Source organism: Panthera pardus, unplaced genomic scaffold, assembly GCF_024362965.1.
Source record: "Panthera pardus isolate Hobbes unplaced genomic scaffold, ASM2436296v1 HiC_scaffold_6, whole genome shotgun sequence".
In the NCBI taxonomy this organism is placed as follows: Eukaryota; Metazoa; Chordata; class Mammalia; order Carnivora; family Felidae; genus Panthera; species Panthera pardus.
Genome location: NW_026526991.1, coordinates 87,641,441 through 87,785,619, shown reverse-complemented (window position 1 = coordinate 87,785,619; position 144,179 = coordinate 87,641,441). Strand labels below are relative to the sequence as shown.

The 144,179-nt window shown below is 36.6% G+C and overlaps 2 protein-coding genes across 7 annotated transcripts in view; both read left to right on the top strand.

The window, feature by feature from the left end:
* The window catches only part of PDE3A (phosphodiesterase 3A), a 327,497-nt gene extending 262,401 nt beyond the window's left edge, over positions 1-65,096 (top strand). For both annotated transcript variants that reach the window (XM_019452142.2, XM_019452141.2), the window contains 12 exons: positions 4,962-5,086; positions 20,652-20,871; positions 24,251-24,336; positions 27,377-27,531; positions 28,904-29,041; positions 35,167-35,278; positions 41,762-41,875; positions 42,008-42,207; positions 43,841-44,044; positions 45,259-45,414; positions 47,590-47,848; positions 57,720-65,096. In XM_019452142.2, the coding sequence (XP_019307687.2) occupies positions 4,962-5,086; positions 20,652-20,871; positions 24,251-24,336; positions 27,377-27,531; positions 28,904-29,041; positions 35,167-35,278; positions 41,762-41,875; positions 42,008-42,207; positions 43,841-44,044; positions 45,259-45,414; positions 47,590-47,848; positions 57,720-57,961 (2,011 nt within the window). In that variant the 3' untranslated portion in view covers positions 57,962-65,096. The remainder of the gene's footprint in view (positions 1-4,961; positions 5,087-20,651; positions 20,872-24,250; positions 24,337-27,376; positions 27,532-28,903; positions 29,042-35,166; positions 35,279-41,761; positions 41,876-42,007; positions 42,208-43,840; positions 44,045-45,258; positions 45,415-47,589; positions 47,849-57,719) is intronic.
* Positions 65,097-68,686: 3,590 nt separating this feature from the next.
* Positions 68,687-143,392, top strand: SLCO1C1 (solute carrier organic anion transporter family member 1C1). Of its 5 annotated transcripts, none has more exons than XM_019452143.2 (16): positions 68,687-72,985; positions 73,519-73,654; positions 78,092-78,261; positions 79,687-79,828; positions 90,958-91,090; positions 108,573-108,694; positions 114,804-114,950; positions 116,654-116,752; positions 118,743-118,988; positions 120,025-120,189; positions 128,151-128,346; positions 132,357-132,522; positions 135,379-135,563; positions 137,340-137,404; positions 140,869-140,986; positions 142,515-143,392. In XM_019452143.2, the coding sequence occupies exons 3-16, from the start codon at positions 78,133-78,135 to the stop codon at positions 142,735-142,737; spliced, it is 2,136 nt and encodes a 711-aa protein (XP_019307688.1). In that variant the 5' UTR covers positions 68,687-72,985; positions 73,519-73,654; positions 78,092-78,132; the 3' UTR covers positions 142,738-143,392. The 5 variants fall into 5 exon arrangements, with proteins under 5 accessions (XP_019307688.1, XP_019307690.1, XP_019307689.1 ...); XM_019452144.2 differs by lacking the exon at positions 68,687-72,985 and adding an exon at positions 73,076-73,459 and having other exon boundaries at positions 73,583-73,654; XM_019452145.2 differs by lacking the exon at positions 68,687-72,985 and having other exon boundaries at positions 73,075-73,654; positions 140,872-140,986.
* The last annotated feature ends 787 nt before the right edge of the window (positions 143,393-144,179 follow it).

Genomic DNA, 144,179 nt, shown 5'->3' with positions numbered 1-144,179 from the left:
GCAGATCAACGAAACCAAGAGTTGGTTGTTTGAAAAAATAAACAAAATTGACAAACCTCTAGCCAGGCTTCTCAAAAAGAAAAGGGAGATGACCCAAACAGATAAAATCATGAATGAAAATGGAATGATTACAACCAATCCCTCAGAGATACAAACAATTATCAGGGAATACTATGAAAAATTATATGCCAACAAATTGGACAACCTGGAAGAAATGGACAAATTTCTAAACACCCACACTCTTCCAAAACTCAATCAGGAGGAAATAGAAAGCTTGAACAGACCCATAACCAGCGAAGAAATTGAATCGGTTATCAAAAATCTCCCAACAAATAAGAGTCCAGGACCAGATGGCTTCCCAGGGGAGTTCTACCAGACATTTAAAGCAGAGATAATACCTATCCTTCTCAAGCTATTCCAAGAAATAGAAAGGGAAGGAAAACTTCCAGACTCATTCTATGAAGCCAGTATTACTTTGATTCCTAAACCAGACAGAGACCCAGTAAAAAAAGAGAACTACAGGCCAATATCCCTGATGAATATGGATGCAAAAATTCTCAATAAGATACTAGCAAATCGAATTCAACAGCATATAAAAAGAATTATTCACCATGATCAAGTGGGATTCATTCCTGGGATGCAGGGCTGGTTCAACATTCGCAAATCGATCAACGTGATACATCACATTAACAAAAAAAAAGAGAAGAACCATATGATCCTGTCAATCGATGCAGAAAAGGCCTTTGACAAAATCCAGCACACTTTCTTAATAAAAACCCTTGAGAAAGTCGGGATAGAAGGAACATACTTAAAGATCATAAAGGCCATTTATGAAAAGCCCACAGCCAACATCATCCTCAACGGGGAAAAACTGAGAGCTTTTTCCCTGAGATCAGGAACACGACAGGGATGCCCACTGTCACCGCTGCTGTTTGATATAGTGCTGGAAGTTCTAGCATCAGCAATCAGACAACAAAAGGAAATCAAAGGCATCAAAATTGGCAAAGATGAAGTCAAGCTTTCGCTTTTTGCAGATGACATGATATTATACATGGAAAATCCGATAGACTCCACCAAAAGTCTGCTAGAACTGATACATGAATTCAGCAAAGTTGCAGGATACAAAATCAATGTGCAGAAATCAGTTGCATTCTTATGCACTAACAATGAAGCAACAGAAAGACAAATGAAGAAACTGATCCCATTCACAATTGCACCAAGAAGCATAAAATACCTAGGAATAAATCTAACCAAAGATGTAAAAGATCTGTATGCTGAAAACTATAGAAAGCTTATGCAGGTAATTGAAGAAGATATAAAGAAATGGAAAGACATTCCCTGCTCATGGATTGGAAGAATAAATATTGTCAAAATGTCAATACTACCCAAAGCTATCTACACATTCAATGCAATCCCAATCAAAATTGCACCAGCATTCTTCTCGAAACTAGAACAAGCAATCCTAAAATTCATATGGAACCACAAAAGGCCCCGAATAGCCAAAGTAATTTTGAAGAAGAAGACCAAAGCAGGAGGCATCACAATCCCAGACTTTAGCCTCTACTACAAAGCTGTCATCATCAAGACAGCATGGTATTGGCATAAAGACAGAGACATAGACCAATGGAATAGAATAGAAACCCCAGAACTAGACCCACAAACGTATGGCCAACTCATCTTTGACAAAGCAGGAAAGAACATCCAATGGAAAAAAGACAGTCTCTTTAACAAATGGTGCTGGGAGAACTGGACAGCAACATGCAGAAGGTTGAAACTAGACCACTTTCTCACACCATTCACAAAAATAAACTCAAAATGGATAAAGGACCTGAATGTGAGACAGGAAACCATCAAAACCTTAGAGGAGAAAGCAGGAAAAGACCTCTCTGACCTCAGCCGTAGCAATCTCTTACTCGGCACATCCCCAAAGGCAAGGGAATTAAAAGCAAAAGTGAATTACTGGGACCTTATGAAGATAAAAAGCTTCTGCACAGCAAAGGAAACAACCAACAAAACTAAAAGGCACCCAACGGAATGGGAAAAGATATTTGCAAATGACACATCGGACAAAGGGCTAGTATCCAAAATCTATAAAGAGCTCATCAAACTCCACACCCGAAAAACAAATAACCCAGTGAAGAAATGGGCAGAAAACATGAATAGACACTTCTCTAAAGAAGACATCCGGATGGCCAACAGGCACATGAAAAGATGTTCAACGTCGCTCCTTATCAGGGAAATACAAATCAAAACCACACTCAGATTTTACCTCACGCCAGTCAGAGTGGCCAAAATGAAGAAATCAGGAGACTATAGATGCTGGAGAGGATGTGGAGAAACAGGAACCCTCTTGCACTGTTGGTGGGAATGCAAATTGGTGCAGCCGCTCTGGAAAGCAGTGTGGAGGTTCCTCAGAAAATTAAAAATAGACCTACCCTATGACCCAGCAATAGCACTGCTAGGAATTTATCCAAGGGATACAGGAGTACTGATGCATAGGGGCACCTGTACCCCAATGTTTATAGCGGCACTCTCAACAATAGCCAAATTATGGAAAGAGCCTAAATGTCCATCAACTGATGAATGGATAAAGAAATTGTGGTTTATATACACAATGGAATACTACGTGGCAATGAGAAAAAATGAAATATGGCCTTTTGTAGCAACATGGATGGAACTGGAGAGTGTGATGCTAAGTGAAATAAGCCATACAGAGAAAGACAGATACCATATGGTTTCACTCTTATGTGGATCCTGAGAAACATAACAGAAACCCATGGGGGAGGGGAAGGAAAAAAAAAAAAAAAAAAAAAAGAGGTTAGAGTGGGAGAGAGCCAAAGCATTAGAGACTGTTAAAAACTGAGAACAAACTGAGGGTTGATGGGGGGTGGGAGGGAGGGCAGGGTGGGAGGGAGGGCAGGGTGGGTGATGGGTATTGAGGAGGGCACCTTTTGGGATGAGCACTGGGTGTTGTATGGAAACCAATTTGACAGTAAATTTCATATATTAAAAAATTAAAAAAAAAAAAAAAGAAAAATGTGAAAAGGAAAACAAGAAATGAAGTAACATAAGTGTCAGAGTGTTAAATGGAATTCAATATATAGATTTTTTTAAATTGTTTTTAATGTTTATTTATATCTGAAGAAGAGAGAGAGCATGAGTGGGGAGGGGCAGAGAGAGGGAGACACAGAATCCAAAGCAGGCTCCAGGCTACGAGCTGTTAGCACAGAGCCCGAGATGGAGCTCGAACTCACAAACCATGAGATCATGACCTGAGCCAAAGTCGGATGCCCAGCCGACTGAGCCACCCAGGCGCCCTGTAAGTTATGGATTTTCATTGCTAATGTTACTAATAATCAGAGAATATAGGCAGTAGTAAAGCACATGCTTAGCATTCTTCCCTTCAAGAAGTATGAAACTATTAGTGCAGCCCCCTAAAAAAGTCCTTTTGTTCCACATTAGCACATGGGTCTATTTTGTATTTAACATGCAGAATTCTAAGTAATTCATGCATAATGTTGCTTGCATAGAGGAAGCCATTTTGGTTATGGGACACCTCTAAATTATGCGTTATTAATTATACATCTTACACGACCAATCTCCACCATTCATGACTCCATACCTCCATAAATTTCAGGTTTATTTACAATATGCCACACAGACCAGGTACATCTTGCTTACACTGCCAGAAAGGAAGCTGCCAGTCCAAGATTGGCAGAACGTCAAATTGTCCAGTTATACTCATGCAAATTATAGATCTGACCTAGTACCAAATTTACAAATGTTTAAAAGCACAAAGGTATTAGCAAAACATGACCAGGTGTTTTTCCCATGGAGCATTCCAAGGTTGCCAACATAGCTCCCTAAATTTTTTTTCTCTCTCAAATTACAATATATTCTGTTTCAGATTTAACTTAAGGTTTTGAGCACTGCATTCAAATAAATTTTGCTTTAGAATACCTCCAAAATTCATATCCCATTAATTACATGGGTGTGTAATATTCTCCTCCCCAACCTTCCATAGATCCATTAATTCCAGATTTGTTTATAGTTATAATCTAGGCAAACCAAGGATAGCTTGATAAAAGCATCCCTAGATGAAGACTCACTGTCCATTACCTTTCTCCTAGTAAACAGCATCACTGTGTTTATCAAAATATCCATCATTAACATGTTTACAAGGGGATTTGGCTCAGCATCCCTTTCTTTCCAGGGCGTCACCAATAAAAGAAATTGTAGGCTAAATGCTTGTTGCTAACCTTTTCTTCACAAAAAAATGCTTGTGCAAAGAATACTATCTTTGAATAATTTTATAATCACTTAATTTTCGAATTCAGATATACCAAGAATAGATGAGGCACCTGCCATTCATAACTAATGTAAGTTATGAACTTTGTTAAAAGCTTTGTCAAATTTGGGCACCTGAGTGGCTCAGTGTGTTAAGCATCCAACTTTGGCTCAGGTCATGATCTTGTGGTTTCTGAGTTCGAGTTCTGCATTGGTCTCTCTGCTCTCATTGGAGAGCCCACTTCAGATCCTCTATCTCCCTCTCTCTCTGCCCATCCCCAGCTCACACATGCTCTCTTGCTCTTTCTCTCTCTCAAAAATAAACATTAAAAAAAACAACTTTGTCAAGTTTTTAGAAAATCTGTGAGGAACATGATTATAGTAGTACACTAAGAAGGTGTCTGGTTCCTACTAACTGGATAAATAGGAAAATTATCTTTCCTCTTTTATTAACCCAGTATGTTTGATGAGTAACTGCTGTATCCCTGAAGCAGAAATTGAGCTCAGATAACTTATTTTTTTTTTATTTGGAAGTAATGTAGTCATGTTGCTGAAGCTGGATCATGACTCAGATTGGCAAGCTGAATATGGAAATGGTGATTGCGTTCTGGCAAGATCTATCCCAATAACTGATTAATAATTTCTTCATTTTTATTTATGCTCTGTCTTTATAGTGCTGTTTGTCCTGATTCTTGGAATAACCCAGTGATGATGACCCTCACCAAAAGCAGATCCTTCACTTCATCCTATGCTGTTTCTGCAGCTAACCATGTAAACTCAAAAAAGCCAAATCGACCAGGTTAGTAGCTTTTTAGGAGAAAAGTTCCTCCTTAGTGAGTGTGTAGTCATGGGGTAAACTAAGCCTTAAGTGTTGAAATAAGATTCTGAGAATTCATACTAGGATATGTTTGGTTTGACTATTCTGAAAAGAAAAAGCCTCAATAACCAATTAATTTCTTAAATTTCCACAGATGCTTTCTATTTCTGCTAGGTATCCTATCTTGAACTTATTGGATGAATAGGAAATAAGTATCATCATTGAGGATAATCTGTGGAAGCATCATCTTGTAATATAAAAGCTAATGATGTACATGCCAATTTCAATTTTATTTTTAGTGTTAAAATTAGGTTTCAGGAGTATGGTAGTTATAGGAGTTAAGAAATGCTTCATTTGCTATACATATTATAATTCTTTCAAAGAAATTCTTTTTTTTAATTTTTTTTAATGTTTGTTTTAGAGAAAGAGAGAATGAGCAGGGGAGGGCAGAGAGGGAGACACAGAATCCAAAGTAAGCTCCAGGCCCTGAGCTGTCAGCACAGAGCCCAACACGGGGCTCAAACCCACAAATTGTGAGATCATGACCTGAGCCAAAACCAGATGCTTAACTGAGCCACCCAGGCGCCCCTCAAAGAAATTCTTTATGTCACTCATCCCCTCATATATAAAGGGGTATATGAAAGGAAGAGGTAATTAAATTTGGAGAAAATACAGTTCAGAACCTTTGAGAGCCCTTTGGAAAAGCCCACAAGTTAGCAATGAAAAAACCCAATAGCACAATGGGCAGGAAGTTTTCCTTACCTTTCAAGACTGGTACAAAATGAAATTTGATGTGATTTCTCCCATCTGGTATCTCGAATATAACTCTTGCATGGGGTTTTCCACGTTGGACTCAATGTACCCTCTATACTTCTAAGCATCAGCTTCTCCCTTCCCTTGAGCTTCCTTTATTCAACAAGTATTTGTGAAGCAATCACAGTCTCAGACCCTGAACTAGTTTGGGGAATATGGCAGTGATTAAGCCAGACCCACTTCCTCCTGTCACTAGAATTACATTCTGGTGGGGAATACAAACAGATCGATAGCCTCTACTATTTAGTGTGTTAAAGGCTATGATGAGGAAGAGAGGGAAGACTTTCAAATAATGAAAGATGAAAAGAGATAAGATCCAACACATTGAGAGAAAGCTTAAGGAACTTGAGTTTAGATGAGTAGCAAGATTGGCAAGCACAAGGGGGATGGAAACACATGCAGATAGGACCTGGAGATCTATGGAAAAGAGTACAGATATCAAAATTAAGGACAGTTAAGTATGTTTCAGGTAGGAAAGTGAATGTTTTGGGTAAAATTACTTCATTTAATTAGAATTTGTGCTGATTCAAGACTGGAATATGGTTTTTGTCAGATTCTTTTGCTAGATTGCCCCCCTCCTAGAATGTCACTTGAGAGTCTGGGGTATATACGATGACCTCTTCTTCTTAGAATGTTCTGACTAGAAGTTTTTACCTCTCAGCACTGCGGAAAACTCTAATGAAATTTTCAGTAGCTTCCGGCGTATGTTCTTAATCTTCTGCCTTTATAGCAGCTTAAGAATTCTCCAAAAGGCTCCAGGGAAAAACTGCCCCCTTCTCACTTGGCCGTTAGACATTCACATTCTAGCTGCCATGGCGGCAGTCCCAGACTCCAATTTTCCTGTCATTAGCGTCGTGACGTTGCTAAAAGTTCTGCTGACTTGCTTCCTTAATAGCTGCACTCTTCTGCTTAGATTCTTAGACTTTTGCTCCATGCAAATGGTCAGTAAATAATGTTCTGAAAGGAAGAACAGTTCATAAGACTTTTGCTTACCATTCTATGGTATCTTCTCTTTGCTCTCTCTGAGAACCTAGTCCCTCTGAATTGATCATCTTGTCTTAAAAGCTTTTTATTTTTAAACTCTTCTATTTGTTCTCAAAGAAGCATGGGTTTATTACAAACTATGGCATCAAAGCCGTAACCAGAAGTCCTCAAAATGGCAAAGTGTCTATGTGGGTCAGAGAAACAGTGCTCACGTTCATTCCACTAATATTTCAAGACACCACCTTGAAGTAGAAACTTTTGATTTTAAAAGAAGTGCATCTCCTCTATTGTTTCTTATGTCTGGAAATTTTAGTACTCTCTTCCCCCTTTGATCATCCACTCTCTATTGGTGACTATTTCTTGGAATCACGTAAGCAACAACTTTGCTTAAGTCTCTGTTTGGTGTAGGAAGACACTTCCTCCAGAAAAGGCTCCAGGGAAAAACTGGAAAGTATGATTTTGTTAGAATTGCATCATTGACAGAAACCACTAAAAGCAATGCAGGTTTCCAAAAATTAATCTCGTCCTCTCTGCTCTTTGGTAATGTTCATTAAGTCATGTAATTTAGAAGTTATTAATTACCTGAGAAATATGGACCTGAGTAATATGGATCCTCATCTTGGGCTCCATCAAGACAGAGGAACTGAATTTGAGTATTCCACATTAAGCCAGAGAGAGATTTTAAGGGGGCACTAAAGTCATCCTAGGTCAGTGGGACCCTTGGTTCTCTACAAAAATATGTGCAAATAATTTTGGAGGAAAGCATCACCAGTTAAGGGCTAACCTATCAAGTTCAAATTGGAGCTTATAAGCAAGAGCACTAAACACACATAAAAGACACACACAGGGTTTCTAGCCATGAGTTAGAAACAAACAACAAACAAAAACAACTTTACAGATTTCTAAAAGGGTTGAAATATTTAAATGCTAAAATATTTACATATTTGTGTTATAACTTTAAAGTATGTAAATATTTTAAGTAAAATATGAGGTCATAAAAAGTAACAGCAATGAGAGAAGATATAATTGCAGAGCAGCTAAATATAACTTTCAGAAATGTAATCAAGGAAAAAGGATAGATTAAATGGAATAATACACTATTAAAGGGAGAAACAGTAAACTGGTGAGTGGAGAATATGAAGAAATTACCTAGAATGTGGTAGAGATGAAAAATGGGAAGTATGAGATTTTAAGAAATGTACGAATATAAGAAAAGGCTAGTATAACATCAAAGTTTTAGTACAGGATAGGGGACATAAATGCTGAGGAAGAGCAGAGTAAAGGCAAAAAAAAAAAAATTACACAAAGACAAAATAGTGAAATTACACAACACTGAAAACAAACAAAAAAAAATCTTAAAGTCAGCCAGAGAAAAAAGGAAATTTCAGGGAAAGCAAGTCAGTCTGAGAGCGAGCGGAACGATCTAAAATAAAGAGCATCAGAACACAGAACATTTTTCTTCCAAGTTGTGAGAGAATATAACGAATTCTAGCAATGATCCCTGAAAGTATAGCCTTTCTGAGAGAATATAATAGCCTGAAATTGTGTAGCTGGCACATCTATCTCACAACAGTAGAGGAATTTTCAGATTCCTAAGATATTTTCAGAAAGTCAAAACCTTGCCACCTGCCAAATCTTAACTAAAGGAATTTAGGATGGATGTATTCTAGAAAGCAAAGTAATAGAAGAAGTCTAAGATCTAATAAAAATGGTTACTAAATTTAAAAACCATCAATTTATCAAATATTATGTGCATAAATAATAGTATTTTTAGATTTGTAAGTTTTTTTTTTAATTTTTAAGGACAGTATTAAAATATCAGACAATAATAATATGTACCATAAGGGATGAAATATAAATGTAAATGTTCTACTTTCTTGCGTAGCTCAGGAAAAGGACTCAGATGAGGAGCCTGAGGCACAAAGATGTTAAGTAACTTGCCCAAGTTCACACAGTTATTCCTGAATCTTTTATTTTGTCCCAATGACTTTATACTAGAAGAAAATTGATGACAACAAATGGAGGTAATTTAAAATTAGGATTTTCTTTTTTTTTTTTTTTTTTTGTTCCTGTCTGGCCAAGTACATGACAATGGAAGGATTTGATTTTGTATCTCTCAGTTTCTTCATTTAGGTTAGAAAATTAAAATTATCAAAATAACCAATGTGCTCATTTTGACAGCACATATACCAAAATTGGTGTACAAATGCTGAATCATTGTACACCTGAAAGTGATGTTCCATGTCAATTATATGTCAATTAAAAAAAAAAAAAAGCTGAAAACTATAGTTAGTGCATTCACTGGAGATAACAGAGCAAATGATGGCACAGACATGAGGAACAGCCTCATCTTCCTGTGTCCTACTCCTCAGTTTATACAACTGTAGTCAAGAAGAAAGAACAGAGTACAAAAAGAAAAAAATTTCCATGTTACATACCCCAAAGGCAGATGGTAGAAATTAGAACCCAGGCATGGTGAGAGCCTCTCTCCATTCTTGCCATAAAGTACATAAGGGATCTCCATCATGATTACTTTGGAGGGGATTTCGCATTGTGACATACTTAGATTGCTGTCACAGCAGAACTAAATGTTTATAAAATAGCCTACATCCTATGCATGCTGAATTCAACTAAACAAATCTCTGAAAGTCTGCCAAGAGGGAAGAAAGTCCATCAAGAATCAGAGAGCTGAAATTCAATTTCAGTTCTTCCTGATCAGATGGGCTTTTCTGTTTTGAAACCTTTGTTTTTCTGCATTGATGACGTATTGGTGTTGATTGAGCTAAGTGGGTGTGATCTGTTTGATGTTATTGACTGAGATGCCTATGTGGAAAGGGGCTAGGAAAAGCCCCTTTATGTGGCAAAGAGTATAAGGAAATGGAACCAAATGAAGTGTGAAGAGAATAGGAGGAGGAAAGTAAGAAATAATAGGCAAGAGAGGATAGTGGGATGCAAGCATAGAGAATAAACACTGAAAGGTAAATGTTTCCAGAGGGAACTAATGAAATCTATTCTTTCCACGAATCAAGTAAAACAGTGTATTCTCTAGCTCAATCAGTGTTAATATAAATAGTTGAAACAAACCAATTATTATACAATTGCTAATATAAATGGATAAAATCACATAGAAGTCCTTTGATTAAAGCGCAGGAACAGGATATTTAAATATAATTTACATTTTCAATCTTGCTTTTTTATTATGAGTCACTGGCAATATAGAGCTGCCATTGTCATTCTGCTTTTAAAATTCCTCCAAGTCATACTTACTGCATTTGCAGTAGAACCTTTCAAGATTATTTTCATTTTTATAAGATTCTTATAATCCTTTTACAGTGATTACAAATCTCTCTACACCTACAAGGTAGACGGAGTTTTCCCTACAGAAAATTTGAGGTGAGAGAGAACTTTAATTATGGTGCTTGGTGGTTGCGGGGGAGGGGGTTGTTTCTTTTTGCATTCTCTATACGGTAGATACATTATCTGTTTTGGAAAAATATTAGGGCTGTCCATTTTACTGAGGGCATAGAAAAGAGACATGTATTTATTAGACATGCTCACTCCTTTCTTGTTCAATTAAAATTAAAATGAGAGTTTTACAGCATAAAACAGATGGATTCACTTAAGTAATTTTCCTCCAGTATTGTTTATCATCTCCCTTTAATTGTCCAGAATTCCTAGTGTCTTGACACATTTTCTCATGCTCTTAGAAGCAAGGAATTAAAAACTGAATCACTCAAAGGAGTTGGGATTTTAAAATTTTAAAGTTACATTTTTAATTTTTTTTAAATGTGTCAGTTTTAAGTATTTCACATCAGGATGGTTTGAATCATTCAAAGATTTATATTTCATAAGCTGTATCGTTTTCCTGGAGTCTCAAATACAAAATGATAAATAAAATTAAGAATGCATGTTTAGGGGTGCCAGGGTGGGTCAGTTGGTTACGCATCCAACTTAGGCTCAGGTTATGATCTCACAGTTCATGGGTTCAAGCCCTGTGTCAGGCTCTGTCCTGACAGCTCAGATCAGAGCTTGGATTCCGTGTCTCCCTCCCTCTCTGCCCCTCGCCTGCTTATGCTCTGTCTCTCAGCAATAAATAAATGTTAAAAAAATAAATAAATAAAAATAAAGAATATGTTTAACTGAATCCCTTCCCCACCCCATGCATGTGCATGTGTAAATGTGCAACATGAAATTGGATGATACTCCAAAGCTCATAAAGTTGTCTTCTTAGTACATGATCAAATTAAAAAACAAACAAACCTAGAATATAATTTGTTCTTGAAGATTTGTAAGAAGGGCATTTCTCTTGTTTCCTTGGAATCCTCTTCCTTGTATCTGATAATTTTACTTGTAATCTACCCTTTCTAGAAATAAAGGGTATTTGGTTATTCTTAGCACTGATATATCTCTTTCTACCCAAAGACTAAAAATGTAAATATGTACCCATTTTCTATAGCATTCCTAATTCTTTTTGTTATTAAAACTTTACTGTGCACTGTATGAAATACTTTGATTTGGGAAAAAGGGAATTTATATGTTTATACCTTTATCTTCTCACCTACAATATAATAATATTCCTGCTTTCCCACCAGTTTTATTGAAAAATAATTGACACACATCACTGTGTAAGTTTAAGGCACGCAGCATGATGGTTTGATTTACATATATTGTGAAGTTATTACCATGATAGGCTCAGACAACATCCATCTTTCTCATTATAGATATAATGAAAAGAAAGACAAACAAGAAAAAGGAGAAAAAATGTTCTCCTTGTGCTTGGAACACATATAATTTACACTCTTAACAACTTTTCTGTATATCATACAGCTGTGTTAGCTATAGTCCTTATGTTGTATGTTACATCCCTATATTATTTACCTCCTAACTGAAAGCTTGTACCTTTTGACCACTTTCCTCTAATTTCTCCTCCACCCACCTCCTGCTTCTGGTAACCACAGTCTGACCTCTTTTTCTCAGTTTGGTGCTTTTAGTTTTGTTTATTTAAAGCTTCCACATATAAGTAAGATCATACAATGTTTGTCTTTCTCTGTCTTATTTCACTTAGCATATGTCTTCAAGGTCTATCCATGTTGTTGCCTTTGGTAGGATTTCCTTGTTTCTTTTTTAAATGGCTAAACAATATTTCATTATACACACACACACCACACACGTGTGTGTGTGATGTGTGTGTGTGTGTGTATATATAATTTATCCATTCATCCATTAATAGTTACTTAGGTTGTTTTCATCTCTTGTCTATTATAAATAATGCTGCTATGAACATGGGACACAGATTTTTTTTTTTGAGTGAATGTTTTCATTTTCATGAAGTGAATTTGAGAGTTTTTACTTGTTTTCAATATTTTTTGGAAGAGTTTGAAAAGAATTGGTGCTAATCTTTAAATATTTGGTAAAATTTACGAGAGAGACCATCTGGCCTTTCTTCATTGGGAGGTTTTTGATTACTGATTCAGCCTTCTTACTAGTAATTAATGTGTTCAGATTTTGTTTCTTCCTGCTTTGGTCTTGGTAAATTATAGGTTTCCAAGAATTTTTCCATTTCTTCTAGGTTGTCCAGCTTGTTGGTATATAGTTATTTGTAGTAGCCTCTTTTGATCCTTTGAATTTCTGCGGTATTCATTGTATTGTCTCCTTTTTCATTTATATTTTGTTGATTTGGGTCCTTTCTCTTTTTCCCTTGTTTCTTTTAGCTAAGGGTTTGTCAGTGTTGTTTATCTTTGCAGAGAACCAATTCTTAGTTTGGTTAATCTACTCTGTGGTTTTTCTTTTTCTATTTCATTTATTTCTGCTCTATTCTTTATTATTCCTTTTACTCTGCCAACTCTGAGTTCAATTTGTTCTTCTTTATCTAGTTCTTAAGATGTAGATTTTAACTTGTTTATTTGGGATCTTTCTTCTTAATGTAGGCATTTGTGCTATGAACTTTCCTACCAGAACTGCTTTTGCTGCATCCCACAGTTTCTGATGTGTTGTCTTTCCATTTGTCTTAAGACACTTTTTAAATTCCTTTTAATTTCTTTGATCCATTGGTTGTTCAGGAAGGTATTGTTTGATTTCCATGGGTTTGTGAATTTTTACAGTTTTCGTCTTGTTACTGATTTCTAGATTTGTGCCATTGTAGTTAGTGAAGGTACTTGGTATGATTTCAATCTTCTTTCTTTTTTTAAATTTTTTTATGTTTATTTGTTTTTGAGAGAGAGAGAAAGTGAGCAGGGGAGGAGCAGAGAGAGAGGGAGACACAGAATCTGAAGCAGGCTCTAGGCTCAAAACTGTGAGCACAGAGCCTAATCTAGGCTGGAACTCAAACCGCGAGATCATGAACTAAGTTGAAGTCAGATGCTTAACTGATTGAGCCACCCAAGTGCCCCTGATTTCAGTCTTCTTGAATTCGCTAAGACTTGTTCTGTGGCCTAACATATGGCCTATCCTAGAAAATGTTCTATGTGTGCTTGAGATAAATGTGTATTCTGCTGTTGGGTAGATTATTCTATTATTAGTCTTTTGGGTCCATTTGGTCTACAGTGTTGTGCAAATTTGCTGTTTCCTAATTGATTCTCTCTCTGGCTGATCCATGTATTGTGGACAGTCAGGTATTAAAGTTCCCAGCTATTACTATATTTCTTCTTGTAGCTCTGTTAGTTTTTGCTTTACGTATTTAGGTGCTCCAATGTTGGTTGCATAAATATTTTATAATTGTTATGTCTTCTTGCTGTAAAGACATATGCTGTAACATTATAAATAATGCTGTAACATTATAAATAATGTTCTTTGTTTTTACCATTTTTAGTTCAAAGTCTATTTTGTCTGAAAAAAGTATTGCTACTCTGTTTTTTCTGGGTTACCCATTTTCTTGAAATGTCTTTTTCCTTCCCTCTCAGTCTACTGTGCCTTTAAGGTTAAAGTGAGTATCTTTAAAGCAATGTGTTGCTGAATCATGTTTTTTTCACCAGTTGGCCATTCTGTATCTTTTAATTGGAAAACTTAATCTGTTTCCATTTAAAGTATTTACTGATAGGTAGGGACTTACTATTGTCATTTTGTTAATTGTTTTCTGGCTATTCTGTAGGTCTGTTTATTTTTTCCTTGCCTGCTCTTTATACTTTAATGTCTTTTGATATCTGTATGCTTTCATTTCTTCAGCATATTTTTTTGTGTAATTATTAAAGGCTTTTCCCTTGTGGTTACCATGACACATACAGTATCTTAAACTTAAAATGCCATGTTTTATTTTTATTTTATTATTTTTTAAGTTTATTTATTTATTTTGAGGCAGGGGACAGAGAGAGAAGGAGAGAGAGAATCCCAAGCAGGCTCTGTGCCATCAGCACAGAGCCCCACGCAGGGTGAGATCATGACCTGAGCTGAAGCCTAGAGTCGGACACTTAACTGACTGAGGCACCCAAGGTTCCCCCTAAAATGTGGTATTTTAAACTGATAACAATTTAGCTTCAATATAATCCATAAACTTTACACTTCGAGTTCTTCTCCCCCTCATATCTAAGATTATTATATTGCTATTATAATTTACACGTAATTTATGTTGCATAACTAATAACAGATTATTGTAGTTATGATTATTTTTACATTTTTTTAACTTTTAAAGAAGAGCTGTAAGTGAATTATGCTCTACTGTCACCATATTGCAGAATCTATGAGTTTATATTTGTCATTATCAGTGAGATTTACACTACCTTTTTATGAAGTTAATTACCATTCTTTTACTTCCAGTCAAGATGTACTTAGCATTTCTTACAAAGCAGGTCTGATGGTAATGAAGTCCCCCAGCTTTTGTCTGTTTGGGAGTCTTTAATCCCTCCTTTGTTTCTGAAGGAGAACTTCATCAGGTATAGAATTCTTGGTTGACAGTTATTTTCTTTCAGTATTCCAAATATATCATCCCATTTTATCCTGTCCTGAAAAGTGCTGTTGAAAAATCTGCCCATCATCTTATGGGAGTTCTCATATATATACAAACTCTCTTTTCTCTTGCTGTTCTTAAAATTCTTTGTCTTTGACTTTTGATACTTTGATTGTAATTTGTCTTGGTGTAGCCCTATTTTGGTTGAACTTTTTAGGGGTCTTCGGGACGTCATGGATCTGGATGGCCATCTCTTTCCCCAGATTTGGGAAGTTTCCAGCCATTGGTGCTTTAAATATACTTTCTGTCCCTTCTGTTTCCTTTCTTATTCTAGAATTCCCGTAACACAAATATCATTTCCTTTCATTGTATCCCCATAATCCCCATAGGCATTTTTCACTCTTTTTCATTCTCTTTTCCTTTTGGTCCTCTGACTGTGTAATTTGCAATGTTCTACTCTCCTGATCATTGATTCTTTCTTCTTCATGGTCAAATGTACTTTTGAAACTCTCTATTAAGTTCTTCAGTTCAGTTATTCTATCTTTCAAATTTGGATTTCTGTTTGGTTTTTGTCATTTGGTTTTGGGTTTGTTTTGATGGTTGCTATTTCCTTGTCAGACTTCTCTTTTTGTTTGCATTGCTTTCCTAATTTTGTCTAGTTGTCTGTTTTCTTGTAATTTACTATACTTCTTTAAGAGGGGTAGTCTGAATTCTTTGTCAAATAGTTCATAGATCTTCATTTCTTTAGGATTAGTTATTGGAGCTTTATTAGTTTATGTTAGTGGTGTCATATTTATCTGACATTTTTGTGATCCTTTATTTCTTAGGTTGGTATCTATGCATTTGGGTAACTGAGCTTCTTTTCCAGACTTTGCAGGTTTGCTCTACAGAGACACTTTTCACCAGTCAGCTCAGTTTGTTTCTGGGTTGTCTCCTGGTAATGTCTTTGGGCAGGTAGAACCTGCTATTGTGGTCTATTTTGGAGTGAAACAACTGTTCAAGCTCTGAGGTTGGGAATGAGGGAGTGTGCCACTGGCTGATAATAATTGGATAGGACTGTTGGCTTGGTCCCCTACCTAAATAAGGCTGTAGTATGGGCTCCACAATGCATTGATTCTCTGGTCAGGCTTAGTAGATGGTCAGGACTGCTATCATATACAGTAATAGTGAGATTATGACAGGGACCCTAGCAGGGACCCAGGACCTATGCAGCTTGTTGTTTGGGGACATGAATCAGGCCAGAGTACACATTGAATGCTCTGGTTAGGTAAGGTCATCAGTTTTGCTCTGCAGATGGGGGAACCCACAGGCTGTGCTCTCTGTTCAAGTGCCACTGTATGTAAGGCTACTGATGGGTTATGCAGCTTCCTGTGTGCTCTATTTAGACCCCTGGTCAGACAGGCTATAGGTTGTATTTAGCAACGAGTAGGAGTAAAAACTTAGACTCTCTGCTTGGGCACAGCAGGAGAAGCAGCTCTAAAGCCTACAAAGCTCTTTGTTGTCTTAACTCAAGCTGTACCACATCTCATGTTCCCTGACCAAGCAGGGCCACTGGCTTTGTTCTGAAAGCTGTCTGTTCTCCCTGCCCATGTGTCAGCTCCAGTGATGCTGGACCACACAACTTCCAAGAGTTGGTCAGCTGGGGATAAGACACTCTCTACAGTGAGTAGGGCTGTCTCAGGGCAGGAGGGGGAGGTGTCATTCCAGCTATTTTCAGTTTCCCAAACAGGCTCTCAGGTTGAGAGTGGCTAGGAGTCACCCTCAGGCTTAGCTATGAATGAATCTCCCTGCCTGTGCATAGCATGGGAACACTCCACACCCAGCACTGGCTTTGCTCTCGGGGTATTCCACACTGCCCTTGCACCTCTTGGCTCAAGTGCCACCGGACCTCACTGCCTCTGGGAATTGTCACCAATCCTTTTGATCAGATGGGGCTGGAAGACACTCCCCACAGTGGGGGAGACTATGGACATACTGGGCTTTAGAGCTGACAAAACTCCTTGCTTAAGAATCTGAATCAGGCACATCTGCACCCACCAAGTTCACTGATCTGTGTGTGCCCCCAGCTTGGTTCTGCAGCTGAGCAAAGCTGCTGGTCAAGATTACTATTTGGGCATTGCTTGTATAAACTTGATCTGCCAAGATCCACGTCCTAGTTGTTGCAAACCCCTACCCCCCTTATATATCACAGTCCGATTCCCAGTGGTTGAGCCTCACAGATTCCCCTGCAGTCACCATGGTACAGATCAGAATAGGGACTCCCACAGAGCAACCTACAATTCTGGAAGGGGTGCTCGTTATCCACTTGGGTTGTCTTTTCCTGCAGGAGGAACCAGAATCTCAGGGGAGACTTTGTGCATTATTGTGCTTGCTGGGGTTAGAGCAGCATGGTGGTCATCCTGTAGCTTCTTTTCTTACCCTTCTAATGCAGTCTGTCTTGATCTCTGTGGTGCAGAGGGAGTGCTTCAGCCTCACCCCCACGTTCTAGGACTCTCTCAGTGGTGTTTTTTGTTGAGTAGTTGTTGGTTGTTCTTGCGAGGGAGAGCTAAGTTGGGAACATCCTATGTTGCCATCTTTGTGACTGAAGGCAAATATCCCTCTTTTCATGGTTGTTGCCAGGGCTTGTACTGTCAGAAGTGTTCAAAATATGTAGACTAACAGTACTACAGAAGCAACGTGCTTTTCCTCTCTTACAAGGTTTATTTTAAATTTCATCCCAGGCAGTAAGTTTGGAGTCTTAAGGTCTGCTGTTTGTTTAAATTTAGTCAATCCTTGCGTTCCAAGAACTCTAATCATTGAGTGGATTGTTAAATTTGTATTTAAGAGGGAATTGCATTTCTCTGAGAATCTCAGCTGGCAGCTATAAAGAATTTGCAATGAAAAAGATCACTCTTCTCATAAATTTCCCTTAGAAAATATGTTGTATTAAGACACATATGGCACTACTCCCATTGACTTGATTAAAAAAAAAAGTGGTGGAAAACTCAAAAACTCGCAATTAACTATCAAAATAATTAAAGAATTGCCTAAAGCAGTGCCTGTCAGAAGTCTTTTTTTTTTTTTTTTTTTTTCCAAAATATAGCAGTTAAAATCTTGCCTTGGCCTATCGGCCCTCTACAGCCTTGCCTGGCAGATTCTCTGAACATATTCCCTGTCCCCTGCTCCTCCTTCCCCTTTGCTAAGGTGCTTTCCTTCCACACTGACCTCCCAACTGACCTTCTGACTTCTCCCAGGTAGGGTCCTCTTTCTGAAACATGCTTCCCCCAGTACTGTCTAAATGTCTTCCTTACTGCACCAGGCCTCTGTTCAAATTTTATCCCTAGAACATTTCTGAATTTCTGTTCTTTGTTCTATGTTCTCTGCATAATTTTTCTCTATATCACTTAAAACTACTGGAGTTTCTTTTCTTTTAATCCCTCCTCCTCCTCTCCTTCTTCTTTTTCTTTTCTCTTCCTTTCCCCACCTCTTCCACCTCTTTTTTTTTTTTTTTTTTTTTAAGGTTCTGTCTCTTCCAAGAGAGTGGAAGCTCCATGAGAGCTGGGATTTTGTTGTTGTTGTTGTTGGCTACTGCATCCTTAGTCTCTGGAACAGGACACACAATTTCTCTGTGTAGACACTTTCTTTATACAACATCATACCTCCATCCTGCTCCTTATGTTTACCCTGCTTTTCTAAGATTATCTGAAGGTGGCCATATTCTAACAAATAGTCTAAATTAAACTAGCCGTTTCCAACCTTTTTACATCAGAGCATATGATGTATGATCTGTATATATGATGTGTTATATGTGATACAACATGTGAATACAGTAGTGTTCCACAGACAGCAGTGGAGAAAGGGGAAAGGATTTAGAGCTTGGTGAAAATTTTATTTCCTTTGTTTTATAAAAATATAATACAATATCATTAGAAAATATTAAAAATAATATTAAAAATTAAATTTATTCTGAAAGCTACAAAAAAAATCTTATTTAAAAAAATTTACAGCCCTAGTACTTCACAGGACACCTATAACCCACTTGTTGCACACAATGATAGATTTGTTGGGAAACTCTAAGACTTAAGTGAAGTTTTTGTTTTGTTTGTTTAGGAGATTATATGTTGTGTAGGTTTGTCAGTGTCTTTGGTAAAATAGCTAAATCTTTTCCAAAGACATAGAAGTCAGTATAAAAAACCCTTAGGCGTGTTGTTGTTAAGTGCAGTACAGATGCTGTCTAGCAGATCATGGATTCTTCTTCCTCCTCGGACAGCCTCTGATAGAAGTATGGGCTAAAACCACATTTTACTAAGAACAGCTGCACTCACTCCATATTCTCCTGTTCATTAGTACTGTGACCATGGGAAGGTTATTTAACCTGAGTCTGAATGATTTCTTTACCTATGAAGGCAAGTGATTAAGCTACTGATCAAGTATCAACAATAGAGAGGTGCCTGGGTCGCTCAGTCGGTTAAGGGGTTAAGCATGTCACTCTTGATTTTGGCTCAGGTCATGATCTCACGGTTTGTGGGATCTTGCCCGGAGTCCAGCTCTGCACTGACAGCATGGTACCTGCGTGGGATTCTCACCGTCTCCCTCTCTCTCGACTTCTCCCCCATTTGTGCTCTCTCTTTCTCTCGAAAATAAATAAATGAACTTAAAAAAAAGCAACAACAGAAATATTTGAAAGGAGTAGGAGGATAGGAGGGGCTCCCAGCTTCCACATTTATCAAAGGAAGAGCACAATTTCTCCTCTGGTATAACAAAACAAAAGAAATAATGATGCCAACAAGAGATGTGAAAATTACAAAAGCCTTTCAGCAAGCTTAATATTACTTTCAATGGACCCAAAAATCTTCGGGTGTAATATATCAAACTTTTGAGAGAACTGGACGTTGGAAGCAAACTAAGCCAGCCGCGAGTTCCCCACACATATTAGTCAATGATGTGAGAGCTGCCTGTTGTGTGTTTCCCTTGAGTGGTGAGAAATAGAAAACAACTCAAGATTTCATTTCATTTGCCTTACAGTAGGTTGTTCAGCCATAAAATGCTGGAAAACAGTAAGCAGATGGCTGTTCAGAAGATAGTTCTCTCTTCAGTTTTCAGTGCAGGCTGCCTTCTCTGTGTTTGGAAGAATGGAACTTCAAAAGATCTCGTCCTGTATTCAAGTATCAGCACTTTGAAATCTAAGCCAGTTTTCTGTACAGTTTTCACAATCAAGAGTAAACGCACTTTGGCACAGATATCAACACTTACAATTTAGGCTTTAGTCCTTTTGTTTCATCTGAAATGGATCATATTACATTTTTAAATGTTTTCTTCAGATACTATTCTGATCAGAGTTCTGTCTCACACCAATAACGTAGGTTCACTAAAAATGTTGATGGTTAATAAAGTTAATTGCCTCTCAAAAATATATCTTCTTTATTTACGAATTTTAAGCATCGGATACCTGCCAAACTCTGCTCCAGATAAGTTAATGTTTAAAACAATAGCAGATCCTGTTACTGCTAAAAATTTCTCAACCTTAGAGAAGGCAAACACACGAGGAAATTTTAATTATTATGTCAGAATGACAAGAAGAAACAAAGATGGGAGGAGAAAATAATATCCTTCTGTCCTGAAGTTACTCCAGGACACCAAGGCTTTAGCTCAACTTGCCAACAGTGCCACTGATCTTTTCATGATGATCCATTCTTCCCATTTCGTGCCACGGAGACACCCCACTGTACACCTTGTCTCCAGATGGTGGTGTGCAGAGAGGGCAAGCCCCATGGCCTGAGTGCTCACGTGGTCCTGATGGAGTGAGAGGGGGTCTAAGGTGAAGCGGAAGAGCTGTGGTTTCTAATTTCCAAAAAATTTATTTAGTGGTTTAATAAATCTTTGTCTTTCTAGGTGCCCTAGCTAAAATTTCACCTCTTTCGTCGCCCTGTTCCTCACCTCCCCAAGGGACCCCCGCCAGCAGCCCAGTCAGCAAAATTTCTGCAGTGCAGTTTCCAGAATCTGCCAACACAGCTGCCAAACAGGGCCTAAGTTCTCGCAGGGCATTAACTTATACTCAGAGTGCCCCTGACCTATCTCCTCAGATCCTCCCTCCACCTGTTATATGTAGCAGGTAAGGATTTTATCGTGTTAACTAGACTTTAACTCATCAGAAAACGAATACTAGTTTTCTTCTTAGGAACACTTACCTCCAGTCCACATAGCTATGTGGAGGTTTGACAAAGCAATGGACAGGAAAAGTAGAAAATATTTTATGTCGAATAGAAACTTAATTTTTTTTTGTGGTTGTCTGTTAATACAAAGCTTAGAGTCCATACAGTCCATACAGCTAAACTTTGGAGATGATATAAAATAATTAGTTGTATATTTCCTCTGCTTACTGATGGAGAATGCATAAAACCTGTAAGTAAAAAATTGTATCAAGTCATTTAGTATAATAGGATGTTGTGTTGGAATTTTTTTAAATTTTTTTAATGTTTACTGATTTTTGAGAGATAGAGTGTGTGTGTGGGGGGGGGCGGAAGGGGTAGAGAGAGGGAGACACAGAATCTGAAGCAGGCTCCAGGCTCCCAGCTGCCAGCACAGAACCCAACACAGGGCTCGAACCCATGAACCGTGAGATCACGACCTGAGCTGAAGTCGGACGCCCAACCGAGGCATCCAGACGCCCCATGTGTTGGAATATTTTTATGTCCAGGGAGGATTTTATATTGATTTTAAGGGTATTTTATCTTAAGCATGCAATTCCCACTTTGAAAATATGCAAATAACACGACATGTTACAGTTGGACCAAATGGGTCTCTGAATGCAATTAAGCAATCGGTTTGTATTGTTCTATCATTTTTAAATAGAATTAGAAATAAGAAGTCATGTCTTGTCACAGAGGATAAAAAAAAAGGCCTAGCATGGTGAGAGTAGTTATTTTGCCAACATTGTCCTGAGAAGGAAATACCTCCTCTTACTGATATGGTAATATTATTGTTCTCTAGAATAGCTTCAACTTGAAGAACTGGTTTTAAAGTATTACAGTATTCTTTTAACTACAAGAGTTGAGTGTTTTTAAACTAAGTATAATCATGAGAGTGTTATTTCTTTTCTAAGGTTACTGAGGATAACCATTTGCATAAATGACTTACATATTGATAGTTTACTATCACCTGGTGGTTCACAGACCCAGATTTAAGCTTCACACGTTTCATTTTCTGATCATTTATTCAAAAACTATATTCTTTTCTCTTTACAAATATTTTTAAAGGGAAATCATTTTTGTTAGTTTCCTGGTCCAGGGTCAGAGTAAAAAGTTATTTTACCATCCAAATTTATTCTGTTACCCTCTCTATGACAGCTTTTTTAATGAAATAATTTATGTGGAATATTAATCCCATCTTTCCCCCCACCTCCCCACACACAAAGCATGATCTGTGGTAAAACAGACCTATCATGTATATTTCCCTCAGCGATTCACAACACACATCACTTTATTAAAAGCTCTGAGAAGTCCTGCAAAAAGAAACCTCTTGATTTTTGTCTCATCTAGCATTTCCTGAATATATCTGACCACATAACCAGTTTCTTTAGGTGAACACACAGTAATTTCCCATGGAGCTAGTGTTTGATGGAACATCCTTAAGAAACATGTTTTTGTGGTATGCATCCTAAGCCAAGACAAAGCTCAGTGGAGTAATCACCATCAAGGACATCTGCTTCCAGCATTTCTAGGGAGACTCTCCCACTGCGGGCTTCAGACTTGTGGGAAATAAGTTGCCTAAAGAAAGCAGAGATGTTCTGATCTACCACTCACACAGCTCTTCTCATCACAGTCTATTTTTTTGTGAATTTAGCAGGAAGAATGTTAATGGGATTTTTATAAAAGAGGTTTTGGAGAAAAACAAGACAATTTCACTGCCTGCTTTTTCAGTAATGTTTATAAATCCAGTAGTGTGTCTTTTATTTGTTTGGGCTTTATAAATCTGTAATTCAAACCATGTTCTATTATTGCCTTCAAGGCAACCACCCATGTAGGCACAGAGAGCTCCAGAAACACACGACTAATTATTGTGGTTTCCCCTGCTGAACTCGAAGGGTTTGGCATTGAATCCGTCTTTTGGCTGCTGTAATGTCTACGCAACAAGCCATTTTTTTGGCATAAGAGGTAGTATATTTGGACTAATTTAAGTGTTCCTTTTAAGTATTATCTTGCAATGAAAATTCTTAAAACTAATAAACCCGGCATCTACCAAGTGTCACCCAAGAATGTAAGCCCATCATTTGTGTCTGTTTTTTCCCCCACTTTGGTCCAGTCATTTTCTTTTGATTCCCTAAATCAAAGTGATGGGATTTCATAATTAGAAATATTTCACATGTGATGCTTTTCCACTTACATTTAAGGCTTGAAAATAAATTTACTTAGGATGAAAATATTCTCTACCTAGAAAAATGCTTATCTCTACAACATATATCTAAGCACAATTCAGGGAAAAGAAAAGTGATGAGACGTTTAATATATTAAATTATGAACCATTTCATTTCTTTTCCTTTTAGAGTGAATAATCTGTGGTTAAATAACAAAACCGTCCGAGACCATTTGTAGTATTAGGCAGAAGAAAAGAACCCATAAGCAAAAGGCAGAATTAAAATCTAACCATGGAGTTTCTAAACAAGATAAGTGAGAGAAGAAACTTGCCCAACCATTTGTGGGGTTGCTTTTTAATTTATGAAACAGTCAAAAGTGTTGAGAAAATAAGTGTCCTACATTCTCCAAAGTCCTCTGTTAAAGAGCCCAGTCTCTCAAGTATTTTCATTTTTCTAGGTTACTCACAACATACCCCTTTGGCCTGTTTTTCTCAACTAGTGTTCTGTGCTAGTCAGTTTTACATTCACTCTTCATCAAAATGTATCTCTACTTTCTTCATTTCCTTAGGGCCTTAACAGTGACCGGTCAATATTAAAAAAAATTAATTTTTATTTTGTGACAAAAAGTTAACATACTAGCATTCTATTTTCACATATGCAATCTTTTCTTAAAGGGCTCCTTGGGCATAAAATGTCTCTTAATCCACAGAAATAAATCTAATAATGAGGCTTTTAAGCAGATACAAAGGGATTCCACTGGAAAACATATTTTTTAACTAAATGTGCATCAGCACCTCCAAAATCATTATTATAAATAGGTAGCAGACAATCCCAGGATTCTCTAAATAACGTAACAATTTTGCCAGTAGTTTCACCTCAACTATGGTCTAGACTATAGAGGAAGATGAGCGTTGAGTGGAGTTTCTGATCATTTGTATCGATGACATTCTCACAAAAAAGAAAACAGTATATCAGCATATCAGCATCTCTATATATAAAGCAAAATGAGGTTTTCTATCAAATAAGTGGAAGATAGAAAGATTTGATTATTATTGCCCTTCATGTGTACATAGATGGTGTATGTCTGTGACTTTTTGAAAAGAAAGAATATACTTACAGCTGTTCCAATATTTCTCAGCTGTGGCAGGCCATATCCCCAAGGGACCCCGGCTGCTGTGCCCCTGGAGAGAAGCAGTGCTACCATTCGGACACCAAGCAGAACGGGTAATTCTTTGTTTGGATTCTTTTGCTTAAAATGGAAATCACTTTACTTTTTTTTTTTTTCCTCTGATCAAAAAGGTAACATATATTTCTGACTTTTTAGATAACAAATTTAAAAAGATAGTGAAGGAAGACAAAATCATCCATAGTCCTACTACCTAAGAGCTAATCGTGGGTAAAATTTTGATGCAAAGCTATCCAAAATGGTTTTCAATATCTATACACAAATGTATGTATTTTTAAAACTAGAAGTCATTTTATATAATGTGTAGAACTATATAGAAATGTCATATTATCTTGGACACTGAAGGGTCATCCCTTTTAGGGAACTCTCTGGAGATCTCCATTACAGGCTGAGAATCACTATAAGCTTGTAAAAATGGCTTTTTCTTGAGGCAATGTCATGGAGAGGTTAAAAGAACACAGGTATTCAAGGCTGGTTTTACCTTTATTTGACTGTCTACTCGTTTGTATTGTAATCTCTGTGACTCAATTCCTTCATCTGTGGATGTGGATGATAACAGTACATACCAGACAGGATTGTTGTGAGAATTAAATTACTTAAAACATGTAATGGAAACACTAATTTGAAAAGATATATGCACTCCTATGTTTACTGCAGCATTATTTACAACAGCCAAGGTATGGAAGCAACCTAACACATGACAGAATATTACTCAGCCATAAAAACATAATGAAATCTTGCCATTTGTGACAACATGGGTAGACCTAGAGGCTATTATGCTAAGTGAAATAAGTCAGAGAAAGACAAATAACACATGATTTCATTTATATGTGGAAACTGAAAACCAAACAAACAGAAACAAACTCATAACTACAGGGAAAAAATGTTATTGCCAGAATGGAATAGAGTAAGGGGATGGACAAAATAGGTGAAGGGAATTACGAGGTGCAGACTTCCAGTTATAAAATAAATAATTCATGAGCATGAAAGGTAGAGCAAAGGGAATATTGTCACTAATATCATAACTGTACAGTAAGTATACTTATGGTAAGCACTGCATAATGTATATAATTATTGAATCACTATTTTGTATACCTGACACTAATACATTATTTTATGTCAACTATACTTCAATTTAAAAAATCAAGTAAAATACTTAATAGTATCTAGGTCACTGTAAGTAATGTAAACAGTGACCCACTGTTTGCTGCCATCACTACAGTAATTATTATTTTATTTTTATTGATGCAGATCTAGGGACTTGCTTTTGTTAGCGCTGAAGATCTACATGGTAGGAAAAAAATGGCTTCTCTGAACTACAGAGTTTAGGGTGATAAAGGTATGCAAGAATGGTTTGTGATTATCTGCTTCAGCAGATAGGTCAAGGGACACAGGCAAGAAAAATTCAAAAGGAGAATTCTCTGTGATATTGTAGCATTCTGAAGACTCAGAATATCCCCTCCTTATGTCCCTGATATTCTTTGACTCTACTGAGTCTGATAGAATATGGGTAGTAGTTTCTTATCTCCTTTGTGGCCTCATGTAGAGCTATGGCCTTTGAGTGTTCTTCATTTTTTCTACAAATTCTGAGATTGAAACTTGTCGATTGTATTTTCATGCTGTGTCTCATTCTAACATAGAACAAACTTCATGAGAAAGATGGAAGAAAGACAGGTCCTTGGAAAAGTCTTATAAGATACCCCTGATTGCAATAGTCTACCTAACAAAAGCCATTATTCGCTAACAACTTCAGAAAAATTAGATAGTAAAGGTATGACGGCATACAACAATACTAGAATATCCACATCTGAGAAGGGAGAACAAAGAGGAAATACTTTACCTGACTTCAAGACTTAAACTATAGTAATCAAGATAGTGTGGTGCAGGAATAAGGATCAGCAAATAGGTCAAATGGAATAGATCAGAAAGCCCCAAATTAGACCCGTGTCTACACCATCACTGAATTTTCAACAAAGATGCCAGAGCATTCCAAGAGGGTTGGAAAAAAATGAATTTCACCCCCTACTGCACACCATATGAAACATGGTCCTGAGGTGGAGCATAGACCTAAATGTAAAAGCTAAAACAATAAAGGTTCTGAAAGAAAACAGAGGAAGATATATTTGTGACTTAGGAGAAAGCAAAGATTCCATAGGGATCTTAGCAATAACCATAAAAGAAAAAAAAAAGCTAGGCTTTATCAAAAGTAAAGAATATAGGACGTTGGGTCAGATTTCATGGGTTCAAAGTCATGCGGCAAAATTTACCAGCTGTGTGCCTTAAGCCATTTACTTATCCCTTCTGTGCCTCCATTTCCTTTCTGCAAAGTAAGGATATGAGTAATGCAGTGATGTGCTGTAAAACCCGCCTCAGGATTGTGTAGGTTTAAAGGCGTTAGTACAAATAAGGTGCTTTCAGTGCTGTCCAGCACATGGCCACTCACACAGTAAACTTCATTCAGGCACTTGTTCAGCCATGAGAAGGTTCTTTCGAGGTCTTTGCCCCAGAAGCATGTTCTACAGACTCTACACCTTACCTGATTGGGCCTCTGGTTAGCATAGTTTAGTGCTGATTGAAATGGGAGACAGTGGAAGGAGGCATCTAAGGAGGAAAGCCACAGCTTCCTATGGAGATTGGACACACAAGATGTCCCCAGTCCTTCAGCACATGCTACTGTGCCATGTCCCACAGACACCACCTTGTTCTCAGCTATCAGCTAACTTCTACCATGTGCCCATTCTGGAGTTAGTGTTTTGTCAGCTACTTGCTGGTTTAATGTGTTGGCGGATGCATAAAGGAAAAAGGAACATAATGTTATAAGATTTGTAAAAAGTATAAACTGCTGATCTACATATTATTACTGAGGAATAACTGAGCGTAATATAAACCACAGGTCATAATTCTGTCTATTTTCTTGGGTTAAAAAATGTGTACTTTTCTCCACTTCATGATCTCACCTTCTTGGCGTGTCAGCTCATGAAAGCAGTTATTTCCCTACTCGCTTAGGAATATGCGCTCACATAGGACCCCTTTTTCCATTTGCAGGTTTCATCCTAATCTGTTCTCTTGTAATTGCAGATGACACTACTCAAGTTACCTCTGATTATGAAACCAATAACAACAGCGATAGCAGTGATATTGTACAGAATGAAGATGAGACCGAGTGCCCGAGAGAGCCTCTAAGGAAAGCTTCGGCTTGTGGCACCTACACGTCTGAGACCATGATATTCCTGGTAGCCCCACATCACTGCGCTCATTCATTTACTTGAGAGATTGTCAATTTCTGTTACAGAAATTGACTTAGAAACAGACCCCTGAGTCGTTAGATTTACAGATGTATCTCTTTTGGAGCACACATGTGTTATAGCCATACCTATGTGTGTCAGTATATGTTTTCCTTATGCAAGTATATCAGTCTCTTAATGATTCTATTATTTAGTGATTAAAACCATAAATATTCATGTCCACAAGTGACTACAGGTGTTTAATCCTAGAATCTAAAAATGTAAATGTAAAAGTGCATAGAAAAAAAATTATTTCATCCAATAAAAAATATTTTATAAACATCAGTAAAAGTGAAATATGTTAGTTGTCTTAGGGCTTCTGCTACTTTTTCCTAGCACTTCCTTTATTTAGAAAGCATGCCAATATTTATTTTCCTTATTGTATTAAGCTAGATTTATACTGACACTTGCTACCCGTTAAAATATCCTTTAATGATGACTGATTTGGGGTGTTTATAGAGATCCTTTTAAAGAAGATAAAAGCATACATTTGAGTCTGATTAATCTTGGGGAGGCAGCAAATAGTAGAAAATAGTTCACTGTCATGTAATTATCCATTGTTGCTATTATCATTTTTATTTTACCTGAGTTACCATTTATACTTTTAATTTAAAGAGATTGTCAGATAATGTAATTTGCATGTTTCCTAATCCTCACTATCATTTTTTATTTTTACCTTTTGGTAAATGTACTCTTAAGAATATCCTCATTTAGAACATATTGTAAAATGTCTTTACATTTCTTTAGTGCGGGTTTCTTTATAAACCATACATCACATGAATTAAATAAAAATAGTGAAAAATGTGGCAGTTATCATAGGATTAATGCTGATTTTGAAACAATAATATAAATTTGGCCGAGTAGGGGGTGATTGACTCCTCCCCCATCATGGGTTTCTCTTGAAAGTCCAATATAAACCAGGAACCCTCCCAGAAAAATTTACATATACTTCTAAAGAGATAAATTTATATACAATTTCAGAGCATCCTAAAGTCCTTTAGTCTTTATTGAAGAATCCCATAGTAGGTGAAAAGCAGTTCTATTAGGAAAGAAACATCCATTTTTTTCTGTGGCATATATGAACCAGCAATAGGCAGGCACCTAATACGCAAAATTCATGGTATGAAACAGCGTTAGGACCTTCTCTCCTTACTTTGGGACCAATGTCTTATTCACCTTGCTTTTTTTTTTTTTTTAAGATCATTCATTCACCCTGAAGTTTTAAGTCATTTATTTTTGTAAACTCAGTTGTTGAACAAAGTGCAAATTGCTTCGTAGAAAAAAATTACATGTTCTTAAAATATTTTCTTCTTCATTATAGGACAAACCAGTTCTTGCTCCTGAACCTCTTGTCATGGATAACTTGGACTCAATTATGGAGCAGCTAAATACTTGGAATTTTCCGATTTTTGATTTGGTGGAAAAAATAGGAAGAAAATGTGGCCGTATTCTCAGCCAGGTAAGGAATGCATTCATACGTGCGACTTTAAATGTAGGAAAAAAAAAAAACAAAACTCCATGGTTGGTTAAAGCTCTGTACATGCTTGACACTGGTGGTAGACTTCAGGTGGAGAAAGGAAGTTTTAGTACCTCACATTCTGTAGATTCCTTGGTAGTGGGTCAACAAAAGAAGTTGGAATTTCAAGTGAGTGAATACCATAATGTACAATTAAAATATGTAGTTTTTAAGACAGAGGGGAGAGGAACAGGGACAAAAGAAATAAAAGGCGATACAAGCCCTCAAGATAAGAAAGCTACCTAATAATAAATAGTAATTTATTGTCTATAATTTTTTTCCAATGACTATTTTTTAATTTTTTTTAATATTTCAGTGTTTAGGTCTTACCAAAAAGTAAGATATTGTGCAGAAACACGTTTCCTTCCATTGCTGTGAGAAACATATCAGAGTTCTCTGTTCTAATATAGAAGACACCATTAAGTATCACAAGAAATAGACTATGAACTATTGCTACTTGATACAAGCCCTCAAGATAAGAAAGCTACCTAATAATAAATAGTAATTTATTGTCTATAATTTTTTCCAATGACTAGTTTTTAATTTTTTTTTAATATTTCAGTGTTTAGGTCTTACCAAAAGACCTAAAATTGTGCAGAAACACATTTCCTTCCATTGCTGTGAGAAACATATCAGAGTTCTCTGTTCTAATATAGAAGACACCATTAAGTATCACAAGAAATAGACTATGAACTATTGCTAGTTAACAAGACTTTTTGTATATTTTCCTTAAGCTAGACGACTTTCAAGACTTTCCACATTAAAAAATATATAAATTTGTGTCCTTGAAGGAGAAAGAAAACACAGAAATTAAGAATTTGAGTATGATCTCAATAAATGAAAAAAACAAAACAAAACACTGGAATTGTTCTGTTATCAAACACCTCTCAGAACACACCCTCAATGAAAGGGGCTAATACAATAATATTTATCAGCTTATGTAAAATGCTTCAAGTGTGTTCTCATAGATTGACTAAATAGCACAGCAGAGATGCTAAGGACCACCAAATTAATATGAGACGTAGAATTCAAGACCCAGATTTTTGGAGCCACCAACATTTCCCTGGAAAACACTAGAAGAGAAATCACGTGTCATACTGATTTTCTACCCCATGCATCAGAGACAGGCTTTCTTCAGACTTCTCAACAAGTATCTTAAGTGTGGAGTTTCTGGGTGAGGATTCCTGATCCCTGAAGGTTTGAAGGAAGATGATAGAGGGGCCTTTCCTCTGTTTTTCAGATCCACAAATGCAAAGTACTAGGCTAGTCTTCAAGAAGGAAAAGTAGGTCTGTGCCTTAAAGGGACTAGTAGGGAAGTTAGATATGTGTCAAAATAATGGCAATTCAACTTCCTACGCAGAAAAGTGTGCTAAAATGATTGATGGCTTATGAAGGTCAAAATAATTATATGGTCTGTGTACCATGTAGTTGCCTCTGCTAAACTGTCTTCTAACCATGAACACTGTGAGGCCTAGGGTGACAACCCTTGCACCTTTCCTAGGAGTTAGTGGGCCCATTTTCTCCTCTCTTTCCTTCTCCTCAGTGCTAAGCAACCTCTTTTATGCTAGGTGATCGTGAAGACAGCTTTAAGGGCAGCTGTTTTTATCCAGTCCACCTTCACCTCACAGCTCGGGACTCCTCCTGGGAGATTTTGTATCCCACTTTCTGAACCCCCTTGCAGACTGCACCTCTGAGGGAAGGATCTTACCTGGAAATACCCCTGGAATGGTACAGCAAGAGGCGATGGCAGTGGGCCCCGAACTCTGCTTTCCCTTTCACTGCAGTGTGTTTCCTGTGAAGAGAACATTTTCACATTGTTTGGTATTTGATACGTATGTCACAGACTCCCCCAAGCTCTGCAATTTAATCCTCTCAGTAACATTGATGCAGGTATTCTGTTTAATTTGTTTCTCAGAAGAGGAAACCAAGGCTTAAAACAGCATATCCCATTCATCTAGTTATATAGTAAATATCGGACCTGTGATTTGAAATCCATATTTATTTTTTTAAGTTTATTTATTCATTTTCAGAGAGACAGTGAGAGCGCGAGCAGGGGAGGGGCAGAGAGGGGGGGGGGGGGGAGGATCCCAACCAGGTTCCGCACTGTTGGTACAGAGCCTGGGGCTCGAACTCAGGAACCATGAGATCAGATCATGACCTGACCTGCTCTGAAATCAAAAGTCAGATGCTCAAATGACTGAGCCACTCAGGTGCCACAGGAAATCCATACTATTGACTTGTTTACCTTCAGCTGTTTCTCAGCCCCTCATAAAACATTCACTTATTCTGTCTTCAAACTGGGAACAGAGAGCTTGAGCCAGTGGGAAAATGGTTATTGTAGCAGTTGGTTTCTTAGCTACAGTGACAGTATAGCAAATACTGTTCCAAGTACCTAGCTCCCCTTTAATTTCTGGGAACAAGGGGTGGGAATATGACCCTTGACCAGCTTTGCCACAAAATGTTTTGTAAGAGTCCTGGATAGGAGTACACAATGGAAAAATTAGATGTAATGAACAATTAGATTGCAGTAAAATTCACTAATGTTTTTTTTTTTTTTCCAGTCATCTTTCAAAAATAAATACATAACTACATGATCCTTAGTACGTCACTATTTTTTCTTTCCGGTTTACAAAACATTGAACTTTGAGAAAATGCAGTTTTATTTGTCTTGCTGAGTAGAACTTTATGGGATTTTTTTTCTTTGATTGGAGTTTATAAGCACAAAATCATGAAATTTTCACTGTGTGAAAGGCATATTTTTTTTTTTTACCCTAGTAAGACTTTTGGGACAGCTGAAATGAATTAACTTGAACATTTCGAGAAATCACCTTTTGGCTGAAACTACACAGAAAAAATCTCACTTCAAAGATTTTTAAAGAGACATATGTGCAATGGAAATGACTTTTCAGTCTCAATATACTGACTGCCTTTTTGATGACTATCATATTTACTTTAACAAATTTAAAAGGGCATGGTTCAGATTTCAGAAGAGTGCTTGCTTTTTCCAGTTACCAGTATTTACCTGGTTAATGGAATCTTTATTTGTAGTTTAAATTATTAGTGGTTGATTTGTAATGGCATCTTAGTGAAAATTCTCCTATTTTAAAACCATACTCTAAGATATCCTGTTGTCTTAATTTTTTCAATTCATCTTTCAAATGTTTAAGAGAGTAATGGGAAACTTTAGTTATTTGCAATCTTAAAAACATTGCTTTTCACATACCAGTGGTAGGATCTAACACAGTTTAGAGCACAAAATTTGGAGCCAAAAAAGGCTTGGCTTGAATTTTGGTTCTGAAAATGTCAGCTGTGTGATCTCGGACAGGTCCCTGAAGTAACATGCATAGTTAAGTCCTTTAGGTATTTATAAGCAAGAACTCATATACAGACTAAAGCAGTAGTAAAGAGGAGCTAACTTAAAAAAAAAAAAAACAGCTTGAAATATTACAGAAACCTTAACTTCACTTTCTGTTGCATTTTTAAAGAGAGGAGGTGTGGATGTTATGTTCCAAACAAAAAGGGTAAAACTTCAATGTACTTGCCATTCAGAGTGGAGAAAAGCATATAGAAGTTGATGTACCTAGGGTATAATCTGTTTCCAACAGCAGCTATGGTGATGCTTTTAAAACATAAGTCAAATAAAGTTACTTCCCTGCTCTAATCTCTTCCAGGGTTTCCCTACCTCACTTAGAGTAAAAATCTTATAATGGTCAGTCTAGCTGTCAAACCCCCAACATTGCATCCTGCCCAATCCCACTCTGCTGTTACTAACATAAATTCTACTCCTGTCCTCATTCATTCTGTTTTAGCCATGCTGGCCTTCTTGCTCTTTCTTGAGCACAGCAAGCATACCTCAGGGCCTTTGCACAGGCCTTTTTCTCTGTATGAAAAACTCTTTTCGCAGATATCCGTGTACTTCAGTCTACATATCCTTCAATTGTTTACTCAAATGTCACCTTGGATATGTCAGCTCTAACCACCATACTTAAAAAAGCAAATTCCATAGCTTCTCTGGTATTCTCAGTCCTCCACCCCTGCTCCCCCCCTTTTTTTTTTTTTTTACATATTACTTACTACTTTTTATCATAGTGTATACCTTATTATATCTGCTGTTTACTTCCCTTCCCTGCTAGACCGTAAGCTCCCTGAAGGAAGAGATCTTTGTTTTGTTTACCTGTATATATGCCTCATATGCAGAAAATTGTCTGGAACGTGGTAAGGGCTCAATAGATATATGCTGAATGAATAACCCTCCTTTTTAGTTATGCCAGCCTAAAGAAGTAAACTGAGGCAAACTCAAAATTGTCAAAAAGATGAGTTTATTCAGGAATAACAGACGTACTGCGATTTAGGATATGCAAACTATAGCAAACTATCATGAGTCCCTTGAGGGTTTGGGGTGGGCTGTTATCTATGGGCAGGAAATGTAAAAAGGGGATAGTTCAATTAGAGACTGTTAAAATAAAAAACAAATGGGACCAGGTTTGAAAATTCCTCAAGCAGACGAAACCAGTGCAGTCATACAAGCAAAGCTCAAGTCAGTTTACTTTGTGAGACCAGCCCGACCCTGACCATTCCTTGTTCACATCTCTGGAAACCATAAGTACAACTTCCCAAGGTTGATACGAGGCAACTCTTGATCAACTACCTATCACTTAAGAAAATCCCAGTGTTACCACTTTTTTTGTAAATCAGTCATTTATGGGAAATCAGTCTGTCTTTAAATTGTATTTTTCTGACAGCACATCTATGAGATTTTTTTGTTTTATATCCTTCTGTTTCATTTTAGATAGAAATTCCTTTATATATATATATATATACACACACACACACACACACACACACACACACACACACACACACACACATATGTTAAACACTGAGTACATAATTAAAGGAATATCATTGAGGGGCACCTGGGTGGCTCAGTTGGCTTAGCATCCGACTCTTGATTGCAGCTCGGGTCAAGATCTCATGGTAAATGGGTTCAAGCCCCTCATCAGGCTCTGCGCTGACAGCATGGAGCCTGCTTGGGATTCTCTGTCTCCCTCTCTCTCTGCTCCTCCCCCTCTCACCCACTGTCTGTCTCTGTCTCTCTCTCTCTCTCTCTCTCTCTCTCTCTCTCTCTCTCTCTCTCAAATTAAATAAGCTTCAAAATGGAATGTCATTGACTTTAAATAAGTTTAAATAAATTTAAAGTCAAATGACAAAAGATAGAAATTTATGAAACAATATATCAAAGCTTTGGAAGAAATATTTCAAGACAATTTTAAGAAGAGATGCAGATAATAAAAATGATGAATAATTCTTTCATAAAGTCTCCTGAGTTATAACCAACTCTGTACCTTTTGATACGAAGTAAGGCCACTTGAAATGGTGCTGTCCTCCATTCTGCCATGTGAATAACCATTTCTCTCCCCATTACCTCCTGTGCCTTTATCATTTTTTTCTCCATCATTTGCCTGTCAAATATGCCAATTACATGCAAAGGTATTCACTGACTTTGAGTCGCCAGAGATGTGAATGCAACTGAAAGGAGAATAGATATTTGGAGGAGAAAGAGAAGACATGTGAGGAAAAAATAATTTAGATGGTATTTATACTACAGTAGAATAAATTGGTTTCTCTATACATTTAGTCAAGGTAACCCTTTTTCTCTCTCATAATTCTTTCCCCTTCTCTAAGGTACAGCTATGAATCCTTTATCCTCTGGAATTTCTTTTTCAATAAAAATTAGTCAAATTAAAGCCTTTTCTCATTTGTTAGTGTTTATGTTATGCACTTTGCAGTCAGCAATTTAGGAAGTAGTGTTGCCTAGTAGTTGATTTCACACACAATTGATTGCCTTGATATGTTTCTGCAGTGCATATACTGTTGTTTGAGTTGGTTGTTTTCTTGGTTGCATATCCCCACCTTTAAAAACAGATTAAATACCCCTTGTGGTCAGGGACTGCAAGGGCTAGACACACAGAGTTCCTCAATAGTTACTTGACTTATTATTCCCAATAGGTGTCTCTACTAGCTATGAATTATTTGATGTTTTATAAAGCTTGTGCTTCTGTTTATAGGTATCATACAGACTTTTTGAAGACATGGGCCTCTTTGAAGCTTTCAAAATTCCAGTTAGGGAATTTATGAATTATTTTCATGCTTTGGAGATTGGTTACAGGGAAATTCCTTGTAAGTATGTTATTGGTGAAATAATACTTTAAAATCTGTCAAATTTGCTGTGGGTAGTGGGATATTGAATTGTTAGCAGCTACCAGAGAATTCCCCATGGTAAACACAGTGTGTGGCCGCATGCTATAGTGACTAGGAGATAATATCCTGTTTCAGAATCCCAGCCCCTACATTTATCAGCTGTGGAAGACCATGGGTCTTACTTAACCTCTGCATGCCTCATTTCTCAATCTGTAAAATGGGGATCATAATATCTGCTTTGTAGGATTGTTATGAGGGTAAAATGAGGTAATAATTCTAAAGGAGTTATAATAGTGCCTTCACCTAGTAAGACAATTAAGTGTGTGCCCCACAAATAATTAAATGTTAAATTTATTGCTCATTTTATTACGTACTCCTTTTATTGGGTGAGTTCAACTTTTGTTCTGGCATCTGCAGAGTTAAAACATTAACTCCTGATGTTCTTGAATATAACAAAAACCTGCCTGGGTGTTGAGGGACAGGTGGGTGATGGTATAATTCATAAAATACACAAGAGGCACTCCTAAGTGGTTGCAAAGAAATTATTAGAAGCCTTTAAAATCAGACAAATGTGAAGACCAAAGGAAGATTTTGTGAACCAAGTGTTCATGTTTGTGAACTTTAAATATTATGAGGATAGTTTGTGATTTATAATAATGCAAAATAGAACAGAGGGAAGATGTTAAATTTCCAATATGGAGCATTGCAGGTTTCATCTGAACATCATCCTAAATACTACAAAATATATGGTATGGAAGAAAATGTCCAAAAATCCAGTCATAGAAATTGTGAAAATGTGCAGAAATCACGTGGTACTTTTAGAAAATAAATGGCATACAACAAGAGAAATAGACATCATATATTGGTTGAGGCATGTCTTAGAAACGTGTTGTTCAAATCATGTTCTAAGTTTTAAGTTTTAAATTTTCTTTTATACACCTTAGACTTTAGAATCCCATGTCTTTTTCTAGTTGCAAAGAGCTGAAGTTAAATAAAAATTCTATGCAGACAGATAAAGTACAGGTATTTCCAGACATTAAACTAGTACATTAAACTAGTGATCCATTATTAACATATTGTTTTTCAAAATGCCATCTGATTGGAACAAAAATGCACAGCTAATGGCATGTAATAGGAAAAGAGAATAGAGAATTGGATCCACAATGAGATTTGTTGGAGAATATGGGACCCAAATGCAGGCAAAACAGGACAATGGGTATAGAGGAAAGAGGAACTTAAGAACACTGGTCCCCTTGGGAAGGTCTGGCCAATAGGGCCATGGAAATTGAGAGAAAAATATGAAAAAGCGGTAGTTGAAAGGATCTCAAGATAAGCCTTGCTTTCTTAATACCATTTTCCCAGGGCTCCCCCTGGTTGATGCCAGTGATTGACATAAGTGTTACTGATTTTTCAACAGCTAGTCACCAGACTAAATTTACAAATTGCTGTATTTCCAAATATATTTTAGTAACATAATCAGTGATAGCCAAGTCCATGGAGTACAAATTGATATAATAACTACTAACGTTTCTCTGGGCAGTGTGTCATTAAATCATAGGGAGAGTTGACTAGTATTTAAGTGTATAAAGAAGTTTCCAGAGTCTAAATTTTATTATTCATGCTTATAGTTTTTTATTTTACAAGTGAATGGATTTTTTTCCCTGAAAGAGTGGGTTCTTCATTCCATATGAAAAGAATTTGTTTATTATAAACCTGCCTATTCTATTAGGAGTCCCAGACACTTTCCATAAAGGGAATTCACTGATATCTTCTCACAGGAAAGTTTTAGCTTGATTGGTGATCACTTTTCAATAGTAATTCTTTGCATGTGGTTGTGTTGTAAATTTCAACTAATATAGATATTTATTAAAAGCTTTGTTTACTATTAATTATAATTATGCTACATAAAAATTTGTTTTATGTGTCCTTAACTTTAATACATATTCCTGGAGAACTATGTTTCTAATAGCTCTATCTAAATAAACCCATACCTAAATGAAAAAACTCAAGAGTAACTAAAATGGGTTAGATTAACTTTAATATGACAGTCACCTAAAATAATAGAAACTAAATTGTAATTAGACTTCTAAGTACACCCTTAATAATTTTTAAAAGAAGCGGGAAAATGTGAAAGCATTTATTGATTGATTGATTGATTGATTGAGAGCATGAGAGGGGAGAGGAGCGGACAGAATCTCAAGCAGGCTCCCACACTGACAACGGAGAGCCCCACACAGGGCTTGATCCCCCAATCCTTGGATCATGACCCTAAATCAAGAGTTGGATGCTCAACTGACTAAGCCACCCAGGTACCCAAAAATATTTTAAATTTGTACCCAGAACCCTTATTAAAATTTGAAGAATCTAGATTTAAAAATAGGGGCGACTGGTGGCTCAGTCGGTTAAGTATCCTGACTTCGGTTCAGGTCATGATCTCACAGTTTGTGGGTTCGAGCCCTGCATCGGGCTCTCCATTGTCAGTGTGGAGCCTGCTTTTGATCCTCTGTCTCCCTCTCTCTCTGCCCCTCCCCTGCTGGTCCCCCCCCCCCAGTTCTCGTTCTCTCTCTCTCTCTCTCTCTCTCTCTCTCTCTCTCTCTCTCACATACACACACACACTAAACTTTAAAAAAGATAAAATAAAATAGACATGGGTAGCTAGGTAGATATGACAAGGTATAGGTGTACGCAACTCACTGACAGAAATATGATACCAAATATATACTTGCTCAGTAAAGATTTGGATAGATTAAGGTATAGTTTATATTCAATTGCACAGAGAGATAATGTTTAATATTGTTCACAGTCCTTTTCAATTGGGCATGCTGGCAGGTAAAGAAGATAAATCATCAGGTGATATTCATTAGTAAATTCAAAGTTACTTTTGAGAGTGCTTTTTCTCTTTTCGGAGAATTTCATCTCTAAAATATATGTTACCTAACACCTCTCATTCTTGTTACTGAAGTTGGAGAAATGGGTATGATGTCTCAGAAATACCTGTGATCAGGTACTATTTAATGGCAGTAAGAGAATAATATTGCTCAATCTGTGTTCAGTTCAGTTCAGCTGAGCTGTATGTCATGTGCCCACCAATTCAAAAGTAGATCCTGAGGTGATGCAGCATAAGCTGGAAAGGCAGAAATATTACAGTATTTGCTATATTCCAAAGGGGAAAATATTTACATTGTCACTTTTCTTCTTTTAACACTTTTCCATCGGCACATAGACAGAATTTTAAATTGAAAATCTATAGGTCTAAAAATGTATGAATTTTACGTATAACTCCAACCCTCCACGCCAGTTTGCTTCAACTCTGTGCTTGAGGGATCAGGAGAAAGTTGAGAAAACAAGTGTATCAAGACAGAAGAGGGAGATGGACAGGCTTTGGGTATGAGGTAGGGCCTATTATGTGTTGGTGTGTGTGCATGTGCGTTTATGTGTTGTCAGAGAGGCAGAGGGGCTTACCAGATGGGAGGGGGAACCACCGAGGGGGTTGGAGGTTTGTCCAAAATGCAGAGATGAAGGAAGAAGGATGATAGTAATGATAGCTCTGATACTGTTACTTATCCCTCTCAGTTGCCTACAAGAAGAGGAATATTTAAGCATGTTTGTGTGTCCTACAAAATCCCCTATGTGGACCTAGCTGGCTTATTTCCTGGGTGCCTTTGCTCCTGAGTTGGTCATCAGAAAGCTGATGGCGAGAACAGCAGCAATATTAGCACTTGACACAATACTTGCACATAATACATGCTAAGTAAATGTTTATTTAATAAACATGTTATTGACTGCTTAGAATGCAGGTGATTTTCCATCTTGCATAGGGTGACAGTGTTATTCTTCTGGATCTACACATGCATAACTGGAGATATTTTTTTTAAGGAGTTAGGTTTGGTTAGCTATTGTTTTAAGTATTTCTGAACCTATATTCAAAAGCAAAGGGGGTATTTATTTCCATATACTGTCTTTACCTAATTTTTTTTTTAATTTTTTTTAACGTTTATTTATTTTTTTGAGACAGAGAGAGACAGAGCATGAACAGGGGAGGGTCAGAGAGAGGGAGACACAGAATCTGAAACGGGCTCCAGGCTCTGAGCGGTCAGCACAGAGCCCGACGCGGGGCTCGAACTCACGGACCGCGAGATCATGACCTGAGCCGAAGTCAGCCACTTAACCGACTGAGCCACCCAGGCGCCCCTCTTTACCTAATTTTTAAATCAAGATTATTCTAGCCTCATAAAATGAGTCGGGCAGCTTCCCTCCTTTTTTATATTTTCAGTACCAGATTATTTAGATAAGATTATTCATTGAAAATTCACAGAAATTACCTGTGAAGCCTTCTGGCCCTGGGCCTTGGGGTGGGGAATAGGGCAGGAAGCAGTAACTCCACAGGTTTATCTGTACTTGATGTTGTCTGTCACCCCAAACAGACTCTGCCAACACCAGATACTGCCCCCTGATATCTGCCTGATATTGCCCCCATCCTCCCTTCATGATGCTGGGTGCATACACAGGTTTCTGTGACTTGGAAGAGGACTGGGAACTACTTGCACACAGTCATTTTCCCAGCTTGCCACAAAGGGGGAGAAAAGAACTTAGAAGCTCTCTCCTGATATATCCCCTAACAGTGGCAGCCTGGGCAGTTTCTTCCTCTACCGGAACATCCCTGCCTTCTCTGTCCCCCAAGGGTTTAGCATTGCTGTTATTTTTAGGTCTTCAGTGTTTAACAAATCCAGGATGGATTTTGGAAGAAAATTGGTGATCTGTACCATCTTGTTCCAACAGCAATAATTTATTTTATGTGACTTATATTTATATTAACTGCAAGCTTACTATGTGTCAGGAGTTTAAAAATACGTCTTCTGTAATTCTCACAATTGTACCATTGTGCTATAATAAGGCACCATTATTTAATATGTCTATACTTTTAAGATTAGGAAATGATACTGAGAATTTTAACTCACTTAAGGTAACCCACGTAATACTATCAGAAAAGAGACAAAATCAGATCTCACCTAAATCCAGAAACGTTTAGTGTGATCAATTTTGTACATGGCACAGGTGTGGATGTAAAATATAATGGCCTTGGATGACTTGAGATAGTCCATGTGCGAGATACAGACTCCAGTTTCAATACAGTTGTTCTTTAGGGCACTAGATAATATCTGGCAATGGCAAAGGGCACAGGTTTTCCTCTTTTCCTCCTTGGGAGCCTGGGTTATCTGTTTCTCAAAGCTCTTCTGAACACATCTTCTCAAGTCCTCACAAGACTGAATTGCTGGGGTGTTTACATAAGATCTAGCTACATGTCCTCACATAAAGACTGACTCTTAAGAGTCACCAGAAATGTAGGAGAATAGGCACTATCTCCACACATTCCCTCCGTGTGCCCACCAACACAGTGTCAGTTTTTTCTTTCTTCCCTGAACAGGGACCAGATGTTTCTCTCCAAGTCCCATTATTATTCTTTTTTTTCTCTCTTTTCTCTTCATCTGTTGAGTATTATTCAGAGATATAATCTATATTGGAGGAGACTGTATGATCGTTGGCCATTGGAAATAAAGTATGTAAAGTTAGTAGACTTAGGGTAAGGCATAGCACTCAATGAAATACTATGAAGGGCCAGTAGACAAGAGAAAAATTTGGAAGAATTGCACCAGAAAAAGAAGGTGAGCCAAGAGCACACCGGGCCTTTTGTCACAGTTCAGTAGAAGCTGAGGTGCACACATAGAATAGACCCCCTTCCTGTGATAATGACATTGTTAACTAGAGGATGTGGTTTTCCCATAGATTTTGCTCTATGGTCAATGACTCAACTCCCTACATTAATGTACAAAGAGGCTTTTATTTTTCTCTGTAGGTATGTCCTAGAGCTGTATTCCCAAAATGAACATCATTGATTCTTGTTCTTGATTTTTGCTTTGTGGATTTAATCTACATATAAAAGATATATTAGTAATTTTTAACCAGTGTTTTAAGTTTGATACAAAAGAATAGTACTATGTTTTATTCACAGAATATATTTGCATGGTATTTATCAGAGATGAGATATTGGGTGATATAGGCCATTGATCTGACCTATTTGAAGTATGTCACAGGTCTTTCTTTTATTTTGGTCCTCTGCATAATCTTATAGGAGCATGGAAATACATATAAAGGTAAACATTACAGGGGTTTCACATAGTGAGTTTTCTTTATATGTTAGGTTTCTGGTAGACTCTGCACACAGATTTTTCCACTTCAGACATCTGCATGAATAATGAATGTTGTGTGTGCTTTTTTTTTTCTTTTCTTGTCACTATGGATATTTTGGAGTAATGGAAGAGTAATCAAAGAGTATTTGTCCTTGAATGTTTTTGCTGGGGTATTAAAATGTTAAGACTAAAATGTTTATCCAGTAGATGGCACTCTTAGTCCTTGGACCCCAAGTTCACAAATTAATGACTGTTCCCTTTGCATTGGTTAAAGATCATAACAGAATCCATGCCACTGACGTCTTACATGCTGTTTGGTATCTTACTACACAACCTATTCCAGGCCACTCAACTGTGATTAATGATCACGGATCAGCAAGTGATTCAGGTACGTGTTAAGTATATCTGTGTTTCTTTGTAACTAGGGGGAAAAGTATTTCTTTAAAAAAGGAAGTCAAGACAAATGGTATCGCTTTAATACCTTTTAAAACTTTCTGTTACTTTCATTTTCTCTTCTCAGATTCTGACAGTGGGTTTACACATGGACATATGGGATACGTATTCTCAAAAATGTATAATGTGCCTGATGATAAATACGGATGTCTGTCTGGAAATATCCCTGCCTTAGAGTTAATGGCCCTGTATGTAGCTGCAGCCATGCATGATTATGATCACCCAGGAAGGACTAATGCTTTCCTGGTTGCAACTAGTGCTCCTCAGGTAAATCTTTCAATTTTGATTACAAGAGATAATTCAATTTAGAGATTTTTCCAAAGGAAATTTATTTTATAAATTTGACTTATAATAGGGACCAAATGAATATGAGCCAAGCTATATTTAGCCCTAGGAAAAAAATCTTACAGACCAAGCTAATTTTGAAAATATATCATGTTTGTTCCAAGATATTAATGGCAGGCATGCAACTTTATTACCCATGGGACTCCCTTCTCAGTTTTCTTAAGAAGAAAAGCTAGTTGAATTCATATTAATGAACCTTCTCAACAAAGAAAATCAAACCTATACTAAAGTCTCTTTTTTGGAAAGATTAGAGAACCCAGCCTTTCTTGGACTTTTAAGAATATGGGGCTTATTTGTATATAAATCCTATTCATTTGAGATATATTCATTATAACAACCATGATTCTTATGACATTTCTATTGATTAGGATTTAAACATCAACTTATTTCATTCATTTGAAGGAATTTTTTTTATCTGAACATAGTATTCCAAAAACAATAACTTTAAAGAAGTTCATTTTCATATATATTTAAAGTTAAGTCAAAAATTAATCACTGAGTATCTCAGCATCTCCATTTATACAATTAAACTCAGTAAGTTTCTCCTTCATTTAATTAGCTGGATCCATGTTACTAAGTATTCTGAGATCCTGTTTTTCTTTCTAGAGGATCTAGAAGACAATCTGGTCTCATACATTTTTTGTTTTTTTCTTGTTTGACTTTTGTCCTTTATCCAACCCCTATTTCCACCTGTCATATAGACTAGACTAGATTTTCCTCTAATCTATATGTTAAAAAAGTATCCTGATATTTTTTCCCTACTTATTTTAAACTTATTCCAGCATGTCCTTCTTACCCCAGAATTATTTTCCCTAAAGATGGGCAAATCATTTTGCCAGCACCATTTGTCATGCATATTTTCCTACACATGTATGCATTTTTACTTAGTTCAATGTAAATTTTCATGTGCTCAGGCTCTCCTTTTTATCCTTATGCCTTTTAACCCTGTATTGTCATCTATCTGCCACACTAACCTTCAAGCAGTTTTTAGGCAACTTCCTTCTCTTTTGCAATGTCCTTGAGCATTATTAGAGAATTCCAAGCAGATATTTATTATATACCTTCAATTACTACTTTAAGGATGATGTTTTCAATGGCTGCTTGTGAGGTGAGAATGTTTTAAATTATGAGCTTTTCAGGGATTCCATTCCTATGTATTAGTTATATGTGTTTAAGAAAAGGTAATTCTTACCCTAGATGCAGAAAGTAACTGAGTTACCTCCTAGGGATTTTAGTGTATTTGGATTGTTTTAAATAGTTAAATTCTTGTGCAAAGAAATCTGATAAAAGCTAACTCTAAGCCCCTCATTTGCAAGAGTTTAGAATAAAGTTCAAGGAAATGAACTTCATCTTATAAAAAAGGAAATTTAACCAAGAAAAGTAACCATCAATCAATGTAATTACAATATATAATTCTTAATAACCAACAGTCACAAGATTAAATTTCTGTGTTCTGTGAAAAAAGAAAATTCCGAAAGCTTTGCATACTCATGTATTATTATTATTTTTTTTAATTTAAAAGTTGAACTCTTCAGTCTCTTACTTATTTGCTTAGGCGGTGCTCTATAATGATCGTTCAGTTTTGGAGAACCATCATGCAGCTGCTGCATGGAATCTTTTCATGTCCCGTCCAGAGTACAACTTCTTAGTTAATCTTGACCATGTGGAATTTAAGCATTTTCGTTTCCTCGTCATTGAAGCAATTTTGGCCACTGACCTGAAGAAACACTTTGATTTCGTAGCCAAATTTAATGCCAAGGTAAGTAGATTTGTACCAGTCTTCATTTTATGACCATATTGAAAGATGTCATGGAATCAAAGTGTGGAACAAAATTCATTGCTTTCACCTTTTATATGTCAAATGTGAAAATAAAATGCAATAAAATGATTAACCAGAAGCAGATAGATAGACATTGGTCCTAACCTAGAAACCTGAGAAGTTGAGGTGCTGTTTATATGTGTGTGTGTGTGTGTGTGTGTGTGTGTGTGTGTGTGTGTACACATACATACATTTTGTGCTGCAGAGAAATAAAAATCTCAGTGTCATTGGGTTTTTGTTTGATTTAATTTACTCTCACCTCTGTAGCATATTAACATAAATTATCTGACTGTAGAAAAGGTCAAAACCTCAAAACAAAATTTCATACTTCAAACGTAAACACCAAAATTTAACTTAAGAAAATTTCTTACCGTTTGTAGCTATATTTATTTACTGGTAATTGGTAATATATGCTAATTTTATTTATTTGTTTATTTAGAGAGCATGAGCAGGGGAGAGAGGCAAAGGGGGAAATAAAGACAATCTTCAGCAGCTCCACGCTCAACATGGAGCCCAACACAGGGCTCAATCCCACAACCCTGGGATCATGACTTGAGCCAAAATCAAGATTCAGATGCTCAACCGACTGAGCCACTCAGGCGTCTCTTTTTATTTATTTATTTATCCACTTTAATTTACAGCCTCTTTACATATATATGCTAAATTTTTAAATTATTTTTTTAACGTTTATTTATTTATTTATTTTTTGAGACAGAGACAGAGAGAGACAGAGCATGAATGGGGGAGGGTCAGAGAGAGAGAGAGAGACACAGAATCTGAAACAGGCTCCAGGCTCTGAGTGGTCAGCACAGAGCCCCACGCGGGGCTCGAACTCACAGACTGCAAGATCATGACCTGAGCCAAAGTCGGACGCTTAACCGACTAAGCCACTCAGACGCCCCTATGCTAATTTTAAGTAGCATTATTTTCACTTCAATAATTAATAATTATTTTGTCCATCATTTCTTATTTTAGTTTTCCAATAAGCTATTTTACTGTTATGCAAGCCAATAATGTTATTTTAAATAAGTACGAAGTTCTTCATTTCTTGGTATTCTGATCTCTACATGTTAGGAAGATAATAAATATTGTTTATCTGTTCAACTTTTGCTTTCATTGAGGCAAAACACATTTTAACTTTGCCCCTCAAACAGGTTAATGATGATGTTGGAATAGATTGGACCAATGAAAATGATCGTCTACTGGTTTGTCAAATGTGTATAAAGCTGGCTGATATCAATGGGCCAGCTAAATGTAAAGAGCTCCATCTCCAGTGGACAGAGGGTATTGTCAACGAATTTTATGAACAGGTAACTAACTTAACTGTTTATCTTAATTCCTACTTAGGCTGCTCATAAATTCAGAAAAGCTTCCAAAAGCTGTAAAATGTGATCAATCTCTTTCATATTCATACGTCAGAAAATGCGCTGACTAAAAACTCTAAACATACACAATTTGCAAGGATTGTGGGAGTGTGGGAGGGGAAGGAGAAGATACTGAGATAATGAAATGACTTAGTGAGACATTAGGAACACCATTGACATATTGTTTTTTTTTATAAACTGATTATAAGGTAGTTTATATGGGTGAATGTATATGAGGTTAAGTTCATTTACTTTTTAATGTTTATTTTGAGAGAGAAAGAGCAGGAGTTAGGGGGCAGAGAGAGAGGGCGGGGAGAGGCAGAGAAAGACAAGGAGAGAGAGAACCCCAAGCAGGCTCTGCGATGTCAGCACAGAGCCTGACACAGGGCTCGGTCTCATGAACCATGAGATTATGACCTGACTGGAATCAAGAGTCAGACACTTAACCAACTGAGCCACCCAGGCACTCCCAAGTTCATTTACTTTTAGTGATCAATAACAGCAGCATACAAAAAAGCTTTAAAAATAGGCATTTTATTTGACATGATAATGTGAAAATAAACACACTAACAAAAAACCTACCAAACACATAAACATGAGGTGATCTTCCCCATATTATCCTATGCTGATTTAATTATATCTGAAACTGTGTTTTGAGTACTGTGATTTACTCTCTTAAGAGGAATGTGGAGGCAGTAGATCATGGGTAAAGGACAGGGATCAGTGACATAAAAAGACATGAAAAAAGTGAAGATCATTACCACGGGAGAAAATGGAGGTGATGTAATAACTGTCTTCAGATACTTAAAAGGCTGACATACAAATTTAGTGTTAAGTGATCATACATTGTGGAGATTAAAGAAGATAAATTATTGCTTAACACAGACCTGATTTTTTTTAATGTCTATTTATTTTTGAGAGAGACAGAGACAGAATGCGAGTGGGTTAGGGGCAGAGAGAGAGGGAGACACAGAATCTGAAGCAGGCTCCAGGCTCTGCGCCATCAGCACCAGAGCCTGACGTGGGGCTCAAACTCACGAGCTGTGAGATCATGACCTGAGCCAAAGTTGGACACTCAACCTACTGAGCCACCCAGGTACCCCAAGATGTGATTTTTAAGAAACATGAGATTTCTTTTTCCTTCCCTAAAAATGGTGTGGATATAACCAGTCTATAGAAGGTATAGTGAGATTGATTTCAAGACAATGAGAGAAAAAAATTTGTATTATGAAGAAATCCAGAAATAAGTAATAAATTGCCTGCTATCGCTGGACATATTTAAAGAGGGATTAGAAAGAATTTTATAGGTTTATAAAGTTTTGTAGACAGGATTCATATATAGAATAAAAGGTTTATACTTTCTAGATACTTTTCTAGAAATGAGATTAATTCATAATCCCCAAATATTGAAATAAAGAAAAATAAAAAGGATAATTTATCATCATTCTACATAGGTATAACCATTGTTGGTATTTAAGTATATTTCCTTCATTAATTTTGCTAGATGACTACTAGTTTACAATCTGTTTTTTTTCCAGAAAGATTTGAAGCAGTTCAAAATAAAAACACACAATAGTACTGATAAACATATTGCCAAATAAGACTTTCAGAAACCATATAATCACAGAAGATATAATTCAACCAAAAGCTGGGATAAGATAGCACCTTTAATTGAGCAATAAACTATACTAAGATTTCTGGCAGCTAAGGCAAAAGAAAAAAAAAAAGAAAACATGATAGATCATGTATTTGTTGGATAATTATTCCCAGCATTGCATTTTAAAGTGCATTTATATTCTCATTTAAAGAGGAATCATGTGTAATAAGAAGTACCATCTACTGAGACATTAGACCATTTCTTCTATTTCCCCTTAATCAAAAGCCAAAATCTCAAGATCACAAAAGTAATAAATAGCAACAAAACATTTCTACAGGGATCTTAGTAATTTGAGTAGAATCTTTTAGCAGTCAAGCAAAAGAGGAAGTTCACACACGAATGTCTGGGTTCTTACATAATTGCAAATTTTAGATGCCAAGTGAATGTTGACTTTACTAGTATTTTAAATTTTCCATGTCATTTATCTTTCTGGTTGACTATTCATGCTAAATTCCTATTTCCAGGGTGATGAAGAGGCCAGCCTTGGGTTACCAATAAGCCCCTTCATGGACCGTTCTGCTCCTCAGTTGGCCAATCTTCAGGAATCCTTCATCTCTCACATTGTGGGTCCTCTGTGCAACTCCTATGATTCAGCAGGACTAATGCCAGGGAAATGGGTGGAAGACAGTGATGAGTCAGGAGATACTGATGACCCAGAAGAAGAGGAGGAGGAGGAGGAAGCACCAAATGAAGAGGAAACCTGTGAAAATAATGAAGCTCCAAGTAAGTTTTATAAAATCTATTTCTAGTGTGTTTTTCCTAGGATTGTTGTTTTGTTTTTTGTTTTTTGTTTTTACATAGGTTTGGATGAATTTATGCTTCTCATGAACTACATAGTTTGTGTCCACATATCATCTGCATTGGATTGTGGATAACTTCCCTTCCCTAATATCATAATAATAGTAATTATAGACTGTGGAATCTATTATAATACCATGTTCATACAAGGATACATTCTCTGTTATGAAGCAAAAAGAAATCAAGTGGTTGAAGCCTGTTCTTCATAGTATCTTAATGATTTAGAGATGAAAGGAATTTCACATACTATATAGAGCAACAATAGACTTTTGTTGGCCTAGTTCAAGGAAAGCCATGTGAAGTGGTAAGAGGTAGTTATTAAGCATCAACACTGTGCCAGGCATTCTTCCACGTACTGAAGATAGAGCCATGAACAAATCAGACAAAATATAAATCCTTGCCCATTTAGACTTTTCTTTCCAGTGGAGTTGGTAGACACTAAGCAGGACAAGTCAGTAAGTCTTTAATAAGTCAGGTACTGATAAATGCTCGATTTAAAAAAAAAGGGGGGGATATGAAATACTGCAGAGAAAAGTTAAAATTTTAGATGAGGTACCCACAGATGATCTAAAGAAGAAAGACATAAAAAAGAAAAAAAAGACTGAAAGAAGTGAAGGAAGATCCATGGCAGTTCAGGTGGAAAAAGTGTTCCAAGAAGAGAAGAAGCAAACCATGTAAACGTCCTGAGGTCGGCGTTGGCTGGGTGTTCAAGGAGCATCAGGAGAGCTGGGGTGGCTAAGACAGGAAAGGGGCTGAGGGGGTAGCAGGAGAGAGGCAGTGGGGAGCCAAATGATGTAGGGTTTGAAGGTGGGGCGCTGTAGGTCACAGTATGGAGTTTGGCTTTTACTCTGAGTAAGTTGGGAAGCCCTGAGAGATGTGGTGCAGAAGAGTTAGCTGATTCAGCTTACATTTTAAATGGGTTGCTTCAGCTGCTGTATTGAGAACAATCTTGAGTCTGAGGTGGGAATAAGGGTAATAAGAGGCTGTTGAAGTTATCCAAGTGAGAAATGACTGTGGCTTTGAACCAGGCAAAGTAGTGACATTAGGAACAATGAAAAGTATTCGCATCTGGTCATTGATTTGGAGCACATCATGTAGCCAACCTAATCCATTTTAACTCACCTGATGACAAAAAGGCATTAGTTTTATTCATGTCTTGAAATATTCTCCGCTACTTCTCCTGTCATAGGGAGGAGGCCCAAACATCATAATTAGGAAAACCCATAACCCTTACAGTAACATTGCACAAATAGTGTTATTATTTTCATGAAAACACAGTATGTGGTTTACCTCTGCCTTCATAAAAAAATATAGTGGTAATATTTTTCGAAGCCCTTACCCAAAATATTACCAAAGAAAGACATTCTGATCATTTATTCCCATCTTTTAGCACTGTCAGGAAAATTCATGACTCAGTTCATCTCAGCCATCTAGTAAATTCAGTCTGACATGGGTTTGACCCATTTTGCCCTCTGTAAGTACTCTGTTGTAGGCTTGCAAAATAGAGATACAGAGATCTTCATGAACTATAAACTAATGAGGCAGGGTTTCACAAATTTGCTCTAGGTTAAATTTTTGCTTCAGTTCTGTCTTATATTTTAACTTTGGTACAGAATAAGTTGAAAATCAAAAGTTGTTTTCCGTCAGTATTCTATTATCAAAGAAATTATATTTTATTTCTCTGGTGCTTATAAAAAGATTTCCATTAGCAATTTTGTGCTAATCTTGAGATTCAGAGGTTGGAGACAAGACTTGGGATTCATGGCTTATGTTTTCATTTGTTCATTTAATAAACATGTAGTGGTTGTTTTGTTTTGTTTTGTTTAACTTCAAAGAGCCAGGAGGTAGTTTGCTGTTGAAGGACAGGACAGTTTTTTTTTTTGTTTGTTTTTTGTTTTTGTTTTTCTTTTCCCACTGAGTGATATTGGAAAGTGTTGTCGGCTTAGCCTCTTGGAAAAGCTTTGTTCCCGTGGGCTCTTACTGATTGCTATTTGAACTCAAACACATTGAAAACACACACACATAATACCGGCATCAAGAATTGAAGAACACAGGACAGGAGATTAAACAGGCTCAACTTGTCAGCATTGGCTTTAGCAGCAAATGAGACAACCAGATATTCAATTACTTTTCGTTCTGTAGGGTTAAGTTGCCATACTGACTTCCAGATTCTGATGTGTTACTCTCCAAGCCCAGATTTCCTCATTTCTAACTCGACTGCTGTAGAATCCAAGTAATTTTAGTTTCATAATCAGATTGACTGAGACGGTTAACTTGATTGAGCCTGAAAGTTAGGTTTCAGAAAAAATTTAGATTAAATATGCACTGATAATTTCAGCAATTTGCAAAACTTGGAGATCTCCCAGGAAACACAGAATTAAATGTTTCAATATGGTATCCTAGGGAAAGAAGGCTTTTTCCCAACCTCATAATTAAATCTGAAAGATTCCTACAGCGAACTAAGAGGTTTCTAATGAAGTACTAAGCTGCATTTAGAATTTGAGCAATGAAAGGCTCTTTGTTCTCATTTCAAAAGGTTCCAGTGCTGAACAATTTGGCTCCCAATACAGGCATGTTTTAGACCACCTGCAGACTCTAATCTACGCAAATTTATTTGGTACAAACTTTCTTCTACGTCACCTTATTCAGTTCAAATCCAGAGAGGTTTATTGCTAACATTTAACAGCATTAATAAGAGAACAGCTGTTCTCATGGGAGCTGTCCTGAAAGGAAAAGGAGAAAAATCAAGCTTTTGTTACCTTCATCCCTTTGAATACACTGCCATGAATGTGTATAACTTTCAGATGGAATAATCACCTTGGGCAGTAGTGTTTTCCTATAACCGTGATTCAAATCTGTCCTTCGGCCAATGCTCATTGGTAACTCTCTTGATTCAAAGGATTAGGTTCAAAAGTATATTGACATTGAAAAATTCCTAAACAGAAGCCGATTTGACTTAACTATAATAAAAACAAAGTAGACACAGACAAGTAGATGACTTTGGTAGAAGAATAATTTTATAAATTTGCTTTTAAAACTCTAATGTGGTAGTAATATATTTTATTGATTTTTATAGAAATAATTCAGATTTCTTTAAATTTTGTGTATATGTATACACACACACACACATGCATACACATATACACATAGAGTCTTTGTTAAGAAACATTCAGTTGAAGAAATTGATGTCATGCTCCACAGACCCGTAACCCTGCCTGTATGCATGCCCCTCACTCTGCCTGGAATGCTGCCAACACCTTCACCTAGAGTATTTAATTCTCAAAATTTACGTCTCACCTCAGGTGTCCTGTTCTTTGAAAAAAAAAAAATCTTACCTATCCCCTCACAGGCTGAGTCTCTTGTGTTGCCATGGTTTTAATGTACTAGAGAGAGATTGCAATATACACTTTGTTAAAAATGTCAAGGAACGCTTTATTCAACATTGTTGCGATAAGGGAGAGAAATTAAACTCAACTCCATTGAAACTAAGGCAGGAGAATTTTTAAGCAATAGCATGAGCTATGAAAAATTACTATAGGACCTTAGAGGGAAGTTGGCCCATGTGATTGAGCCATTTGTGTTTGCTAATTGGTACGTATTGAAGTTAGGCACCTTCCCTCCCATGAAGACTGAAAGTTAGGGCCCCTGTTTTTCTTGATGATTTCATTTCAAAAGAATTAATGCCCATGTACTTGAGGAAGGAGTTCCTGGGTTGTAAAACTGGCTAGAAACTGGGAGAAGTTTTATCTGTATTACAAAAGAGCAGAGAAAGTATCTGCACTTTCAAGTTTTATAAAGTAAATGCTATAATAAAAGGCAGGCCAGAGACATACAATCTGGAAGAAACTGGTCTAGAATTTAGTCCAGCTAACAGGAGCATCAAGACCATCTTAGTCACATGCATACGTCTGTCATAAAACATAGCATGTGTATTTTATTTTCTTGTCTTCTTTGCTCTTTCTCCTATAAACAGTAAACTCCTTTAAGGCAAGCTCTTGGACTAATTGGTCTTTGTGTATGTAGCATCCAGAAATTTCTTGTCAATTAGTAGGTGGTCAATATAAATTTGATTGATGGGTTCATCTCATAAATAAAATAATGAAAACAGTAAATCGTTTTTTAAATTCTTGCTTATGACTCAGCCTATATCCATTCACCCTGGCATTTATTCAATTTAATAATTTTGTTATGTGTCTGTATGGTTCAAAATTAATTCAAGATAGCGTGTCCCTTTTTTTTTTTTGGCATCTGTTTCTTTTCTTTTTATTCCTTTTTTTTTAATTTACATCCAAATTAGTCAGCATATACTGCAACAATGATTTCAGGAGTAGATTCCTTAGTGTCTCTTACCCATTTACCCCATCCCCCCTCCTACAACCCCTCCAGCAACCCTCAGTTCTCCATATTTATGAGTCTCTTCTGTTTTGTCCCACTCCCTGTTTTTATATTATTTTTGTTTCCCTTCCCTTATGTTCATCTGTTTCGTCTCTTAAAGTCCTCATATGAGTGAAGTCATATAATTTTTGTCTTTCTCTGACTAATTTCACTTAGCATAATACCCTCCAGTTCCATCCACATAGTTGCAAATGGTAAGATTTCATTCTTTTTGATTGCCGAGTAATACTCCATTGTGTATATGTATATATACCACCTCTTCTTTATCCATTCATCCATCGATGGACATTTGGGCTCTTTCCATACTTTGGCTGTTGTTGATAGTGCTGCTATAAACGTGGGGGTGCATGTGTCCCTTCAAAACAGCATACCTGTATCCCGTAGATAAATGCCTAGTAGTGCAATTGGTGGGTCATAGGGAAGTTCTATTTTTAGCTTTTTGAGGAACCTCCATACTATTTTCCAGAGTGGCTGCACCAGCTTGCATTCCCACCAACAATACAAAAGAGATCCTCTTTCTCTGCATACTCGCCAACATCTGTTGTTGACTGAGTTGTTCATGTTACCCATTCTGACAGTTGTCAGGTGGTATCTCATTGTGGTTTTGATTTGTATTTCCCTGATGATGAGTGATGTGGAGCATTTTTTCATGTGTTGATTAGCCATCTGTATATCTTCCTTGGAGAAGTGTCTATTCATGTCTTTTGCCCATTTCTTCACTGGGTTATTTGTTTTTTGGGTGTTGAGTTTGAGAAGTTCTTTATAGATTTTGGATACTAACCCTTTATCTCATATGTCATTTGCAAATATCTTCTCCCTTTCTGTCAGTTGCCTTTTAGTTTTACTGATTGTTTCCTTCGCTGTGCAGAAGGTTTTTACTTTGATGAGGTCCCAGTAGTTCATTTTTGCTTTTGTTTCCCTTGCCTCTGGAGACGTGTTGAGTAAGAACTTGCTGCACGTAAGATCAAAGAGGTTTTTGCCTGCTTTCTCCTCAAGGATTTTGATGGCTTCCTGTCTTACATTGAGGTCTTTCATCCATTTTGAGTTTATTTTTGTGTATGGTGTAAGAAAGTGGTCCAGGTTCATTTTTCTGCATGTCGCTGTCCAGTTTTCCCAGCACCTCTTGCTGAAGAGACTGTCTTTATTCCATTGGATATTCTTTCCTGCTTTGTCAAAGATCAGTTGGCCATATGTTTGTGGGTCCATTTCTGGGTTCTCTATTCTGTTCCATTGATCTGAGTGTTCTTGTGCCAGTACCGTACTATCCTGATGATTACAGCTTTGTAGTATAGCATGAAGTCTAGGATTGTGATGCCTCCTGCTTTGGTTTTCTTTTTCAAGATCGCTTTGGCTATTCGGGGTCTTTTCTGGTTCCATACAAATTTTAGGATTATTTGTTCTAGCTCTGTAAAAATGCTGGTGTAACTTTGATAGGGATTGCATTGAATATGTAGATTGCTTTCGGTAGTATTGACATTTTAACAATATTTGTTCTTCCTATCCAGGAGCATGGAATCTTTTTCCATTTTTGTGTGTCTTCTTCCATTTCTTTCATAAGCTTTCTATACTTTTCAGTGTATAGATTTTTCACCTCTTTGTTTAGATTTATTCCTGGGTATTTTATGGTTTTTAGTGCAACTGTAAATGGGATCGATTCTTTGATTTCTCTTTCTGTTGCTTCATTGTTGGTGAATAGAAATGCAACCGATTTCTGTGTGTTGATTTTATATACTGCAACTTCGCTGAATTCATGAATCAGTTCTAGCAGTTTTTTGGTGGAGTCTTTTGGGTTTTCCATACAGATTATCACGTCATCTGAGAAGAGTGAAAGTTTGACCTCCTCCTGGCCGATTTGGATGCCTTTTATTTCTTTCTGTCAGTTTTTCCCTTTTGAGAATGATATTAGCATTGGGTCGTTCATATATGGCTTTTATGATCTGGGGGTATGCTCCTTCTATCCCTACTTTCTTGAGGGTTTTTATCAAGAAAGGATGCTGTATTTTGTCAAATGCTTTCTCTGCATCTATTGAGAGGATCATATGGTTCTTGTCCTTTCTTTTATTGATGTGATGAATCATGCTAATTGTTTTGCAGATATTGAACCAACCCTGCATCCCAGGTATAAATCCCGCTTGGTCGTGGTGAATAATTTTTTTAACGTATTGTTGGAGCCGGTTGGCTAATATCTTGTTGAGGATTTTTGTATCCATGTTCATCAGGGAAATTGGTCTGTAGTTCTCCTTTTTAGTGGGGTCTCTGTCTGGTTTTGGAATCAAGGTAATGCTGGCTTCATAGAAAGAGTTTGGAAGTTTTCCTTCCATTTCTATTTTTTGGAATAGTTTCAAGAGAATAGGTGTTAACTCTTCCTTAAATGTTTGCTAGAATTTCCCTGGAAAGCCATCTGGCCCTGGACTCTTGTTTTTTGGCAGATTTTTGATTACTAATTCAGTTTCCTTACTGGTTATCAGTGTCCTTTTTTTTTTTTTAACTGTATTTTGAAATTGATCTTACCCTGTAAAATAAAATAATTTTTGTGGTATATTATAATAAAACTGTTGACAGAATCACTAGTACTTCCATAAAAATTTTGGTGGATGGCCTCCAAAAGATCTACTTCCTTTGGCATATCTCATAGCTAATGTATTTTTTTCCTATTCTTACTATTTTTTTTCTTCTTTTTTCCTCTCAGATTGTACATTGTAAATCATTACTACTTCATTAGGTAAACCCAAATATCCCTGCTGATATTCCTGGTAACTTGTACTGTTAACTCTTTAATGTAGTCCCCATTAGATCATAATTTCCTGTGGACCGCTTTTTCATATCGTTGTCATTTTTATCACTTACCACCACTTCATCATTTACTTGGACCTGTGGAACAGAAACTAGAAAGAACGTGATTCATCTAGTAAACTCTTACTAAAGTCTGGAGCTTTGTACACAATATACACACAAAAGGAGGGACCTGGCTTCTGTGCATTGGAAAGTTCATAGTCCAATAGGGGATCTTAGCCTAATTTCTAAATTCTTGGTCTAAGTCTAAGATGGCCACTCGGATGAAGGTACTAAAAGTTATATTCTGGCCACAAGCAGACCCTCTTCTAAACTCAAGTCTAGTTCTTACTTTACCATTGCACTTGAAGGTGTCCCAGACATTTCATGTTCAGCATCTCCCTCAAATCTCCTCACCTAACATTGCCTTCTCAGTACATCTTATGACCACCTACTCAATGGCTCAGGCCAGACAGCTCAGGGTTGTCTTTGATTCCTCTTTCTTCTTTTTTTCCTTACATCTAATCAGTTGCCAAAGTCCTGTTGATTAAACCTCACAAATATGTCTCACATTTATCTACTTGTCTTCATTTTCATTACTTTCTTCCTAGCCCAAGCCATGGTCATCATGCCATATTCTCTTGGCTGAGTAATTTTTGTCTCTTTCTGGCACCTTTAAAAGATTTTGTAAGACTCAGTGTGATTGTACCTACCTTTTCACTCTTGCCCACTAGAGTAAAACTCCATGCTGGCAGGCATTATGTCTATCAGTGAATGACCAGAACCTACCATACTTGGTGCATATTAGGTTCTTAATAAGTAGATAAAGAATTGGAAGACTAAATAGTGAATTATGGTATCAATTCAAAGGTCTTTAAAATGTCTTATGTTTCATCTGTCAAAGTTGATGATATTATAGTTCCTTAAGAGATGCAATTCTGTGAAAATTGTCCTTACTATTTCCATGTTGAACACATGAAATGTTTTGGTCACCAAGACAATGTAATTTATTTACTTATCAAATGCATATTTGCTGAGCCTCATTCTGTATAAGATACATACTTGTCTTTACAAGGCTCCCTAAAAGAAGCTGTAGTCTAGTAGAGGGGCTAAGGCCTGTAATATATGAGAGCAAGATAAGTGCCCTAAAGAATGCATGTTATTGGGGCACCTGGGTGGCTCAGTGGGTTAAGCGTCTGAGTTTTGGTTTTGGCTCAGGTCAGGATCTCACACTTTTGTGAGTTTGAGCCCCGTGTTGGGCTCTGTGCTGACAGTGCTGCAGAGCCTGCTTGGGATTCTCTCTCTGCCCCTCTCCTACTCGTGCAGTCTCTGTCTTTCTCAAAATAATAAACTTTAAAAAATTAAATAAAATAAAAATAAAAGAATGCACGTCATTGAGGACATTGTTTTTGTTACAAGTGACAAGACTCCAATAAAGTGAGTATATACAAAAGGGAAAATTACTGGTTCAGGTAATTGGGATGTTGTCCAGTATTCACGCTTACTTGCACCTGCTCTTGTCTCTGAGTCACCTGCCTGACAGCTTGATCTTTCAACCTTTCTTTCTATGTGAAACTGGAAATCTAGCCAGCTCTATATTCACTTCATTTCACATAAACAGGCAGAGGAGAAAAGATCCCCAGCCCCCATTCCCTGACTGATTCCATGCTGTTGGGAAAATTCCCAGGGGAAGATGCTGATTGACCTGATTTGGGTCACACCCATTGACTAGCTGCTGCAACAGGGCTATATTGTGGGAAGGTGGGTGGGGAAGTAGAGTTTGACAACCTTTTCTAGAACTATATAATTGAAAGAAGGGATGAGAGTTTCTGATTTTGGATATGCAGTTATCAGAAAAAGATACCAAGATAATGAGAAAGGAAAAAAATGAAAACAATGTGTACTCTTGGAAGCATGAATGGAGGGAAATGAGAGTTTAGAAGAGTGAGGGGAGACAGGGGGAGAGAGTATTTCTTATAGGAGCAATTCAGTAAAATCTGAGTCTCAAAATAATAAATGGGCATGAACTTTTGAGGACTGAGAAGAGCATTTGAGAAGGAGGGCCAGTACCTGCTGGACAGTAGAAGAGTTCAGTGTATATATGGAAGTAGAGACAGAAGCCAGGCTGTGGAAGATGGAAGACTGCAAAAGCATGCTTGTGCCAGCTTGTGGGAGAACTTTGACAGGATTTTGAAATTAATATTTTAGTCCGTGTGAAGCAGAACAATAACATTCAAACCATCCTAAAAGAAATCAATCTTGTAGACTTTTGTGGGTTGAATTAGCTGACAAAGTAAAGGAAGACCTAACAAGAAGTTCTTCCAGTAGTCCAGGTGAAAAATCTGGAGGATCTGACTGTATTGAGAATAATACCAAAACTTAAGTAGAACTTTTTATAGGGCATTACTGGATATTAAATCCGGTTCACAGTATGTCTCGATGTAACCATGATATATTAATGATGGTTGCCATCTCCCTCTTATTTCCCTACTCTTGAAAGCAACATTATGATGATACGCAAATCAAGTGGTATATGTATCTGTTTGGTACTTTAGCTCCTATTAATGATGTGGAAAAAAATAACCACCATGTACTGAGCACACAAATAAGTAATTTGGTGTTTTCTCAGGAAAGAAAACTTTCAAAAGGAGGAAAATCTACTGCCAAATAACTCAACACCTCCTGCAGAACCACAAGATGTGGAAGAAAGTCATTGAAGAGGAACAGCGGTTGGCGGGCATAGAGAGTCAATCCCTGGACCAGTCACCCCAACAGCATTCCTCAGAACAGATCCAGGCCATCAGGGAAGAAGAGGAAGAGAAAGGGAAGCCAAGAGGAGAGGAGATCCCAACCCTGAAGCAAAACCAGTGACGATGGATATAATGAGCTGTGTTTCCCAACAGAGTGACTTGTCACAGACTCTTTTCAAGCCAGCACAACACTTAGACACAACACTGTAGAAATACAAGAAGATGGGCAAACAGCTATTGCATTTGGGAATTCTTTGCATTTTATGTGTTTATTTTTACAGTGAGGTACATTGTTAAAAACTCTTGCTCGGAGAAGCTTTCACATTTGCAACACCAGCTTCCAAGGATTTTTTTAAGGAAGAAGTATATATGTGTGTGTGTATATAAGCTCGCACGTAGATACATGTAAAACATATTCACACACATACACGCACATGCACACTGAAAGCCAGCGTTACTGGCTCCACACTTTAGTAACATTCATATTAAGATATATAGTGGTCACTGTGATATAGTAAGTTATAAAGGAAAAAAAAGGAAAACAATTCACAGAGGAAATGGGGCGGCTTAGCAGGGAAACAGTGCAGTGAATGTAAGTTACCAACTAAGGAGCTTTTGCTCTTAGTACTGACGGATGAAAGTTCCAGAGCATTATTTGAATCTTCTACATCCTGCCAATATCGTGTGTGTGTGTGTGTGTGTGTGTGTGTGTGTGTGTGTGTGTGTGTGAGACAGAGAGAGAGGAGAGAGAGAGAGCATGCTTGTGTGTATGTATGTGCTTATGTCAACAGAGATTTTTATGGTTTTAGTCATTCATAGAATAGCTGCAGCAGATGACTCAGCACATCTGAACAAACGGAAGGCAGTTCACTCTGGAGTGTCTGAGAGGCAGCCATTCCAAATGCCTTCCTCCATTTAGCTTCAGTCCAGGGCCCTCTGAAGAGGGAGGGTATTCACAGGCTGGTGAGAGGGCCACGGGATTGGTACTATACTAATGCACCACTTGGAGGCGCTCTATCGCCAGCCTTAAACCTGGAAGACAGGCATTTTCCAATCTGCTTGCCTAATGAATGTATAGGAGCTGTTTGTCTGTGAGTATGTCTGTCACTCATGTAAGATCAAATCAACTATTTTTAAGGGGATGGCATTCTTTATACATAAACACCTAAGAAGGGGCTGAAGTCCGATCTTTTAATTAGGTTAGAATTCTGAAAAGTTGCCAGAGGAGACTTGGGGGAATTGCTCTTCACGGTGACCTTCCATGTCTTAAATATGCTGCAAAATGTGTGATAGAAAAGAAGAAAAAAGGGCAAACAGAAACCCACTATGGGACATATAGCGAGAGATGAAGGGGGAAAATTGCAACCTAGGGTTTGGTGTTTGTTGACATAGCGAAAGCCTGATTCTGGGCAACTGTTGAAGATTGGCTTTGGGTGGTGAAGGTCCCACTGACAACAACCTTGTTGTGGTGTTCCACGTGCCGTGGGGTAAGGTAGCTTCTGTCTGCAATCTGGCCCATTGTCATGTTTCTTTTGGCAGGGAAAATTATAGAGGGAATTTTGGGTACTGGGCCTATTATTGAAAGTCTTTTTTTTTTATTTGTTCATCTACACTTGTTTATGCTGTGAGCCAAACCTTATTTAAAAAGTTGATACTCACTTTCAATATTTTATTTCATATTATTATATTTGTCATGAATAGTTATCTTGATGTAAATATAAAGATTTTTTTGTTTCTGTAGATAGTAAACTCTTTTTTTTAAAAAAGGAAAAGGGAAACATTTTTATAAAGTTATATTTTAATCACCATTTTTATACATTGTATCTATCTCCAAGCCCAGTAAGAGAGTGATGAATCATTTGCACGGAGGTCTAAGGACAGCCACATATCTACCTATTCTAATTTAAATGATAATCAGATAGTTATTTTATGCCAATTAAAGGAAGATGCCACAAAGAATGTTTTTTCCTAGGAACTTTGAACTTTTAGGTCACTTTGGGGTTCATGTCTCCCAAAGAGAAAGACTTGCATAACCAATACCGAATTTTTATAATTGGTATCCATTTCTTGCGAATGTTTTTTGGTTATAATTCCTCCTTCAGTACTATGTACGGAAGAACTTGTTCATCAATGAAACGATCTTAGCTTCTAAGTTAACCTTGATGGTGATTTCTAATTTTTCTTTCCTCTGAAGTCATAGCAAAGAGTGTTTACATTAAAAATGCTTTTGTTTCTCATAAATGAATATTCTTCCTTTCCAAAGCAGTGATTTTACATTAACCTATGGCATTTTTCAAATAAGGCAAACATAACATAATCTAAAGTAAACACAATTTCAGGGCAGATTTCCCATTAAGTAGGAAAATAGGAAAAAGGATCAAGTAGATGCAGACTCTGCTTCAAAAATGAGAATAATTTCATATTTTTGTGTTAACACTAGGTCTTCACTATTCAGGATTTACTGAGTTGTTTTCCATTTTCTTAGTAATGCTTTTGTGTCTCATGTTTGCAAAAATTACTGTGAGTCAAATGCATTTCCCCAGTGACATTAACTGTTTTCCTTCCCTTGCAAATAAGAGAAGAGGGGGAAAAAATGTGCTCGTTTATCTCTTGTACCTAATTACTTAACAAAACAAATCTTTCCCCATTCTCCAAATGTCGTATGACAAGTGTCTAAAACACAGGTGAAAGTGAGCACAAATACAGGTTGTGGAGCAAGTAATGTGACAGCAAAACAGTCACGAGTTTACAACTGTGTATTGGCAGGTGCTGCGTCAAAGCTGGCCAGTCTGGCTGCCAGAGTAGAGGTCTTAGCAAATGACCCGGTTGCGTTTATTCTGTTTTAGAGTACCTGAAATAATGGTGGCCAAAGCACTTAAAACCTCTTCATTCCCAAATTGTGTCAATCAGTCCAGGCAGATTGATCACCTTTTTTTCTTCAAAAATCAATTGCCAGGATATTACAGCTAAAAATCCATTGAAATAAAGAAATAGAGATCAAGGATGACCCTTTCATACACATTCAGTACATCCCAAAAGATGACCAGGGGCATAAAAAGACTTTTTCTGCTGGCTATGTTCTCCCCCTCCTCGGTGACAGCGGTATTACTGTGTTCACTTCCAACTCCAGAGCTTATTCCCTGTGGTGCCAGTGTGTTTGTTGCAATTTGCTACGTTTTTATATGAGCCTATTTATAGGTGCCATTTAGGTAAACTCAGGTCTTTCAAATGAAGGAATCTGTAGCCCATTTAGGAAAAAGGATCATTGTACAGACAGCCATAAACCCACTGGGAGGAAAACTCAGAGCTGGTGACCTTGATGCTAGGGGTTGCTCTCTGTTAAGGAAAAGACCAGGTATTACTATGAGTGTCATCACTGTCGTTTCCAGCATGCTATTATAATGTCCTTTCCAGGTATCCGACTAAGCCAACCTTTAGGATATCGTTCCTTGGTGAGAACACCACTTTAGCTTTTTTCTAAACTATAAAATTTTATTTGTCATTTTTATAAGATTTGGTTTTCTCTCAGTAGATGAAGATAGTAGCACTGTACAGGGATAGATCTATACTAGTCTTCATCTGGCAAGTGAAGGAATGTCCTCATGTTTAAGAAAATACTCATTTTCTAAAAACAGAATACCCAATTCTATATGTTCCGTTTTGATCGACTTCCAGAACAAACCCCTAATTATTGCAATCCCAGTAAAACTAAAGAAAAGGGATTGTACGATATGCAGACTGTTCATATTACATGTATGTATTGTGATTTCCTCATGTCCCCTGCCTTTCTTGATTTGCGATTTCCCGACGTCCCCTGTCACGTGCCCAGAGAACTTTCTTTGAAGGTAAAAGCTGTGCAACAGGCATGAGACTCAGGCCTATTCTTTGTTTAAATGGTGGAAAAATATAAATTATTTTCTAAGTAATAAAGATATGCAAATTATCATTGTAAATAAAGTCTAAAGTTTGAAATGACTGCTTTATATAAGTGATATTTGTGTGATGAACAATTCCTGACCAATGAGAAGTGGCTGATCAAAAAATCATTTCTACCCTACTTTGGGAGGTATTTTTGGTGCTTCGCTGTCAGTATGGGGATCTCCATTGTCCTCACCTTTTGAAATATTTCTAAAATAATAATGAAAACCACAGTAAGGATCTTACTGTCCTTTCTTCCATCCTAACCCTGAGTCCCACTTAATGCCTTTCCTGGTTTATATGCCACTTTGGAAATAACTGTCTTTTCAAACTGGCAGAAGCCTCCAGTAAAACCAACTTTTGTAAGCTTTCATAGCCTGGGGTAAATCAAGATTCTCCTTATTCTAGGGATTCTCAGCTCCTGTGTGTGGAAAGAAAAATATCAGTAAGATTTCAAATGCTCATAGGTTACCTCCAGACCATTGAGATCTAAAATATCTGTATACTTCGAAACCAAACTGAGTTTCTTTCATTCACCTTCGCTCCTAACAAGCAGCAAAATAATTTATGATCATTGTTCTAGGTCATTCATTTCTCTTGTGATTTTTCCATGAAAGGAAACTGAATTTGCTGATACTGTTCGTCTGTTTTTCTAATCTGTTCAACAAAATTCCACCATAAGATTAGGAGACCAATTAGCCGTTTTAAGCGAGGAGCATTCCAAAATTAAATTACTCTTAGAACCTCTAATCAGGGCAAAATATGCAAGTTTTAGGTCCACCTGTATTCATATCAGTTTGTTCCTCTAGTAAATACTCAAATTCTTATTGCATATTTGATTGATTGCATATTCAGTGCATATAAGCACTGACTTAAACTATAAACAATGCATTCAGCAACTTAAATTGAGGTTTACATGGTATTTATAATGTTTAGCACTAATAATCCATGATCAGAGAAGAACAGATTTTTCAGTCTATATTACATACCATGGCAATTTGCGTATCACCTCACACATTTCATTTATTACCATGCTGCAACTTTACCTTACCTAATGGTGCTTTTACCTTACCTGAGTGACCTTTACGTTCATACTATCAAATCATTCAAACAGGTTAGCAATGGTGACAAAAAATCATTAGGCATTGTCCTGCTAAATATGTTTAAAGACCCAAGACTAAACCTTAAAGCTTTATTATTTGGTGGAACTCCATGTTAACATGGAGAATCTGCAGAGCAGATTCAAAAATACTGATCCACCGTAAATTATTTTAGTACAGTAAGACTATAAATTATATGGAATTGTATAGAGATGGAAAACAAAATTAGCTTTTGCTCTGTGCTTCAGGTTGCAAAATGAGCCCAAATTTCCTATCTAAAGGTAGCAGGTTCTTCTCCATATTCTCCTAAGGTTGATTACTTGAAAGGCATTGGTATTCATGGATTTCTGCTTCCCTCAACAGAAGAGAAGTCAACCCTTCTTTTGATAGGTAGTGAACATGTACCTGTTCAGAAAAGTTTCCTCATTGCTTCACATCAAGAAGAGGTTCTTTAAGCATGCAAATAATCCATTAAAAAAATGCTTCAGAGAGTAATATTGTCATCGTATGTAAGTACTATCAAAAATATTTAAATTTGATATAGTTTTTGAAACAAAGCTGTTTAAATTTTTTTTTTTTTGTTATTCAATTACAACGAAACTCACAAAATGACCTTTCATGGTAGAGAGACGCTAAATATATTGATAGAATTACAACTACTATTGTGTCATAAAAAACTGGAAAGAATATTTAATTATTTTTCTAATATCTCTCATGCCTCAGGGAGGAAATTGTTTCATAGCAGGTTCAAGAAGTACATGAAATAGATAAAAATAAACTTAGTACCAATAATTTAAGTAGATGAAACACACAAATTATAGCCTGAGTTTTTCAGACTTGTCCAGAAAAAAAGGAATGTATTATCCAGCAATTTTTCATGGATTAGATTGTTTTAAAGTAAATGGTCTGTTCATGTAGATTATATTTTAGTAAATTGTAACACTGTTAAAACGCCAAATATGTTATCTTCATTACTAAAAATAATTAAATCTTATTAATCTTGACTTTCACAGATGAAGCACTGACCAGGCAATAAACTACACCCACTACTTCATCTACCAAGACTGATCAAATGGTAGGTCTGAATTTGAAATTCATTAACAGAAACATAAATTTTTAAAAATCATGTTAAAGCTTTACTGCTTTAACTAAAATTTCAGTGTCAGTAAAAGTACCTATTTCAAATGAAACAAATTTTAGCAGGGAATTCTTCCTTTCCTCTTAAAAAAAAAAAAAAAAAAGAAAGTCAAACTCATAGGAGAAAAGTGTGACTTCTCTTCAGTTTTACTTCTCTAACTCAAAATAGTCAAGGAAAAGTGATCAGAAATTCTCCGCCATAATAAGGAATAAGAATGCCCTTCACCTAAGTTACAACTCTCCACACCCAGTTTCATTGTGCAGTCCATGGTACCAGAAAGCAGAAAAAAAAAACAAAAAAAAAACAACAACCAAAAACTATGGATCAGGAGTGAACACAACATAAAATGTGAAGGATCATGCCAGCACACCCCTCCATCTTTGTGATAAACCAATTTAGTTATCAGTTACTCTTGAGTAAAGACACTTAATGGATCCATATTTCAGCCCTGACTTCCGTTATACAGTCAGCACGTACACATGCTTTGGAATGTGAATTAGCCTTTAGAACTTAGAAACTGCTGCTTGAGTACCTTTTGATGGGAAGGACTTTTTTTTTTCTTTTAATTCTAGTAATTTTACTCCCTATATAATAGCAAAATATTTAGACGATTTAATGTAAAATTAAAAGTAGTTGTTTAAAGATGTTTTGTGTATATAACTTGTTGGTTAGAATTTTCCGTCAACTTTCTTTCGAAAATTAACTGGTTATTTTTATGGCTCAAAAACTCCTATCACATATTATGTTTTAGCTAGTTATAAGCATAAACCAGTATGATAGTGTTGCTATCTTTAAATAATAATCCTAATTACCTATATATTACCTGTTAGTGGGGTTTATTGGCTTGACATTTAGTGTATATTTATTCATTAGTTTTTTTTTTATATAATCACTATTTTTTAATATTCTGTCAAATATCTGCATGGGATTTTTACCATACCGTGTTTGCTTAACTGGTGGTTTGCTTTTGTTTTTGTTTTCCATTTGAGTGTCAATTCATTTCTTGATATATTCTCACAGAAGTATGCATACCATTTTTTGCTCCAACAAGGACAGTTTGTTAGTTGATGAGCACTGGAAATAAATATCACTGAACCCACCCACCCCTTGATACTTCTTCCTAAAGATTTTGGTCATGTAAATCACAAAATGAAAAATCGGTGCTTTTAAAAATATTCAAAACTTTCAGTGCAAAATAATGAGTAAGAATTCTTCCTGGCTTTCTATCATGATATTTGTATATGCAACTGAAAGAACTTTAATTTGAATGTAGAATATTTTTGGTTCGGGCTGATTTGGTTAATTTGATTTGGTTTTTGGTATTGAAATGGGTTTCTGATTCCCGATGGAATAGTTGTTCTGATCAGTCATTATTTCTTCCTTTTCCTAAGGAGAAAAAAACAAAAAAACAAACAAACAAAAAACTGCCATTAGAAAGTTTATATTAGTAAGTCCCAAATATTTGACTTTGTAGGGTATTTGCAAACCAGAGAGTATTACATTAACTTAATTTAGTATTCCTGAAAAGCAATATTTTCAAATAAGTAGCAACCAAAGTAACAGTATAGGGAATGTCTTTTGCACATGACAATTTTTAACAAGGTAGTTCTTACCACTCTCAACGTGTTTATTAACAACTCTCCAAATTTATCAACTTTTAGAAACCCAAGAGTGAAGCATTGGACTTAAGGGATCATTTTGCAATTGAAGTAAATCTTGTCCTTACACCTGTATCTCACACTTAATACATGTAGCAATACTTCGTATCTTCCTATCAAAATTATTTGTTAAGTGATTTAGTTAATGGCTGATAAATATTTTGTAAGACATAAAATTGTACAGAAAAAAATATTAATTTGTATTTATTTTTATTGTTTTTTAGCATAGACACTATATTGATGCTCCTTTTTTGCCAGAATTATTGGAAGTGCCTCTTGATTATATATATATATATATATATATATATATTACAGTAAACATATACTCAAAATTATTAGAATTGTGTCACAGATGATCAATGTGGATGTTACAATGTGAAAATAATGTATAATATAAATATAATTCTGTGGTATTATGTTTGATGTAGTTATTTGTACAATCCAAGCCCCCCATCCAGTTTTGAAGGCATCCTTCCCTCTCATATCCAAATGCAGTGGTTTGTGCCCAGCTATACATGCTATAGTGAGACATCTGCTGGACTCCTACAATTCCTAAGGACTCCTGGGGGCTTTTTCCCCCATGATCACATTTCCTTGCCTATTGCTGATGAATTCTTAGTTTCATCTCTCTGTAACTAAGCTGTGTTCTTTGTCTAATCAAATAGTTAACACCATAATCAACATACCTAGATTTCTGGCATTCAGCTGCAGAGTTCTGTAAAATAGCTCTGCCACTGATCCTATAAATACTACAATTTGTCCTATACGGATTGTCTGTTGATGCCTAATACATGGGATATTTGGTTGTACAGACTCAGAATAATTCTTGTTCTGCATCTTTGAAAGCTTTTAAGAAAACTGAACGATTCAAAACATTCAGAGTGTTTTAACTAACTCAAACATACAGTCTTCAGACAAAAAAAAAAGCAAATACGATTTTTATCCACAGTTTTCAAGGAATTAATTCTTTAAGCTACACATACAGATTTCCCTCATTCCCTGTTAGGCAAAATCCCTGCTCCTAAACTTGGTATATTTGTAGCTTTCTTCACTTTGGCCCCAAACTATCCCTCACCAAAGGAACTAACCATCTATCATTTGTATTTCTGTGTCTTAGGCAAGTTATTATCAGTGGAGTATTTACACACACTGTATACGTATATTTTCTTTCTTTTGTATACACATACATACTTCCAATCACAGACAGCACAAAAGGGCAGAAGATTGACAGTATCTTCTTGAGTTGTAAACTTTATCCCTCTCCCAAGGCTTTCCTTTTACAGTGATGTCCTCAGTGGGAAGGAAGCAATATCTGGAAATTCCAGTCCCAACCTTCATCTCCTTCCTGCAACTAGGTGCTATCAAAACTGTTTGTAGGTAAGCAAATGTTCATTTACATGGTTGGGTAAGAGAAGTGATGATAGGTATCTTCTAATGGCTCCTGAGATTCAGCCCAGGGCAAAGGGATGACCATAGCCACTGCCTTGGAGATCAGTTTAGTGTGTCCTGGGTCAGCTCTACAGATCACCCCTATGCCTGCTGAGCCACATGAGGTGGAGCTCGGGATATGGGTACACCCCAACCAATGAAAAGAAAAATGAAATAAAATCAGTTCTTAAATAATTAGAAACTCTTCTGCTTATTAGGATCGATTTAAGCTTATTTAATCCTGAAGCTACTTCAGGTCCTGATCATTCTTTCTGACATCATTGCTGGCTTTATAAAGGAGCCCAAGGTCCACTTCTGGTGAAATTTGTCAGATTTGAAGAATTATCAGGCTGCCCATGCTGGCTGAGATCTTTTGGGCTATTGGGGCCAGTTAGAGCTGGATGGGCATGGGGAGAACATATTGGTTCATACTTTGTGCTTACTCTACTGTCAATTTGACTGCCTTTTCCCTATAAGATGCCAAAGGTGAATTCAGAGAAGTCCTGGTCTTCAGAGAGTGCAAAGTAGTTAACGATTATGTAATCATTTTCTATTTGTGCTATAATCAATTGCCACAAACTTGGTGGCTTCAAACCAACAATCAATTACCACAACAATGGTGACTTATTGGGTCAGAGCTTGGCCAGTCAGAAGTCTAAAGGGACTTGGCAGGACTCTCTTTCTGGTCTCTCACAAGACTGAAATCAAGTGTTTGCCAAAGTGTTTGCCAGCCCGGACTCCTCTCTGAAGTCTCTAGAATCCACTTCTAAACTCATTTAGGTGGTTGGCAGAATGCAGTTCCTTGTGGTATAGGACTGAGGTCCCCCATTCCTTGCCAGCTGATGTCTGAGAGCCTTTCTCAGGGTCTTCAGGCAACTTCCTTCCTGTAGGCATTGCTTCTCTCACCGCTCGTCATCTTCAAACTGGTGATGTCACCTGATTCCTTCTTACACTTTGAGACTTTCTGACTTCTGCTGCATCCTTCTGTCTCCAGCTAGGAAAGTTCTCTCCTTTTAAGGCCTCATGTTATGATATTGGGCCCAGATAATCCAAGATGATCTCCCTACTTTAAGATCTTTAATTACATTTGAAAAATCTCTTGCCATGTAACTTAGCATATTTATAATTTTCTGGGGATGATGGGGTGGACTTCTTTGGGGGCTATAATTATGTCTTCTACAAATCATGACTAGGATGAGGAACACAGTGAAAATAAAGAAGGCATATGAACCACATGGTTATTCCACATGATGGAAGTTCATGCCCACAGTGAAACTTCGGGGAAGGTACAGAGATTTCCCATATACCCCTGCCCCCTGTACACTCAGCCTTCCCCATTACCAGTCTCACTATCAGAGTGGCACAGTTGTTACCATTAATGAACTTACCATTTATGGACCATTTATGAACACATCATAAATCACCCAAAGTCCATTATTTTACCTTAGGATTCACTTGGTGTTGTACATTATAAGGGCTTGGACAAATGTATAATTACATGTATCTGTCCTTATGGTATCATACAGAGTATTTTCACTGCCTTAAAAATCCTCTGTGTTCTGCCTGTTCATCGCCGCCAGCCCTAACCTCTGCCCATCACTGGTCTTTCACTATCTTCATACTTTTATCTTTTCCAGAATGTCATATAGTTGGAATCATACAGTATGTAGCCTTTTCAGGTTGGTTTCTCTCACTTAGAAATAAGCATTTAAAGTTCCTCCATGTCTTTTCATGGCTGGATAGCTCATTTCTTTTTAGTACTGAATTCTATTCCACTGTCTGGATGGACCACAGTTTATTTACTTACCTGCTGAAGGACAAAATGATTACTTGCAAGTTTTAGCCTTTATGAATAAAGCTGTTGAAAATATCTGTGTTGCAGGTTTTTGAGTGGATGTAAGTTTTCAACTCTTTGAGTAAATACCAATAAGTGTGGTTGCTGGATCTTATGGGAAGAATATGTTTAGTTTTGTAAGATTCCACTAAACTGTTTTCCAAAGTGTGTGTACCATTTTATATTCCCACCAGCAATGAGTGAGAGTCCCTGTTGCTTTAAGTCCTTACCAGCATTTGGTGTTGTCAGTGTTCTGGAATCTGGCCATTCTAATAGGCGTGTATTGGTGTCCTACTGCCACTTTAACTTGCATTTCCCTGATAACTAATGATGTGGAACATCTTTTCATATACTAATTTACCATCTTTATATCCTCTTTGATGAGGTGTCTTTTAAGGTCTATGGTCCATTTATTAATTGGACCCATTTCCTTTCTTTCTTGCACTTTTGGTTGGGAAAAAAAAATAGTTGTTTGTCTTAATGAGAGTCTCCATTTTGGGTTTTGCTGATTGCACCTTTATAGTTTCATTTAGCATGTTCTTCTCTTCCTTGCATTTCTTCTTTTTTTCCCCACACATTTATTGATTTTTGAGAGAGCGCAAGCAGGGGAGGGGTAGAGAGAGTGTGGGACAGAAGATCTGAAGTGGGCTGTGTGCTGACAGCAGAAAGCCGGATGCACGGCCCAAACTCATGAACCATGAGATCATGACTTGAGCCAAAGTCGGAGGCTTAACCAACTGAGCCACCCAGGCATTCACTCCTCTCTTCCCTGCATTTCTTAAGAACTGATATTTAGATCTAAACTGAGGTTTGGTAAGATTTTTTTTGGACTAGGGAAGAGTGCTATTTCAGAGGTGATATTTCAAGTTTCTAGAGTCCATTGAGATATTTAAAATAGCTCCTTCTTTTTTGTATTGTTATTGATCGTTGGTGACCATTACCTAGATGCATTAATTCATTAGGGGTTTGAAAATTATGGTATTCTAGTTCTTTCATCCTTTTTTTGTTCATTATTTGGAATATTTCTATAGAGAAAAAAATGTCTTCACATTTTAATGATTCTAATGACTAGGAAAGACAGGATAAATGTAATTTTTCTCCTAAGTACCAGTTTTAGATGTATTGAAGTGGTTCCTTAGAAGCATCCAGAGTTTAACATGTTCTTTTTTTGGAGTGCTATGAATTCATGAATTTAAACATTCTATATATTTCAACAATTACAGTTACTTTTCTTAATGATGAAAATTTCCTACAGTTGGTTAGTGGGAGCTTGTTCAAATTCGCCCATGAGTTACTGGGGCACAATCTAGTCTTCAAGGCCTCCCTGCTTTTTTGTATGACAAATATTCTGGGCCCATCTTATATTCTCAGACCTGGTGGTAATCACATATTGAGAAGCCATAATTCCTTTTTTATAGCATTTATAGACCCAATTCAGTGCTGGTTGCACTTATTGCTACTGGTTGATGATTGGTTTTAGACCTTTTCAGTGCAGAGAGCTAAGATATATATCACTCAGACTGAAAACTCCTGGTTCAAATATAGGACTACCAAGTTTTTCTTAACCTGGTTCATCTTAAATTATAAATGACATTTTAAGCCATGAGCCTGGATGAGGTGATTTGGGAGTATATGTAGATAGGGCAAAGAAGATATTCTCAGATATTCTAAGGACTGAACTGTGGAGTGCTGTGGCAATGAATATTAACAGGAAATGACCACTTAGCCAGGAGGAAAACAAAGAGAGTGTGGAGTTATAAAAACCGGGTGAAGAGAATGGATTAAAGAGAAGGACACAATCAATGGTATGCAATTCTGCTAATAGCTCAATGAAGATGAAGCCCAGAAACTGCTGAATTTATTAATATGAAGGCCTTTGATGTTATTTATGAAAGTAGTTGTGGTAGAGTTGTGGAGGCAAAAAAAAAAAAAAAAACAGAGTTGGTGGGACAAGAATTGGAGAAGAGGAATTTTAGGTAAGGAGTACAGATGAAAGCTTGGTCTTAGAAACATGGACCATACCACCATAGGAATAGAAGAGGAAACAAATCAGATGAATACAAATGCAGATGGAGAGTAAACGTGGTGGGGGAAGAGTACAATATTTCTCTCCTGATTTCATCAGTGAGTTCCCTAAGCAAGGTCATCAGCTGATAATGAAAGTTGGGAAAGAAATGTTGAGGGTTTGAGAAGTCATTTGGAAGAAAGGGAAAGGGATTAGGTTATTAAAAGTTATGCTTAACAATGCCTCTAAGACCCAGTGAGGTCAGTGGTCATAAATTTAAGATAAGCCCTTATGTCATGTTAATGAGTTTTTCTTCAACTATTTAAAACAGTGTGGGTGTAAATACAGAGTAGAGAGAAATTTGAATTTAACCCAACTGTGGTTTGTCAAGGAAGAACAAATTGACCAATGGACAAAGGAAGTGATGCGCTGTGCAAGTGAGTGATTAAAACAGTTATGTGAAACAACTCAGGTAAGGAGGGAAATGACAATATGAATGATATGGGTTAAGTTGTGTCCTCCCCACTAAAAACATGTTGAAATCCTAATGCCCTGTATCAGTGAATGTGACCTTATTTGGAAATAGGGTCTTTGCAGATGTGATCAAGTTAAGATGGGCACTGGAATGGGTCCTCATTCACTATGACTGTCCTTTTCAGAATAGGAGAAGACAGAGACACATAAGAGACAATGGTCATGAGACAATAGAGGCAGAGATTAAAGTAATGAATCTACGATTCCAACAATTGTCAACAAACATTGACGGTAGAAGAGAAGGAAGAATCCCTTTAGGTTTCAGAGGGAGCATGGCTCTGCTGACACCTTAGTTTTGGACTTTTAGCTTCCAAAACTGAGATAATAAAGTTCTGCAGTTGTAAGCTCCCCAGTTTGTGGGGGCTTTGTTAATGCAGCCCTAGAAAACTCATTCATTTATGGTTAATTTCACACCACAGCAGCAGAGGTGAGTGGTTATGGTAAAGTTTATATGGCCTGCAAAACCTAAAACACTTACTATTTGACCCTTTGCAGGAAAAGTTTGCTGATCTAAAATATGGAAGTAGGATATAGTCCAATGAAAGACTACATATGAGAAGTGCTGAATATTGTGTAAAGTAAGTAGTATGTACATTCAAAACTGTAACTTTAACTGTGGACTGAAGAGGTCAGAAAAGGAATCATGTTAGAGAGTGAACTTGAGTAAGCTGAGGATAGACCAAATTACACTCGGGAAAATTCCATTTGTTGGTGAGGAAACGTAGGCTCTTTGCACTTTGGGATAGTAAACACTGCTTCCCTTTGAATGCACTAATGGCCACACTGTTAAACACATTGAAAATACAAGACCTATTGCAATGCTTGCTCACTAGCAAAAGCTAGTTTGATTGCTAAAATAAAATATTTGGTCTTTCAGAATCTGAATGTACCATTGCCTCATTGTAAGATTTATCACTTTATTTGTATCCTTTTTTTTTTTCATTTGTAGTGAAATGTGCTTATAACCTTTGATTTTTGGTTAATGATCCTTACCATTGTGTGAACTGAAATTGTATATGTAATGATGATACTTTCTAGTCATTTATAACATTTTGTTATTTGGAATATACTTCTGAATAGCTCATATAATTTAATCTTTAAGAGACCCCCATGAATCTATTTTATTTTGAATAAAAATTCTGCTTCACAGAGGAAGAAGCTGAAATTCAGTAAAGTTTAGTGACCAGGTCAGAGTCACAGCCATTTAAGAATATGATGGATCTTGGATGATACCCGATAGCAAATTTATTTATTACCATAACCAAATGCAAGCTGATATGGCTCAGAATCCTCCTAAAATGGTACTCTTGGAAAAAGAATTTATTGTAATTTGAGAATTTTTCAGTGCAAGGAGTTCTCTCTCCTTAGAATTTAGATAGCATAAACAAGTGGATGCTGAAAAATCCAATGTTGTTTTGTTTTTTTCTTTTTCTATTGGGTCCTTATAAATTGTGGATGTGAGCAACTGATCCTGTGTCTGAGAATTAACTCTTTCTAGAAAGAACTCTGCAGAGCCTTGATCCTGACCTGGTATGTGTTCCCTAAGATTCTAGAATCCCAGTGGGAAAAGAAACCACACAGAGATTTAGCCTATGAGCCTTTTTTTTTTCTTTTTAAACAGAAGTATCCCAATGATGTCTCAAGGAGCAGCTGGCTTAAAAACTTCTTGGAAGGAGAAGGAGGGATCTTTGTTACAGACTTCCGCCCCTCCTCCTGCTTCTGTTCCCTTCCCCTCTGCCCCCTGCAGAGTTTTGTTTCTGGGAATCAGCAAGTAAGATCACAAGTGGTCTTTTCTCTTTTCACTCTCTCCCATACAGAAAGCTTTATCACGTGTGGCCTTAAACTTGCAGCAAATTGCAAAGAAATGGCTCAAAAGCTTCAGCTCTCTCTGTGCCCTGGGAGCTGAGATGCACGTCAGTGGCTTTGCCAGCGTGGCCTGTTCTCTGCAGACTGCCAGAGAAAAGAGGCCAGGAGGAAAGAGGAAACAGTCGAAATTGCCCAGGGGTGAGACCATGCCCTTCATCTTTTCTTTCCCCTAATTTGCTCTGTCTGTGTCCATCCAGGCTCTCCCCACCTGGCAGAACTGCTCAGAGCTGCTGTAGAATTCACCCCAGTTTCCTCTTTCAGTCTGTGGAGTGGGGTCCAGCCTCTTGCTGAGCAAGTTGAGAGGAATTGGCTGTCTTTGATCTCCACCTCCAGGTAAGATTTAGTTCTCTGCTTTTGTATTTTGTGACTATCACACCAGATTCTCATAGGAGAGCAGCTAATAAACCCTTCAGTTCTGCACTACAAGTATCTTATCCATACACACCATTAAAATTGGGCCCTTGTCAGGTTAATAGAAATAGGAAAGGACACAGGTTAAAGTCAGATCAACTCAGATCTGGGTTCAAATTTTGACTCTGATGCTTATTGGTTGGGTAGTTCTTGACAAGTCACTTAACAGCTCTGAGTTGTATAATTTTCTATAAAATGGGAATTCTAATGCTAACCTTGCTGAGTTGTTTTAAGGATCAGCCAAAAGTATATAATTCACCTGGCACATAAATAGTACTTGTTAAATCTGAATCTGACACAAACAATTACTTGCATTAGGGGGCTTAGCTTTCTTAACAACTCACAGTTCGTATTAGCAAGTACCATGAGATTATTTGGTGTCCAGAAGACAAGCTAGTCCAGAGGGTTTCCTCATGAGAGTAAAAGAAGAGGGTGTTGGGGGTTGCTCTCTGACTATCTCTCTGGCAGTCTTTGGAGTTTGACTGTGGATGGAATCTATGTCACAGGATTAGGGCACAGAGCTTCAGGGCTTCTATGTGATCCAATTACACCTTTTCAGGCCATCTATGCTCTTTCAAGACCGGAAGATTCATTTTCAAACTCATATGAACAGAGAATTCTGTCGTGTTTTTTTTTTTAAGTAAAAAAAATGAAAAGCGATTGGCTTCTTTTTCTTTGGCCTCCAGAGTAAGATCTACTCCAACCCAGGATGTTGGATGAAAACTTTGCCATAACTCTTTTCCTGGAGGAATCTGTTCAAGTGGTGGAAGAACAATTAAGGATTTGCCAAATGCAAATCCTTCTAAATAGTTGTGTGCCTTTGCTCTACTGCTGCAACTGCAAATGAATAGAGAGAGGGAGAAAATCTGGAGGATCTTTCCATTCATGTCCTTGAGCTTTCCTTCTTCTTCTCACACAGGAATGAAGAGCTCAATACTCATAAACATGGTGTCCTTGAAACAGACTATTCTTGAGGTGATACGCAAATTAGCCATCAAGATGAAATGACATTTTCAGTGAAAATGTCCAGTGCCAGTGTTTTAAGCTGAATCCTATTTTGCCCTAACACAACATCAACTAAGATGACTATAGTTTTCTTATTTTTGTCATTACTTCTAGATTAGAGTGATTTTTGTGTCAACACTCCCAAATATAAGAAGACAGTGTGTTTTGGTGTCTCAAGATTTTAATATTGTTTGCAACATGATTGTTTTTCTCTTTAACATTAGTATTCTAGATGTAACCTTTAAATCTTTTAAAGATAGATTTATTATAAGTGATAGTATAATTATTAAAGAATTTGTTCTGGTCCATTGGCTTTATTATAACTAGCCAGAAATAATATATTGAAGCTCTGAAACAGTAGGCCAATTTGAATTAAATTTAAATTTTTTCTGGTATATATTTCTTGCTTGGTGATATTTTTACATCTTTAATGTTTAAAATATTTTTGTATGTTCATTATAGAAACATTAGGAAATATGAAACACAAAACATTTTTAAAACATTGCCTACAGTGTCACCAACCAGAAATAATGTGTTAACTTTTTCTTTATATCTAGACTTTCTGAAACTTCGTTTCTATGGATATACACATGTGAAAATGTATGCTTCTGTTGTAAAATAGCGTATTATGTATATTGTTTTATACCATGAAGTTTTAAAATCAGCTCTATAATAAAAATATTCTATATAGCTGTATTTTCTTCTTTACACTAATTTCTAAAGGCTTCAAAAGATTTCCTTGCATAAATAGACCATAATTTGTTAGACATTTAGGTCATTTAGATGTTTTGACTTATTATTATTATTATTATTATTATTATTATTATTATTATTATTATTGGCAGTGTGTCTCCAGCAGTTTAATGAAGGTACAGGTACTCAGTAGTCTTTTAGCAGAGAAACCTATGCAACATTGCATAACCCAATGTTTCTCAGACTCCTTTTTCATTGTTCTGACAAAACATTGTTCTGGAAAACTAGTTTCAGTGACTCAGTGGACATAAGAAGTTGGCCTTGGGTATCAGAACATGGTAAAGAAGAATCTCTATGTCCTTAGTTTCTTAGAAGTTGTGTTTTTTTTTTTTAAATCAGAAATGGATGTTAAATTTTATCACCTGGTGTTTGGCATCTACTGAAACTTTATTATTTTTTTATTTTTATTTTTTTCAGCTTTCTTGAGATGTGACTGACAAAAATTGTCTAAATTTATGATGTACAATGTGATGTTTTGATATTCATTATAACACGTAACATTATAAATGTATACATTCATTAATGTAATGATTTGGTAAATAAAATTCCTAATATGAATTGTTACATTTGTAAACTAGATCCTAATTACAGAATATAAATTAATTTGGATTTACTAGTATTTTATTTAAAATTTTAGCATCTCTAAGTTTCACCTGAAGTGTTTTTTTTTTCCTTGTGCTATCTAAATGAGATTTTGCTCAATATAACTCTGACATTTTTAAATGAATAGAGATTTTTATCATGTTTTAATTACCTAATATTTTCTCTTTGAAGGGTATCCCTTACTAAAGTACTCCTTAATATTTTTGTTTAAGGGATCTGTCCTTAGTATTTTTGCTTAGAGGATAGTTTCAGGGTATTTTTGTTAATGGTTCCCTTGGCTATTTTTCTTTTCTCGGCTGTATCAGTACAGGTAATTAATATTTGCCAGAAAGGTATCTATTTGGTCAAGACTTTGAAGTTATTTCTATATATTGTGCATAATTTCTATGTTTTATACTTATAAACATCTATGTATAGAGCTCACTGATATTGTATTCTTGGGTCTTTGTCTTTTTTTTTTAATCTTTATTTATTTTTGAGAGAGAGAGCATGAGCAGGGGAGGGGCAGAGAGACAGGGAGACACAGAATCTGAAGCAGGCTCCAGGCTCTGAGCTGTCAACACAGAGCCCAACATGGGGCTCGAATTCAAGAACTGCCATATCATGACCTGAGCTGAAGTGGGATGCTTAGCTTAACCACTGAGCCACCCAGGCACCCCAATGGGTCTTTGTCTTTTGATCTTGCTTAGTATTATCTGCTCTTTGTTTAGTTCTTTGGTTTTTAACTTTTTTCTGTTTCAATTTTCCTTGCCCATTTCTTAAAAGTTAAATTTACATATCAAATAATCTAAAAATCAAATAATCTAAAAATCTAATACTAAAAAAAAAAAGAAAGAAAGAAACAGGCCCTTGCTTTACCCTTCTCAACTCATATCTCACTCCCTAGAGGAATCCCCTCCAGTTTTAATTGTTCAGGTCTTACTTTTGATATTTAATTCCATATTTCAAAATAAATTCTTGATTTTTCAGTTTTGAGAAATTATCTATGAATTCAAACTGTGAAGGATGAGGTTTAGGAAACACAGAATAAGTATTACATAAAGTCAAGGTAATATATTCATAGGCAGAATAAGCCTAAATTTCTAAGTACATTAAATTTTACTCCTAATGTTATTCCTTTAATTAGTTTTATGAGAATATGCAAGATTTCTATTAACATACAAATGCATCATTAGGGTGATCCAGAAGTTATTTTGTTTTTTCAATCTCTTCACTTAATTTATTTTTTCAGGCAGGTATTAAGCCATGCAGAATCCTAAAAAAGTAAATACAGATATGAATAGGAGAAAATAGGTTCAGAGCATGTGAAACTGTCCAGGGCTTGGTAAGGACAGGAGGATGGAAAATTAAACATAGGAAGGGAGGCCATCTTTTTTTAAGGCACTAAAGTAACTTTTGCCTGAATTAAATGTAAGCCTGAGGCACAAATCATGCTGCTTCCTTGTGTGTCAAACTAAAATGATACATAAATTGGTCCTCTTCTCTTTTTTGCCATATTTTAAACCTTACTTTGGATGCTGCAGACCTATAGGAATAACAGTGTGCTACAGGGACCTATAAGGGGCATCAATCTTTTCTACCCATTCTATTAAGATAGATTAAAAGGCTTTAATGACTTAATTTTAATGAATCAATATTCAAATGGTTGAATTCCTCTTCCTTTCCTGCTTGCTTCTAGTTTAAGCTGGCAAGACCACAAAGTTTGCAAAATTCTGCCTCGTTATTTATTCCAAAGACAACATTTAAATTTATTCTTTGCCATAATGAGGCTTAAGCTGGAGGGATTGAGAAAGAATGTTGGCTACAGAGCCCTGATAGCTGGATTAGTTAATCAAATATACTGGTCAATTTTAATTGAAAAATTTTGCCAACTTACTGTGGTAAAATAAGGTAGCTTATATCAAACTATGTCTCCAGAATTGTGATCTGTGAAATAAAAACATTATTTAATAAACAGTGGATTTGAATTTTTGTTTTGTTTTGTTTTTTTACTGTCAGAAGCAACCTTGACAGGATCAGAGTCAAGGAATATTTTCATAATGGACACTTCATCCAAAGAAAATATCCAGTTATTCTGCAAAAGTTCAATGCAACCTGTCGGGCGACCTTCCTTAACAACAGAATATTCTTCCTCAAAGGAGAAACAGCAGTGCTGTGGTGAACTGAAGGTAACAAGCAGTTCAACAGTAAACAACAAATAACCCTATGTAGTGAACTAAAGAGTAACAAAGAATTAGGCGGGGGGGGGGGGGGGGGTGTTGGGGGGAATTATTTGGTGGAGTCCATGTTTTTGACTCTCCATCCAGATGTTCGCTACACAATTTTATAATTCATGTTTCTAGCAATTACATATTTTCCATATGTAGTTAGAAGCAAGAATTTTTTTTTCCTTTTTAAAAAGCGATCTTAGATGCAACTTATTGAAACCACACTTTATCAGGCAGTGAAAGCAGTCTCTCTCTACCATGTACGTTGTTACTGCATATTACTTTCAGGCCCCATTTGAATGCCCCTCCTAAACTGAAATGAGAGAGAAGAAACTAATGTTTATTCAATTTCTACCATGTACCAGATATTATGCTAAGTACAGTGATAGCATTTAATCTATGAAATGTCCATCTATTCCTATTTTGTAAATGAAAATTTTGAACTTTCCTTGCTGCACAGTAAGGGGTAGCATTGCTTTTTTTTTTTTTTAATTTTTTTAACGTTTTATTTATTTTTGAGACAGGGAGAGACAGAGCATGAACAGGGGAGGGTCAGAGAGAGGGAGACACAGAATCTGAAACAGGCTCCAGGCTCTGAGCTGTCAGCACAGAGCCCGACGTGGGGCTCGAACTCATGGACTGAGAGATCATGACCTGAGCTGAAGTCAGCCGCTTAACCGACTGAGCCACCCAGGCACCCCTAGCGTTGCTTTTTAAATGGTGCTCAGTGTGACTCCCAAGTTCCTGTTCTTTCTTTGTACCAAACATTCACTTAGCAAATACATGTGTGTGTTTTCATACAAATGCTCATCTATTCTATGGATATTCCATCACAGACTCAGGTCTGGCAAAATACATAAGCCAGCTATTAAAAAAACATTCATTTGAGAATGAATTTAACTTGAATATGAACTCAAGCACAAGGATAGTAGTTGTACTTTTTTTGGTCTGCTATGTTCCTGCTATGACTGTGAAACAGTCATGAGTACTAGACTTGATAAGATGTTAAGTGTTTGATTTATATCCTTGTTTTATTTTCTTACCTATGTATGGTTCCTTCCACTCTTTGCTTCACCATACAGTGGATCTTTTTTCCAAAGCCAAGACTCCTTCAAGTATTCTTGAGGGGAAGGGGTGGAAAGTAAGGGAAAAAGCAGAATTCAGTATAAATTCTGAATGAAATATATTTCAGAATTTGTATTTTTAGGAATCTGCATGAGCTTGAGGCTGAAGAAAGCCTGTACCCATCCTTGAGAGAAATCTTCAGTGATAACAAGCTTGTTAGATTGTTCTTGGTTTGCATTCTTGTTTGTCTGTTTGTTTAGTAAGTTTCCACATGTATGTCAAGCTAGAGTCAGACTAAGTGTGACTTGTCATATTTTCCAGGTATTTTTGGGTGCCTTGTCTTTCGTTTACTTTGCCAAAGCATTGGCAGAAGGCTATCTGAAGAGCACCATCACTCAGATAGAGAGAAGGTTTGATATCCCCTCTTCACTGGTGGGAGTTATTGATGGTAGTTTTGAAATTGGTAGGTATTGCAGATACATGGCTTTACTTTTAAGTACAAGGTCTTCTAGGCGTTACTAAATGACATCCTCACTGCATTCTGTTGTTGCTAGGATCAGACTCTCTCTATAAATTCATGTTTAGACAGAATTTACTAGGACCTGTTACAGTGGAGGCCAGGTGTTCACTATTATATGACACACAATTCAGTTTCCAATCAGAGTGAGAGACTTTCCTAGAGGAGAGGGTGAGATGCTATTGGGATTTTGAGTTAAAAATATTCAGGAACTGTCTTTACAGAAGAGTTCTATATCCTGAAAGCCCTGTGATTCAAAATTTGGAAGAATTCACATGGGTTGTACAAATCTTTATTGTAATGATTTAAGAAGTGAAACCATAAAAGAAGTTTTCTGCCCAGTGACCTAGAAAAAAATCCTATTAACGAGAACAGTAGAGCAAAGCAGGCAAGAAAACTTCTACTCTCATGTGTCTTTGGGTAGCATTTGACTATCGACTTCCTCTTGGCACTTGAAAAGACCAAATGATTTTAGTCACTGTGTTGGAAGTACTTTAAAGAGTATAATTCCACCTAGAGCTTCCTGAATTGATAAGGTACAAGGCTGTAATTCTTTGTTAAAATAAAGAATTAGGGTCCTTACTACCTTAGGACTCAGATATATACTTTATGTAGTAAAAGCTCTAATGGCTCCAGTTTCAGCTCATGTGAACTTATAGAAATGTGAGGAAATATTTTTCAACTCTTCAACAATGACTTTTTTAGTTCATCCTGTATATTTCTGTTCTTACTCTGAATATCACAAAACTAATTAAAAGAATGAAAAGGTAACCTTTTACCTTCAGGGTTTTCTTCCCAAATCCTTCTTTCATCATCCTACCAAAAAAATGGGAATGCTTAGGTCAGTACTAATCAAATGTTAATGTACATCCGAATAACTGGGCAACCTGGTGAAAATGCTGATGCTGAGTCTGTAGAAATTGGAATAAGACTCTGCCTTTCTAACAGGCTCCCATATCACATGAAGCTGTTATTCAATGGGCCATACTTTCTGTAGCAAGTGTTTGAAACATCTGATCATATCACTCCCTTGAGTAAATTCTGTAGATAGACCTAGATAGTTGATGTAGATGCCTGTCCTGTCTATAGCCCTAAACTGAATGAAGGGCCATGGAGAGTCAAGATAAGGATGACACACATAATCACAGGAAGAAATGAGTATAAAGAGGCAACTAGTTCTAATTGAAAGAACAAATCACACAAAAAGAAGAAGGAATGAACAGATAGAAAATTATATATCAAGTGGTACTTCTTGCTCACTCTAGATTATAGTATAAAAACATTTTAGAGCTGAAGAGACTTAGAATATGGTCCAAACTTTTTCTTAAGTCCCCAGGTCCTAATGCAACTTGAGAGAGCCTATATTTGATACAGACTACTAACGTTTCACAGGAAGTGACAAAGGACCCTGAGAATAAATTGATATTAATTCTTTCAGACTATTCTAAGGATAGAAGCTGTTTATTGAATTAGATACAGTAAAATGCTTTGAAATCCTCTCACTTCCATTGCAAACCTTTATTCCAAAACATCACTAGGTTTTCTCCAGTTGTTTGCAATCCACAGTTTTTCAGAAAAGTGGGTTTCCTGACCATAATCCTAATTTATTCCTCTTGCCTCTCTCCACATTCCTTCCTTCCAGGATTCTGGATGCACTATCACCATTGTCTCTAGCTCCCATTTCTTCTTTTTTGCAGAACAATCTCATTTATCCTTTGACATCAGTTGGCATTATTATCTAATGTCCACACACCAGGCACTCAGTTTTTTCCCAAATAATGTATTTTTTCAAACCAAAGTCTTTCTCCAGCAATAGCAGAGTTGCCAAGAAAATAAAATGTTTTCTATATTATCACTTCCTAATATTTCCAGATACTCTTTCTTTCAAAAGTTTTCCCATATATTCTTATAAATATTTAAAAGTTTTGCTTTTCATATTTTAGTATTTAATCAACTTCATGTAGACATTATAAAAACTTTGTTTTTTAGAGTAGTTTTGGATTCACAGCAAAATTAAGTGGCAGGTACAGAGATTTCTCATATATACCCTACTCCTACCTATACAAAGCCTCCTCCATGAAGACATCCCCCACCAGAGTGGTATATATGTTACAACTGATGGACCTACCATAACATTATCGTTCAGAGACCATAGTTCATATTAAGGTTCACTCTTTGTGTTGTATATTCTAAGGGATTGAAAAAAATATATATATATATATATGTATAATGCTAGATATAGCATTATATATATCTATATCTATCTATATATATATATATATATGTGTGTGTGTATATATGTATATGTGTGTGTATATATATATATGTGTATATATGTGTGTGTGTGTGTATATATATACACACACACACATATATATATATATATATATATACACACACACACACACATATATATATATATATATGTGTGTGTGTGTGTGTATATATATATAAAATGCTAGATATCCATGCAAACTACTTTCCCTGCCCTAAAGATCCCTGTGCTCTACCTGTTCTTTCATCATGTTCCCCTACCCTCTGGCAACCACTGATCATTTTACTGTCTCCATAGTTTTGCCTTTTCCAGATTGTCATATAGTTGGAGTCATATAGTATGTAGCCTTTTCAAATTGGCTTCTTTCACTTAGTAATATGCATTTGGGGTTCCACCAAGTATTTTCATAGCTGGATAGCTCATTTCTTTTTAGTGCTGGATAATAATCCATTTTCTGGATAGGCTTTAGTTTATTTATCCATTCATCCACTGAAGGACATCTTGATTGTTTCAAAGCATTGGCAACTATGAATAATGCTGCTATAAACATCCCTGGGCAGGTTTTTGTGTGCACATGTTTTCACCTTCTTTGGGTAAATACCAAAGAGCATAACTGCTGGATCATATGGGGGAAAATATGTTTAGTATTGTAAGAAACTGTCAATTGTTTTCCAAAGCTTCTGTGCCATTTTGCATTCTCACCAGCAATGAACAAGAGCTCCTTTTGCTCCATGCCCTCACCAGCATTTTATACTTTGGATTTTGGCCATTCTAATAAGTGCATAGTGTTATATCATTGGCACCTCAATTTGCAGTTCTCTTATATGACGTTCAAGTTCTTTTCATGTGTTTATTTGCTATCTGTAAATCTTTTTTGGTGACCTGTTATTTGGCCCATTTTTTAATCTCACTGTTTGTGCTTTATTATTGAGTTTTAAGTGTTCTTTGAATATTTTTGATAACAGTCCTTTATCTGATATGACTTTTGCAAATGTCTTCTGTCAGTCTGTGGCTTGTCCTTTTATCCTCTTTTCATTATCTGTCACAGAGCAGAAACTTTTAATTTTGATGAAGGCCAGCTTATCCATTTTTTTTGTCACAGATTGTGCTTTTGATGTTGTATCTAAAAAGTCATCACTAAACCTAAGGTCATCTAGCTTTTCTCCTAAGTTATCTTCTAGAAGTTTTATAGTTTTGCATTTTACATTTAGGTCTGTCATATATTTAGACTTTATTTTTATGAAGAGTATAAGATTTGTGTCTAAATTCATTTAATTGCATGTGGATGTCCAGTTGTTCCAGCACCATTTGTTGGAAGGATTATTCTTGCTCTCTCATACTACATTTGCTCCTTTGTTAAGGATCAGTTAACTACATTTATGTAGGTCTGTTTCTGGTCTATGTATTCTGTTCCACCATCTATTTGTCTATCCGTTCACCACTGTTACACTGTCTTGTTTAATGTGGCTCTATACTATATATTGAAGTTTGGTAGTGTCAATCCTTTAACTTTGTTCTTTTTCAATATTGTGTTGGCTATTCTGGGTCTTTTGCCTCTCCAGGTTGTCAGTTTAGAAGTCAGTTTGTCAGTATCCACAAAATAATTTCCTGGGATTTTGACTGAGATTGAATCAATAGATCAAGTTGAGTAGAACTGGCATCTTGATAATACCAAGTCTTCCTATCCATGAACGTGGAATGCCTCTGTTTTCTTAGTTCTTTGATTTCTTTCATCAGAGTTTTTTAGTTTTTCTCACATATATCTCGTACATGTTTTAAGATTTATACCTAAACATTTCATTTTGGGGATGATAAGGTAAATGGTTTTTCAAGTTCATTTGTTCATTGCTGGCATGTAGAAAAGCAGTTGACTTTTGTGTATTAACCTTGTAGCTTGCAATCCTGCTATAATCATTTGTTACTTTCAGAAGTTCCTTTGTCAGTTCTTTTGGATTTTGTACATAGATGATCATATCTTCTGGGAATGAAAACACTTTTATTTTTTCCTTCCAAGTCTGTGTACCCTTGCTTCTTTTCCTTGTCCTGTTGTATTAAGTAGGACTCCAATACAGTAATGAAAAGTAATAGTGAGATGGGACATTCTTGCTTTGTACCTGATCTTAGTGGGAAGCTTTGAGTTTTTCATCATTAAGTATGATGTTAGCTATATATTTTTGTAGATATTCTTTGTCAAATTGAGGAAGTTTGTGTCTCTTCCATGTTTATTGAATTTTTATCACGAATGGTTGTTGGATTTTGGTCAAGTGCTTTTCTGCATCTACTGATACGAGCATGTGATTTTTCTTCTTTAGCCTTTTGATGTGATAGATTATATTAATATAATTTCTAATGTTTAACTAGCCTTACATACCTGCGAAAAATCCCACTTGGTCATGGTATATAATTCTGTATATTGTTGGATGTGATTTGCTAATATTTGCTAATATTTTGTTGAGGAATTTTCTACCTGTGTTCATGAGAAATATTAGTATTAGGGCAATGTTGGCCTCCTGGAAATGACTTAGGAAATTTCCCCTCTGCTTATATCTTTTGAAAGAGATTATAGAAAATTGGTATACTTTATTCATTACGTGCTGGGTAAAATCCACTAGTGAATCTTTTGGAGTCTGTGCTTTCTGTTTTAGAGGGTCATAAATTATTGGTTCAATTTCTTTAATAGATACGGGCCTGTTTATATTATCTATTTCTTCTTAGGGAAATTTGGCAGATTGTGTCCTTCAAGAAATAGGTCTATTTTATTTAGGTTATCAAATTTGTAGGCATAGAAATGTTCATAATACTCTTTTACTATCTTTAAAAAAAATTTTTTTAAGTTCATTATTTTTTGAAAGAGACAGAGTGTGAACAGTAGAGGGACAGAGAGAGAGGGAGACACAGAATCCAAAGCAGGTTTCAGGCTCCAAACTGTCACCACAGACCCCTTTGTGGGCCTCAAACTTACGAACCTGAGATCATGACCTGAGCTGAAGTCGGAAGCTAACCCACTGAGCCACCCAGGCACCCCTCCTTTATTATTTAATGTCCATGAAGTTTGTAGTAGTGTCTTCCTTTTCATTTCTGGTATTAGTAATTAGAATCTTCTCTCTTTTCTTCTTGGTGAGCATGGCTATAGGTTTATATTTTTATTTAAAAAATACATTTTATTAAAAATTTTTTAATGTTTATTATTTTTTTTGAGAGAGAGAGAGAGAGAGTGCATGAGTGAGCACAAGTGGGGAGGGGCAGAGAGAGAGAGGGAGACACAAAATCCCAAGCAGGCTCTGAGCTGTCAGCACAGAGCCCAACATGGGGTTCAAACTCACAAACTGCAAGATCATGGCCCAAACTGAAGTTGGACACCCAAACAACTGAGCCACCCAGGAGCCCCATGAGGCTTATTGATTTCACTGATCTTTTCAAAGAATCATCTTTTGGTTTTGTTGATTTTTTCTTCTGAGTTTCTGTGCTCAATTTCATTTATTTCTGCTGTAATTTTTATTATGTCTTTTCTTCTGCCTCATTTGGATTTAATTGGCTCTTTTTCTAATTTTCTAGGTGGAAACTTAGATTACTGGTTTTAAATTTTTCTTCTTTTCTAATATATGCATTCAGTGTTCTAAAGTTCCCTCTAATCATTGCTTTTACAACAATAGTCTTCTGTTACATTTTCTATTTAGCAATTCCTGGAATATTAGAACAATGTTAACATCTAATATAATATTTATGCAGAAACCTTGTTGAATTTATGTTATTTTTTTTAAAAAAATTTATAGTTGACACACAATAGTACCTTAATTTCAGGTGTACAACTTAGTGATTTGGCATGTTTATACTTAATGTTGTGTTCACCACAAGTCTGGCTACCATCTCTTCCATTATATCACTACTGCAGTATTATTGACTGTATTCCTTGGGCTGTGCCTTTTATTCCCATGACTTACTCATTGCATAACAAGAAGACTGTGTCTCCCTCTTCCCTTCATCCATGTTGCCCAACCATCCTTCCCCTCTGGCAACCATCAGTTTGTATTTAAAGGTCTGATTCTGCTTTTTGTTCATTTTTTTAAGATTTCACTTATGAGTAGAATCATATGGTATTTTTCTTTCTCAGTCTGACTTATTTCACTTACCATTATACCTACTAGGTCCCTCCATATTGTCCTAAATGGCACAGTCTTGTCCTTTATATGACTGCATAATATTCCTGTGTGTGTGTGTGTGTGTGTGTGTGTGTGTGTGTGTGTGTGTGTACGTGCACACCTCCTTTATCCATTCATTTATGAATGGACATCTGGGTTGCTTCCATATCTTGGATATTGTAAATACTGCTACAATAAACATAAGGGTGCATACATCTTTTTTAATCAGGGTTTTCATTTTCTTTGGATAAATACACAACAGTAAAATTATTCTTGTGATATTTTTGTTTTTAATTTTTTGAGGAACCCCCATACTATTTTCCACCATGGCTGTACCAATTTTCCTTCCCACCAACAGTGCATGAGGTTTTCTTTTTCTCCACATCCTTGCCAATACTTGTTATTTTTTGTCATTTTGATAGTTACCATTCTAACTGGTCTAAGGGGATATCTCATTGTGGTTTTGATTTACATTTCCCTGATGATTACTGATGTTGAGTATCTTTTCATGTGTCTGTTGGCCATCTGTGTGTCTTCTTTGGAAAAATGTCTATTCAGGTCCTCTGCCCATATTTTAATCAGATTTTTTTTGGTGTTGAGTTATATAAATTCTTTATTTTGGATATTAACCCTTGTCAGATATATCATTTGCAAATATTTTCTCCCCTTCAGCAGGTTATCTTTTGTTTTGTTGATGGTTCCCTTTCCTGTGTAAATACTTTTTATTTTTATATAGTTCCAATAGTTTATTTTAGTTTTTGTTTCCTTTACATGAGGAGACAGATCTAGAAAAATCTTGCTACAGCCAATGTCAGAGAAATTACTACCTGTGTTCTCTTCTAGGACTTTTATTGTTTCAGATCTCAAATTTAGGTCTTTAATCCATTTTGAGTTTATTTGGATGTATGGTATTAAAAAGTGGTTCACTTCCATTCTTTTACATATGGCTGTCCAGTTTTTCCAACACCATTTATAGAAGAGACTGTCTTCTCCATTATATATTTCTGCTACATTTGTTGTGAATTAATTGACCATTTAATTGTGTTTATTTCTGGGGTGTCTATTCTGTTCTTTTGATCTCTGTGTCTATTTTTTGTGCCAATACCATGCTGTTTTGATTGCTACAGTTTTGTAGTTATCTTGAAATCTACTTTGTGATACATCCAGTTTTGTACTTCTTTCTCAAGATCACTAGTCTTCTGTGTCTCCATACAAATTTTAGTATTATTTTCTCTTGTTTTGTGAAAAATGGTGTTGGTATTTTGACAAGGATTGCATTGAGTTTGTAGATTGCTTTGGGTAATATGAATATTTTAATGATATTAATTCTTCCCATCTATGAGCATGGAATATCTTTCCATTTGTTTTTGTCATCTTCAATTTGTTTTTTTTTAAAGCAGTTTTAAATGTTTGTTTATTTTGAGAGAGAGCGTGCCCACAAGTGGGGGAGAGACAGAGAGAGAGGGAGACACACAATCCCAAGCAGGCTCTGCAATTGTCAGCACAGAGCCCGGCTTGGGGCTTGAACTCATGAACCATCAGATCATGACCTGAGCCAAAACTAAGGTCAGATACTTAATCTATTGAGCCACCCAGGTATCCTTGTCATCTTCAGTTTCTTTCATCAGTGTTTTATGGTTTTTGAAGTATACTTCTTTTACCTCTTTGGTTAAGTTTATTCTTACATATTTTATTCTTTTTAGTCCAGTTGTAAAGGGTGTTGTTTTTAAAATTTCTCTTTTCTTCTCTTTTGTCATTATTGTATAGAAATGCTACCAATTTCTGGTTATTTATTTTGTTTCCTGTTACTTTACTGCATTTATTTATTATTTCTAGTAGTTGTTTTATGCAGTCTTTAGGATTTTCTTTTTTTTCCTTTTTTTTAAGTTTATTTATTTATTTTGAAAGAGAGCAACCAGTGAAAGGGGAGAGAGAGAGAGGGAGAGAGAGAATCCCAAGCAGGTTCTATGCTTAGCAGCACCGACTCACCAACTATGAGATCATAACCTGAGCTGAAACCAAGAGTCAGACACTTTAACCAACTTAACGACCCAGGTGCCCCAGGATTCTTTATAGTATAAATGTGTGTCATTTTAATTGTCTATAGATGTCTATAGTAGAGTTTTCTGAATGGACAATCATATTGTCTGAGACAGAAGTCAGTTTTATATTATTCTTTCCAATTCTTATATCTGTTGTTTGTTTTTGCCTTATTTCCTTGGCTTCAGTACTATCTTAAATAGAAGCAGTGACAATGGGCATTCTTTTCTCATATGTGACCTTAATGAAAAGGCTTTTATAAATTCACCATTAAGTAATATGTGTGCAGTGTAATATGGTAGATACACTTTATTTAAAAAAAAATGTTTAATCAATTAGCATGAGTGAAGGAGGGACAAAGAGAGAGAATTCCAAGCAGACTCCACACTGTCAGTGCAGAGCCCTACATGGGGCTTGATCTCGCAAACCATGAGATCATGACCTGAGCTAAAATCAAGAGGTGAACACTTAAGCGACTTAGCTACCCAGGTGTGCCTGGTAGATATACTTTAAAAGTTAATATGCTCAAATATTTTTCTTATCATAAATGAGTGGTTAACTATATTGGATGCATTTACTACATCTGTTGGGATAACCATGGAATTTTTCTCCTTCTTTAATTTAATACAATGATTAAATTAACATATATATTTTTTTATCTTATTTGATGGTACCCTTGCACTTCTGGAACAAATTGCATTTGGTCTTTTCTTTCATTGTCCTTGTCTAGTTTTGGTTTCAAGGGTATATAAGTCTTATGAGTTGGATGGCTTTCTTTTCTGTTATCTAAGTACTTTGTGTGTGTGTGTGTGTGTGTGTGTGTGTGTGTGTGTGTGTGTGTGTGTGTGTGTGTGTGTTGAGAGAAAGGAAGAAAGAGAAGGTGGGGAGAATCTGTTCCTTAAAAGCTTGGTAAAACCATTTTAAAACACTCTGGATCTGTTGTCTTTTTCAAAAGCTAGTGATAGTAAATGTGAAAGAATTTTGATATCCAATTTAGTTTTTTAGAGATTACTTATTGCCATTTATTTTCTATGTGTATCTTCTGAGAACTCAGAGGGACACAAAGTAAAGAAAGCAAAAACACTATAGATATCATAGATGCTAAAATGGTATTATGTAGTCTTTGGCATACTCACTAATGTAACACAGAAACAGTCTGTAAACATGGGTTCTTTATTGTGAAGTGTTGGTGGTGTGGGAGTTGGGGAGAATAGGTAATGTTGGTTGCAGGGATACATTACGTATAACTGAAGGTCAGCTTTTACTTTGGCTTATTCACTGTGACACATTAACAAAAGTATAGACATAATTATCAATGTAATATGATACAAAGTTTCTTCTACTAAATTCTTAAATACCGAATGAGAAATCTCATACTCAATATTTTTTCCCCTGTGAAAATTAAAACAAGTTTAATTCTTTCTGAAGCCATAAAACCTAGAGCCACTGTGCAAGCTAATTTTCTCACTGTCATTATTGTCCTCAAGTCTATAAAAATTGCTACTCTTTTTGCACTTGACTAAAGCTGGCAATGTGAACAAACAGTAGTAAATTAGATGATTGCTTACAGATGTAAGCAAACACAATCTTACTCGAAAATTGGAAACATCCAAGAAAGCTTCAAAGCAGCACTATCCATCAGCCATCACAATCAATTGCTGGGGAATTGCTAAGTTCTTATTCTATCTAGCACTGAAGAGTTTAAAGACTATTCCAAATGCAAAGGACTGAAACTTTAAGCTTTTTGAAATCTAAGATTCTAAACAATGTTTATCAAACCGTATTTCAGGAACCATCTCCATCAGCACATATGAGCTAGTTTTAAAAATGCAGATTTCTTGACCTACCCCTAGATCCATAGAATCAGAATCTGTTGGGAGCTTCCAAGATACTGCATTTTTAAGGTTTCTGTTACTGTCACCACCACCTTTCAGCGTTTTTGTGTACAGCAAAATATGAGGATGTTTTCCCTAAAGCATATTTAATCACTCATCACCATCATCAACTAAAAGTAATTTATCATATGCTTCTCTAGAGACATTTTCAAAAAGCATGACTTCTACTTGCAGAAAAATTCTTTTTTGTACTAATATGAATTTCATAATTTGATTTCATAAAGTGAGGTACAGTTGTGTTTATCATACTTTTTTTAGAAGGAATATCTGCTGAAGCAAGAATTTGTAATGTATGTTTTAAGAGCAAATGGGAAACTGACAAGTTTTAATAAAAAATATTGATGAATGAAAAAACAGTAATAAGGTTCACTTCAAAATCATTGAGGAAAACTTAAGAGGACACCTAAAGGAACTCTTCTACAATTTGATTTACTGTTAAAACACTTTTAAAAGGACAAATAATCAGGGTAGATGACAATGAGGTAGTTGTGTTGATAATTAAAGTATTTTGATAAATGGATGAAATAATTGAAGTAATGAGCATGGAGACAATTTCAACAGTCATCTCAGATTAAAGAGAAGAGAAAAAGGATGGGAAGGATGGTGGGGAGACAGTTTAGTCAAAACAAAGAATTGCCAGAACCGCTATAGACATTCATGCATTTAATATGCTGATGACTTTTTCTAATTTATCTAACTGATGCACATTTTATTCTTTATCTGAAGGGAATCTCTTAGTTATAACATTTGTTAGCTACTTTGGAGCCAAACTTCACAGGCCAAAAATAATCGGAACAGGGTGCCTAATCATGGGAGTTGGAACACTGCTCATTGCAATGCCTCAGTTCTTCATGCAGCAGTAAGTCTAAAGCAATTATCTTTTTCTTGATTTAACCAACTGTATTGCTCACTTTTTATAATTACAATTGTTTAAGAAAATCACACATGGCTTAAAGCATGATGATTTATACCTTATTTTTGTTATATCCTCTGGGAAAAAATTCAGAATACTTACAAGTTTGCTTAAAATTTAATAATCTGTAAAAAAAATTGATATACAGCTATGTATCGATGTCAGCAAAAACTAAAGGGAAATTTCACTATATGCCTTCATTCAAATAATTTATCTGGGGAGACAAAATAAGTAAAAAATTAGTGTATTGTGGTAGATGTCAAATGGGTAATGAATGAATGCTTCTGACAATATGCTGGGTCACTTGACTGGCAGATCATTGACTAAGGGTATTTTATCAATTTAAATAGCTATTCAGTGTCCAAATACTATCTCATAGAACTTTTTCAGTAGGTATAGGTTGTTGGTATCCTTTAACCCTGAAGGCTGCTTTTGGTACTTTTGCTACTAAGTTTGTTAGTACTTGCATACAACTTTAGTAGTTCCAAAGATTTTCCACCATCTTTATATCATTTCACCTTTACCTGTGAAGTAGAAGAGCATAGTTTGTCTTTTTAGTTTAGGACTAATGATCATGACTTAGTCAACTTTTTCAAGGTTAGGTGTCCTGTAATTATAGAACTGGAATCCTAAAACAAGTATTCTGACTTCATGCATATCTATGTTGCCTTCCTTATCCATGGTTACCTATTGCCAACTGAGAGAAGTGACTACCTAGAGTTTTTGAAGCAAGATAGTAGTTTTTTAAAATTATATATCAAATAATACTTTGATACTGTTCACTCTAGATCATTGTATCATGACATTTTAGAGCTATACAGACTTAGGTATGATATAGTACAAACGTTTTCTTGGATTCCCAAGTTACTATATAAATATAGTCAGATCTTTACCTCTGTGGTCAATCTATAAAGATAGTGCACAGAATCCTCTGAGTGGGATCTCTTGTACTTATTTGGATAGTTTCCCTGGCCCCTTCATTTTTACTTGGAGAGAGATTGGTGTTTTCAGAACTTCTGCCTACTCTTTGAACACCTATCCAGCCTCCTTTTCATGAGGCAGAAGTTTTCCTTGGATCACTGAGGTTCTACAAAGGTGCCGTTTGGAGTCAATGGAAAAACAGCAAGCAAAGGAAAAGGCTGAGGAAATGGATCTTCACTCTGCCTAACCCCTGCTTGATCAATAGCTGTGACACTACTATCTGTTCTAGTCACTGAACCCCCATGCAACAGTTTGCCAGGTGGTGGGGGTGGGGGGAAGAATTCCGTTACTTAAAAACATAAAATTAGAAAGTAGTTCCAGAGGATAAATAAATCTATGACTCTTGACATAACTCATTCTGCAGTGGGTCTTTTCTATATGACCTTGGACATGTTACTTAAGCTTTCCAGGCCTCAGTTTATGCATATTAAAAATAGGTATTATAAGTATTAAAAATAATAACTAGCTTATAATATTGCAAATATTAAATGAGATGACACAGGTAAAATGCTTGCTAAGTTTCCTCATATATCTAGTAACTGTGTCATTATTGTTATGCATTGTTATGAGACCTTCTTAGATCATTAAGCCACCTGGTTTTAACCAGAGACAAGTAATGGGTTGTCTTCAGACAACCAATTTTGTCACTATAATTTGTCCCAATAATTTTGTCACTTCAAGTTAGTGACAAATATAAACCATTCTGTTTCCACTTAATCAAAAGCCAAAACCTCAAGATCACAAAAGTGGTAAATAGCAACAAAGCATTTCCACAGGGATCTTAGTAATTTGAGTACAATCGTTTAGCAGTCAAGCAAAAGAGGGAGTTCACACATGACTGTCTAGGTTCTTACATAATTGCAAATTTTAGATGCCAAGTGAATGTTGACTTTACTAGTATTTGAAGTTTTCCAGTTAAAGAAGTAAAATTTTCTAGTAAAAGATTTTTCTTTTTTCTAGTAAAAGAAAATCAGAAAAAGACCAGCCAGGCAGCCAGGCTAGGGTTATCAAAGGTTGCCAAAGGGTCAAAGACAAATTATTAGACACTACTTTTTTGTATGTTTGAAGTTATATTTGTTTATTTATTATTTAGTGTCTGCATTGGCCTGGTACTGTGCCATGTAATGGGGCTACTTCAGTGAGAAAAAAACAAAATGAAATTAAACAAAAATATATGTGCACAATTTTTACCCATGAAGTTTACTATTTACTAAGGCTTATTTTAATAACTTCTTTTTAACTTTTCACAGTATTATTTGGACAATTGTCCAAATGTCATTTTTGATCTCCAAGAGACCACTGTACTCTTCTGCCTAGCAGAGATACTTTTGATTTCCAGCAAAACATAACACTGATAATGGATATCAATTATTGAGGGGCTACCATGAACAGACTGTGTTTAGCTTTATGTGTGTGAGTTCACCTGAATCATGAATTTAAAAAATATATATTGGTGGTTTTTCTAGGTAATGCAGATAGAGTAGAGACAAAAAAATCTCTGTTCTCTTGGATCTTATGAGGAGGAGACAGATAATAAAGAAATAAATAATGATACAGTATTCCAGATAATGTTAAGTGCTATATAGGAAAATAACCTGCTGAAGACACATAAGGAGTATGTTGTGGGGAGGAAGGGTTGCAGTTTAAAGTAGGGTTATGAGGGGATGGCTCACCCATATGATGACCCTTGGGAAAGACTGAAAGAGATGAAGAAGAGAGCCATGCAGACACCTGGGGAAGAAAGATTCTGTGCTGATTGAATAATGAATATAAAGTTCCTGCAGCAGGAGGGAATCTGGCATGTGGGTAAACAGCAGGGAGGCCTGTGTGGCTGAAGTAGGACAAGCAAGGGGAAAATGTAAGGGGGAATAGCAGAGGCTGTCAGGGTTGTTTCTCAAACTTTGGTGGACATTTGTGTCACCTGAAGCTCTTGGTAGAATAAAGATTCTGATTTAGTAGTTCTTCGATAGGGTTTGAGATTCAGCTGATGCTGTTGGTCTGCAGACTTCACCTTGAATAGTAAGGTTGCACACAATTGCAACTTCAGCTTCTTCTTGGTATGAGATGGGAAACTGGTGGAGAGCTTTGAGCAGAATGGCATGATCTCACTTACATTTTTTAAGGGCCATGCAGATTGCTGCTTGGAAAAATAACTCTGGTGAGGGAAATGTGGGAGTAGGAAGACTATTTAGATGGCTACTGTAGAACTTCATGTCTCTGAATCAAGATTGTTTCAGAGTCTGAATCCAGGTCAGGAACTAAAATCCCTGGTTTAAAAGCATTTAAACCACTGGTCACCTGTGAAATTACTTCTCTGCCTCCTTATCCAACAGAACCTAAATTGTACAGACTACATGGATACCCCTACTTTACCACCAAAAATACTGAAATTTGAAAAGGTTAATTGATTTTTCTAGAGTGTCATATCTAGTAATTAGTGGCAAAGGAGACACTTGCATAAATTACATTTATTCAAAATCTAAATAATTGTTATGCTAAACAGTTTCATTTTGATAGAATGAATTAGGAAAGCTCAAATAATTTAAAATTTTTTTTATTTTTTTTTTAATATATGAAATTTATTGTCAAATTGGTTTCCATACAACACCCAGTGCTCATCCCAAAAGGTGCCCTCCTCAGTACCCATCACCCACCCTCCCCTCCCTCCCACCCCCCATCAACCCTCAGTTTGTTCTCAGTTTTTAAGTCTCTTATGCTTTGGCTCTCTCCCACTCTAACCTCTTTTTTTTTTTTTTTTTCCTTCCCCTCCCCCATGTGTTTCTGTTAAGTTTCTCAGGATCCACATAAGAGTGAAACCATATGGTATCTGTCTTTCTCTGTATGGCTTATTTCACTTAGCATCACAATCTCCAGTTCCATCCACGTTGCTACAAAAGGCCATATTTCATTCTTTCTCATTGCCACGTAGTATTCCATTGTGTATATAAACCACAATTTCTTTATCCATTCATCAGTTGATGGACATTTAGGCTCTTTCCATAATTTGGCTATTGTTGAGAGTGCTGCTATAAACATTGGGGTACAAGTGCCCCTATGCATCGGTACTCCTGTATCCCTTGGATAAATTCCTAGCAGTGCTACTGCTGGGTCATAGGGTAGGTCTATTTTTAATTTTCCGAGGAACCTCCACACTGCTTTCCAGAGCGGCTGCACCAATTTGCATTCCCACCAACAGTGCAAGAGGGTTCCCGTTTCTCCACATCCTCTCCAGCATCTATAGTCTTCTGATTTGTTCATTTTGGCCACTCTGACTGGCGTGAGGTAAAATCTGAGTGTGGTTTTGATTTGTATTTCCCTGATAAGGAGCGACGTTGAACATCTTTTCATGTGCCTGTTGGCCATCCGGATGTCTTCTTTAGAGAAGTGTCTATTCATGTTTTCTGCCCATTTCTTCACTGGGTTATTTGTTTTTCGGGTGTGGAGTTTGGTGAGCTCTTTATAGATTTTGGATACTAGCCCTTTGTCCGATATGTCATTTGCAAATATCTTTTCCCATTCCATTGGTTGCCTTTCAGTTTTGTTGGTTGTTTCCTTTGCTGTGCAGAAGTTTTTTATCTTCATAAGGTCCCAGTAATTCACTTTTGCTTTTAATTCCCTTGCCTTTGGGAATGTGTCGAGTAAGAGATTGCTACGGCTGAGGTCAGAGAGGTCTTTTCCTGCTTTCTCCTCTAAGGTTTTGATGGTTTCCTGTCTCACATTCAGGTCCTTTATCCATTTTGAGTTTATTTTTGTGAATGGTGTGAGAAAGTGGCCTAGTTTCAACCTTCTGCATGTTGCTGTCCAGTTCTCCCAGCACCATTTGTTAAAGAGACTGTCTTTTTTCCATTGGATGTTCTTTCCTGCTTTGTCAAAGATGAGTTGGCCATACGTTTGTGGGTCTAGTTCTGGGGTTTCTATTCTATTCCATTGGTCTAGGTGTCTGTTTTTGTGCCAATACCATGCTGTCTTGATGATGACAGCTTTGTAGTAGAGGCTAAAGTCTGGGATTGTGATGCCTCCTGCTTTGGTCTTCTTCTTCAAAATTACTTTGGCTATTCGGGGCCTTTTGTGGTTCCATATGAATTTTAGGATTGCTTGTTCTAGTTTCAAGAAGAATGCTGGTGCAATTTTGATTGGGATTGCATTGAATGTGTAGATAGCTTTGGGTAGTATTGACATTTTGACAATATTTATTCTTCCAATCCATGAGCAGGGAATGTCTTTCCATTTCTTTAAATCTTCTTCAATTACCTGCATAAGCTTTCTATAGTTTTCAGCATACAGATCTTGTACATCTTTGGTTAGATTTATTGCTAGGTATTTTATGCTTCTTGGTGCAATTGTGAATGGGATCAGTTTCTTCATTTGTCTTTCTGTTGCTTCATTGTTAGTGTATAAGAATGCAACTGATTTCTGTACATTGATTTTGTATCCTGCAACTTTGCTGAATTCATGTATCAGTTCTAGCAGACTTTTGGTGGAGTCTATCGGATTTTCCATGTATAATATCATGTCATCTGCAAAAAGCGAAAGCTTGACTTCATCTTTGCCAATTTTGTTGCCTTTGATTTCCTTTTGTTGTCTGATTGCTGATGCTAGAACTTCCAGCACTATGTTAAACAACAGCAGTGAGAGTGGGCATTCCTGTCGTGTTCCTGATCTCAGGGAAAAAGCTCTCAGTTTTTCCCCGTTGAGGATGATGTTAGCTGTGGGCTTTTCATAAATGGCCTTTATGATCTTTAAGTATGTTCCTTCTATCCCGACTTTCTCAAGGGTTTTTATTAAGAAAGGGTGCTGGATTTTGTCAAAGGCCTTTTCTGCATCGATTGACAGGATCATATGGTTCTTCTCTTTTTTTTTGTTAATGTGATGTATCACGTTGATCGATTTGCGAATGTTGAACCAGCCCTGCATCCCAGGAATGAATCCCACTTGATCATGGTGAATAATTCTTTTTATATGCCGTTGAATTCGATTTGCTAGTATCTTATTGAGAATTTTTGCATCCATATTCATCAGGGATATTGGCCTGTAGTTCTCTTTTTACTGGGTCTCTGTCTGGTTTAGGAATCAAAGTAATACTGGCTTCATAGAATGAGTCTGGAAGTTTTCCTTCCCTTTCTATTTCTTGGAATAGCTTGAGAAGTATAGGTATTATCTCTGCTTTAAACGTCTGGTAGAACTCCCCTGGGAAGCCATCTGGTCCTGGACTCTTATTTGTTGGGAGATTTTTGATAACCGATTCAATTTCTTCGCTGGTTATGGGTCTGTTCAAGCTTTCTATTTCCTCCTGATTGAGTTTTGGAAGGTGTGGGTGTTTAGGAATTTGTCCATTTCTTCCAGGTTGTCCAATTTGTTGGCATATAATTTTTCATAGTATTCCCTGATAATTGCTTGTATCTCTGAGGGATTGGTTGTAATAATTCCATTTTCATTCATGATTTTATCTGTTTGGGTCATCTCCCTTTTCTTTTTGAGAAGCCTGGCTAGAGGTTTGTCAATTTTGTTTATTTTTTCAAAAAACCAACTCTTGGTTTCGTTGATCTGCTCTACAGTTTTTTTAGATTCTATATTGTTTATTTCTGCTCTGATCTTTATTATTTCTCTTCTTCTGCTGGGTTTAGGCTGCCTTTGCTGTTCTGCTTCTATTTCCTTTAGGTGTGCTGTTAGATTTTGTATTTGGGATTTTTCTTGTTTCTTGAGATAGGCCTGGATTGCAATGTATTTTCCTCTCAGGACTGCCTTCGCTGCGTCCCAAAGCGTTTGGATTGTTGTATTTTCATTTTCGTTTGTTTCCATATATTTTTTAATTTCTTCTCTAATTGCCTGGTTGACCCACTCATTCGTTAGTAGGGTGTTCTTTGCCTCCATGCTTTTGGAGGTTTTCCAGACTTTTTCCTGTGGTTGATTTCAAGCTTCATAGCATTGTGGTCTGAAAGTATGCATGGTATAATGTCAATTCTTGTATACTTATGAAGGGCTGTTTTGTGACCCAGTATATGATCCATCTTGGAGAATGTTCCATGTGCACTCGAGAAGAAAGTATATTCTGTTGCTTTGGGATTCAGAGTTCTAAATATATCTGTCAAGTCCATCTGATCCAATGTATCATTCAGGGCCCTTGTTTCTTTATTGACCATGTGTCTAGATGATCTATCCATTTCTGTAAGTGGGGTGTTAAAGTCCCCTGCAATTACCACATTCTTATCAGTAAGGTCGCTTATGTTTATGAGTAATTGTTTTATATATTTGGGGGCTCCGGTATTCGGCGCATAGACATTTATAATTGTTAGCTCTTCCTAATGGATAGACCCTGTAATTATTATATAATGCCCTTCTTCATCTCTTGTTACAGCCTTTAATTTAAAGTCTAGTTTGTCTGATATAAGTATGGCTACTCCAGCTTTCTTTTGGCTTCCAGTAGCATGATAAATAGTTCTCCATCCCCTCACTCTCAATCTAAAGGTGTCCTCAGATCTAAAATGAGTCTCTTGTAGACAGCAAATAGATGGGTCTTGTTTTTTTATCCATTCTGATACCCTATGTCTTTTGGTTGGCGCATTTAATCCATTTACATTCAGTGTTATTATAGAAAGATACGGGTTTAGAGTCATTGTGATGTTTGTATGTTTTATGCTTGTAGTGATGTCTCTGGTACTTTGTCTCACAGGATCCCCCTTAGGATCTCTTGTAGGGCTGGTTTCGTGGTGACAAATTCCTTCAGTTTTTGTTTGTTTGAGAAGACCTTTATCTCTCCTTCTATTCTAAATGACAGACTTGCTGAATAAGGGATTCTCGGCTGCATATTTTTTCTGTTTAGCACACTGAAGATCTCGTGCCAATCCTTTCTGGCCTGCCAAGTTTCAAAAGAGAGATCAGTCACGAGTCTTATAGGTCTCCCTTTATATGTGAGGGCACGTTTATCCCTTGCTGCTTTCAGAATTTTCTCTTTATCCTTGTATTTTGCCAGTTTCACTATGATATGTCGTGCAGAAGATCGATTCAAGTTACGTCTGAAGGGAGTTCTCTGTGCCTCTTGGATTTCAGTGCCTTTTTCCTTCCCCAGTTCAGGGAAGTTCTCAGCTATAATTTCTTCAAGTACCCCTTCAGCACCTTTCCCTCTCTCTTCCTCCTCTGGGATACCAATTATGTGTATATTATTTCTTTTTAGTGTATCACTTAGTTCTCTAATTTTCCCCTCATACTCCTGGATTTTTTTTATCTCTCTTTCTCTCAGCTTCCTCTTTTTCCATAACTTTATCTTCTAGTTCACCTATTCTCTCCTCTGCCTCTTCAAGCCGAGCTGTCGTCGTTTCCATTTTGTTTTGCATTTTGTTTAAAGCGCTTTTCATCTCCTCGTGACTGTTCCTTAGTCCCTTGATCTCTGTGGCAAGAAATTCTCTGCTGTCCTCTATACTGTTTTCAAGCCCAGAGATTAATTTTATGACTATTATTCTAAATTCACTTTCTGTTATATTATTTAAATCCTTTTTGATCAGTTCATTAGCTGTTGTTATTTCCTGGATATTCTTCTGAGGGGAATTCTTCTGTTTGGTCATTTTGGATAGTCCCTGGAGTGGTGAGGTCCTGCAGGGCACTTCCCCTGTGCTGTGGTGTATAACTGGAGTTGGTGGGCGGGGCCGCAGTCCGACCTGATGTCTGTCCCCAGCCCACTGCTGGGGCCACAGTCAGACTGGTGTGTGCCTTCTCTTCCCCTCTCCTAGGGGCGGGATTCACTGTGGGGTGGCGTGGCCCGTCTGAGCTACTTGCACACTGCCAGGCTTGTGGTGCTGGGGATCTGGTGTATTAACTGGGGTGGGTAGGCAAGGTGCACGGGGGCAGGAGGTGCAGGCTTAGCTCACTTCTCCTTAGGTGATCCACTTCAGGAGGGGCCCTGTGGCAGCGAGGGAGTCAGATCCGCTGTCGGAGGTTTGGCTCCGCAGGAGCACAGAGTTGGGTATTTGCGTGGAGGGAGCAAGTTCCCTGGCAGGAACTGGTTCCCTTTGGGATTTTGGCTGGGGGATGGGCGGGGTAGATGGCGCTGGGGAGCGCCTTTGTTCCCCACCAAACTGAGCTCTGTCGTCCGGGGGCTCAGCAGCTCTCCCTCCCTTTGTCCTCCAGCCTTCCCGCTTTCGGAGCAGAGCTGTTAACTTATGACCTCCCAGACGCTAAGTCGCGCTTGCTGTCAGAACACAGTCTGTCAGGCCCCTCCGCTTTTGCCAGCCAGACTAGGGGGCTCTGCTTGACCAGCGAGCCGCCCCTCCGCCCCGGCTCCCTCCCACCAGTCTGTGGAGCGCGCATCGCCTGGCCGCCCTTTCTACCCTCTTCCGTGGGCCCAGCGTCCTCCTATGCCACCATCTTCCCTCTCTCTCTAATTTAAAATTTTAAAAATTCTACATAATCATGATTGACATTAATTTTAAGAGCTCTAAGGCACTATAACAGCCCATGGTACCTCTGCAATTATTAAAGAAAGAAAATTATATTTATCATTATTTTAATGCTGAATGTTCTCTTGGGTAGCTGAGAATTGACAAATAGTTATCCTCATTAAGTGGTTTTTAAACTATTTTGCCCAGAGAACCATATGATAAAAGTAACAACTCTGAACTTCTTTCCTTAAATACTAACATACATACAAAAATGTTGTTACTTTTTCTGTAAGGTTCATGGACCTAGCGAGGTATAGATTATGCAAAACTGATATAAGGTGACCCATCTATCAGTCTATATATTTTAATACCTCAATACATGTTTTACTTACATGGCTGAGTAGGTTGTTATTACTAATATTATAAATACATTACTCTGATTCCTAGTCTTTAGTCATATGGTACCTGAACAAAAAGAGAACCATGATGACGTTGAGAAAAAGATAATGTTGTGATGTCCTTTTATCAGGTACCTCTTTTTGGAGAGTGCAGTGGACAGAGAAATTGTCTCATGAAGGATAATTTGAGAGGGAGCATGGCTGGGGAACTGAAGATAGAATTATCACAGTGTTTCCATTCAGCCTTGGCTCTTCAATCCAGCTGCCATTGTAACCATACATCAGAGGAAAGAATGGCATTAGAAATAACTTTGAGCCCTAACAATAAACTCTAGAGAAAAGTGATACCATCCAGATAAACAGTTCAAAATCCCCTTATATCAGGGGAGAGGAATATGGCAGCAAAATAGGCAGACCCTAGGCTCACCTCATCCCATGAACACAGCTACTATCAAATCCTCCTAAATACCCCAGAAACCAACTTGAAGACTGACAGAACAAACTCCACAGCTAACGGGAGAGAAGAGGCCACATCGAAGAAGGTAGGAAATGCAGATTTGGTATAGGGGAGAAATAGGTCACAGGTGCTGCAGAAGGGAGGGTGCTGTGGTCACAGAGAAGGGCACGAGAGAGAAGAGCACACAGGGGAATGCACAAGGAGAAAGTTTCTCTAAAGTTACTGACTTGGAAAACAAGAGGGGTTGAATTTCATGTGTTCTTGCAACCAGCAGGGCATAAAGTTTAGAGTTTAAATGTCAGCAGACCTGGTGGATAGAGCCCAGAGGGCACTGTGCTGGTCCTAGAGATAAGGCAGACAAACAAGCCAGGGGCATACAGCATGGAGACAGCAATCTGAAGAGTACCTGAAGCACACAGGGGTGAGATTATTTGCTCTTCTTGGTCATCTTGAAGCATATTCCAGCGAGACCGCATTCACAGAGATGCCTCTTGGAACAAAGGAGCTGGTACCATTCCCCTTCCCCACTGTTCCTCAGCATAAGCACAGAGCCATCTGCTGGAAGCAGCACAGCACCAACACTAACTTCCTAACTTGCTTATACCAAGCCCCACACCCCTGTGCTCTGGCAGGACTGCTCTTCTCTGTCAAGCTTCCATCAGTTCCAGTGCAGCAGGCTCCATCCTCTGAAGATGAGCATAAACCTCTGCCCATACCATGTCTCCCAACCAGAGTTCTCCAGGGCCTTGGCTCTGGTGGAAGTGGTATCATGTCTCATTTCATGACCAAACCAAGCACATCTAATTAAAACTCACCACATTCAGGCCAGGGAGCAAACACTGCCCGCAGCAGACAACAAAAGCCTCTGAGGACAACCGGCCTGAAGGATAGATCAGCTAAAACAAAACAGCAAAGCGCATGCAGCACATACCTGAGACACCCCCTGAAGCACCAGGCCCTGGACACTTCATGACCTCTTCATAAAGTCATTACTTTCAGGCATAGGAGACATAGTTGGCTTTTCTAACACAGAGAAGAAGGCAGAGACTTAGGCAAAATGCAAAGATGGAGGAATTTATCCCAAATGAGAGCACAAGATAAGGCCATAGCCAGAGATCTAGGTGAAACAGTTTTAAGTAACACACCTGATAGAGAATGACAGTAGAAGAAATCAGTGAGACCCTTACTACAGAGATAACAGAGTTGAAAAAGAATCAAAAATGAAGAGTGCGATAAACAAGATTGGAAACATGCTTGATGAAATAATCAGCATTCTGGAAGAAGCCGAGGAATGAATTAGTGACCTAGAAAGCAAAATAATGGAAAATAATGAGACTAAACAAAAGAGAGAAAGAATTATGGAACACGAGAATAGATATAGGGAACTCAGTATCTCCATCAAATGTAAAAACATTCATATTGTAGGAGTCCTAGAAGAAGAGAGAGAAAAGGGTGCAGAAAATTTGAGGAAAATAATAGCTGAAATCTAGGGAAAGAAACAGACATCCAGATCCAGGAGGCACAGAGAACTCCCAACAAAATCAACAAAAGCAGGCCAAAAATCAGACATATTGTAATTAAATTTGCAAAATACAGTGATAAAGAAACTAAAAGCAGAAAGTCAAAATAAGTCCTTAACTTATACAGGAAGACCCCGTAAGGCTAGTTGCAAATTTCTCAACAGAAACTTGGCAAGCTAGAAGGGAGCAGCATGATATATTCAAAGTGCTGGAATGGGGAAGACTGCAACCAAGAATACTCTGTTCAGCAAGGTTATCATTCAGAATAGAAGGAGAGATAAAGAGTTTCCCACACAAACGAAAACTAAAGGAGTTTGTGACCACTAAACCAGCCCTGCAAGAAATATTAAAGGGTACTCCTTGAATGCAAAGGAGAGACCAAATGTGACAAAGACAAGATCAGAAAAATCTGCAGAAACAATGACAAAACAAATAATAAAATGGCAGTAAATACATATCTATCAATAATTACTCTGAATATAAATGGACTAACCAATAAAAGACATAGGGTGTCAGAATGTATAAAAAAAAAAAAAAACCAAAAAAAAAAAAACACAAGACCTATCTGTGTGCTGCCTACAAGAGACTCATTTTAGACCTAAAGACACCTGCAGATTGAAAGTGAGGGAATGGAGAAACATTTAACATGCAAATGGATTTGACATACAAGTCAAAAGCCAGAGTAGGAATACTTATATCCGACAAACTGGACTTTAAAACAAAGACTGTAACAAGACACAAAGAAGGGCACTGTCTCATAATAAAGGTGACAATCCAACAAGATCTAACAATTGTTAAGTATTTATGCAACCAATATTGGAGCACCCAAATATATAAAATAAATAATAACAAAAATAAAGGAACTAATTGATAATAATACAATAAGAGTAAGGAACTTTAACACCCCACTTACATCAATGGGCAGATCATCTAAGCAGAAAATCAACAAGGAAAAAATGGCTTTGAATGGCACGCTGAACCAGATGGACTTAGATATATTTAGAACATCTCATCCTAAAAGAGCAGAATACACATTATTTTCAAGTGTACTTGGTACATTCTCCAGAATAGATCTCATATTAGGTCACAAGTCAGATCTCAACAAGTACAAAGGATTAAAATCATACCATGCACCTTTTCTGACCATAACACTATGAAAGTAAAAGCCAACCACTAGAGAAAATTTGAAAAGACCACAAATAGATGAAGGTTAAATGGCATGCTAGTAAACAATGAATGAGTCAACCAGGAAACTAAAAAAGAAATAAAAATACATGGAAAAAAATGAAAATGAAAACATGACGGTCCAAAACGTTTGGATGCAGCAAAACATTTTTTTTTAATTTTTTAATGTTTGTTTATATTTGAGAGAGAAACAGAGTGCAAGTGGGGAAGGAGCAGAGAGTGAGGGAGACACAGAATCTGAAGCAGGCTCTAGGCTCTGAGCTGTCTGCACAGAACCCGAAGCTGGACTCAAACTCATGAACTGTGAGATCATGACATGTGAAATCATGCCATGAGCCAAAGTCAGATGCTTAACCGACTAAGCCACCCAGGCACCCCACAGCAAAAGCTATTCTAAGAGGGAAGTATATAGTGATACAGACCTACTTCAAGAAGCAAGAAAAATCTCAACAACCTAACCTTATACCTAAAGCTAGAAAAAAAGAACAACAAATGAAATCTAAAGCCATCAGAAGGAGGGAAGTAAATATTAGAGCAGAAATAAATGATACAGAAACTAAAGAAAAAAAAAAGCAAAAAAACAAAAAAACAAAAAACAAAACAACAAACAATAGAACCAGATCAATTAAAACAGGAACTGTTTCTTTGAAAATATTAATAAAATTGATAAACCTTTAGCCAGACTTATCAAAAAGAAAAGAGAAAGATCCCAAATAAATAATCACAAATGCGAGAGGATAAATAACAAATAACACCAGAGAAATATAAACAATTATAAGAGAATATTATAAAAACTATATGCCAACAAATTGGACAACCTAGAAGAAATGGATAAATTCCTAGAAACATATAAACTACCAAAACTGAAACCGGAAGAAATAGAAAACTTGAATAGACCTATAATCAGCAAAGATATTGAATCAGTAATCAAAAACCTCTCCCAAAACAAAAGTCCAGATGCCTTCACAGGGGAGTTCTACCAAACATTTAAAGAAGAGCTAATATCTATTCTTCTCAAACTATTCCAAAAAACAGAAAAGGAAGGGAAACTTCCAAATTCACTCTATGAGACCAACATTACCCTGATACCAAAACCAGATAAAGAGTCCACTAATAAAGAGAACTATAGGCCAATACCTCATGTACATAGATACAAAAGTTCTCAAGAAAATACTAGCAAACCAAATCCAACAATACATTAAAAAAATCATTCACCACGATGAAGTAGGGTCAAAGGTGGTTCAATATTCATAAATCAATATTCATAAATCAATAAATGTGATATACCACATTAATAAAAGGAAGGATAAGAGCCATATGATTATTACAATAGATGCAAAAAAAGCATTTGAAAAAGTACAAATCTATTCATAAAAATTTTTTTTCAACAAAGTAGATTTGGAGGGAACAAACCTCAACGTAATAAAGGCCATATGTGAAAAACCCACAGCTAATATCCTCAATGGGAAAAAAACTGAGAGCTTTTCCTCTATGGTCAGGAACAAAACAGGAATGTCCTCTGTCACCAGTTTTATTCAATATGATACTGGAACTCCTAGCCACAGCAATCAGACAACAAAAAGAAAAGGTATCCAAATCAGCAGGGAAGAAGTCAAATTTTCACTATCTGCTGGTGACATGATACTCTATATAGAAAATCTGAAAGACTCCCCCAAAAAAAAAAAAAACCTGTGAGAACTGATAAATTCACCAAAGTCACAGGAGACAAAATCAATGTACAGAAATATTTTGCATTTCTATACACCAATGAAGAAGCAACGGAAAGAGAAATTAAGGAATCAGTCCCATTTACAACTACATCAAACCCAATAAGATACCTAGGAATAAACCTAAACAAAGAGATCTGTACTCTAAAAACTATAAAACTCAGGAAAGAAATTGAAGATGACACAAAGAAATAGACATTCCATGCTCATCGATTGGAATGTCTATATTACCCAAAACAATCTGCAGATTTAATGCAATCTTTATCAAAATACCAACAGCAGTTTTCACAGATCTAGAACAAAGAATCCTAAAATTTGTGTGGAACCACAAAAGACTCCAAATATCGAAAACCATCTTGAAAAAGCAAAGCAAAGCTGGAGGAATCACAGTTCTGGGCTTCATGTTATATTACAAAGCTGTAGCAATTATGACAGTATGGAACTAGCACAAAAACAGACACATAGGTCAATGAAGCAGAATAGAAAACCCATAAATGAACCCACAACTATATGGTCAACCAATCTTTGACAAAGAAGGAAAGAATATCCAATGGGAAAAAAAGTCTCTTCAATAAATGGTGTTGGGAAAACTGTACAGCAATATGCAAAAGAAAGAAACCAGACCACTTTCTCACACCATACCCAAAAGTCAAAATGGATTAAAAACCTAAATGTGAGACCTTAAACCAGAAAAATCCTAGAGGAGAACCCAAGCAGTAAACAATTTGGTATCAGAAGTACCAAGTTCTGGGACACCTGGGTGGCTCAGTCGGGTAAGCATCCGACTTTGGCTCAGGTCATTGTCTCACCTCTCCTGAGTTCAAGCCCTGAATCGGGGTCTGCGCTGACAGCTCAAAGCCTGTAGCCTGCTTCAGATTCTGTGACTCCTTCTCTCTATGCCCCTCCCCTGCTCTCTCTCTCTCTCTCAAAAATAAATAGACATTTTTTAAAAAGTACCAACTTGTTTCTAGATATGTCTCTTGAAGCAAGGGAAACAAAAGTAAAAATAAACTATTGATATTTCAGCAAAATAAAAAGCTTCTGCACAGTGAAGGAACCAATCAACAAAATTAAAAGGCAGCCTATAGGATGGAAAAAGATATTTGCAAATGGCATATCTGATAAAGGGTTAGTACCTAAAATCTCTAAAGAACCTATAAAACTCAACACTCCAAAATAAATAATCCAATTAAAAATTTAAAAATCCAATAAAAAAGACATGAAGAGACATTTTCCCAAAGAAGACATCCGGATGACCAATAGTCTTATGAAAAGATGCTTAATACCACTTATTATCAGGGAAATGCAAATCAAAACTACAGTGAGATATCACCTCACACCTGTCACAATGGCTAAAATCAACAACCCAAGAAACAACAGGTGTTGGCAAGGATGTGAAGAAAGGGGAACCCTCTTGCACTGTTGGTGGCAGTGCAAAGTAGTGCAGCCACTGTGGAAAACTGTATGAAGTTTCCTCAAAAAGTTAAAAAGAGAACTACCTTATGATCCAGCAGTTGCACCACTAGGTATTTACCCAAAGAATACAAAAATACTTATGTAAAAGGATACATGCACCCTGATGTTCATAACAACATTATCCATAATAGCCAAATTAAGGAAACAGCCCAAGTGTCTGTTGACAGATGGATAAGGAATAAGTGCCATATGTTATTATTATATAATATTATATAATATATATGACATATATTTTTGGTGGAATATTTTTCAGTCATAAAAAAAAGAATGAAATCTTGCCATTTACAATGACATGGATGGAGCTAGAGAGTATTATCCTAAGTGAAATAACTCAGAGAAAGAAATACCACATGCTTTCATTCACATGGAATTTAAAAAGCAAAACAGATGAGCAAAAGAGGAGAGAGAGAGAGAGGCCAAGAAACAGACTCTTAACTATTAAGAACAAACTGATAGATACCAGAAAGGAGGTGGGTAGGGGAATGAGTTAAATAGGTGATTGGGATTAAGGAGTGCACTTGTCATGATAAGCATCAGGTATTGTATGGAAGTGTTGAGTCACTATATTGTATACCTGTAACTAATATTACACTAGATGTTAACTAACTTGAATTTTAAAAGCTTTTTTAAATTTTTTTATGTTTATTCATTTTTGAAAGAGAGAGCACAAGCAGGGGTGGGGCAGATAGAGAGGGGGACACAGAATCTGAAGCACGCTCCAGGGTCTGAGCTGTGAGCACAGAGCCCGACGCAGGGCTTGAACTCATGAACCACGAGATCATGACCTGAGCCAAAGTTGGATGCTCAACCGACTGAACCACCCAGGCACCCCTGGAATTTAAAAAGTTAAAAAAAAACCCACACATCATCATTGATTCTCTAGAATCAGCAATGCAGTTGTTCTACTAAATTTACAACTCTAAATATAGCATGCAATACCATAGTTTTTAAATTATTGCTTTTCCTCTGACTTGGAGATAGTCATGATTTTATCAAACATTGGATATTTTTTCACCAGGGGAATAGGTGATTTATAGTCATTATTTTTACATTAAAATGAACCCTTATGAATAATTCTTTTACTTTCTTTTACTACACTAACTGGTTGAGATATGGTGTAATACCTGTAAATGAGACTTTCTGGTTATCTCTTCAGGACATCTGCTGTTAAATGCTGGTTTGGTTTAGTGATTCAGACTCAAGGGTAGTTGCAAACTCAAACAGGTTCCATAATAAGTCATGTAGTGTACATTTAATATTTTTAGTATGATGTTAAATGAGTCTATAGTGAAGAAAACATTCTTTTTTACAGGTACAGATATGAAAAGTATTCTTTCTCTAATTCCACTCTGAGCATCTCTCCATGTCTCCTGGAGTCAGACAATCAACTACCTATCTCAATTATGGAAAAATCACAATCCAAAAGAAGTGATGGTAAGATGATTTTGTTTACTTGACTAAGATAGCTTTTTATAAAGACTTTATATTGCTTTAGTATGGACAAAAAATTTATGTGATGTTTTTCTCTTAAAAGCTTTACTACTTAAATTGAGATACTATAGTGCCATAAAAATTCGTAGAATATAAAGCAGTATATGATGAGATCTGAAGAAAATATGGAAAGAGCATTAATTGCTGGCGACTGGGAAAAGCTTCCCATGGTTCCAAATAAGGTGGGCCATGAATTAGGATAAAACTAGTTTAGCACATATTAATCTCAGTCCACTGTTCAGATATGAAAGAAATATATTCTTCCCCAGATCTCAATTTAACTTCTGTGTTCAGCCCCTTTCCATCAGAATGGGAAAAATTTAAATTTTTTTTAACGTTTTTATTTATTTTTGAGATAGAGACAGAGCGTGAACAGGGGAGGGGCAGAGAGAGAGGGAGACACAGAATCCGAAACAGGCTCCAGGCTCTGAGCAGTCAGCACAGAGCCCGACGCGGGGCTCGAACTCACGGACCGTGAGATCATGACCTGAGCCGAAGTCGGACGCTTAACCGACCAAGCCACCCAGGCGCCCCCAGAATGGGAAAAATTGAATCTCATTCAATTTGTCCCTAACCTTACCTTTTTCCCCAGGGGTTGCTTATATTCTAGGGAGCTTACATAATAGCAAAGGGGGAAGTTGTGGGAGGGGCCTCTTGGTGTTATTGGTCCCTTGTCAACTTAGGTATGTAAAATCCCTCTGGCCACAATATTTGGTCATACATGTCACTTTAGGGCCATCCCATGTCTACCTTTATGTCCTTTTTTAGCACAGAAGCTCTTCCTGATGCAGATGTGACAATCTTGGAAACTTGGGAATAATTGTTTTCCACACAACACAGGATGCAAGGAATTTTGTCAGGATGTCTAGAATTCCATATGGCTGATGCACATTGCATAGCAATGCTTTGTGTGAGCACCCTTGGGAACATGGAAATCATCTCTTAGAAAGCTTTTAAGGAGCCAAAAGCAGGACGCTTAGCCACACTGTTCTACATATGTAGCCATCTTGTCTTTTGGGTTTTGCTACCTCCCTGGCTCTACCATGGTGGCCCAGGTTCTTCTTGCTAGGGAGTCCACAAATCTCCCCTCAGGTGTTTGCTATGTCTCCGAGATGAGCTCAAATGCCCTCTCTCCACTGCCCTTGAGCATTGACATGCTCGACGCTTCCTCCTCACCACTCCCACCCCACTCCCTGCTCCTAGCCTACAGATTGCTGTATAGGCAGTGTGGAAGCTCCTCTTTTCTATACCTGCTAGTCATGCAAATCTTTTATCTGTACCATAAAACCTTTTCTTTCCCCAAAATCGTCATCAGTGCTTTCTTTTGAGATGTCTTTTTTCCTGAGCAATGAACTCCAGAGGTCTGGATGAAGGGAAGGGCCAGAGGATTAATAGAAATATGAGGCAGGGAGGTAGGGAAGATGTGAACATGTAACAAGTGTACCCCATCCTGCTGTACGAAAAGAAGAAGAAAAGCCCCCTGGAAGAAGAGAAGAGTGTGAAAGGAGGGTTTGGACTTTCACTTCCACATAATGTACAGTTATTGAAGATATTTTGTTTTTGACAGGAAAGATAGGATGTAGATGGCAATACAGCTAATCACGAAATATTTAAACCTTTAGTGTTAAGAAGAGAAACATAGCATCTAGAGGTGGGAATTAAAATTTTTTTTAATATGGGGTGCCTGGGTACCTCAGTCAGTTAAGCATCCAACTCTTGATCTCCGTTCAGGTCATGATCTCATGGTCATGGGATTGAGCCCCAGGTTAGGCTTTGCAGTGATAGCATGGAGCCTGCTTGGGATCCTCCCTCTCCATCCCCTTTCTCTCTCTCTCTCTCTCTAAATAAATAAATAAATAAACTTTAAAAATGTTTTTAATGTAGAGACAGGTTTTAGACAGGTATACAGCATAAGACCCACAATCTTTTTCTTTGCTTTAAATGAGGTCCTGCTCCCTTAAAGTCATAGATCTGTATAAACGTCAGATATAGTGGACACAAAGTTTATCCTAAAAATTATAGTAGGGTGATAATAGGACTCTTGTCAAAAATGCTCCACCTACAACCCCCATTCCCACTACACTGGAGAGCTGAGATGTCCAAAAAAACTCTGCAACAGTGGAAATGTTCTATATCTATGCTGCCTAATGTAGCAGCCACTAGCACATGTGACTGTTGACTTCTGTAGTATAGCTAGTGTGACTGAGGACTGAATTTTTACTTTTATGTAACTTTAATTAATTTACTATTCAGTAGCCACATGTGTTGTGTAGTTACCATATTGGAAAACACAGATCTAAGCTATCTTCACCTGTCTACAAGATTTCCCTACCCTTGTGTGATCTTGGGATCACACAAATGTCAGGGGTAGAATTGACATTAGAATCAATTTTTTGGAAAAGGAATTCCTGTTATATTTTGGGGAGTGAAATGGAAATCTAGAAAATATAAGTGAAAAATGCATGGTCACTTGGCTACATTTCTAGAAGAGGCAGAATTAGAAGGAACATGACTACACAATAGTCTTGTCTGTTACGCAGTCTGATTCATCTACCCAAAAGGATTCATCCCTCAGAACTACAGGCCAATATCCCTGATGAATATGGATGCAAAAATTCTCAATAAGATACTAGCAAATCGAATTCAACAGCATATAAAAAGAATTATTCACCATGATCAAGTGGGATTCATTCCTGGGATGCAGGGCTGGTTCAACATTCGCAAATCGATCAACGTGATACATCACATTAACAAAAAAAAGAGAAGAACCATATGATCCTGTCAATCGATGCAGAAAAGGCCTTTGACAAAATCCAGCACCCTTTCTTAATAAAAACCCTTGAGAAAGTCGGGATAGAAGGAACATACTTAAAGATCATAAAGGCCATTTATGAAAAGCCCACAGCTAACATCATCCTCAACGGGGAAAAACTGAGAGCTTTTTCCCTGAGATCAGGAACACGACAGGGATGCCCACTGTCACCGCTGCTGTTTAATATAGTGCTGGAAGTTCTAGCATCAGCAATCAGACAACAAAAGGAAATCAAAGGCATCAAAATTGGCAAAGATGAAGTCAAGCTTTCGCTTTTTGCAGATGACATGATATTATACATGGAAAATCCGATAGACTCCACCAAAAGTCTGCTAGAACTGATACATGAATTCAGCAAAGTTGCAGGATACAAAATCAGTGTGCAGAAATCAGTTGCATTCTTATACACTAACAATGAAGCAACAGAAAGACAAATGAAGAAACTGATCCCATTCACAATTGCACCAAGAAGCATAAAATACCTAGGAATAAATCTAACCAAAGATGTAAAAGATCTGTATGCTGAAAACTATAGGAAGCTTATGCAGGTAATTGAAGAAGATATAAAGAAATGGAAAGACATTCCCTGCTCATGGATTGGAAGAATAAATATTGTCAAAATGTCAATACTACCCAAAGCTATCTACACATTCAATGCAATCCCAATCAAAATTGCACCAGCATTCTTCTCGAAACTAGAACAAGCAATCCTAAAATTCATATGGAACCACAAAAGGCCCCGAATAGCCAAAGTAATTTTGAAGAAGAAGACCAAAGCAGGAGGCATCACAATCCCAGACTTTAGCCTCTACTACAAAGCTGTCATCATCAAGACAGCATGGTATTGGCACAAAAACAGACACATAGACCAATGGAATAGAATAGAAACCCCAGAACTAGACCCACAAACGTATGGCCAACTCATCTTTGACAAAGCAGGAAAGAACATCCAATGGAAAAAAGACAGTCTCTTTAACAAATGGTGCTGGGAGAACTGGACAGCAACATGCAGAAGGTTGAAACTAGACCACTTTCTCACACCATTCACAAAAATAAACTCAAAATGGATAAAGGACCTGAATGTGAGACAGGAAACCATCAAAACCTTAGAGGAGAAAGCAGGAAAAGACCTCTCTGACCTCAGCCGTAGCAATCTCTTACTCGGCACATCCCCAAAGGCAAGGGAATTAAAAGCAAAAGTGAATTACTGGGACCTTATGAAGATAAAAAGCTTCTGCACAGCAAAGGAAACAACCAACAAAACTAAAAGGCACCCAACGGAATGGGAAAAGATATTTGCAAATGACACATCGGACAAAGGGCTAGTATCCAAAATCTATAAAGAGCTCATCAAACTCCACACCCGAAAAACAAATAACCCAGTGAAGAAATGGGCAGAAAACATGAATAGACACTTCTCTAAAGAAGACATCCGGATGGCCAACAGGCACATGAAAAGATGTTCAACGTCGCTCCTTATCAGGGAAATACAAATCAAAACCACACTCAGATTTTACCTCACGCCAGTCAGAGTGGCCAAAATGAAGAAATCAGGAGACTATAGATGCTGGAGAGGATGTGGAGAAACAGGAACCCTCTTGCACTGTTGGTGGGAATGCAAATTGGTGCAGCCGCTCTGGAAAGCAGTGTGGAGGTTCCTCAGAAAATTAAAAATAGACCTACCCTATGACCCAGCAATAGCACTGCTAGGAATTTATCCAAGGGATACAGGAGTACTGATGCATAGGGGCACCTGTACCCCAATGTTTATAGCGGCACTCTCAACAATAGCCAAATTATGGAAAGAGCCTAAATGTCCATCAACTGATGAATGGATAAAGAAATTGTGGTTTATATACACAATGGAATACTACGTGGCAATGAGAAAAAATGAAATATGGCCTTTTGTAGCAACATGGATGGAACTGGAGAGTGTGATGCTAAGTGAAATAAGCCATACAGAGAAAGACAGATACCATATGGTTTCACTCTTATGTGGATCCTGAGAAACATAACAGAAACCCATGGGGGAGGGGAAGGAAAAAAAAAAAAAAAAAAAAAGAGGTTAGAGTGGGAGAGAGCCAAAGCATAAGAGACTGTTAAAAACTGAGAACAAACTGAGGGTTGATGGGGGGTGGGAGGGAGGGCAGGGTGGGAGGGAGGGCAGGGTGGGTGATGGGTATTGAGGAGGGCACCTTTTGGGATGAGCACTGGGTGTTGTATGGAAACCAATTTGACAGTAAATTTCATATATTAAAAAATAAAAAAAAAATAATAAAAAAAAAAATAAAAAAAAAAGGATTCATCCCAGTTCCAAATAACCTATATTTTACCTTCAAATTTTACTTAAGGGCTACTAATAAGTATAAATAATTCCTACCTCATATGATTATTAGGAGGAAATAATTTAAAAATGCCTGCAAACCACTTAGCCCAGTGCCTGGCAGAAAGGGAGCACTCACAAGTGGTGATTGTCAGAGATAGATAACATTATCACTTTTATTAAAGTGATCAAACTCTTCAAAATATATTTCACTTGTGATGTGGGGGTAATTCTCCAGCTTTACATGATTATATCAAGACATGACTTCTAAGCATTTTAAAATAGTTAGCTTTGAATGTCTAAGAATACTGCCAAAAGGTTCTTTTTGTTGGAATAGTTATACTACTAAAGTATATAGAGTTTTAAATTTTTATGTGACTTTGTTTCCTAAACCTGATCCCTAAAAATGGTTATTCACTAACAAACGATTGTAATGCTGTCCAAAGTTGAAGTATCACCCATATAAAAATTTAAATTTCAGATAAAACTTGGTCAGCAATAAAATTACAAGGGATTTCTGTTGAAAAATAGAAAAGTTTAAAGATTAAGGCGAGAAATGCCTTTGTTCAAAATTTTGTGTTTTTTCCCAGACAGGATAGTGAATGTTATTGGAGCATAGGAATTCAAAGTACGCAGTATAAATATAAAATAAAAAGAGAAGAGAAAATAAGAAACAAGGCATCAGAAACAAGAAACAAAAGAGTCCTTTTATCAAAACCTCTGGGGGATTTATATTGCCTAAAATATTGAGGAGAAAATATTTTCCAGTCTTGCTTAGACTCCTATCAAATTAAGTCTGTTGAAAATTTCATTTTCACATCCTAATCCAATTTTAGGACAGCTTGTAGAAATGCAAAATAAGTATTTAACTTTGATACTGATCTAATTTCACTTCTCTTGTTTGCTTTCCTTTCAAGAATGTGAAATTGATGCCAGCTCTTCCATGTGGGTTTATGTTTTCCTGGGGAACCTTCTTCGTGGAATTGGGGAAACTCCTATTCAGCCTCTAGGCATTGCCTACCTTGATGATTTTGCCAGTGAAGACAATTCTGCTTTCTATATTGGTAATGCCTACCCCATTCATCTTCTTGGGAAGCAGCATATCTGGTTTTCTCAACTCTATTCCAAACTGAGTGGAATAGAGTGTGCAATAGAGTTTGATACTTCATATCCAGTTCCTATATTGAGGTTCACACATATCTGAGGTCCACACTGAGGATTTGGATGATAAAGAAACTTGCATTAGAAGGACCTGTCACATTAGGGAAAGAACATCAGATTAAAAGAAAATAACTATAAGATCAACTGCAATCATGTACGACTTTGTACAAGTATCTTCATGGACTTCAGATTTCATAGGTTCTTTTTATTGGGTTAACTGTGCCACTGAAGCATTTAGTTATCATATATGTGTGTGTGTGTGTGTGTGTGTGTGTGTGTGTGTGTGTGTGTGTATCAGTATATATATCAGTAGCAGGTATGAATGGATAAAGAAAAACACAGAAAGTATGAGAACAAGGCCTGACACGAACCCATGTCTGGAACAGGCCCCATTGGATAGACCAGCAGCTAAAATCACACACACACAAAACAAAATATAGCAAAAGCAAACTCCAAGTCCAGATACATCTAAGCAGTATTGACTGAGTGCCTCTTATGTCTTAGAAACTAATTTTTTCTCTATTTCACACACCAGTCTTGGTTTTTTTTGGGTTCTGATCTTTGAGGGCCTGGCCTTCAAGGGACAGAAGGACGAGACTGAAATTCATTGGGAGGGGCTGTGGCTAGCTCCACAGTATAGTTCTTTGCTGGCTATGCACACAGAACTCCAGAGGGCTCTGATTACAGTCTGGCAGTCTGTAATTAAAAACAGGTTACCTGCTCTAATGGAAAACTCCAGCATAAATCAGAAACTAGAGTAGAAGTTGCTAGGCAATGACTCTGGAGACTAGAGGAAAGATTGCAAGCCAAGAGATGCAGGCATGTATCAAGGTGTCCCCTTCCTGCTCACTCTGTTCACCCTGTCTTCTCTTCTGAAAAGGATTGTAACTGCCCTTTACTCCTCCTATCAATTTAAATTAATTGTCAGGGATATGTGTGTATCAAGCTTTGTGGTAAAATGAAAGGCATATAGTAGATACTTTGCAAGGAAGAGTTATGTTTCTGGTAACCAGAAATGATGTCATTTATACAGTCTGCTCCACTTTCCTGTTACAGCTGCCTAGGCTGGTCATGGTTGCTCCAAAGAGCACCTTCCTGCCCTCCCAGGTCTAGCTCCACTTGCTGGCTGCATCCTGGGATATGCATAGTTACTACTCTCACACAGACTCTCTGAACACATGCACTTCTTCACTAAGGTGGAAGAAATCAAGTTTAATGTCAAAATGACTCTTATGCTTAACCAGCCACAAAAAAGTTTTGAAAGACTGTCAAAATAGTATAATTCTGATTTTTTATCAGTGGGGAAAATCTAATCCTAACGAATAAAGTTTGCTCCATTTGGGGGAAGTTAACTTCTTCAGAGTCTTGGTGTCACTTCTTTACTAAGAAGTAATTAATGCCTTCCAAGTGTTTGTTCTTCTTCCAAAGCTGAGAAGGACTTACTTCCTGATTCAATAAGGTTGAAAAATTGACAAATTAAGCACTCTTAAGTGAAGAGTTGATGAAATATTTTTAGCTACTCACTGGATTTCACTCATATTTCTTGTTTAAAAATGTATTAATTTACAAAAGCAGAGAAATGCCCCCCCCCCTTTTTTTGGTGCAGGGTGTGTGCAGACGGTTGCAATTATAGGACCAATCTTTGGCTTCCTGCTAGGCTCATTATGTGCCAAACTGTATGTTGACATTGGCTTCATAAACCTAGGTAAGGAAGTTTATTTTTGTTTATTTATTTATCTTAGTTACTGCAATTTTTTAAATGCAGATGGTGTAAAAAATATCGGAGTCCCTTTTTATAAAATGACAGGATTATAATCTTTCCTAGAATGAAAATAATCCACTGAAAATTTGTTGTTGATATAATCACCACATACATTAATAAATGAAATATGAAAAATAGGCAGTGATTAGAACTGGACGACCTATGGTTTGTTATTCAGATGTATCCTTTTTCACTTCTGGTTTGCCAGTTCAAACACATTCCAGCATAGTTAAGACTAAAAACTGTGGCTTCTCGTTGGCTCTTGTTGGTTCAGGTGTATAAACATGACAGTCACATCGATTGATCATGTATTTTGTAGACTTGCCAGGAAGACTGAGAATTGAAAGTCTTTCGGCAACCAAAATTCATTCTTTACAAATCATTTTCAGGTGGAAGCATATTAGAGTGGGACTCCCTTACCCCCTGGGAGAGTGGTTATAGAGGGAATAAATGTCAGAACTCATCTTTCCATAAGTATTAATTTGTTTCTTTCCTTATGAGAGGTACCTCCTAGAAATGGGCATTACTTTTCTTTATTTTTTTTAAACTTTTTTAATGTTCATTTACTTGTGAGAGAGAGATTGAGACAGAGTACAAGTGGGGGAGGGGCAGAGAGAGAGGGAGACACAGAATCCGAAGCAGGCTCCAGGCTCTGAGTTGTCAGCACAGAGCCTGACATGGGGCTTGAACCCACGGACTGCAAGATCATGACCTGAGCCAAAGTCAGATGCTTACCTGATTGAGCCACCCAGGCACCCTTATTTTTCTTTCTTTTTAAAGAAGTTCAAGAAATCAGTTAAAAGCAAGAAAATAAGTTGCATTTTTAAAAATTCTGAAATTGCTTTTTGAAATCATTGTGTCTTAAAATTAAATGCAAAACTCTTGGACTAATTTTCCTTTTTTTATCAAATAAACTTCAAGATAAATTCCACAATTTTTATTTATTCATTCATTTACTCATTAACCTTATTAGTTTTATATCTATGTTAGATGCTGTTCTACCACAAAATAGTGAACAAGATAGTAGATGAATTCCTTGAGTTCGTTAAAATCCTGTCATGGAAATTGGTACAGATAAGAAAGCATAGGTGTGATGAGTGGTACAGAGGGAAATTGTTCAGGGGAAGCAATGAAGATGCAGAGAACTAGTGTGAATGTCTTACCAAGTATGGTGTAGTGCCAATTGAGCCTAGTTGTCAAAGGACATGTGTTTATTTTGTTGTTCTCATAGGGCACAGTGGAGGTAGACCAGTTATATGCTTTATGGGTTCTTTATATAGAAAAGAAAAAACACTTGATTTCATTCATCAATACTTAGCTTCTAGTCAAATAAAAAATGGTGTCAAAAATAAAGTTTTTATAATGATTAAGATATTGACATTTTATTTACATATACAATTCTTGCTTCAGACCTTGAATAGCTCTGAAGTATTATTAACCATCATTTAATAAATAACATTCTGAGTGGTTTAGACCAGATTTTGACCAGAAGGTGTAGGATTTAGCTCTTTTTTTTAGTAAGAACTTAGACATTCAATTTGTGAGCCAGGTGAAAGTAGTGCTGATGTGGGGTGGCTGGCAGATTTTGAGCCCTCAGAATTCTCCCTCACATGTTTCTTTCCTCCTGCCATGGGCCCAAGCGTTCTTATGCAGAACCTCAGGGCAGAGTAGAGACCACTCTTGCAGTATTTAGAATCTATATTTCAAATCTAAGGAACAAAAGAAGAAAAGCATCATGTCCCAGAAACACCTTGTTCCCTTCAAAAAGCAAGATGATGATAATGTTCAGACTAGAAAGTTATCCTGCATGAATTATTAGGTATTTTATGATGTGATAGAGCTAACACTAAGATTTTGTTTTTTAAAAAAGAGGCTGATTTCAACACACCAGCTTTGCTGTACATGCTATTTAGCTATCCTCTCTCTCTTTCAGATCACATAACCATTACTCCCAAGGATCCTCAGTGGGTAGGTGCCTGGTGGCTGGGTTATCTAATAGCAGGAATTGTAAGTCTTCTTGCAGCTGTGCCTTTCTGGTGTTTACCAAAGAGTCTACCTAGACCCCGAAGTAGAGAGGATTCCAATTCTTCCTCTGAGAAATCCAAGTTTATTATGGATGATCGCACAGACTACCAAACACCCCATGGAGAAAAGTCAAAAATAATGGAAATGGCAAGAGGTGAGCCAGATTCTGCTTGATTTTGAAGCCCTTTCAGTTTTCCGTTGACACTCTATACGGGATCTATATATAATATCCCTCTCTCCCCATCATTTGTTCAGAAAAATTGAGAAACTGTCCAGGAAGCAGAATTGAAGATTACAAAGTCAGCTTTATTACTGGAGAGTGGATTAAAGAACTTGACCCAAAGTTTTGGTAATATTTCTTGTTGACATTCCCACCCTTATACTGCTTCAGGTTAAACCTTGCAGTTGCCCCCATCTGGGTTTGCTGCTTCACATCAGTCCGGGTGGACAGAAGAGAGTGAATCTTCAGAGCTTGTGGCTTTTTAACAGATGAGATTCAGCCATTTGACAAACATGTGTCAGTGCACGTTTCCCCCCAGTGATCAAGGGAATGAGTGTGGTGTGGGGCAAAAGGCTAGACATGTTAGAATGAATTCCTTCCACATGGAAAAGGGTGGCTGGCCATGAGGAAGATTGTTCTTCTCAGTTGGGCCCAGCAAGCAATATTTACATTTACAGAAAATCTTCACATTTCAAACTATGTGGCTGCATAATAGGAAGAAGGGGGAATGCCAAAGCTCATTTCTTACACTAAAGTTCATTGAATTAAGTGGAGGTAACTTGCATATTTCTTTCTCTGTGACCATGACCCAAGTTTGAAGAATAGGGACCACAAAACTGAAGTTCTTAATGTCCTACCAATGACTTTCAGCTCTGGAGTGAGGGAGTATTCTCTTTCCTTTTATCCATATCAGTTAGAGGAATCTATTCCTATCTGACTTATACCTCTAACTGTAATCTAAACTATATGCCTGTAGAAGCGAGTGCCTATGTCTCGATGTGAACCTGACAGATCTCAGTCTTGACTTGAGCCAGTGTTTAAAACCCATAGTGTGTGTGTGCCCCACACTGTACGTGTTCCTGATCGCTGTGACAGTGGGGCTCGGCCGTCTATGCCCTATTGCCAAGGCTGTGTCTTCTGCCAGGTGTTACACTGACTTTAATTTCTCCATGTTACTTTTGTCTTACAGATTTTCTTCCATCACTAAAGAATATTTTTGGAAACCCACTGTACTTGTTATATTTGTGTGCAAGCACTGTTCAATTCAACTCTTTATTTGGAATGGTAACCTATAAACCCAAGTACATTGAGCAACAGTATGGGCAGTCAGCCTCCAAGGCCAACTTCGTTATTGGTATGCTCACTTGTCCTTCATGCTTGCCAGTAGGTACTGTCAGCTGCATCTTTGTTAACTGTTAGCAATTTTAGAGAACACTATTCTCATATTTAGACTGAAAGTGATTTATGGCATTTTAGATACAAAGTTAAAAAGGTGAGTGAATAAAAATTTAGCAGAATGGAAAAAGATCCAGTGGGGAAAAAATATTTAGATAGTCTGTGGTATAACCTTTCAGCAAGAATTATTCACAACTGTAGATGAGTGACCTTGAGAATATTATATAAACCAAACATGCATTTTATTAGGAGGTTGTGATACTGGATATGTGTCTTTCAAGTATAGCCAAAACTTCATAACAGTGGCCACTTTACCTGAACAGTTTCTAGGACTTTAAAAAGTGAGTATTCAGACAGTTTAAAAGGTACTCATTGCAAAACAAAGTTTGTATTTGCTCAGAGTTAAAGGACTTTTCTGAGTCCTGGCATTCAGCTTATTTAAAAGGGCCATGTTTTTAGTACAGCAGGTCAGTCAAGAGTAAGAAAGCTATTCAGGGGCAAAGAAAAGCATGAAGAAATGAATGAAGAAGAAACAGAATCTACAAATACAAGAAGGTCCTGCTCCAAGTAATTGTGGATACTTTTAAAACCTAGATTAAAAAAAAATAAATAAATAAATAAAACCTAGATTAGCTCCTTTAGCCTATGAAGATGTTACTTAATGCTACTGTTTCAAGGCATAAATATATTTTATTCCATTGGATATATTCCTTTATGGTAGGAGACTCTAAAAATTTAAAAACATTTCTTCTTCATAAATATTTCAGGAATTGTTCTATGTATCTATCTCTGAAAGAGAGCTCTGAGCTCATTTCAGAATATGTAATTGTCCTGTAACCATCCTGGATAATTTAATCCAGATGCTAATTTAATTGACTCTGTTTAGACTATTCTGTTAAATTATAAATATTAAAGCTATGCCAGTGAACTTTTGCTTTCAACATGAATTGGTTTGAATTAAGTTAATCGTATTATTTAATTGTTGATCTGAGGAAACACTTTAGGTTTTTTTGCCCCCCTCCATGCCAATCAGTGCTTTATACTGACTTTAAAAAGAAGAGAAATGAAAGTTTAAGAGACATTCTTTTTATTTGATTTTTAAAATTTCCTTTATGTTTGTTGAGATATAACATACAAGCAACATTTAACACTGTAGCCCTAAATGGGTAGTGTAGCTGGATAAATGTTTATATGTAAATCTATATGGTAACCATAAACTAGAACATGTAGCCCATTTCAGAACCCCAGAGGCTCCCTCAAACCTCCTTTTACTGAGTACTCTTTCCTAAAGCTTATAAGTATTCTGAACTCTGCCATCCTAGATCAGTCTTACCTGTTTTTAAACTTTATTTAAATGTAATAGTATGTTATGCAGTCTTTTGTATCTAGCTTATTTCGACTGAAATGAAATCTATGAGATTCATGTTGTGTATAGCAGTTTGATCTTTTTCATTGCTGTGTCATATCCTATCACATGAATATACTACAGTTTATTCATTTGATGGTTGGTGGGCATTTGGGTCATTTGTGTATTTTTTTGCTGTTGACAATTAAAAATAACACTGCATGACTATCCTATATATATTTTGGTGGGTGTATACATACGTTTTTCTTGGTTGTATCTTGGAGCAGAATTGTTGGGTCATGTTTAGATCCAGTAAATATAACCAAAACGTTTCAGTAGGGTTGTGCAGATTTATCATCATGCTAGTAGTGTAAGAGTGTTCCAGTCGCTCCATATCCGTATCACACTTAGTATTGTCAGTCTTTGTCATTGTAATCATTCTTATATGGTGTGGTGATATCTTATTGTAGTTTATTTGCATTTCACCAATAACTAATGATGTTGAGCACTTTTTCTGCAGGCTTGTTGGTCATTTCAACATTCTCTTTTGTTAAGTATGTTCAAATCGTCTATTTTTCTTGAGCTGTCAGTTTTTTCTTATAGACTTGTAGGGGTGGGTGCTTTTTTTCTGATATAGGTTCACAAATTGTGATACAAGTTATTGAATATATGTATTATAAATATTTTCTCACAGACTTCAGTTCTTCTTTTCACTCTCCTAATGGTGAGCTTCTTAATTTTAGTTAAGTCTACTTTCCAGTCTTTTTCTTTCTCATTAGTGCTATATGTTTTCATGAAAATGCCTTGCTAATATTTCTACCAGTGGCCTGTTTTTTTTTTGTTTTGTTTTTTTGTTTTGGTTTTTTTGTATAATGTGAAAAAGAAGGTCAAGGTTGATATATCAAATGGAAAATCTATCTTTCCCCATGAGTTGTAATGAAGTGACATCTTTAAGTGTATGTTTGTTTATTATTATTCAGCATGTGCATAGCAGAGTTTGAGGGTATTTGATTTCGCTGTCAGTAGAATCATAAATACATTTTTATTTCAACTTAAAAACATTTCATAAGGGAAAATTAAGAGCATTTTTTTGGAGAAATGTGTTTATAATAGAAAACAAAATTATACATAATCTACTGGGTAGGTAATAAATACTTTTTGCTTATAAAATTATTTTTGTGAAAAACTAGCACAGATGAAAGAACTTGAAATTTTGAGAGATTCAATGGCCTGCCTAACTGCATACATACATTATGATGTAGCCAGGAATAGAATTATTTCCCCTTAGTTTCTGAGTTATATTTCCTCTCTGGACATAATTATTTTTGGAAAACTGACCAAAAAAATCTAATAATTCTATTTTAAATTCTGGGTGACTTATTTCTTTTAACCATAACCCTTCTCTGTACACTCAGATCGTCTCTGAGATCCAAACTCATCATCAGAATGTTTTGATACATCTATCAAAGTTTGCCTAAAATTCTGATTCCTCATAGTTTCTAGCACATCATGTCTTCAGCTAATTCAAGTACTTTTGTGAGAGATAAGTAATAGTGTCTAATGATTTCAATCATTGTAGCTAGGATTCTTTCCTGAGTGCATTTTGGTTTCACATTAGTTAAGGGTCAGTGTGTAAGTTAGTGGACATCCTTAACACCTACTTTGATTATCTGTAGAATGGTAAAAATAAAAGCATCATTAGTTTAAAATAGCAATGAAATAAGACATATAGAATACATTGTAAATGTACATAGCTGTCATTCAGTAAATATTGTTTTTTCACTTTCTCTTCTTCTATTTCTCTCTTTCATTTTTTGAGGGGGTGGGGAGGCTACAAGGAATGATCCTTTGTGTGATAAAGTAAGGGAGAAGCACAAAAAAAGCACATTTCCCCTCTCCTCTCAGAGTAGGCATTTGACATGACATGGAGGAAATAATAAGCAGAAATTTTCCTATGTGTTCAAAGGCCAGTTGTAACAATGACGATTTATTTTTGCTATACTTGTTTTTACATATTGGCCATATTTCTAAAATTTAGAAATAATATTTTCTCAGGTTAACTACTTTAATTTTGCAAAGAAAATCAAAGAAAAATAGGCAACAAAAATGTTTCAAATTCAGAGACTAGGAAGTATATGACAGAATAATGTTGCTTTTTCAAATGTGTAACTTTTTTTTCCCATTGCTGTCTCCACTGGAAAAAGTTTAGATAGTGTAATTTTTCTCCTTTTATTTTTTTAAGCTTCTCCTATCACTGTTGAGTTATATTAAAATGATCTTATGTTTTGTTTTCCTTCTTATTACACAGATTGCAATTAGTCATTTTTCTTAATTTCTTAAAGTTTTTAATTACATCAGACAGTTTCTAGTGGACGTGATGCATTGACATTGACTATCATTTTTTTTTTAATTTTTTTTTAACGTTTTATTTATTTTTGAGACAGGGAGAGACAGAGCATGAACAGGGGAGGGGCAGAGAGAGAGGGAGACACAGAATCGGAAGCAGGCTCCAGGCTCTGAGCCATCAGCCCAGAGCCGGACGCGGGGCTCGAACTCACGAACCTCAAGATCGTGACCTGAGCCGAAGTCGGACGCTTAACCGACTGAGCCACCTAGGCGCCCCGACATTGACTATCATTGATAACAGTGATTATCATTCTCAATTCTTGGAGATGTTACACAGACAAATATGAAAAAATTATGATAATTATTTGGGGAACGTTGCTTATACTAGAAAATATTAATTTATGTGGCTAAGTTAGCATGGCAAATTAAATATGTGTTAAGATGTGTTCTATATGTAGGTCAAGTTATTTTAAAAATCTGTGAGATAATGGAAAATAATCTTACTTTGTGAGGAAAAAATACTTTTATTATACTCAAGAAAGATGGCTAATTTTGCTTCTTTGTCTATACTAAATTGGCTATATGTGTGTGAAAAGTCCCGTAAATTTTTCCTTGTATTTCCCCCTGTAAAATTGAAATCTTAATATTTATATCTTCTAACATTAGAGTAATATAGTGAGGTCCATTACATATTACAGAATTTTACTTCACCAGAAGAGAAGCTCTAAAACATTCCAAAGTACTATTATTGTTATAGCCCATTACTATTCATCTTAATGGCTAAGCCTATCATATATTTGTATGAGAATCAGAGTTTCCAATTTATATTATAACTGTAGCTGACCATCTTAAAGCATTTTACACAACTCTAATAACTCTTGTTTGGGACAGTAACAAAGAACAAGGTCTTCAACGTGAATGAGTGTAGTGAAATAGCAGTAACAAATTTGCTCTTAAATTTCTCCTAGCTTTCCTGTTATTTGAGTAAATATATGAAATTCAAGATAAATGCATAAAAAATTGAAACAAATTGTGGATGCTAGTGTAAATTACAACTAATATTTCCACTTGGATATTTAGATGGTAAACGTTTTAAGATCAACACATTTTATGGTGTGAATAGCGAAGAAAGTGTGTAATGAAGAAATCAGAGTGAAATTTCTACCTCATTAAATGACTTTAAAGTGCCTGAAATCAAAGTAAAGAAACTTTGAGAGGCAAGTAGCACATTTCATTTAATGTTCAGGAAATTTGCTGTACACTCAATTTGGCCCAGCATAGATAGCTTACAGATCCTACGGAATTTGAAAGGGAGAATCAAGCTGACAGTATATTTGAAATGTACTACTACTATTTAACAGAATGATGTTAAAATTCCATTATCTTAAAATAGAGTAAACTATCCAGGAGAAATGTTATACTTGAATAAACTTAACTAAAGTTTGTCATTTAGCACCTTTTTAAGGAAAATTACAAGAAGCACAGTATATGATGGTGAGCACAGTTCTTGCCTTGAAGGTGAGATTGGAGGGGAAGGGGTGCAAACCAGGCAAGCTAACAAGTAATTGTGATAAGGATCAAGACTGCTGCCTATGAGACTCAGTAGAAGGGCCACAGGCAGAGGGAGGAAAGGAGATTCTGATGATCACCTTGAGTACCCTGATGCTAGATACCTCCCTGAAGGCACCATATGGCTGGCAGATGCTGTGATAAATCTCTAATGAGGAGAAGCCCAGAGTACTCTGGGAAAACAAACCTAATCTTGGAGTTAGAGAAAAATTCTCTAGCACAAGGTGCCAATACCTAAATCAAGAGCAAAAGGATAAGGAGGTGTTAAAAGACAAAAATATGGGAACTGGGGTGGAGTTTTGAAAGAACATTGTATCAGATGAAGCAGATATCTCTTTAAGAAAGGCCTGGAGGCAAGAGAACACATAAAACTTTCTGGAAGTTTTAAGAGAACACAAGCCTCTTAAAGGAGGTCAGTCAAGAGAGGATATCCCTGATATTTAACATTCTGTACTGTGGGAACAATGCAATTAGCATAATCCTATTTTGGTTCTCAGGCTCTTCTACGCCAGATCAGGGTAGGGAAAAGTCAGTGGAAACCAACAGAGCATGAAGCTACAAAACAAAGGGTGTCCTTTGTGCTGTGATGCCTTATGTCCCAGGTTTGATTGGTACCTTACAAAACAAATGAAATTCTAAGCACGTTCTCTGAAGGTCTCAATTTAGAGTCTATTTTTCAGATGATATTTTTAAAAAATGTTTATTTATTTACTTTTAGAGAGACAGAGCACATGCAAGTGGTGGGGTAGAGGCAGAGAGAGGAGAGAGAATCCCAAGTAGGCTCTGCACTGGCAGGGGAAGCCCAACATGGGCTCAATCTCACTGTGAGATCATGACCTGAGCCAAAATCAAGTCGGATGATTACCGGACTGAGCTACCCAGGCGTCTGCAGAAGATATATTTTTTTTTATAAACTACTTTTGGAGGGATAGAATTGAAAGAGAGAGTGGACTCTGCCCTTTTTCTGTAAGTCTTGGATCTATGAGAGGGTGATTCAAAGTCAAGAACTATGAATATGTGTGTGTAAATATAGGGACTTAAATGATACACATCAAATCCATGGCAGTGCTTAGTTCTTAAGAAGGAAGATGGAATCTGGAACAGAGAAAGAATGTGTTTTATATATCTTCATATTTAAAAATCAGAAAAATTGGGAGAAAATATTAGCATTTAATTTGAGTCATGAGAACTCAAGTTTGTTATATTATCTCCCATTATCTTCTCTCTTTTTTAAAGTAAATAATAATCAGTTTCCTCTTAGTTGATGTTTGGCTCTTTAGGGGCCCATATACATTCATCTCTGCCACTTTTCATAGCCACAAACCTCAGTTTAGTTGAGAAAGCAAAAACTATCACCTCCTCTTTTTTTTATTTCACTAATTTTGTGATTATGCCCCCTTCGAGGTGTGTTGATTTCTAATGTGACCATATTAATGTTACCGTTCCAATTTAAAAATCCAACCAAGTCATCAAAGAGCCTCTTTCCCCACCTTTTCTAATACAGACATGTTCCAATCTACCCACCCATCCCATTATTTTCATCTTTGTGAATCTGATAGCTTGAAATGCTAATAATAACTTAATTGAATGATATTTTTGTGCCATATATTGTGCTAGGAAGTTTCGATGTTATTCAGTCACCTCAGCACTATTTGCTCCATATTATAGGTAAGGAGACAGATTTATAGAAATTCAGAGTATCACCTGCAGTTGCACAACTATTAAGATGTGTGGCTGAGATCCAAACCCAGGCAGTTAGGTCTTCAGAGTCCAAGCTCTCAACCACTTTGTTAGACCTCTTCCTGGTATTGTTTTAAAATTACATTTATTTGATTACTAGTGAGGCTGCACATTTGTTTATCAAAAATCCTTCTCCCAAATGCTTAGAAGGAGAGACAGTATAACGTAGTGATTAAAAGCAGGGGATTTAACATTAGATTCTATCTTGTCAAATCTGGTTTTAACACTTACTAACCATGACCATAAGTAAATTGCTGTCTGAAGTGAAATTAACAATATAGCTACCTAGAGTTGTGGTAAAGGGTAAATGTGAGAGATATATCAGATGCTTACCTGAGTGGCTGGTACATCATAAGCAAATAATAAATATAAAAGTAGTCTATTAATACATTGTTATTGTTGTTTTTTTGTGGTGGTTGTTAAGGATACCAAACTAAGCGGACAAGAGTGTAAATAAAAATAAATTTTGTTTGGGCCAGAAAAAAGAACGAACACTGTTTCTTTGTTCCCTAAATTCCACGTGCCTATTAGTCTTTTACACATAACCTTAAAGAACATTAACTTCACCCAGTTGCCCCTTGATTGAACATGTCAATCCTGGGATTAGACCAGAAAGACATTGACTCATTGACTAACTCATTGTTTATTGATTTTGGACTCTGTGCTAGACACTGTTTTAGGCAGACCTCTGAGAGTCTGTTGGGCTATCCTTAATCTATAACCTAGACATTCATCAAAATCTCTTGATATGTCAATAGACAATAGTGAATGAATATTTCTATAACTTAAAATGACCAACTAGTCTAATAATTTGTCAGGAAGTATTATAATTTTGTATAATCCCTTAGAAAGTTTATGTCAGTGTACTCAGATTTCTTTTAGAGATTCACAAAATGACATATATATTTTTTATTCCTCAGGGCTCATCAATATACCTGCAGTGGCCCTTGGAATATTCTCTGGGGGAATAGTTATGAAAAAATTCAGAATCAGTCTGTATGGAGCCGCAAAACTCTACTTGGGATCATCTGTTCTTGGGTACCTCCTATTCCTTTCCCTGTTTGCACTGGGCTGTGAAAATTCTGATGTGGCAGGACTAACTATTTCCTACCAAGGGTATGTTCACTCATTAAGTTATCTGAGGACATTGGCTTGTTTAATCAAATTATTGATAGAATTTCAAAATAAGATAATTTGATTTTAAGCATCCTAACTATGAGAAGGAAATTATTGTTTTATTGTGAAATAGCTGACTGTACTTTGACATGGAAACTGTTATTGTCACCAAAATCTGTCATCTCCTTTGAATTTGGTTGTCTAAGAGAAATTATTAAAAATACTAAATCTACATCTTACTTTAGGGAAGCAACCTAATAGTGGAAAATACAGACCTTGAATTTTGCCTCTGCCCATTATTAGTGAAGTGACATTGTATAGATCATTTAATCTAATCAAGTCTCAAATTTTTAAATAAGAATTATAGCTACCTTATAAAATTTTGTAAGCCTTAAGCAAGATAATATACACGGAAGTGATTAGTACTTGCCTGGCACAAAATCAATGCACCATTTGTAAACAATTTTTTTTTCTTTGAACACTTGGATAACTGGAAAGGTCTCTGTGACACATTTTGTTCTGTTATACTCAAATCATGTGAAGTTTCAGGAAAGAATGCTATTCCTCAGCCCAGTAACCCACACAACAGCTCTCTTTAGCTCTTTGCAGTTGGTCAAGGGAATATTTATTATGCTCTCAAACCTATGCCATCTTATGTAAGGTAGATGGTTAATTTTCTTAGTTTCCAGGGTCTATCACTCCTAATACAAAGCTCGATCTTGAAGAAACTACTCTGTCTTTTCCTTTCAAGAGTCCTTGATATCACTCTACCTCTGAAAAAGAGTTCCCAGAGGTAGCTCTCTTCATTCTTCCACCTAACTATGCATTTTCTATTAAAAAAAAAAGTTATTAGGCCGCTACTATGTGCCAAGCCTATCACTGTGACTGCACTGTCTGACTGCCTAAAACTCTGCTGATCTAATGTTCTGTCTTCTGCTAGTTCAGGTGCCTCTTATTTACTGCTTGCTCTCCAGCTTTCTTCCTATACCTCCTTCCAAGCTCACCTATCTGTCTTGTTTCCATATTCCAGTCTCCAGCACCTTTATTAACCTGGTTTCTCCTGCTGTTAAGTGAACATCAACTATACTTTTCACCATCTAAAATGTCCAGGAAAATTAGTGACTGCCAAGTTTATATAACATTGCTCCTGGGAGTTACCACAGTAATATTAGACTTAACTGAGTGTAGCATTGACTTGGTAATAGTCAGCAATGTAGATTAAGGACATTAATTGTCAATAGGACTTGCAAGAAGATTCTAAAGAGAGTAGAAGCTCTGTGTTATCTTTAACTGTCCCTATAATCCTAATGGTAGATGGACAGTGGTAAAGTACTTTGTATTTTGCAATTTACAAAACAGCATAACTTTCATTATCTCACTTGTATCCTCAGAGCATCTTTATGAGGTAAGTTTTGTTATCCTCGTTTAAAGGAAAATGTGTTTAGAAAGGTCAATTATCTCGTCAACATATAATATTCTGTCTACCACATCATGCTGTCTTGAAGCCAGAAGCAAACACATAGACAGTCACTAACTTTTGAAGTTCAAATTAAAAGTATACCCACAAAATAAATGATTAAATATTTTTAAACAAAGAAAAGATAATATAGTCATTGCATGAGTACTAGCCCTTGAAAGCAGTCACCTTGAAAGACAATAACTACATTGCAATAATGCTATCATTGTTAAAACATTCTAAAACTCCTCTTTTGCAATTTGCTTTCCATATATTTCAGAATATTCTCAGTAATGACAAAGATTTAACCTTACAAGTAGCTTTGCTATTGGAAGCTGCCAAAAGCAATGGCAGCATACCATGAAAAAGCTCTTCCATCCAGCATGACTATTTTGAAAGAAAAATCTCATTCGAGTATAAGCATTCTGACTTATTTGATTAAAGTTATCTTAAAATTTTAAATAACAACACTGTAAGCACATCCTTTGTAAAATATGCAACTAATTTCCACTACAAGATTGTCCTAGATGATAAATGTAACTTACGTTTAGTAGATAACATGATTGGCCTTATAAGATACAACATGCTCCCCAGGGATTATCCTCAGTTGCTTTGTTCCACAAGGCTGTTTTGATTCTGGACACTCAACAGGAACCTTGTAGACAGCTTTAGATGTGGTAATGGAAGAAACTTTTCTTCTGTAATATTGAGAGTAAGTTTGATGTTATACCAGAATTTGGAATCCAGAGGCTTGGAAGAGTTCTCATTCTGAAGTTTGTCACTAATAAACATTGTGAAATTGAGCCAATAATTTGCCCACTTTGGACCTGACTTTCCTGACCTACCAAATGAGAAGTTGACCTAGATCTCCCCCAAAACTCTTTCAGCACCAGACTTCTGAGACCTTATTCCTACAGTATCCATAGTGGCCTCATTCTAAGCTTTCAAGGCATTTATTTATACTGTTAGATATTACCAACAGTCTCAATTAATTTAACGATTAGCGCCTTATGGAAGAGAATAGTTGAAATATTCCTACAAGATTTCTCAGGAAGCCTGCTTATACCCTTTTATTCTGTCCGAAGACATCTCAGAGGCTTTTGTTTTTATGTTTGAGGTAACCACATGCATAGGAGTTCTACCAGATGGAATATTCCATCAGTTACGAAATTATAATTGCAATCATTATATGAAATACCTCTTAGAAGGAGGGGCCAAAATGACTGATTTTTCCCCTCCAAAATAGAATAGCATTTTACTTCAACTTACCAGAAATCTCGTTTCCTAACAGAATATATCCCAAATTGTTCTTAGTACTGGAGATACAGGAGTTAATAGAAACAAACAGTTCCTGCCCCGACTCAGTATACATGATAGTGTATGTGGGGTTTTTGTTGTTGTTGTTTTGGTTTTAAGTCTCTCAAATATTTCAGGGAAAAAATGAGAGGAGAATAAGCAAATAAATTCAAAACAAGAGAGAAAAAGCAAAGAATGATGGAGTGCCAAGGGATGAAAAATAAGGTACAGGTAGAAGAGAAATACCATTGCATAAGTACCCCCTTAGAAGAATAAAGGAATATGAAAAGAGCAAGGAGAATAAGAGTAGAAGGGTTAGGTAATACAGGTGAGAGGAAGAAATAGATATGAAAGAGAATGAATACTGGGAGAGTTAAAAGGGGAATGTAAGACAGAATGACAGGGAGAGAAAAGAGAGAAGACAATCAAAATTATGTAAAGGGAGCGATTAAAACAAAAAGCTCCTTAAGGGCATATATTCTCATTCATATTTGTAACTCTCTTCTCTCTTCCCCAAGCTAGCACTTAGAAGGCTTCCACAAAATTTTTGAACACATGAACAAATGAATGGGTAAGTCATTGAAAAAGCATGTGCAAGAGAGTTAGAAAGAATGCCTTAAGATATGGACAAGCTACGTAGTGTGGGAGATTATGAGAGAGAGAAAGAGAGAGAGAAAAGTTAGATGAACTGGCAATACATTTATTAGACAGGCAAATAGGATATGTAGCTCTCCAAACCAAGGTCTGTTGAAATAATGTTGACTGCTTGATTGTTTTTTTTTCTTTCACCACACCATCAGCAATGTCCATTCTACTGATGCCTAGACAACAATTCTGAAGGAAATTTACACACATGCACGCATGTACCTGCATACACTACTTGCAGTGCATTTCAGTAATGTCATAAATCACTCTAAAAGTTTATTTCTTTTCTGCCTTGTTAGCCATCTTCCTACATCTTTGCATAGGAATATATTAGAAGGTCCTAGACACTGTCAATTTTAGTAAAAACCATAAACCCAGAACTGGATATTATGTGAAGTTGTAAACTTCTAAAGATAACTTTCAAGAGAAAGCTGCTTAAAAGTAGACTCACATCTAATCATCAGAAGCTGGCATTTCCGATGACAGTTGTGTTTCCAAAAGGCAAACTCTGTTGGCAGTGCCATTTATATCACTCAAGAACATTGATTTTTGAAAATATTAGGGTGCTGCCTGCTTAAGAGGTAATATTTTATACTGTTACATTTCTTTTCAGAACCAAACCTGTCTCTTATCATGAACGAGCTCTCTTTTCAGATTGCAACTCAAGATGCAAATGTTCAGAGACAAAATGGGAACCTGTGTGTGGCGACAATGGAATCACATATGCATCGGCATGTCTCGCTGGCTGTCAGACCTCCACCAGGAATGGACAAACTATGGTAAGAAAGCCCTAATGTGTGTGCCTGTGATGCCTGCGACAATACATAACCACACAGCTCTGCAGGGGCTCAGGGACAAACCCAGCAGCAGACTGCACTTATAGCAGACCTGGCTCTTACTCTACCCTTGTTCTTTTGTATGGAGACAGGAAACATCACCATTGGTGGTGGACTAGAGTTGTTGAAAGAATTAGGATAAGAATTAGAATCATGAGACATGTTGGAAGAGCCTTGCAATGATGTAGGCTAGTTCTCTCATTTTGCTTATGAGGAATCTTAGCCTCAAATGAGAAAGTCTCGGTCATAAGATCATATGATAAGGTCTGCATTGGGATCCATGTTTCCTGACCTCAAAACCAGTGGTCCTTGGAGGTTTTAGGGAGAGGACAAATAGAGGTCAGTGTTAGAAAGTCTAGTCCAAGAGGTCTAAATCCAGGGATCACAAATTGAGGAGATTGATGATTCCAAACACTCTGCCTGAGAAATCAAGCTGATGTGTATAATAATGAAGAGAGTAGGGGGCTCGAATGAAGGGGTTCTATAAGATGGATGAGGGAGTTGAGGTTGGAAATAAATATAAGAAATCAGTTGTGAAGGATATTAAGTACTTAAAGCATTAAGACTCTTTCTCCAATCACACCTTTATGTTTCTGCCCCAAACATAGACTCTTCCTTAGTACAAACATGTACTCTCTGTATATATGGCTAGGGGTCAGACTGCTGTCTACTTGTGCTGATGAAATCTGCCTGTATTTGACAGTCCTGGAGGGCTGAAAATTAACCCACATGTCTATTTGCATATGCTTATCAACTAGATAAGAATGCTTAGGCAAAGACATCTGTAGACACAGAGTAACATGTTGATTTTCTCTGTTTATTGTTATTTTGACATTTTATTCAGAACATGAAGGATTGGCCTCTAGCAACAGTAAATAGGACTACTTATCCATCTGAAATCTGAGCGGTTTTTTACTTCCTCTTCCCTTTCCTCTCTCCTTTCTCCCTCCCTCCCTTCCTCTCTCTCTCTCTTTCTCTCTCCCTCCCTCCCTCCCCCTTTCTCCCTTTTCTTCCTTTCTTTCATTCTTTCTTTCTTCTCTTTCTCTCTTTTCCATCCTCCTCCTCCTTCTTGTCTTTCAGCTACTACTTTTTTGTCCAAACTGCTTGGAAGTTTTCCTTGACTAGAACTTCCACTTATTGAAGGCATTCATGCCAGAAACTAAGAAAGGTGCCTTAAAAAATGGATTTAAATATCATGGTCTTCAAGTAATTGGGTATTACTTTACTTTTTTTTCCATATGTGAGAACTGAGGCACTGAGATGCCTAAACTCGCATATCTTGTATGAAGCAGAGTCAAAGTTCAGAATCCTTTTACCTGGCATTAAAAAAAAAAAAAAAATTAAATGTTGCTACTCTTCCTTGAAAAGGAAAAGCCAACTTTATTTCATTGTTTATCTAAAAATTCACAAACTCTTTTGTTTTTTGTTTTTTAATTTTTAATGTTTATTTTTTGAGAGAGAGAGAGGGAGAGAGAGAGAGAATGATCAGGGGAGGGGCAGAGAGAGAGGGAGACACAGAATCCGAAGCAGGCTCCAGGCTCTGAGCTGTCAGCACAGAGCCCATCATGGGGCTCGAACCCACGAACTATGAGATCATGACCTGAGCTGAAGTTGGACGCTCAACTGACTGAGCCACCCAGGCTCCCCATCACAAACTCTTTTGTGATAAAAGTGACAACTCATAATATATACACCTTTATACATGAAATTTACAAAAATAAACTAATAGGGATTATAAAAATTGCCTCTATGTCCAAGATTTAGTTGAGGTTTATTTTTTCAGGTTTTTTTTTCCCCCTGGTAACCATTATAAAGTCCTGTCTTCAAATTGTGCCCATTTATTTAACAAAGTTTTATTGAGTGCCTGAGGACCCGTTTTAGGTCCTCATGTACAGTGTACATGTACCATGATGAGAAAGCAGACAGTTTCTGCCAGAGGTTTCATTCTAGTGGGGGTATATGATTTAAAAATAAATGATTATATAATATTCTAATGGGTAGTGATAAGCACTGTAAAGAAAAGATAGGATAAAGGATGGAGAGATGGGGATAGTCTTTTGAATGGGTAGTCATGGAAGCCCTCTCTAATGAGCAGAGACTTGAGGTATGTGTGCCAACCTTATAGCTATCTGGCGGAGCTTCCCAGCAGAGAAAACAGCAAGGCTATGAGACGTGGGTAAACTTGCCATGGTTGAGGGTTTGCAAGGACACAGTGGAAGCCCATTTGTGTGGCTGAAACAGAGGAAGAGGGGGAAGATCATTGAAGAGTGAGGTTAGAGCAGAATCCATGATAGTGTGTAAGCCACTATGATATTGGATTTTATACAACAAGTGTGATAAGAAGCTATTGGAAAGCTGAGAATAGTGACTGCCATTTTTAAAGGCTCACTTTGGTTACTATGTGGGTAACAGATGATAGCTGGATAAGAGTGGATGTAAGTTGAGTGTAAAGAGATCATTGCAATAACCAAGACAAGAAATAATGGTGGCCTAGACTTGGAAGTGGCAGAGAAAGAGATAAGGCATGATTGGATTTACTAAGACTTACTGAGAGATTGTTCTGTGATGTCACTAGTTTGAAGACCAACCACCTTCTGTTTGGATAAAAAAAAAAAAAGTTATCTATATAGATTTTACTTTGCCTGATATACCCTAACACCAAGAAGTAAAAGAATATTTACCTTATTGTTTATATAATACATATATATTATACTGTGAGGTCTTTTAAAATGAATACTTATCTTCAACTTTATTCAAATGTTAACTCAATAATTGGGACTCTTTTCTGTTGTGTTACAGATGTTTTATAACTGCACCTGTGTGGGAATTGCAGCCTCAAAGTCAGGAAATTCCTCAGGCGTGATGGGCAGATGTCAAAAAGATAATGGATGTCCCAAAATGTTTCTGTATTTCCTTGTAATTTCAGTCATCACGTCCTATACTTTATCCTTAGGTGGCATACCTGGATACATATTGCTTCTAAGGTGAACACTGATTTCCCTGCCCCAATTTTAATATAATACTATAATCATCTAGAGGATTGATTTCAAATTCTGATCTATAGAATTATGATTCCTTATAGCTCTTTTAGGGAACTTGTCCCACATCCTTGTTCTAGTTTTATCCTTTTCCCACTTTGGGCTTTTATGTAAATATATGGTTGAAGTTTTTCTAGTTAAAATTTTTCAGATCAATTTTTCAGATCACAGCGATGTCAGTGCCTATATCACTGTAGCCACTTAAAAACAGTATGCTATTTCTAATGGTGGCAGTAATATTAACCAGTGTAGACTAAGTGTGTGTGTGTGTGTGTGTGTGTTTAAGATTTTATTTTTAAGTAATCTCTTTACCCAATTGTGGGGCTCGAACTTACAACCCTGAGATCAAGAGTTGCATGCTTTACCAACGAAGCCAGCCAGGTGCCCCTAAACTAAACCTGTTTTAGATTAAACATGGTTTCACTGAATTATTGGTGATAAAATTTTAAAATACTTTAAAGATTCATTTAATACCACAGTGTTTCACATTTATTATTTTAATCTGTAAGGTTATTTTTCTTGTTCTGACTGGAATTATCTGTGTGTGTGGGGGGGGAGGTGTTCATGATTTTTTAATCAATTTTCTCTAATTCATGAATATATGTTAATGACCCCAAGGGTTTTTGCTTATAAAACACTAAAATAATTTTTAAAACTGTGCACCACTTTTGCACATTAAGTGGACATCTAAAAATTTATCATAAGTTTAATAGTAATTAAGCATTGATTTCCAGTATATTATAAATATTTACATTTACAAATATAATGATTTTATTTTATTTATTTTATCTTAAAGTATACTTATTTTGAGAGAGAACACTAGTGAGGGAGGGTCAGAGAGAGAGGGAGAGAATCCCAAGCAGGCTTCCCGCTGTCAGCACAGAGCCCAATAAGGGTCTCCATCTCATGAACGATGAGATCATGACCTCTGCCCAAATCAGAAGTTAGACACTTAACCAACTGAGTCACCCATGCACCCCCCAAAATATGATGATTTCAATGTAGATCACTCTTTTAAATGTAATCAGTGAGAATCTAGAAAAAAGATTAGATAACTAATATCATCTAACTTTATACAAAAAATCTTTTACAGTAAATATCTTACATATTTCTTCTCCTTGTGCTTATATCTTCATTCAACTTCCCTATAGGCTTCTCATCTGTTGTAATATAATTTATTTTTGAATATTTTTTATTGATTCTCCTATCATAGAGCTCTGTTAAAAAAGTGTATAAATTCAAACTTTAAAATATTAGTTTCATAACTAGTATTGTCATTGATAAATTTTTTATTATGAAATTAGCCTTGCAAATATTACTATTATACAATTAATCAAAATAACCTAAAAATATTACAAATATTGATAAAATTATTAAACATAAAACATCAAATTTATTGGAAACCAATCTTATGAGATGGATTAGGTGATTTTTAAACTAAGTCATAATATTAAAGGATGAATATTATATTATTCTAAAATTAAATGAATCAAAAGTATTATATACATCTTTAATTTCCCACAGTATATTATGGAAATTGATTAGGAAAGATAAAAAATAGAACCTGACATCCACAAATATGTTCTTCACAAAAGGGCTTAAGGAGAAGCTGAATAATTGTGTTTTCAAATGGGAGCATGATTTAGAAAGCATTGCCCCAGAATTCTCAGACCAGAATTGTTCTTCACTATATTTTTTTTATGGTGCTTTTGTTGGTTTTAGGTGCATTAAGCCACAACTTAAGTCTTTTGCCCTGGGAATCTACACCTTGGCAATAAGAGTTCTTGGTAAGTATAATTTATGTTTTAATTATGATAGCCATGATAAATGTATTTTGAATACCTTTCTATGTATTTTTATAGAATTATCATGCATAACTACATAATATAGGTGGTTAGATGCATATCGTTTTTCCTTCCTTCCTTCATTCCTTCCTTCCTTCCTTCCTGCCTTCCTTCCTTCCTTCCCTCCTTTATTCTCTTCCATCCTTTGTTCTGTAAATATTTCTTGAGAGCCAATGCTCTGCCCATGGTATAATAAAGGGATTTTGTGAAATTAGTGACATTTTTCGTTTAATAATCTTGTCTCCTCCAGCATTGGTCTATTGTCAAAAAGTTTATTCTCATTATAAAAAAGCCCTCTGAGAATAAAGGAAGATATGAATCAGTAAGAAAGGCTGAAGCTTTAATATAATTTTTTTTCAGTTATTAAAATTGAAGGAATTCTTTTGAGCTACTCTCAATGCTAGGATGTATCATTTGTTAGAAATATCAGTTCATTCATGCAATCAAAACAGTATGGCTTTGAGTTGACAATTTTCTAAATGTAATTGGAATGTTTTTTACTAGCTAGAAGATTTTTCAATATGCATTTAAGTTAAAGTCCATAGAAAATAGAGTTAATGAGTCAGATAAATTTTCTATCTGTACAAAGTTTATATTCTAAAGAAGAAAGTGAAACAATCATAAATATTCCTCTGTAATTTAACAGAAAAGAAATACTAGAGAGAAAAATAAACTCAGATCTTTAAAAAATCTGAAAATAAATAGATTTGATATGAAATGGGTATATATGAAGATGCAGTATGGCTGCAATATGAAGATGCCATCATGGCTGGCTTTAATTCTGTGACATAAAAACAAAGATTATCTTGAAAAATGTCAGATTATCAAGCCTGAAGTATGTCCCTAGCTGGAATTGGTTTCTGTATCTACCTCCCTTTGGAAATGTAATGTAACCTACACTGTGCAAAAGATTTCTACTGGCTGGCTCAGTAGAGCATGTGGCTCTTGATCTCAGGGTCATGAGTTCAAACGCCATGTTGGGCATGGAGTATACTTAAAAAATAAATAAATAAAAATAAAGTATAAAAAAAGAAATGATTCATAAAATTGACTTCATAAAAATATATCCAGTAAAACCTTGGTTTGAGAGCATAATTCGTTCCAGAAACATGCTTGTAATCCAAAGCATTTGTATATCAAAGCAAATTTCAAGAACCATTGGCTCAGTTGTGATCATATGATGTTTGGCATCACATACTACTCAGATTGCAAGACATTGCTCATTTATCAAGTTAAAATTTATTACAAATGTTTGTTCATCTTGCAGAACACTCGCAGAACAAGTTGCTCTCAATCCAAGTTTTTACTGTACTTGAAAATGGCAAAAATATCATAAGCAAAGTCAAAAGGCAAATGATAAACTGGGAACAATTTTTTTTGCAATTTATCTAACAAAAAATTTATAAAATCTCTGTGATAAAGAGAGCCTCTAGGTGTTAAGAACAAAAGGACCAACACACAAGTTGAAAAATGGGTAGAAGATATGAATAGCCATTTCATAGAAAAAAACGTAAATGCCTCATATATAAAAAAATGTCAAACTCTCCCATAATAAGGAGAGCACAAATTGAAATTGCACTGATATAATATTTTTTGCTTATCAGATTTGCAAATTACCAAATGTTGTTTGCAATGTATGGGAAAATAGGTACACTTAAACATTACTTTTGAGCACATGGTACCATTTCTCAATGGTCTCAACACTCAATGGAGGGTTATGTGGCAATAACTAACAAAATTACATATAGATTTATCTTTTGACCTAGCAATCCCACTTGTAGGCATTGATGCCAAAAATGTGCTAGCAAAACTATGAAATAAGTCAAAGGTTATGAATGTCTCATTGTGGCATTATGTGTAATAGCAAAACTGCAGTCTAGTTGTCCATCAATATGAGATATTTAAATAAAGTATAGTGAACCCATATGATGGAATCCTATGGAGCTGTGAGGAAGAATGGGGAAAAAATCTCTGTCTAATGTTAACAAGTAGATTAGTCAGTTCTAACTGCCATGACAGAATACCACAGACCGAAGGACTTAAACAACAGAAATTTATTTTCCTATGGTTCTGAAGGCTGGGAAGTCCAAAATGAAGGTGCCCACAGGCCTGGTCTTTGGTGAGATCTCTGAGACCTCTTTTCCTGGTTTATAGACAGCTGCCTTCTCACGGTGTCCTCACAAGCATCTTAGTCTGTGTACACATGGAAAGAGGGGGAGAGCTTTGGTATCTTTTCCTCTTCTGATTAGAACACCAGTCCTACTGAATTAAGTCCCTACTCTTATGGCTTCATTTAACCTTAATTATCTGCCTAATAACTCTATCCCCAAGTGCAGTCATATTAATGTTAGGGCTTCAACATCTGAATTTTGGAGGGACATAATAGTCTATATACCAAAGGATACCCAGGATAGACTCTTAAGTGAAATGAAGTAAAATGTAGAACAATGTTCGTTGTATGATGCATTTGGTGTAAGAAGTATGGAAAAGTGGAAATATTATATGCATATGCAAATGTATTTGCTAATATTTAAAAAAAGAAACAAAGGAAGTATAAACTAAAAACATGATGATGATGGTGGTGGTGGTGACTGTAAGGGAAGAAAGGGAAAAGAGAGGACAGGATGGAAAGTAGAGTTTGTAAATGTGACTCTTATTTATGTTTTAATTTGAAATTATGCAAAGGTATTCTATAATTAAAAAACAATGGAAAGAAACTCAGACATTTTTCAAACAAACTGAAACTAGCTGTATATCATATAAGATGGCATAACCATAAAGAAAAACATTTAGACTTAAAAGGACATGATCATTACCAAATCCACATAGCCTCACTACATTTTGCAGTCTTATCTTTAATATTAACATTGGTATTGTTATGTTGAACTATTACATATTTTTAGATAAAACAAATGAGATGTTAATATAATTAGAATCAGTATTTTCAGCCCAATAGAAAGGTGATAAAAGCATAAAATAGTACAACCCATTCTTAAGTAATGGGAAGATGACCAGGAAAAGTAAGGTACACAGGGGTTAGGTTTGTTATGGAGATTTAGCTGTGCGCCTTCTCCTTTGCTAAAAGCCTCTTGGAATTAAGAATCATCCTTCTCTCCTTGGTACAGAGAGGGGAACCCTCTTACAAATGGAGATTTCTCTTATAAATGTAAATTTCCCTTACAAAAGGAAACACGTTCTATCTTCAGGGCTTCTCCTGTGCCTTCTGTTTCTCAAAATAACCTTTATGCCAGAGGAAGATGATGATGTGGCATATCCCGGTCTCCTCTAGGTACCCTATTACCTCCAAAGCAGTATTATTTTTAGTTTGAAAGTAATTGGTTCCAGAGACTCATTCATTACAAAGATGTGTGTATATTTTTAGAAGCAATTATTTGTTTTCCACACAGCAGGAATCCCAGCTCCCGTGTATTTTGGAATTTTGATTGACACTTCATGCCTCAAATGGGGATTTAAAAGATGTGGAAGTAGAGGATCCTGCAGATTATATGATTCAAATGCTTTCAGGTACTGTATCATCCTCATTCCTGCATCTCACTGCTACAGCATCCCAGGTTTGCCCAATGAAATTGGCAGTAAACATTTCTTATGTAGTTTCACTGCGGAATGATAATGTAACTAAGAGGTGTGTTCTATTTTATAGAATAATTTTATTATTCACTTGGCTAGACCTGTGTTTGTCCCCATTCCTAATCTTGACTCCCATCTTAAATGAGTAATCATTTTTTTTAAAATGCACAAAAGATTCCAGAATACAATAGAATTTGGCAACTTTATGCGCACAAGTGGGTAATTCTCTGGAGCTCAGAAGCATTTAAATTTAGGTCACATTTTGGGTTCAATTCTATTCTTTTTTAAACTGAGCCAAACTGTCCCATTTACGTCAGATATAATCCCCCTGGGCAAGAGTTGGATTTGGCTCTAAATCCGTCTAGCTTTTATTGCCAAACTGATGTTCAATTATTCCAGTACTTGAGATGCATAAAAGTAAAAGGTTTTTTCTGTGTGTATGAGTGTGTATGGAGCTGAGGGGCATGGCTTTTTCACTATGGTGTCATTCAGTTCAGTTCATCCAACACTTAGTCCCCTTATTGCTTAAAGCAATGCTTCAATGGCTTAAAAGCAGGAAGGATTTTTCTTTTTTTTTGATTTACAATCTGAGCATTTTCTGGAGAAATAAACTTGGTACTGAACTATGTAAGTTGGAAGCTGGATATGAATTGAGCCAACCATCTTAAATAAGTTTGTTTGATTTAATAGGCTTTGATGTTATGTGAGAAATTTATTTTGGTTTGAAAGGGACTTGATCTGTGAGTAGAATTTGTGCTTTGCTCACATTTGCTAAGGCTGCATTCACTTTAATGTAAAGACAATGTATTTCAGTCAGAGACTGAGTATGTGTACAAGGTGACCAGAATAAATCATTTAACCTGTCCTGTTTTATGATAGAATGAAGAACTAAAGTCTTATTGAAGAAAGTGAATCAAACCTCATTCTGCTCTACTAAGAGCTCTGATTCTCCCTTAACATTGCTCCTTTTTTTTTTTTTTTTTTTTTTTTTTTTTTTTTTTTTGTAGAAGTGCATCTGGGCAAGTTTCAAGGGTAGGGTAACCACATAATTTATTATTCAACCTGGACACTTTTGAGAGTGAAAGGGGCACTATTAAAAAGTACACTGGGATAACACCAGCATAAGCTAGGACTGTTCTGGACAAATAGGCATATGGTCACCTGGTTTAAGGGAATAATTTACAGAGAGGATGGAACTGATTATGTAATTAGTAGTAACTAAAATTATGGCATCACTAAGAGATGGCTTTATATTAGTACACTGTCTTCAGTAGTCTGCCCAATGTTCACAGAAAGCTCTTTTATAGCCACTAAATCTGCATTCTTAAAGAAAATCATCCTCATGATGGTTTCATTGGTAGATCGGTTTTATTGACATGATATTTATTGATTAACGTTGCCTTCCTTTCACACTTTGAAGTTGGGTAGTTGCAATAATAGTGATTGAGCGTCTCTCTTCTTTTAGACACATATATCTGGGACTAACTGTGATGCTGGGCACAGTGTCTATTTTCCTAAGTATTGCAGTACTTTTCACTTTAAAGAAAAATTGTGTTTCAAAACATAGAAGCTTCAGAACCAAGAGAGAAGGAACAATGGTGTCTACAACAATCAGGAAGGAAAACTGTACTACAGGTGATCATTTGCTACAAGCCAACTACTGGCCAGGCAAGGAAACACAGCTTTAGAAAGATTATGACTTGAAGCCATGTTTTCTAATTTCTGGAAATTCTGCAAATAGATTTCAATCTAAAGGGTTTTAAAGTGTAATTTTTTTTCTCCTTTCAAAAGATGTCTTGGATTTTGACCCTAGGTATTAGATGACGTATCTGATAACAAATATAATTAAACATATAACAGACAATGTAGATAATAAAGTTCATCTAAACCTTTTAATTCATTATATTATTTATATAAATTACTTATATTATTTACTCGTCCTGCTAAATTTTGCCTTGTGCCCATTGATATAGTAGCCGTATTCCTAGTAGAACAAGTGTCCTAATAGTCTAATGGCTGTGTGTAATTTCTAAACTGAGATACTTGTCAAGGGGCAGAGAATACTGTTAAAAAATTAAATTATATTCTTGGCCTCCTTTAAATATGACCTTAATGCAGATGTTAGGATAGAGTCAGAACATGTAGAGAAAGATATTTTTAAGCTCTTCCTTTTTTTTTTTTTTTTTTGGAATACAGTAATTGATACAGAAATGTATAGTGGCAAATAATCTTGGGGGATTAGAATTTTGGATTATTACCTATTCTACCATTCATTATATGTGCATTGTGTGTGATGCTTAAAGTGACCATGGTGGTAAAGTAATAAAATTAATATTAACATGCTTTATTGTCCTTCTATAAATTTAGTGGATTAAAAATATTGGTAACACAATACTGTCCCAATTTGAATGTAAGCTGTTCCACACGTATGCACGTGACATTATCCTAAAACATATTTGAAAGTTGAATTTCTGAAAGTACAGGAATGCAGACTGAGGGGTTGAGTGATGGTGTGGTTCTTGGGTGCTCTAACTGGCACTCATCACAGGGCCTAATGGTTTCTGGGCAGGTTGCTGACACTGCTGTGGCCTGCCAGATAGCTCTCTGTTTCTGGACAACTGAATAAGTCAGGGCAGCCCTTTCCTCTTTGCGGGCTTCCTGGTGCTCCTCTGAGAAGATATAGTAGGCTCAGTGGTCCACCATCTTTAATCGTCAGCTCTATTATGTACTATATTTTTCTGTCTCCACAACAGCTGCATAAGAGGGGCTTGGGCCTCACAAGAAAAGCAGAATTAAGGTAGAGACCGCCCCAGTGGAATCTCGAAATTGTACTGCAATTATTAGCAGCCTATACAACAAACAGAATGTGCAATCAGGAAACTCCCAAAAATAAGTTTTTTGAGGAGTTTCTTGGAGCCTGTGTCCAACAAGAATGTCTAGCTCAAAAAGGTAATAGTCTTCAACAATGGAAGGATAATATAGTACAAACAAAATAGTTTGCTGTCTTTTCATTTTTCCATTACATACCAATCCTGTAAGTATGAATAGAAAAAAAAGAGATGGAAAGTTTAGGATGGAGAGAAGAGAAAATTTCCTTTAAGTGTATATTCATTTTGTCATTTTATTTGAA

What these genes read in the sequence shown, in the direction of transcription:
- SLCO1C1 (XM_019452143.2), top strand. Translation starts at nt 78,133, where the DNA reads ATGGACACTTCATCCAAAGAAAATATCCAGTTATTCTGCAAAAGTTCA. An exon ending in CCTCAGTTCTTCATGCAGCA is followed by an intron (nt 91,091 to 108,572) that starts GTAAGTCTAAAG and finishes TCTTTTTTACAG; the next exon opens with GTACAGATATGAAAAGTATT. An exon ending in CAAGGCCAACTTCGTTATTG is followed by an intron (nt 120,190 to 128,150) that starts GTATGCTCACTT and finishes TTTATTCCTCAG; the next exon opens with GGCTCATCAATATACCTGCA.